Source organism: Peromyscus eremicus, chromosome 16_21, assembly GCF_949786415.1.
Source record: "Peromyscus eremicus chromosome 16_21, PerEre_H2_v1, whole genome shotgun sequence".
In the NCBI taxonomy this organism is placed as follows: Eukaryota; Metazoa; Chordata; class Mammalia; order Rodentia; family Cricetidae; genus Peromyscus; species Peromyscus eremicus.
The window spans coordinates 7,356,643-7,500,005 of NC_081432.1; the positions used below are offsets into that span (position 1 = coordinate 7,356,643).

Here is a 143,363-nt window from a genome sequence, read left to right on the forward strand (position 1 = left end):
TGGGGAGCAGCTAGCCAGTTCTGCTGGACTTTCCTTTTGTCCAAAGGAAGTACAGGTCCTACTTAGGGCACTTTACCGTCTCCCCAGGGGATGCTTTCTGGCTCATCAACCAGGCCCCATTTGTCCCCGGGGCTTTCTGTCACCTTCTCTGCACTCTGGGAGCAGATGAAGGCCTGAGGCATTTCTGGCTCATGCATCCATGTGGAAAAGGGACAGGAGCTAGTCTGCTCTCGCCTTCTAATTCTTCTCTTAGTCCAGAGTTACAACAACTCTGCCTCCATTTTCCTGAGCGACCTCAGGCAAATCCCCATGCTTTGGGAACTCTAGTCCCAACCCCTGTAAAGGGGTTGCGATCTCACTGACTTCTCTCAACAGAGGAGTCCCTTTGCCAACGATGCCCTGACACTTGGAAAATACAGCCTGCCGCAGCCCCTCAAGAGAGCAATAATCACTGTAGCTCAAGAGGCGGTAAATCTTCCCTGCTGACTGCCCAGAGCTGGACAGGGCCCAGTACCTGGGAAGCTTGGCTGACTCAGTGAGTGGGGAGCAGTGAGGGTAGCCATGCACTGGGATCGCAGGGGGAAGGGGCCCTTAAGTAAGGCAAGTCTCCTTGTCTGCTAGAACTGGGGTCCTGGCAGCAGCTACCTGGCAGATAGAGTGATGTGCTAAGGCCCTGGGGCCTCAGCAGCCACACCTACTGCCCTGCTTCTCCCTGGCACAGCTTGGGACACAGAGAGCAGAGGCGAAGGAGGGTATGGATATAACGGCAGAATTAAGCTGCTGTTGACTGAGGACTTCATTGGTGCCAGGTGTTGGGCAGGGGCCGCTTTTGTCTGTAATCCCTTCCTGTAGCATGGTCAGTGTGGCTTGTAGGGTCCTGTGGGGGTGCAGGCTAGGTAGGTTTGCATCCAACTGCTCATGGGCTATCTCAAGCCACGTGACATTCCTTCCTTAACTGTTCTGTGTCCTCATTTTATAAAACGGTAGTAGAAGTCATTCTGATGATCAGCCAGTGTGGCTCTGAGCTGGGGATGGGCTGGAGTGGTGGTGCCGAGGGCAGGGGTTACTCTTGAAGGAGGTGGAAGAGTAAATAAAGCCCTTGCCTGCAGGGCCGTCCTCTGTGATAAGATTTTGTGCTCAGGAGCAGCCGCAGGCAGGCTTTCCAGGCAGAGGGTGGATTTGGGACTCTGCAGTCTTTGTGTCCTCTAGGGGGCAGATCTTCAGGTTCCTGGTGACAAGTGGGGTGGTTAGCCTGAGGCCAGAAAATGCTCCTAAGTGCTGGCTTTCTTTGTCATACCCACACTTCACAGACAATGGGCCGGAATTAGAGATTGCAGATGCACAGGAAGTGGCTGGTCTGGATTTGAACCCGTGACTGTCAGCCTCTAAGATCTGTAAGTATGCTTGTGTCCTGATAGCAGGCTCAAAGACAACAGCTCCATCCTGTCACTGGGGAGCAGATGTGATCTTCACCTTGGGGGAAGCCAGGGAGTTTCTTTGGGAAGTGGCTTGGGAGACATGGCATCCCTAGCTTCTCTCTCCTCTCGTGTCTTCTACTCTTTTCTTTCAGGCCTTCTCCCAAGTAGAAAGACCTGCCCCAACTCCTGCTGAGTTCTTCCTGCCAAGGGCGGGAAGGGTAGGGACAAGGAGGGTGGGTGGAGAGCACCCAATAGTCAGTAGCTGCTTCCATTTATGGTTATTGTCTGTCTCTCTCTGTCTCTGTGTCTCCCTGTGTCTCTCTGTCTGTCTGTCTCATTCTCTGTGTATCTGTGCATGTGTGTGTGTGCGTGCGTGTGTGTGTGTGTGTGTGTGTGTGTGTGTGTGTGTGTATAGACCAGAAGACTTGGTTGGTTGGGGTGCTGCTCCTCAAGAGCCATTTATCTGTTTTATGATTTATTTTTAATTTTGTGTGTGTGTGTGTGTGTGTGTGTGTGTGTGTGTGTGTGTGTATGTACATGTGAGTGCAGTTGTCCATGGAAGCCAGAAGAGGGCATCATATCCTCTGGACTTGATGTTATAGGCAGTTGTATGCCATCTGATATGGGTGCTGGGACAGGAACTCAGCTCCTCTGCAAGAGTATCAAGTGCTTTTCACCATACAGCCATCTCTGCAATCTTTAAAGAAAAACAAGAAAAAGAAAAGTCTCTTACTGGCCTGGAATTTACCGAGTCGGCTAGGCTGACTAGCCAGTGAACCCCAGAAATCCGTCTGCCTCCTCAGCACTGAGACAACAGGGCTCACCACTGCTCCTGGCTTTTTCCATGGGTTCTAGGGATTGAACTCAGATCCTCATTCTTGCAAGGCAAGTACTTTACCAATTGATCCATTGCCATGGCCCCTCATAATTCTTGCTAATTAGCAGGCAGTATTTCATCCGTTTGGATCCCTATCCTTAGAGAGTCATCCTTTCTCCTGCTCTAGGATGGCTTGCTGGCATTGTGGGGAAAGGATAGTGCGTTCTCGGGGCATACTCTGCCCTCTCTCCCAGCCCAGCCATCTCTAATGAGGGTTTCAGAACCTTCTAACCTGCTGCTGCACACCAGGCAGCTACAGAATGCTTGGATCCCCACATGCCGTTTGCAACAAGCACCTACTGAGCCCTGACCTACCAGGGGTCAGAGCCAGTGCTGGTGTAAGACACGGGGGATGAGTGAGGTCTGTATTCACTCGAGGAGCTTGCGGTGTTGTGGGAAAGCCACACAGACAGGAACAGAACTCGCAGGGTGGACGCTGTGGGTATAGACCAGTGGTTCTCAACATGTGGATCATGACCCCTTTGGGGTCCAATGACCCTTGCACAGGTGTCACCCCTAGGTGACCATCAGAAAACACAGATATTTACATTACGATTCACAACAGTAGCAGAACTACAGTTATGAAGTAGCAATGAAAATAATTTGATGGTTGGGGGTCACCACATGAGGAACTGTATGAAAGGGTCACAGCATTAGGAAGGTTGAGAACCACTGGTATAGACAAAGTCCTGTCACCAGGATGCACAATATCCATGGGGAACAAACTAACCATGTCACTATAAAGTGACATGACACTTCTGTCACTTTATAATTCCACAGTGCCCTGACAGGGGTAGTAACATACAGGACCATCAGCCCAGGGAAATGAGGCCTGATGAATCCTGAAAGAAATGACTTCTCCACCGAGGCTCTGAGTCTGGGCAGGATCAGGGATCCTAGAAGAGATGTGTGCTTAGGGCAGCCCTCCAGAGCTAGAGCTGCCATTTGTAGTAAGCATCTATGTTCACTGGAAGGACGTTCAGGGACGGGTTAAAGAATAGACTCCTGGGGAGAGGGCTGTCTGAGCTAAGGTTTGAGCCTGGGTAGGAGATAGTAAGAATAATGGAACTTCAGAGGGGGTTGTGTTTGCCTGAGAGGGGCCTGAGGAGGCATGGGAGGACACAGGGGAGGGGGGGGAGAGGGAGCAGGTACAGGTTCCAGCTGCCTCCTTGGAGCTAATGAGTTTGGAGGGCGAGCTCCCAAGCTGTGGAGGATGCAAGAGAACATGAATGAATGGCCTTAGGAACAAATCAGATAAGGACTTGAGAGAGTTAATCCTCCAGGACCCCGGCTGAGGAGGGAAGACGCTTTTCTCATGGATGTGACAAAATCATTGATGAAAAGCAGCTTAAGGATGGAAAGGCTGGTTTTGGCTCACAGTGTGAGGCTACAGCTCATCTGTGTGGAAAGAGCACTCTGGCTGTGGCGGCGGGGACCAGGGACTGAAACGCCCTCCGTCAGGAAGCAGAGAGAGATGAATGCTGGCACTCAGCTCACTTTGCTCTCTTCATGTAACCCAGGGCCTTTGCTCACGGAATGGTGCCGCTCACATCCACAGTGAGTCTCCTCATCTCGGTCGAGATCCTCTGGGAGGGGCCAGGGTGATGGCTCAGTGGTTAAGAGCACTTGCTACTCTTCCAGAGGACAGGGGTTCCATTCCCAGCACCCATGACAGTCAGCCCACACCTGCCTGTAACTCCTGCTCCACCATGTGCTTGGACACACACGCACACACACACACACAATGTTTAAAACACACCCTCTCTGGAAACATCCTCACAGACATGTGAAATTATTTCTAGGTGATTCTAAAACTAGTTGCATTAACAAGATTAACCACAAAAAGCCAATTACTATGAACAAGGGATTTGACTTTTGACCTTTTCAGAAGTCTACTTACCTTAGGAGCTAGGGAGATGAGTCCTTCCAAATGTCCCATGTACTTTTATGAGAAACAGCCATGGCTGCAAAAGAACAGGGGATCCAGTCTCACCCCTCATCCTGAGACAGAAACTGGAAGGAGACAGGTCAGGGATGGAAGTATGCTATGCTGAAATCCTGTATCTGGACCCCAGGTCCCATGGTCCAGGGAGAAGTTGATGTCCCTAAGACCCAGGATGATGCCTGCTGAGATGAGAGGCAGTATCATAGCAAACACAGAAACTTTTGGATCCTCAGATTTTAAAAAGAGAAATCAGGGACCCTTCCTGTAGCTGGAAGTTCTCCTGTGTCCCACAGCTGCTTGGTCCCAAATAAACACACAGAGGCGTATATCAATTACAAACTGGTCTATGGCTCAGGCTCCTTGCTAGCTAGCTCTTTCATCTTAAATTAACCCATTTCTATTAATCTATGTATTGCCATGTGGCCGTGGTGTTACCGGTCTGTTGGCGTGCTGCTCCTTGGGCGGAGGGCTGGCATCTCCCTGACTCCACCCTCTTCTCCCTGTATCTCTCTTGAATTTCCCACCTGGCTCTTATCCTGCCTTACCATAGGCCAAAACAGCTTCTTTATTAACCAATAGTAGAAACACATATTCACAGCATACAGAAAGACCATCCCATAGCACCTGCCCCTCTGTGCACAGACAGACTGGCACCCCAGGTGCAAATGCTGGTCTTAGGGTCCAAACACAAGTGTTTTATTTTAATTTGGGAAATGAGCCCCAAGAAGCTCTTGCCCCTGACCCACACCATTAGGAAATGAACCAAGAGAGGAAATAAAGTCAACACCAGGCACATGATTGACAGGTATCTATTGGAGTTTTCCCAGGGGCCTACCCTGAGAAAATCCTTCCCAGGGTCTTGGGGGAAGATGCTACATCCAGTGTGGGGTTATCTGAGGGAAAGGAATCTATATACACCAAGCTCTTTTGTCTGTTTACTTTATTACTCTATAACAACATTCTATCTATGCAGCTTCAGTTCTGTCCTGACACTCTGTTCCTCTTTGTCCCATCTTTTTCTGTCCTCTCATAGCCCAATAGTAACTAAGCTCTTATGCCTTCATCTTTCCTCCCTCTTCTCCTCTCCTGACCTGATATAAATCCACCTACAGTCTGCAGAACTTTTCCTTGCTCTTACTCCTCAGCCCGAGCCAGTCTGCTTTACCATCTACAGAAACTCTATCTTGTTTTCTTCTCTCCAGCCACACTGCTCTGCTGGACCAGGAAATCTGCTCCAGTCCTTACTGCACCTGGTTATGCAAAAACTCTTTTGTCTTGAGTCAGTCACTCTGGCATGTCACTAGGCCCCTGAAGGAAACAGGATGGTCTGTGAGCTTTGTTTGCACAAGAAACAAAGTTAAGCATCTACAGTCTGCCTGTCTCCTAGGCTCTGTAGGGGTGTTACCTAGTAGATCAGCAGTAGATCTGAGAAGCTTATCTGCTTACCATAAGGCCTAGTGGTATACAAGCACACAAGAATTTCATAGCAGAAGACAGCTGATATATTAAAAAACTGAATAACACCAAATATTCCTAAATAAATAGCTTCCCTCTAGAAAAATTCCTTGACTTTTCTAGGAATAGCTTTTATTATATACAGCTGAATCTCTATAATATATTCTTGCAGCCTGCAGCAGGTATCTACTGTGGGAATCTGGGGATTCCTGTGGGAAGGCAGCACCCCTCCAAAAAGCTGTTCCATTCAAAGGGCTGTGAACCATGGCAACTCTTATCAAAGAAAGCATTTAATTGAGGCTTGCTTACAGTTTTAGAGGTTTAGTCCATTATGACATGATGCTGGAGAAGCAGCTGAGAGTTCTACATCCACATCCTCAGAAAGTTGGCAGAGAGAGCCACTGGGCCTGGCTTGGGCTTTTGAAATCTCAGTGATGATACACTTCCTCTAACTAGGCCACACCTCCTAATCCTTCTCAAGTAGTGCCACTCCCTGATAACTAAACATTCAAATATATGAGCCTATGGGGGCCGTTCTTATTCAAACCACCACCATCTCTTTCTATTGACTGGGATACAATATGACTAACCGCCTGCTGCTCCTGTAGTCACGCCCCTCCCCCCAACTCCCAGGGATGCCTTGCATCCCCTCAATCTAGGAGCCAAATAAACCCTTCCTTCCTTTAGTCACGTATTGTCAGGAACTTGGTCATAACCCTGAGGGAACTAATGAACTCACAGAGTTAGGGATGATGGGTGAGTGGGTTGTTCCAGAAGTGGGTTTGCTCCCTGTGTTCATGTTCTTTAGAGGAATAGAACTTATAGGATGAAGATATATTGAACAGTGACATGGAGACTGGAGGATGACTCAGTGGTTACCAGTACTGGCTGCTCTGCAGAGGACCTGGGTCCGGTTCCCAGCACCCACATGGTGGCTCACAGCTGTCTGTAACTTGAGCTCCAGGTGATCTTGTGAAGGCCTAAACTTAACTTTACAGGCTCAGGAATGTGCCACAACAACTGGAACGGATAGAGAGCAGTATCCTCCTGCAGACATCCTGTCTGCGCTTTATGGCCCTTGAAGATATCTAGATAATCCTGCTGAGCAGTCCAGATAATCCTATTCAGCAGGTTGTGGTTCCCCACCAAAAGTCTAACCCAATGGTTTCAAATGTGGTTTCACGCCAAAGTCTACACCAATAGTTTCAAAAAATCACCTTGCCCCTTCTACCCAACCCAAAGTTGCCAATTCCTGGTTTGTGGTCCCCCCCCCCCGCCCATAAAAACCCTCCACACCTGGGCTCATGGCCGCTGCCACATTTTCTTCCATCTGTCTTGTGGTGGCCCAAGTTGAACCTGAATAAAAGGACCCTTATGTGCTTGCATCAGAAACTGGCTCCTTGGTGGTCTCTGGGGGTTTCACGAAATGGGTACAACAATCTGATGGCCTCTTCTGGCCTCCATGGGGCACTGCATACACATGGTGAACATACATGCATGCAGACACTCACACATACTCATCAAATAAAAATTCAAGGAATGTGGTGGTGAGAGGGATTTGTTCGATTGGTTTCCATGCGTAGTCCAGGCAACTCAGTCCCTGGCTGACTCACACTAGAGAGGCTAAGAAGGTAGTAGTTGTTCAGCCCATGAGCCTGGGTGTCTCAGCTGTCCTAACCTCACCCTTGAAGATTCTGGGAGAGCTTCTGGTCTCCACCCTGTGTCAAAAGCCTAAGGAAGCATATTCTAATATCAGCAAAGGACTGTAGCAGTAACAACAGTAGGGTAGATGAACTTGCCAGCAAGAGTGAAGACAAGCAGGCTAAAAGCCAAGCCTTTTTCTCCCATAACATTTTTATCTAGGCTGCCACCAGAAAGTTCCACCACATTTAGGGTGGGGTTTTCCACTTTAAATAATCTGACCAAGAAAGCCCCTCAGCAGAGTGTTGATTCTATTCAGGTTGACAACCAAGATTAGCCCTCACACTCTCAAAGCCAACATGGTTAGCTATATTGAGAACTCCTTATCTGTCAGTGTGGGATACCCTTCACCACTCCAGAATTCTGTGATGAAGGATGCCATCAACTGTAGTTCTCTACCCTTACGCTAGAATCAGGGTCCCAAATGTATTTTCTTCAAAGTGTACTTAGCCTTGCTGGGCAGTGGTGGCACATGCCTTTAATCCCAGCACTTTGGAGGTAGAGACAGGCAGATCTCTGTGAGTTTGAGGCCAGCCTGATATACATAGACAGCCAGGGCTACATAGAGACACCTTGTCTCAAAAAAAAAAAAAAAATCTGTAGTATGATGTTATTAGCAACAGAAAGCAGGCAGAGTAATAAAAGATACACTATTTAACTGTTGTGGGATATTTGTACACTGTGTGAAGATGTGTTGCTGTCATTGATGTAATAAAAAGCTGAACAGCCAATGGCTAGGCAGGAGGTATAGGCAGGACTTTTTTTGGGGGGGGGATGCAGTGGATGTGGGGGAAAGGAAATAGGAGATGAATCTAGGTGCCAGGAGGCACGGAAGAAGCAGGATGGGTGGTACATGACAGGACATAAATTAATAGAAATGGGTTAATTTAAGTTATAAGAGCTAGTTAAAAACAAGCCTAAATTAAGCTAGGTGGTGGTGGCGCACGCCTTTAATCCCAGCACTTGGGAGGCAGAGGCAGGTAGATCTCTGTGAGTTCGAGGCCAGCCTGGTCTACAAAGTGAGTTCCAGGAAAGACACAAAACTACACAGAGAAACCCTGTCTCGAAAAACCAAAAAAAAAAAAACCAAAAAAAAAAAAACCAAAAAAACAAAAAAACAAAAAAAACAAAACAAAACAAAAAAAACAAGCCTAAGTTAAGGTCAAGCTTTCATGATTATGATTAATAATGGGTCTCTGTGTCATTATTGGGAGCTGGCTGGCAGGACAGAAAAGGACTCTTGTTACAAACTGTGCCCAGGACAGTCTGAAATAAAAGATACTTTTTCCAGCCTCTCTTGGAACTAGGGGTGACTATGGGAATAAATTCTGATCAATGGGTGAAGAATTGATGGTTGGTATGCTGTGGGTAATCAGCTGGTCCTTTCCTGTGGACTGGACTTTTGACTGAGTCTAGAGCAAGCCACTTTGTATGGTTTAGATAGATGCCTGAAACCGGAGAACCTAAAAGATCTGGAGATCCTGATAGTCAGAGAATGGCTACTCACTCCAACCTGGGCTGAACATCCAGCCTTGCTTTCCATAAAAGCCACAGTGACATCATTTTGGGGATGGAATTTTCTTTACTGACAGCTAAACAACCTAAATCTATGTGGGAACCTGTTTGACCTCTGGGTGGAGTGAGAACAAGGGACAGCGCTTGCCAGAAGGGAGTCCTCCTTCTCCCTCTCCCATCTCACATCTCCTCTCTCTTTCTCTCTGTGTGTGTCTCTCTCTCTTTTTCTCTCTCTCTCTGTCTGTCTCTCTGTCTCTATCTGTCTATCTATCTATCTATCTATCTATCTATCATCTATCTACCTATCTATCTATCTATCATCTATCTATCTATCTATCTATCTATCTATCTATCTATCTATCATCTATCTATCTATCATCTATCTATCTATCTATCTATCTATCTATCTATCTATCATCTATCTATCTATCTATCTATCTATCTATCTATCATCTATCTATCTATCTATCTACCTATCTATCTATCTATCTATCTACCTATCTATCATCTATCTATCTATCTATCTATCTATCTATCTATCTATCATCTATCTGTCTGTCTGTCTGTCTGTCTATCTATCTATCTATCTATCTATCTCATCTCTGAATGGAGCCTGCAGGCTCCTCCTCTTGGCTATCTCAGTCCTGGATGTGGAGTCCCTCTTGACTCCGGACTTCGAGAAGTTCTGTGTTCTCCAAGAGGTACAGCTATGCTCACAATCTCCCTTCCCTTCTAGAATGATCCAGACTAGCCCCAGGCAGGTCCAGGGCTGGGTAGAGCCACACACAACTGTCCATTTACTAGTTCTTGGGGAGGGGCGACCTCTTGCTGTTTTTGTTTCCTCAAGAGGGTTAAGCTGTACCCTGTCTGCTTGCCTGTCCCACTTACTGGAAGAACACGCAGTGAGGTGATCTCCCCCTGCCTGTACTGTGTGCAAGGGCAAAGGTGGGGAAAAGACAGACAGGAGTCTCCACAAAGCAGAAGACAGAGTGACCTGCACACGGAATGCAGTCAGGACGCACATGACCACACCTACGCAGTGGGGATGGTAAGTAAGTAGGCAGGCCCAGAGGCTACAACGGCTGGGCAGGGAACATTGGGAAAGTTCTAGAAAGACAGACCTTCAGCCTCAACCCTCTCCACCCTGCAATTTCTAAAGTTTCCACATAGAAGGGAACCTGAGGACCACCTTGGATCTCCTGTCCCAATCCCTACAGCCTTGACTGTCAGGCCTGCCCAGAAGGCTGGGCTTGGGATAAGGAGGGGACTGGGGAAATAGGTGGCCCTGCTAGGTGGATCTTTCTTCCCTAGTCACTAGCAGCCTATGGGATACACTTTGCAGGAGAAGTCTGGTGAACACTGTGACCTTGTACCAGTTCTACACCTTCCTTGGCCTCAGTTTTCTTTCGGAACCACTGACTTGGGGGGCGTGGCTTTCCGTAGTTGAGGGGGAGCCGGGAGGAGATCGGGGTGCGGGGGTGGGAGGCGGGCCCCACGGGTCGCAGCGAGCTGGCCAGGCGCACACACCGCGGGGCGCTCAGAGCTGGTGGCTCCACTGCTCCTGCGGTTCCTAAACCCGAGTGGCGCCTGCGGGGAGCGCAGCGTCGGGCACCTCTTGGCCCGGGACATTGGCGGCCCGTCTGGACCCCGGCCCCCAGAGACCCGGGCGGAAGACGGCGGGGACCCCGCCCGGTCCCTCCCGCGGGCAGGCGGGGCGGCCCCACATCGGACTCCTCCCCCCGCAGCCCGGCAGAGATCCGTCGCCGCGCGCGGTTCCGCAGGTGGCAGCTATGGCCCAGTCCTGAGCGCCCCGCCATGGCCGGCGCCCCCAGCCTACTGCGCCTGGCGCTTCTGCTGCTCGGGGCGGTGGGCAAGGCCGGCCCCCGCCCCCAGGTGAGCCCCGGGGACCCCGGCGACAAACGGGCGGGGGATGCTGCGGTGTTCTGCGGGCGCTGGAGCTAGCGGAGGGAGCCCTTGGACTTGAGCGGAAACTCCAGGACCCCAGCCAAGGGGAAGTGCAAGGTTCTGGGGAGAAGAGGACTGAGGAGTTGGGAGGTCCAGGTGGGGAATGGACACCAGGTGACTACCCTCGTCCTGACGAGATGCCTCACTTCTCGGCCACAGCTTCTCTGCCAGGGTACCAGCTGCCCCGCGGTTACCTTGCTCTGACTTCTGTGACGCATCTTTGTCCTTCTCTCCCACTTTTACAACTCCTTTTTCCAAAATCCCCAGGCCCTCCGCTTTCCCCTGTACCCAAGACCCCTGTGGTGCCTCCCCTACACTCAGGTCCTCCGTTCTCTTATGTGTGGGGTACCCAGGGATCTCTAGAGAGCTGAAAGGGCCTGGCTGTGGAAACCTAGCTCCTTCCTCCCCATTATGGGCCCCTCATTACAGTCTTTGACTCATAGCCCCAGGGACCCTGCCAGTGGCAGCTTGTTGTCCTTCCTGATGACCTCCCAGGTGGCACTGGATTGCCACCCCCACCCCAGCCTCTGCAGCAAGCATGCAGCAGGTTCCCTGCTCCTTCTGAATTAGCCAGGCCCTCCCACCAGCTCGGACACCCATTCCAGTCCCCCTTTGATGAATAACCCACCAGAAAGCATTGTGGGGACACATAGGCACATCCTACCTCCTTGGTGTCGCCAAAGAATAGGTTGCAGTTGGACTCTTGTGGACTCTTCTCCTACTCTGCCTGTGTGTCCTGCCCCAGGCTCCTGCCCTGGGCATGATGGTCAGCTGCTTGTGGGGAGGGTGGTTGTTCAAACGTGCCAGGACACCCCTGAGCAGAAGAGGTCCAGGCCTGGGCAATGTCCTGTATAAGGGAATACTTTGCCCATCATCTCCTGTGTCCACTTCCAGATCTAAAGGACTGAAACCTTTGGGTAGTAGTCCTGCATAGGGTTGAACTTGGTCTGCAATAGGAGAGGGGCAGACTTCACCCCTGGCTGAGAATCCAGCTGTGGACAGAGGTGCCTCCCAAGGAAGGGACCAGCACTGTTTCAGCTCCCAAATTCTTTTCCAGATGAATCCTCTCCCTCTCCCTGTTCTCCAGGGCCAGCTGATCCCAAGAGACACCTCCCCCAGTCCCTGGCACCTTCCTCAGTGTTCCCCCACGGGCCATGGCTTTCCTGGTGACATTGGGATCTTTCCAGAGCCACGACTGCAGATCCACTGCTGAGTTCCCTCTTGTGAGCCTGGAAGGTGGGGGTGTGAGCTTTCTGCTCCCAGGCTGCTGCCGGCCAAGTTTGGAGATCAGGTTGGGAATGAAGGAATAGAGAGATCCAAAGCTTAGGGCCTGTCTGTTTTCTTCTCCAAGCCCCCTTGCCCAGAAGTATTAGCCTCCTTGAACCTCTTCACATCATCTTACTCTTCGGCCCTGGTCCATAACAGCACCTGGGTGGCAGAAATGCGGGCAGTGAAGAGACACCCGAGTTTTTGATGGGATGCCCTTGCTATGGGGGTACTGACATCTCCGGCTGCTGCAGAGAGCCGTGTGACAGGCAGCTTTGAGGTTAGATTGCAATAATTACGACATGACCTCATGAACACACAGAAGACTCGAAACTAAATTTTGTGGTTTGCTTTCTGTCTGTGAGGTCAGCAAAATTAGAATGTCTCCCTTCATGTCACTCACAGTGAGGTGCGTGCTTAGAAACAGGGTTCCCTAGGCGATGTGGTCCAGCAGCTTAGGAACAGGGTGTAAAAGAGTGTAGGCCCCAGCTCTTGGCTCACACCTTCCTCCTGGGGGCCACGAAGGCTGAGGGAGCAGGTCTGGCGAGGCCAGAAGTTACTTCCTTGCAAGATGAGGAATCGCTGAACTGACCTCTGCAAAATGTGACCTAGGCTACTCCATCATGGTTTCTGGGAAGGACCACACCTCTTCCCTGTTCATTTCTACCATGGACCCTCCATGGGGCAGCTGGGCTACTGGGAAGATAGGCAGACCTTTGACACTTGAAGTTCCAGGTGGAAATGGGTTCTGATGTCAGCTCTGATCTTAGCCTTCAGCAGGACCCTTGATGATCCTGAACCCCAGATTTCTTAGCAGTAAAACGGGGATTGCAGGATCTGTCATGGAGGGGTGAAGGGACACTGAGGGGAATAAAGCATTCGTTGGTTCCTGGAATGACAGCTTGAGACCTCTGGGAGATCTGTCCTTTAGAACCTGCTGTGTCCTCAGGCTGCAGAACTGAGCCTGGAGCAGGACTGTTGGAAGCCCCCGGCCTCTGCACTCCAGCAAAGGGCAGTGTAGGCTGAGGCTACAGCTTGGCCTGGGTGGACTTTGTCCCTGGCTGGGCTTCCTTCCAGACGTGGACCCAGCATAGAGCTGGCCAGGAGCAGCCAAGAAACCACATCCTGTCCTCCAGTGCCTGGTGCTGAGGAAAAACAGGTCCTTCACTTACTGCACCCATCCTCAGGCAAATCTCTCTCTCTCTCTCTCTCTCTCTCTCTCTCTCTCTCTCTCTCTCTCTCTCTCTCTCTCTCTCTCTCTCTCTCTCTCACACAAAGAGATGCACATGAGGTAGAGATAGAGTGGGAGATAAGTGTGCAAGGTATACAAGAGTTCCTATTTCTCAGTGTGTTTGTGTGACAATCTGGATGGGAATCACTGTATTCACATATCCAACAGTGTGTGTGTGTGTGTGTGTGTGTGTGTGTGTGTGTGTGTGTGTGTGCGCGCGCGCGCGGGTGACAGCCTGATGAGTGAATGCGATCTTCTGGTATGTGTCCATGTAGGGGAGAGGCACTGTGCTTGAGGTACAGTGTGATTGTGTGGGTCAGGTGTGTGTGTATGTGTGTGTTGGTCAGTGTTTCAGCATGTGCCTGTGTGCCTGGCAGTCTGAGTGTGATGGTGTGGGGATGGGAGACTCAATGTCAGCGTCTCAGTGCTGGGAACATCCCTGAGAGTGTGAGGGGTATTGCGTGTGACTGTGTATCTGTGAGAAGGTACCTGAGTCTGAGAGAAGGTGCCTGCAGCTTTCTTTGCCCTGTCCATCTGGTCAGCTACCTCAGGAAGGACCTTAAGAAAGCAAAACATGGACGCAAAAATATAGGACTCAGCAATGGAAAGCGTGATCCAGGCTCTGAGCGGGGACCAGAAGAAAAGTGCCATGTCCCAGGAGGAAATGGCAGAGACTCTGCAGGATTGAACCTAGTTGGGATGAGGAGGGTGTTCTGTAAATTGTCTTTGCAGCATTTCTGAGGGGCCCCGCTTTCCTCCTTCCTCCCTCCTCAGTGGTCAAGTGAGACTGAGCACTCTTTTCTCCTACCCCTCAACCCAAATGGTTCCCAGAAAAAGAAAAGCCCTGGTGCACACGCTCCTGCTGAGCCTGCGGAGGATGCCCTGTGCCAGGGTGCAGGCTGTGGACGGAGCAGACAGCGGGCACCATCTGCAGGCTGTGAGCTCCTCAGTGTTCCATTTTGCATCCCTTGCTACTGCTCCTGGGGACATCCCCTCCTTGTTGTCCCCTCCACCTGGGCATTGATCTTCCTTTTTTTTAAGCACTCCAGAAGTGCTGGCCCTAGGAAACACTAGCCTGTCCTGGCCCCTGAGGCTCCCAATCTGTTGTCCTAACCAGCGTTGCTGCCTTGGGACAGCCATGTTAATTTCACTCTTCTGGGAGTTTATTGAAATTAGAAGGAAGACCCCCCCCCCCAATTCAGGAAGCCAGGCTTGGGGTTCCAGCCTGTCTTCTAAACAGTGGAATTCCCAGAACCAGCCTCTTCCATGTGCCAGGGGCCATTGTGAGTGGAAGCTCAGTTGTCGTGGCCCTTGACGCGTGGACTCTTGTGGCTCCTTTTCACGAAAGCCAGCTGAAGCTAGATGCGGACACGCACACCAGATCATGGGCCTAATTTGTGGGAGAGCTGCAGGATCAGTGCAGATCTGACCCCCAAACTAGGACTGCTCACTGTTCGCTTTGTCACCTGGACGGCAGGACCTGTGGCACCCAGTGACCCCAGCTTCCATGAGGCTTATCCCAGATCCTATCTCTCCCACCTTTCTCTTTGCCCAGGAATTGCCCTGGACATCCATGTATACATGTATGTGTGTTCATGTGGGGAGGTCCGTGAGTTGTGGCCACGCATGCATTCATGCATATGTACGTGTGTGTGTGTGTGTGTGTGTGTGTGTGTGTGTGTGTGTGTGTGTGTGTGTAGGACAGAGGTCACACCTGAGTGGTGTTCCTCAAGAGCCATATACCTTTTTTTTTTTTTTTTGCTTCTGGGGTGGTGGTCTCTGTCTCTGGGACCTAGGGCTTGATTATCGTGCTAAGCAGTGTCCCTCAGGGCCCTTCCTGTCCCCACCTTCCCAGCTCTAGGATTAAAACTATGTGCCACTGTACTGAACTTGGGTTCTGGGTGTGAAATTTAAGCTTTCATGGTTTGCAGGACGCACTCCATAGACTGGGCCACCTCCCCAGTCTGCTCACCTCGGCTCCTTTGTCCCTACTGTGTCTTCCTGTTGAAATGCCTTTCTTGCTAGGCCAGCCTCCATTTCCCCTTCCTGTACCTCTCAGCCCCTAGATGACCCCTCAGGTCAGCACTGAGATCTGCCCTGACCACTCCCTGAGGTCTTTACACCCAGTGCCTTCTACATCATTTGTCCTTCGAAGCATCCGGCCCCAGCCACAAACAGCGCCCCAAGACTCTCAGGACAGTGTCTGCCCACCGTCTCCTCTACTTAGCACCATCTAAAATTGACACTCTATGGCTTCGGGGGGGGGGGCAGAGGGAAAGACCCCATCCTAACAGAGCCCCAGTCTGAGCGAGACCAGGCCCCGTCCTAACAGAGCCCCAGTCTGAGGGAGACCAGGCCCTGTCCTAACAGAGCCCCAGTCTGAGGGGGACCAGGCCCTGTCCTTACAGAACCCTGGTCTGAAGTTAATTTCATGACTTCACTCTGCTCTTAGTCACTGTCCAAGTCAAAGCCTCTTCGAAGCTCCCATGGTGGCTAGCCATCAAGGTCCCCTCTCCAGCCTCCGACGCCTCCTCTCCGTTGGGAGACGCTGGTTTCTTGGGCCTCCTCCATACTCCCTGGCTAGACACACCTGCTGCCCCAGTTCCCAGCAATGGCCTTGCTTTCTGGCACTTCTCCTCCTAAGAGAAGACATTGTGAGATTCCTCCCCTTGTCACTCCCTGCCCTCACGGGCACCACTGTGTTCAGGGCAATGAGAATAGAGGAGGAGGAGGGAACTAGGAAAGGCGGGCGGCGGGGGGGGGGGGAGGAAATGTAGCATCAGTCTGCCATGATTTAGTCCGATGAATCTGCCACCCCTCAGCAGTGGCTCCAATCACAGCCCCACCTTTGCTGTTGGCACATTCGATTTCCCTTTTTATTCTTTTGCTTTTTATTCTCCAAGCAAATACTGCTGACCTTTGCTCTCAGAAGAACTTGTCCTTCAGGGCAGCCGCACCAGCACACTTACTCCAGAGATGTTGGTGGCATCCAGAGCAAGCTTGACACCCCCCAGCCCCCCCACCCTCCCACCCCCGCTTCTGGAACTTTCCATGTCACCAGGAACAAGCACATGTCACTGTGTGTTGTTCTGTGGTGATGTCACATGAACTAGGACTCTGCTCAGACCAGGGCAGGCTCACCCAGAAATCAGATCTGTTGTGTGTTTGGGAGGGTGGGGTGGAGGTGTACTGGGATTTCGGGGCTGGGTTTCTGAAAATCAGCTGTTTTATATCAGCACCTGTGTGCATCTTGTGGCTTCAGAAAGGGAACTTCTGGGCTGCGGAGATGGCTCATTGGGTGTTTGCTGGCGAGCCTGATGATATGAGTTCAATCCTCAGGACCCCACATGGTTGGAAGGAGAGAACCAACTCCCACAGGCTGCCCTCTGACCTCCACATACCCGAGGCACACTGTGGCAATGCGTGTTCTCTCTTGTGTGCACCTATGCACATACATGCACTCATATGCAAATGTAATTATGAATCCCAACTTTCATGCAAGGGGCTTTCTGTTCGTTTTGAGATCTATCACTTTTAAATGGGTAATATTTATAACCTGTAAGGATGTTTGTGAAAAAAAGTTAGAAAGCACCACAGCTCAAGGCTGGCTGAAGGGAACACTCAGAAATATGAAGAGGGACGTCTGTTAAAGCCAGTGCTGTTAAACTTACTTAGGCTCCTGTGCCTCTGTCACAGGTAAGAGGCCACCTCCCAGTGCAGGCACAGCTTCAGTGTTCTGGAACTTTTCTGTCTTCACCCTGACCTTAGCACCCCTTATCCTCCTGAGGCTTAGCAACCAGGCTGCTAGCAGATCTGCCTTGTATTGGAAGAGACCCTGGGGCGAGGGAGGGTCTGTGGACCTCGTAAGGCAGCCATTGAGTCCGGCAGGGGGAGTGGGTGATAATTCTGGCTCTTTATAAGACCTCCCCGTGGCCACATCCTGCATCCCTGGGTGTCCTGTATCCTCTGGTGCTGCAGGTTAGGCACTGAGCTAGGCGACTGTGTACCAGCCTTAGCTCCGCTTCCTGAGATACTGTGTGCCTTGGATGGAGTCTTCTCTTGACTCTCCTGGAATGGCTGGAAGCAAGACAACTCCTGCATGACTGATATGGAGCGGGGATGGGGGTGGGGTGGGGTGGGGTGGGGGGAGGAGCCACAGGCTGTGATGCAGCCCTGTCCCTCAGGAAGTCTCCTTGCTGAGGGTAGATGAAGGGCAGATGGGACCATGAATGAGTCACATAGTCTCCAGCTGCACTCCCTTTCACCCCTCCTCCCTGAGCATCAGTCCTTTAGACACTTGCTGGGTACTTTCTACACATCAGCCTTGCACAGTCCCCTGGGTGGGATAACCACACAAACAGGTCCTGCCTGGATCCCCAAAGTGGCAGTCACTGGCTCTCTCCCCTCTCAGAAGTTCCTAGTGGGCTTTGGTCCCCCGGAGATTAAGGAACCAACGGGATGGGAGGAGGCGAGTGAGAATGGAAGGGGCTGATGGAGCCATGGGCCTCGGTTTCTCTCTCCCTCTTAGGGCGCCACGGTGTCCCTCTCGGAGACAGTGCAGAAATGGCGAGAATATCGACGCCAGTGCCAGCGGTTCCTCACAGAAGCACCACCTCTGGCCACAGGTGAGTCGGGATGCGCCCTCATGCCTGTGCTCCACACAGCTCCAGGGAAGCTCTGAGGATCCAAGTCCATCGTCGATGGTGTGGCTTGTCTCTCTGGAATGCTGGCTGCCTGGGCCTCTATCCCGGTGACTGACCGACCGCACTGTGTCTTCAATGACGTGTCTTCCTGCTCCCTTCCCACCCGATTTCCTGCAGGCAGCTTTGTGGGTGCTACTTCGTTGCTATCTTTACCTCTAGAGCAGGGCCCCCACTTTCCATTCTGTGTTCTCCCAGCCCTTCCTTAACTGTGTATAGATTGAAGGCCCAATGTACACATTTATACAAACCTATCTTTATTTTTTTTCAGACAAGATCTCATGTAGGCCAGGCTAACATCCTACTCACTATGTACCATGAATGATTTTGAACTTCTGATCCCCCTGCCTCTACCCCCCAAACATTAGCATTTCATGCCTGTGTACCGCCACACCTGGCTTATGCGCTGTCGAGGGCCGAACCCAGGGCCTTAGGCATGCTAGACAAGCATTCTACCAACTGAGCCAACAGGAGTAAATCTTTATAGGGTGGTTTAAAGGTCACGGCGTTGGAACCAGCTGGGCTTGGGTTCAAATCCTGTCTCTGATCATCACAGTGACCTGGGGAGGGTTTCTTCAGCCTCAGGAGCCAGCATTTCCCTCTCATCTCTGAAGAACAGTTCAAAAATGGCCTATAGGACATGTCTGTTGAGCTCTTCCTCCATTCCTTCTTCCACATCACACGCTGCAACAAGGCTCTGTGGGCCAGGAGATGCCTGCATTCCACAGAGGAAGACGTAGAGTTGTTAAGGAACTTGCTTAAGGTTCTGCCCTGATGAGTAACAGGATCCTTCCTTGGTCCCTGCCCCACGGGGAAAGTGCTCAGCATCCAGTGATCCCCATGGAGAGAGTGCTCAGCAATCAATGAGCACTGTGGGGAGAGTGCTCAGCATCCAGTGATCCCCATGGGGAGAGTGCTCAGCATCCAGTGGTCCAGTGAACATTGTGGAGAGAGCGCTCAGCATCCAGTGATCCCCATGGGGAGAGTGCACAGTGCCCAGGGTCCAGTGATCCCTGTGGGGAGAGTGCTCAGCATCCAGTGAGCCCTGTGGGGAGAGTGCTCAGCTTCCAGTGATCTCTGTAGGGAGAGTGCTCAGCATCCAGTGATCCCTGTAGGGAGAGTGCTTAGTGAGCACTATGAGGAGAGTTCTTAGTGTCCAGTGGTGCAGTGATCCCTGTGGGAAGCATGTTCAACATCCAGTGATCACTCATCAGAGGTTGGGGAGTGCAGCTTCCGGGAGCTGGGGAAGAGATAAGAAGGAAGAATGAATGGCAGCCTGGGACTCAAGGACTGCTCCACTGCCTCTACAGGCCTCTTCTGCAACCGAACCTTTGATGACTACGCCTGCTGGCCAGATGGGCCCCCAGGTTCCTTCGTGAATGTCAGCTGCCCCTGGTACCTGCCCTGGGCCAGCAGTGGTGAGTGTCCCTTTCCATGTTCCAAGGACTCTGGGGCAGGATGGGACATGGGCTCCCTTCTTCTGGGACCCAGTTCCCGCGGCCCAGAACGTCCTCAGGCCCCCTGGAGGGTGGACCACCCTTTGATGGTGGTTAGATAGTCAGCAGTGACAGGTGTAGGAACTGCCTGAGGTGTCCTAAATCTGATGCTTGTGCAGGCCGGGGTGGGACATCACTTAAGACAGAAATGAGACCCTAGTGGTCAGCGAAGGAGCTAAGAGGGAGGAACCGATCATGGGGGACAGAAAGGAGATACCTAGGGAGTGTCATTGCGTTGTGTGTGTGTGTGTGTGTCCTAGAGTTGACACCTCAGCTCTTCCTGACTCTTTTAATGGTTCACAGGGAGTAGTGCTCAAGGGCATGGTGGGCTGGCCCCTCAGACCTTGTCCAGCCCACCTCTGACTGCCGGGGAGACTCCACACCGGGGAAAGTATGACCTGGTAGGAGATTCGCTTCCCTCAGAGCCATGCGGAGGGCCAGGGTGCCCATGACTGCGGTGGTAATTTACAGGCCTGTTGCTCCATCCCAGTTCCCGTGCTGAGGCTCTGTGGGAGCTAATGGGGAGAAGCATTCTTGCTGCAAGGAGTCCCAATGTTCACAAGGAGGGAAAAGACACTTGTGTGTATGTGTGTGTGTTCATATGTGTGGAGGTGCATGGTTATGTACAGGAGTGGGTCCACCAGTACTGTCCTCCATGTAGAGACTAGAGGTCAACTTTGGGTTGTCCTCACAGACTGTCCACCTCGTTAGCAAACCCTGGGGATCTGCTGTCTCACAGGCACACGTTATCATGCGCTACTTCTTACATGGATGCTGTGGGACTACACTGAGGTCCTCATGTTGCATGACCAGTACTTTACAGACTGAACCATTTGCCCAGCCCGGCAAAGATATTTCATAAGGTAATGATGGCCAGTAACTTATTGAATATCTAACTGAGTCCAGTTCTGTCCTAAGTGCTGCCTGGGGGGATGCGCTTGCCTGGACGAGGAAACTGGGGCGCTGAGAGATTTTAGTCTCTTGTTCCAAATGAGGTGGTGACTGGTGGAATCCTGAGAACCTAGTACTTTTCTTGGCCATTATCCTCAGCAGAAACCAGGCTGTGAACGAGCATAGGAATGAGGTCAGGCTTGGGAAAAGCCGGAGGTCTTCTTGGAGGAGGTGGCCTGGCAGGCCGGACATGAACTTCTCTTTAGCATAAAGTATGGTCTGATGGGGCTCAGGCAGGTCTTCTAGAGAGGCCCCACCCATCTCTCCTCGTGCTACTCAAGACAAACCAGGGTCTGAAAAAGGCAGGTTCCAAGTGGATCAGTGGCCCTCCACTCAGAGTTCCTCAGCGCACCTCGCCTGTTGACAGGCAAGACGCTCATTCAATCCTGCCCATAACTCTCTGAGGCAATTACTCCCATTTCCCCTCCCGCTGATGAGAGAGCTGAAGCACAGAGATATGACCTGACTTTTCCAAGACACACAGCTAGCTTGGCTTGGCAGACCTGGGCGTCAGTCCAGGAGGTGGGGTTAGTCTCTGCATTTCATTGTGTAATTGTTGAGCCAGGCTTCCTGGGAGCCGGGCAGTGCCTGCACGTATGTGGGGCCCTGCGGCTGGAGACAGGTGAGGGGTCTGAATGACCTCCATTGGCTGGGTACACATTAGTCAGGGCAACAAGATCCTGCCCTTGCCCTCTGAGCCGTGCGATCCTGTGGCCCTGCCTGTTGAGGACCCCAGGGGCTGTGTGGTCAGGAGCAGTTCCTAGACCTCTCTGTGTGCTGGTTTCTTTGCTCACTCGGGAGCTGGGATGGAGCCAAGGGATGTGGATGGGAGAGGATTGGAGACCCTTGGGGGGAAAACAAGTCTTTGTTCATTTTTCCCACCCGCCCTACGTGCCTGGGCAACTTCCTGCATGGCGCACAGGTTCCCTGCCTCAAAGATTTGGGACCTCTGCTTGGGCATCCTGGCTGAGCCCCTAGACCCCAGGGAGCCAGGCGCGGGACAGAGCCTATCACTCAGCACTAAGCGCCCCCAGCTCGGCCTGTGCTTGCGGCTCCATCCATCACCTTTAATTTTATTTGAGCAGGAAATAGGTCCTGGTGGTGCCCGTTTATGAGCGAACACGGTTTTATTGCTTTCTCCATGAAGATAACGGCCTCTGCACAGGCCCCCTGCCAGCAACCTCCCCTCCCTTCTCACCAGGCTAATTTACTCCCCCCTCCTTTTTTTTTTTTTTTGGACACCCAGATCACCAGCTCTGCCTCCCCTCTCCTGAGCTGAGGACCCACAGAGACACCCACTGGACTCACACAGTGCAATCACCATACTAGAGGGGCTCCCCAGCCCCCACCCAGGGCTGTGGGGGGGGGATGAGGAAGGGGCCATCTCTGGAGCATTCTTAGCCTGCCTCAGGGAGCAGCTGGTGGAGATGCCTCACAGCGTGAGCTGGGGACAGGGAGATGACAGGCAGGCCTTGTCTCTGGCGGGTTCTCTGGAAAACATGCCCAATGGAGAATAGGAAGGGAGTGTAATCAACAGCGCTCCGCACCCCCAAAGGCCAGAGAAGAAAGGAGTAGGCTTGGGGCCAGAGGTCCCCATGATGCCTAGAGTTAGGGTAAAGAGGCCACCAGCAGGGTGCCCACGGAGAGACAAAGCAGGGCAGGGGTGAGAGAGCAAGGCAGAGGAGTGGGTGGCCTCAGAGAGAACTAAATTCAAACCAGCCAACGAGCACAGCTTAGCTAAGTGTCTGTCTGGAGCTAGAGTTATGTTTGGGTGACATCTGCAGGGGGGCCGCATGGAGCCGGAGGGTCAACCTCACGGCCCAAGCAGAGGCACGTGGCGGGAGTTGGAGATGTCTGTGTCCTGGGGGTGACATCAGGACAGGTGACATTGGGACCAGGCTGGGAGAACAGGCATAGGCAGACATGTGGAGGGCGGATGCTCAGGGGGCACCTTGGACACAGGGCCAAGACCCCAGGCCTCCGAGGTGCTCAGTGTCCCCCCAAAAAAAATAAAAACATTCTAGGCCTTGCATTCTGACCCTTGTCATGGACTCGGGGCTCCAGAGGGTGTAGAAGGGGCGGAGGGAGAGAGTAGGAAGAGGACCATGATGGAAGAGTTTGGTCCACACAGGACAAGAAGGGAGAGTCTTCGAAGGTCTGTGAGGCTTTCCAGCCTGTTGGCTGTCTCAGGGCCTTTTGGCAGCCCCGTTCACTCTGGAGCGGGGACCCACGGCTTACACATCATCCCAGCCTCATTAGCCCCTCCTCTCCAGTTCCTACCTGTTTGTTAGCTTAGTTCTAATTATATGAGGGTCATAAAACGCTTTTAAAATAGCCTATCACTCACAATTCTTAGAAACTCTTGACAGGCTGCCTCCCTTGAGTAATGTTGAGCCTGGAAGCTTTTAGAGCAAGCCAGGGTTACCAAGGGGAGACTGAGGCCCAAGTTGGGCCTCACAAAGCTGGAGGAGGTAGCAAGGCCTCCGTGTGACTGTGTGTCAGTCGAAGGCCTACCATGCACCAGGCTGTTCCTGCACATTCTCCTAGGGACGGTTCCCATTTTACAGATGAGGAAGCTGAGAGCCAGGGAAGTAACGCGCCCGATGTGCCACAGCTGATTAAGAGTGGAACCAGGATTTGCACTTGAGTCGGGACTCGGAACCTGGCCTCATCCTGAATCCCGATGCTCCAAGCTTCTCGGCCCCTGCCTTTGACCCTGCCCCATCCTGTTACATTTGGGAGGGGTGCCAGCCTCGCTGACCCTCAGCATCTCCGTCTGCGAAATGGGGGCCCCCCAGCCCTTGCCAGCTACCTCTGTTGCCAGGGTGTGGGAGCTAATAGATTCGTGAGCGGCTCTCGACAGCTTTGAGTGCCCGCCGTCCACGTGGAAGGGTGGCTGTTAGCTTGATTACAGACGCCGTGGCAGCTTCCGGGAGGCGAAGTGTTTAATTGGGGGTTTTATTTCCAGCACCAGGGGCTGACTTAATGAAATATGCCTGGGCCTCCTGGCATGTGGCCGCCTGGTTGTCTCCTCGTATTGACTACACCAAGCCAAGCCCGTGGCTGTGATTGGCCAGCTCCTCACAGGCCAGATAAAGGCTGGGCTGATAAGCAGGGCTTTGCCCAGACCACCCACCTCCAGCCAAGAAGGGCATTTGGGGACCATGGGCTCAGCCAGTATCCAGCCGTGGCTTTTAATATTTGATGTTAACGAGGGCTAACTGACAGATGAACTTGCAGGCTGCGCTTCTCTGAGACACAGTGATCTCTTGACTCTAAGCCAAGAAGACACACATCCATGCACACACTACCTTCCCACCCCCAAGCTGGCCCTGAGCAGAGAGCCCAGAGCTTTGCAGGCTGTCTGGGGGCCACAATGGCATGTGTGGAAATCCAAACCCAGGGAAGGACAGGAGAAAACAGCACCTGGCCAGGATGGACTCTTGGCACAACTCTGGCTGCTAAGTTTTGGGCCCCCCCGGAGGCAGAGAGCCGGGAGTTAGAATCCTGCCTGTGCTTCTCCCTATCAGCCTGGTCTTGAGCAGACCGCTCGGCTTCTCAGAGGCTCAGTGTTTTCATCTGTAAAATGGTTAACCTGGTGAGGTGGCTATGATGTTCTAAGGTGTAAGCATACAGTAGGTATTCAAAACCTGATTCTGTGAGTAAGTAGCCTTGAGAGACAACGTACTCGGTGCGTGTAGGGAGGAAGCCTACAATAGTACAGTGCCTACTGTGTGCACAGTACATGTAGGGTGCAGTTCCTACTGTGTGCAGAGTGCACATAGGGTACAGTGCCTCCTGTGTGCACAGTGCATGTAGAGTTCAGAGCCTTGTGTGTGCACAGTGCATGTAGAGTTCAGAGCCTTGTGTGTGCACAGTGAATGCAGGGTATAGTACCTACTGTGTGCACAGTGCATGCAGGGTACAGTGTCTACTGTCTACTGGGGTTTGTGCCAACTGTGGGAAGAATCTAGTGCTGTGTTCTCTCCCTTCTCCTAGCTCCCAAGGTTCCTTCTCCCCACTTCCTCCCGTTCAGACTGCAGAGCAGGCTCTGTACCAATGTCATTTCCACAAAGTTGGCCCAGGTCCCTGTCACCATTCTTGGGGTGTATCTACAGCTAAAGACAGATTTGTTATCTACCAGAAGCCTGGACTCCCATTAAAGAATTTTTAAGCATCCATGCAGCAGATGAGAGAAGCATTTGGGGACCTGAGGATGGCCCTTCACGATGCTAAAATGAGACCACACACCTGTTCTCCCCTGCTTGTATATGTGCCCAACCGTTTGTAAGGCCTGAGAGATGCTTCCGGGGCATTTCCTAGATAAATAGAGCACTCTGCTGGCCTTACATGGAGTTTTGGGCTAAAATCCACTCCTCCCTCTCATCTCCCTAGACAGGTCCACAGGTCCGCAGTAGGGCATGATGGGAACTGTCCCAGCACCCCGGTAGTCGAGTGGATGTGAAGACCACATGTGGCAGCCCACTCCCAGCTCTGCTGAGACTGTGTTGGGTCCCTGCTGATTTCCCTTTTCGCTGCTCTTTTTTGGGAACTGCATGAGGGCAGGGCCCAAGTTGTTGCCTTCTCTCAGAGGAGCAGGTCTCAAAGAGCAGTTTCCTTCTTGAACGTAGGACTAGGGGTTAGTTGAAGGAGCAAGCTTTGTCTCCTGACTTGAAGGGAAAATTTCCAAGAGCAGCAGTTATGACGGCATCACAACACTTTGTGCTCCTTTTAGAGGCCTTTGAGAGGGAGTCTGAATCTCTTAAGACTGGGGCTCCCTGAGGACAGGCCATGTCTCCTCAGCCTGGGGTTCCCTGGGCAGGCCATGTCTCCTCAGACTGGGGCTCCCTGAGGGAGAGGTTGCTTTAGTTTTGTTCTTAGAAGTTCAGTACCAGACAGCTTAAGTTTTAGGGCTGTCTATCCCCCAGAGAATGCAGGAGGGGGAAGGACTCTGAGTCTGGAATATCAGAAATCATAGAGGGTGACTGTGATTGGCAGGGTCCCTTCTGCTCAGCACCAGACCTTGTCAACAGTGTGATCTGAGACTGGGGGGTAAGACGGATCCAAACTAGATTTGTCTTGTCTAAAAGCTATGGATTTACTCAACTGTGTCCCTGGGTGTCTAAGAGGGACAGATGAAGGTGACTGGGTGATCCTTGCTGTGCAATCTCTTGTCATGTACCTGGACCATCATGGTGTGTGTGTGTGTGTGTGTGTGTGTGTGTGTGTGTGTGTGTGTGTGTGCCTGTGTGTATGTGTGTATGTGTGTGCCTGTGTGTGTGTGTGTATGTGTGTGCGTGTGTGTGTATGTGTGTGCCTGTGTGTGTGTGTGTATGTGAACACAGAGGATGTGCCTGTTACTAACTCAGAAGAGTCCTCTAATGGAGCGGGGTCCCCCAGGAGAGAAAAGGACAAGGACAACATTGGGTGGGCTGCTCATTTCTAGGCGGAACCTCAGCTGCCATGTCTCCCTCCTCTAGTGCTCCAGGGCCATGTGTACCGGTTCTGCACGGCTGAGGGTCTCTGGCTGCAGAAGGACAACTCCAGCCTGCCCTGGAGGGACCTGTCGGAGTGTGAAGAGTCCAAGCGAGGGGAGAGAGTGAGCTGTCGGCTTCTGATCCTGGGAAGGGGCCACGCGGGGGGTGTCTGCTTCATGGGAGCAGAGACTCTGGGCCGTGGGTGGGGCTGGCTGTTGTCACATCTGTCCCCGTGCTTCGGGTGACTCTGCACATCTGCCGTCTGGCCAAAGGTGATGTGTGCTCACCTTGGAGCCAGGTTGTAAACATCCCTGGACCACTTCCATAGGTCACGCTCTTCCTTGATCCTGGAATCCCAGGTGGGGCCCCAGGTCACCTCAGTCCCTGGACTCTGGAATGAAGGCTATGGGAGGAGGAGGCTCACAGGCTGTGCATACATCCTCGTGTCCCTCTATGCACACAGAACTCCCCTGAGGAACAGCTCCTGTCTCTGTACATTATCTATACCGTGGGCTACGCACTTTCCTTCTCTGCCTTGGTCATCGCCTCAGCCATCCTTGTTGGCTTCAGGTAAGGGGAGCTCAAGACGGGAGGGAGAGGACTGTCTTGTGCTCATTTCCATAGTAGAGGAATCCCAAGCCAAAGCAGTCGGGGTCCTGCTTTCTAGAATTTCCTGGAAAACATGAGATTGAAAACAGGTTGCCACAGTGTGTGTTCAGTCTAATCTCCACCATGTAACTGCTCATGTGCACTCCAAAAAAAATTACATACGAGTGCGCGTGTGCGCACACACACACACACACACACACACACACACACGAATTGTGACAGTGGATGGTAAGGTGATGGGAAATTCCAAGAAGTCACATCCATCATGCAGATAATAATCAATAGTTCAGCATGATTTCAGGTAAGTCTCAGAGATTCTACTGTCTTGGAGCTTGTTAACGCCACTGGAAAGTTCTTTCTTGGGTCTAACCTAGCTGAGGAGGGGCTGAGAAGCAGCTTCCTTAATCTCTCTGGGGTAAGTGAGGGAAACTGAGTTTAAGGTCAGAAGAATTGTGGGGACAGAAACCTCTGGATCTCGACTATCAAGAATAGGAGAGATGGGGCTACAGAGATGACTCTGCATTTAAGAACATATACCACTCTTACAGAGGACCCTGGTTCAATTCCCAATACCCATGCTGGGCAGCTCACAACCACTTGTAATTCCAGCTCTAGGGGATATGGTGCCCTCTTCTGGACTCTATGGGCCCTGCACTCATGTGCTCTTACCCCTCACAACATACACCTATTTAAAAGAATAAACATAAATATTTTATAAAAACAGGGGATGTGGTTTTTCTCCTCTTGTCGCTAAAGCACCTGGAATACAGTCGGTGTTCAATAAATGCATTCATTGGATGAGTATTGTGTTAGCTACTTTCATGTGCCAGAGAGATACATGCAAGGACAGTTTCAGAGTGGAAAGCTTTGTTCTGGCTCATGATTTTGGGGGGTTCAGTTTTGGGCTACTTGACCCCCATGGGATTGGGGAGAAAATCACGGCCATGAGAGTGTATGCCAGAGGGAGCTGTTCATCTCCTGATGGACAGGAGGCAGAAAGAGGAAGGAACTGAAGAGTGAGTCTATTCTTCAAAGGCACGCCCCTTGTGACTTACTTCCTCCACTTAGGCTTTACCCCATAAAGCATTCATCACCCCTTAAATAGTGTCACCATCCCAATCTACACATCCCAGAGAGATTGCATATTCAAATCATATCAAATACTCCTATTGTGAACTAGTCCAGAGATTCAGAAGTATAGTGAAAACGCATATAGGAATACATGTTTAGAACTAAGGCATTGTGAGTTGGGGAGAGGACTCTACAGTTAAAGTACTTGCCACGTAAATGTGAGGAGCAGAGTTCAGATCCTAAGAAAGCCACATAAATGCCAGGTGGGCATGGTGGCTCACCTATAATTTTGGCCTTGGAAGGCTAAAACAGGATCGCCAGAACAAGCTTGCTAGCCAGGCTAGCCATCTCAGTGAGCTCTGGGTTTGATTGAGAGCCCTTGACTCAATGAAAAAGTTGAAAGAGCAACGGTAAAAGATTCCCAACATCATCCTCAGGCCTCTTTACATGCACACATGTGCACACACAGTTGTGGGAAAACATGCGCACACCTTCAGGAAAAATGGAAAAAAAAAACCCCAATTTATTACAATCAGATTACGGGTAAACACCCATGGTCCCAGCACTTAGATCAAGGCAGGAGGATTACCACAAGCTCAAGGCTGGTCTGGGTTACATAACAAGTTCCAGGCTAGCCTGAGCTACAACACAAAGCAAAGCACATCCACCAGGTCCCCACATCCGCCCCTGAAGCGCTAATCCTTTTTTGTAAGGACCTGATTCCCACTCCATCTCATTACCTTGCACTCCTTTGCTGAGTGTCTATAAGAACACACAGCGTGGGTTGCTGATATTTTCAACAGCATAGTGACCATGTCCTGCTGCAGTTCTGAGGGGATGGGAGTCCAACACTGTTTTTTTGTGAGGTTCATTCTGATACAGGCAGTCCTCGTTCATTAATTTGGGCTGTCCCTGTATTCCTGTGTCATCATACGGGTCGTGGATCTTTGAAGCGTTTTGTTGATTTTTCCTTTCTGCATTATAAACCTTACAACCATGTTTTTTCTTTCCCTGTAGTTTTTGCCTGTGTGTTTCCTGGGGGCATATCCGCAGAGGTATATCCCCAGTTGTCACCAGTAACCACCTGCCTGGTTTTCAGTATTTTGTCAGCTGGTGTTAGGTGGCTGGCCAGGCAGCTGGCTGCCGCCAGTCTGTGCTCTGGCCACCAGTGAAGAAGGTTCCCCTTGCTTCAGACCCTATCCACATTTAATATTTTCAGAATTAAGTGAAGCTGATCTATAAAGCGTGCAAAAGAACTTGTTATGATTTTAATTTGCTTATCTTTGGCCCCCAGAGAGATTTTTTTTTTCATATTTTAGTCTATGTATTGCTTGCTCATTGCTTTTTTTTTTTTTATTCTTAGTTTATTTGGCTTTCATGGCTTGTTTTAGGCATTTGTTATCTGGATAGTAATCCAAGATATACTTAATCTATGCCAATTTTTTTAACTCTGTGGTGCCTTTTATACACAGGAGCTCTATGTTTAAATGAAATGAAATTGGCCAACTATCCTTTTTTTATTGATAAGTAAAACGTATCAATAGGAACTGTTAATTAACAAAAGTTATTTTTATCAACTGATAGACATGTATTAATTTTTTTCCTGAAGACTAGATTTCTTTTGGCTCTCCCTTGAGCAGTCTTTTCTTATCTGATGGTTGCAAAGCCACTCAGCTCTGTTCCTGTCAAGAAGCTGCAGGGTCTTGTTCTGCCCTGTGGCTCTTCAGTCCACTGGGATTAAGTGTGTGTCAGGTGAGGACCTGGGACTTTATCCCCTCCCCCCGTAGGTCCGCGGTCATTGCCCTGTGCCTTTGCTGACAGTCTTGGTTTGCACAAGGGCCCCTGGATTCGTAGGTTTATTTCTGTTGTTTACATCCTGTTCTGTCGGTCTGTTTATCTACCCTATTCCCAAACCGTAGCACTTTGTCCCCTAAAGGTTTGTTAGAAACTTAAGGTCTCGTCCAGTAAGTAAAGGCCAACCCTGATGACCTGAGTTTAATCCCTGGATCCGCACAGCACGAGAAAAGAACTGATTCCTCCAAATTCGTTCCCAGACCTCTGGCCGCCACACAAGTGTCCTGGCATGTGTGGACCCAAACATACATATATGCCATATATACATAAAATTAATTAATTTACATAATAACATTTTTTAAAGGAGAAATAAAGATAAATCCCATCTCTCAGGCTGCAGAGGTGGCTCAGTGAGTTAAACATTTGATACTCGAGTGTGAGAACCTGAGTTTGCACCTCCAGAACCCACAGAAAGCCAGATATGGTTGGTGGCATGTGTTTGTGGCCTGGCACTCCTGCAGTGGCATGGAAGGCAGAGATAAGAGTACCCTAGGAAGTTCCTGGACCAGCCAGCCTGGTGTGAGGAGTATGAACCAGAGACTGTCAAACAAGGTAGACGGTGAGGATTAGCACCTGAGGTTGTCATCCGACCTCTGCCCGTGCACTCCCACTCACACCCATGAACATGCACACATATGTGCAGGCATCACATATGTAGACCCAGAGAAATCCTAGCTGTCTTACAGCAAAGACTCCTATGCAAAGACTCCTATGTTGTGATTTCTTTTGTGTATTGATTGTTTTGAGACAGGGTCTCGTGTAATCTAGGCGGACTTTGAACTTGCTTTGTGGCTGAGGCTGGCTTTGAACTCCTAATTCCCTTGCTTCCACCTTCCAAGTGGTGGTATTATAGGTGTGCAAATCATGCCCCTACTGGGGTTGTCTTGTTGAAACCGGGCCTTGCTTTGTAGCCTAGACTTGCCTCAAATACCTGATCCTCCTGCTTCAGCCTATTATTATCCCTATTTCAGCTGGGATTACAGGAAAGGGCCACTTGATGGTTCCTTATGACCACCCACACTACCCTTGATCTTTAGCTATTCTTTGTAAACTTTTTAAGTACCATGAAAAAAAGTTGACATCTTACTATAGCTGCTTTGAATTCATTATTTGACATGGGACAGTGACAGTGGCATTTCTGTTGGTAAATATGGTGTGACTATGTATTTCCCACTAATTTAAGACTTCTCCGATAATCTTAAGCCAATTTTATTATGTTGCCCATAAGGATCTTACCCATCCTCTTGTTAGAGACATTTTCAGGAAATTAAATAGAACCTTCCAAATGGATCTTCAATTTCTTTCTACTGCATTTTGCTAGGATGTGTCAGGGAAGCCGTCCACAATCTTGCCCAGCTCTTTAGTTGCTATGGTTCACCCGTACATTGTTTTGGGGTTTCTCTGAAAAGACTCATCTATAAGCCGTAACCAGTTCTGGTTCACTCCTTCCGTGGCTCTGTTGAAGTGCTGGGGTCTGTAGAGCAGCGTTAGGGGTGATGAGGGCACACGTCCTCGCCTGGCTGCTGGTTTTAAAGAAAACAGTTGCCAGGTTCCTCTGTTAAGAATGAAGTTGCCTTTTGCTTGGGAGATAGCCTTTGAGCAGATGAAGTGCCCTCAGACTTCCAGTTTGCCGCACAGTGGTGTGTGTGTGTGTGTGTGTGTGTGTGTGTGTGTGTGTGTGTGTATGTGTTTGTGTGTGTGTGTGTGTGTGTGTGTTCACATGCTTGCATGTGCATGCTCTGCACATGGCTTGCATACCAAGCATTTGGAAGCCAGAGAAGAACATCGGATGTCCCTCTCTGTCACTTTTACGCTATTTGCTTGAGAACAGGGTCTCTTACTGCACCTGGAGCTAGGCTGGCAGCCAGCAAACCCCAGTCATTCTGGTCCTTCCACCCCACTCCCCGCCCCCCACCCCAGCACCGAGGTTACAGGTGTGCACACTTGGTTTTCTAGGTGAGTACTGGGGATCTGAACTGAAGTCCTCATGCTTGCACAGCATACGCTCTTACCCACTGAGCCATCTCCTCAGCCCTGCTACACATTTTTACTGGAGAGTATACTGACATGGTACCCAGTTCCTTAATTCCTACCATATGCCTAGACACACTCTGCCCCAGAGAACAGTCCAGAAGTGTCTTGTCCCAAAGAATCAAAGCCCCCACTGGGAAGACTGATCCGACACATACATTGCTTTGGTTACCTGTAACTGTATGAGAGAAGGCACCACGGCAAGGAGAGACGATGGGTAGGAAACAGGCAGTGACTGCCTGGTTGAGGGCCTCTTAGGCAACGCTTTAGGGATTTTCAAAGGCTGTGAGGAAGACAGACATTCTCAGAGGAAGGAAGATGTGAACATAGTCCCAGAGAGAGAGACACGTGCCTGACGTGTGTGGGGGCTGGCCAGGAGCCAGCATGGGCCATCTTGCCAGGGAAGGGCCCTGCTTTCTCCCTCAGACACTTGCACTGCACCCGGAACTACATCCACCTGAACCTGTTCGCATCCTTCATCCTCCGAGCCCTGTCCGTCTTCATCAAGGATGCTGCCCTCAAATGGATGTATAGCACAGCTGCCCAACAGCACCAGTGGGATGGACTCCTCTCGTATCAGGTGCGTGGCGTGGCCTGGGGAGCCTGGGGAGGGAAGGACATTGGTGAAGGGGTCCATTGTGTAAGTCTGGGATGGGTAAAAGCAAAAGTATCCCAGATTTGGCCTCAGAGAGTCCCTGTACGATGGAAGAGGCAGTCTACCGTGTGGGAAACCCCTAGTCTGATGGGAGAGGTAAGACACCCTAGGGAGCCCCTGGGGAGTCCCTAGTCTGATGGAGGAGGCTGTCCACCATGGGAAACCCCTAGTCTGATGGGAGAGGTAAGACACCCTAGGGAGCCCCCGGTGTGATGAGAGAGGCAGTCTAACCTGGGGAGTCCCTAGTCTGATGTGAGAGACAGTCTACTCTGAGAGAGGCCTAGTTTGATGAGGGAGGCAGTCCAACACCCAGAGCCCCCAGTCTGACGGAAGAGGAAGTGCACCACGGGAAGCCCCTAGTCTGATGGAGGAGACAGTTCACCCTGGGCAAGTGAGTCCAAGGTAAGAGACTCTGCCATAGGGAGTTCAGTGGGACACCGGGAGAACTCTGGAGGCAGACCTGAGTTTGCGTCTCAGCTCTGCCATGCACTAGCTGTATGTAAATGCAGACACATTGTATAACTTCTCCAGGACTCAGTTCTCTTCCCAGCATGGGGACACTAGCAGGTGCTTTTTTCCCTCAGGTTAGGGAGGGTTCAATGAACTGAAGCAGAGACAGTTCCCAGTAGTGGCCCTGGCCGTGTGAAAAACGCTTTCATCCTGTGTTAAGCATGGTAGGACAGTGGCCAGGCCAGGCCAGTGAGGAGCAGCAGGTGCAGGCAGGGCTGCTGTCCCTACAGGACCCTTCTTTGTCCCCAGGACTCTCTGAGCTGCCGACTGGTGTTCCTGCTCATGCAGTACTGCGTGGCGGCCAACTACTACTGGCTGCTGGTGGAGGGTGTGTACCTGTACACGCTGCTGGCCTTCTCAGTGTTCTCGGAGCAGCGCATCTTCAAGCTGTACCTGAGCATCGGCTGGGGTAAGGTCTACTGTCCTCCACCACCCCACCTCCATGGGAACCTGCAGCAAGGGGTAGCAGACCCTACCCTGTCTTTAAAAAAAAAATACATCTCCTTTCTTAATAGATGCTTCTACTCTCATATGGCCACACATCCCCCTACCCTGACTCTTAACCTTGCCACCACACCATGGAGGATACTGTCCTCAAATACTAAGGTCCTGTGGGGAGAGCATTTCATACCCAGTGCAGGGCAGCAGGGATCCTGTGGGAGATGCTACATCCTGGGCCTCATGGTGGGCCGGGGGTAGGATACTGTTGTAATGATAGAAGAAAGGATTCAGAGGAGAGCCAAGTTGGGAGAGGTGAGCACTGAGGAAAGGGGTGGACTGCGGATGTGCCTGGAGCCCAGCTAGAAATGTTCTAGCCAAAAAAAGTCTACTGAGAACCATTGTGCCTTTTTTTTTGCTGGAACATTTCTGGTTGTGTTTCTACCTCTCGCCACATGAGAGTCCTGTGGAGGGTAAGGAGGATTGCAGTTCAGTTGGGGTGGGGGTGGGGGGCTGGAGCCCTTTTTGATCTCCCCTTGGAATTCCAGGGTTTTCTTCCTCGTGCCATACTTTTAGTCCCGAGAGCTATTCTGGTCCCTCTCAGCCTTGGCCTCCGGAGACATCTCGGCTCAGTCAGCGCAGACTGTGTGCTCTCCCATCCTCATCCTGCCCTTCCAAGATGCTGTTTGTTGCTGGGAGCATCCTCCTCATCCCAAGGTTGCTTTCTAGCTCACTTTCCAGGAAGCTGCCTCAGGTTTCCAGCTCCTTAGGACCCTGCCCTCTGGTTCCCTCAGCCCCTCGGCACTCTCCTTGCATCATGCTTATTTCTTTGAATGCTCTTCAGCCACCTCAGGGATGAGGAGCTCTAGTGGGGGTTTAGTGTAACCAAAGTATTAAGGTCCCTAAGACCCAGAGAGCAACAGGGCCTTAAAGACAAAGCAGACCCTGAGTCCCAAGAGGCAATTAACTGCCTGACTCTGGGCCTTGTTGTCCACTTGCCAAACACAGACCTTGGCTTCTGCTTTTCTCTTCAGTCCTCTGTTGGTTCTGCTGAGCAGGCTTAGGTCTCTGTACAGATAAAAGTGGTCCTAGCTTCAGCATGCAGAGATTCCCGACAGTCCCTTTTCTTCCTCCTCCTCCTCCAAGACCCAGCCCACCCTACTAGATCTTTCCTTCCTTCCTAGGCCTCTTTATCCTGCCAGACAACCCCATCAGGTGGGACATCTGGAGAGTCCTGATGCTCCCTAGGGGTGGGTGCAGGGACAGGCCATTGAGGAGAAGTCAGGGAAGGGCTTCCTCTGTGTGGGGGACGGATAGCGTCTGTCCATTCTGGGAAATAACATCAGTGCTGTTTGTATCTGTCACCATAGCAACCCCAGGGCAAGACCAATCAAAGCGATGTGTTCAGGAAAGCAGGGAGTTGGTAAGGGTCAGTGGAGACATATGGTACTCCGAAGGTCTTTAAGTAGGATATGGGGGAAGGAAGGGTGCCAGGTCTTTCTTGCTTATCTTAGCTCAGGGCTCAGGACCCTCAGGGACATCTTCTGCAACAAGGACATCTTTTTTGAGGAACTGAGGTGGGGAGAGGCAGGGTCAGAGAGAAAACAGGAGTCACAGAGACCTGCATGCTTTATGGCCATGTGAGGAGGCCTCGCCTGAGTCAGGATAGGCAGGCAACTTCTAGCTTCCTGTGCAGCTGAACTAAAAGTAAGACTGATGGAGTTGTGGAAAGCTCCTAAAAGGTACACCAACTGGTACTGCCATCCATGAGCAGCTGGGCATCCCCAGAAGGGAGATAAGTGTTGATGGGAAGACATGACTTCCCAAGACCTGTTCTGTACCTCTGGTTGCCCTTTCTCCCCTGGCTTGTCTTGGAGAACTGTAGCCTTCGAGGGGAATGTCACCTTGGTGGGTGACAGATGTTAATGAATGGATGAAGCTCATCAGAGCTGGCTGGTGGCATGAGCAAGCTTATTCATTCTGGAGTGAGGTCTCAGAGAGAACAGCAACTGATGGAGGACTCACCACCTGAAGTTTCTGTGCATGTATGGCCTAAGAAATTGCATGGTCTTGTCTAGAGAGCTTCCCTTCTCTCGTTGATATATTTATCCATTCCTACAGGGCATATTCTATGGGACAGGGTCTGTGCCGTGTCCCAGGCCCCTCCTAGGCCATCCTGTTATTTGTTCAGTCCAAATGAATGCCTGTTTATAAAGTATCGTGGATGTTGGATGGCTGGTCTGTGTAAAAATGAACAGAGTGGGGAGAGAGAGCTCACTCGATGAAAGTGCTTACTGAATAATCATGAGAACTGGAGTTTGATTCCCCAGAACCCATATAAAAGAGTTGTGGCACCTGCTTTTAATTCCAGTACCAGGGAGACAGAAACAGGTGGATTCCCAGGACTTACTGACTAATCAGTTTAACCTAATTGGTCAACCCCAGGTTCCAGCAAGAGACCCTGACTCAAACAACAAGGTAGACAGATCCTTAGGAAGGACATCTGAGATTGTTCTCTGGCTCTCATGTTCATGGGTATACACACTTTTGCGCATACACCTTTGAACATAGATAGGAATCGAGACTCACACACACAATGAATGTAATAAAACTTTTAAACAATAGTAATAGTAACATTAGTAAATGGACCAATAGGGAGACCTGATGGATGCTGGCCAGCTGTGCACTGTTAGATGCCCTCCCCTCCCCTCTCTGAATCATGGGCCAATACAGTGACCCAGACACACAAGTTGCTCAGCAGCTGTGACTGTGTGGACACCAATGAATTGAGGACACTGATGATGGTGACTGGAAAGGTTCTGACGTGGTTCTGCCTTGGAAATGTACACCTGGGAGAGATGTCCCAAAGCCACCCTCCACCACGTGCACGAAACCTGTGTCCACATACCTTAATGTGCACACTGCGACCTACCTCAGACATCCACGTGACCAACTTGAGAAAGGCATAGGTAGAGGCAGGTAATGAGATATTGATGCAGAAAGCCTCTGAGGATGGCTGGAGTGGGTGTAGGCTTACAGCCCCAGAATCTGCTCCTACATGTGTTCTTTCCTCCTGTCCATCTCCTCAGCTGCCGGGAGAGGATGACTGGCCCACCTGCTCAGCACAGACTGAGCTCTGGGGAGTCTACCCTGTAGACCTTAGCAGCCAGCCAGACTCTTTTCCATTGCTGTCTAACAGTGACCCCTGAACTTTGCTGCTTAGAGCCACAAACTACAATCTCACAGTTCCTATGCTCAAAAGTCTTGAGTTCAACATGGCTGTGCATCCCTGACTCAGAATATCTAGCTGGATCTGTTAGTCAGAGTTACTGCCATCTAGGGCTTGACTGGGGAGTTGATCTCCAAGCTCACTCATGGAGCTGTGGGTAGGAGCCCTCCATTCCTTGCTGTAGGGAGCTCTCTGTACACTGTTAGGGAACACTCTTGGTGTGACAACTCCCCTCCCTCTACTTCCCCAACTAAATGGAGACAGGGAGGGGGAGAGGGAGAGAGAGAAAGGGAGAGGGGAGATGTGAGGGGTCCAGGGTGTGGAAAGGACCTGGGCACCGTGGCAGCAGCTCTGTCCTGCCAGCTTCTCTCCTCTTTGTCTTTCCTTCTCTCCACTAGGTGTTCCTCTGCTGTTCGTTATCCCCTGGGGCATTGTCAAATACCTCTATGAGGATGAGGGGTGAGTAGAGTGAGTGTCTTGCTGCAGGAGTGTGGTGTGCTGGGGTCTCATCCTTATAATCTATGGGATTCTTGCACCCTGGAGCACAAGTTTACTACTTGTTTGGGAGGATTCATAGGGCCAGCAGGAGTTTAGCATATGAATTCCATCTCTAATCTCTACTCCCTGAACCTGCCCTGGGATGGTATGATGATCAATATTGCTGGCCTTTGCAGTGCATGATGCCTTCCTGATGGCTTTTTATCAACATCAGAGTGAATAGCCTGTTGTTTTGTGTATGATGCTGGGTGTGCATATGACTGTTTGCAGAGGTCCGTGACAATGTGGGAGAGACATGGATCTCTCTGTATGTGGCCATGTATTGAGGACTCGGGTGGGGTATGTGATGCACTTACAGGATTCTGCATGCATCTGTGGTTGGGTGTAGCACTTTGCTTGGCTTTGGGCACTTGTGCCTTGGTCCTGCACTAGCCAGTGGAGCCTCTGAGTGTCCAGTTGGATGCCTTGTGTGTCTCTCTCTTCCTCCCTAGCTGCTGGACCAGGAACTCCAACATGAACTACTGGCTCATCATTCGACTGCCCATTCTCTTTGCTATTGGGGTGAGTGACAGAGTTGGGGATTGAAATGGAAGCTGGTGGACATGGCCTGGGACCAGGCTTATGACTGGGGGAAGGTGAATGGTCCTAACCTCCTGCCCATGTGCTCTGTAGGTCAACTTTCTCATCTTCATCCGGGTCATCTGTATTGTGGTATCCAAACTGAAGGCTAATCTCATGTGCAAGACTGACATCAAATGCAGGTACCTTAAGCAAGATGGCTGCAGGGGTGCCCTTGGCCTTGCCTATCACCAGAGAGAGAATCTGGGGAACTCTCTTTGGAGCCCGGTGTATCCCTCTTTTCCCATCAGGTCTGGTCTGCAACCCCTAAGCTTTCCTCTCTATTTTAACAGCCCCTGAGCTTCTAGAGTCTTGACTTCTGCCCCCATCTCTCTCTCTCTCACACACACACCAAGGCAGCTTGTCCAGGGTATTTTCAGTGAAGAGTGTCCATGGTGGGCACAGAGAGAAAAGAGCAGTCTGTGTACAAGTGACTGAATGACACAAGCCGTCTCACCCTATCTCCAGACTTGCCAAGTCCACTCTGACGCTCATCCCCCTCCTGGGGACGCATGAGGTCATCTTTGCCTTTGTGATGGACGAACATGCCCGAGGGACCCTCCGCTTCATCAAGCTGTTCACAGAGCTCTCCTTCACTTCCTTCCAGGTGACTCACAGTTGGGGGGCACGTGCCTGGGATGTCCCAAAGTAGGGGAGGGGCAGGCACCAGCTTGCATCATGCAGACGGGGAAAGATGAGTAAGATGAGGCCTGAGAGAACAATCTGGGCCCCAGGTCACACGGTGGGAACAGAGCCAGAGCGAGTATCCCTAGGTATTCAGACATAGAAGGCAGTCTTCTTTGTAAGTCCATAGGACAAGAAGCCTTCTCAGATGTGGACCTGGGCATCTAGAGAGAGGCACTGCCATCCACTACATCCTGCCAGGCAATTTATACACACAATGCATTCAATCCTCCCAGGACCTACAGTTGCGAGATTGCCCCTACTTGACATAACTGGAAACTGAGTCCCGGAGATGTTAAAACAAGGTTTACAGGGGGTTGTGTGACTTTTCCTAGGAAGACACGAACAGATAACTATTTGTTCTGCATAGAATACTGATGGTTGACCAAGGAAATGATTCCACTGAAGTCCAGGTGGTGAGCCAATGAACTTGGGCTTGGATACAGGGCCATGCGTGACTCAAAGGCAGCTGCATCGTTGAAAGGCCCATCCCAGCATGGATGATGACTTACAAAAGCGGCATCCTGGAGCTCCATGCATGATTTGCAGGCAGCTCCATGGGGGGAGTCTTCTTGCCTTAGTTAGGGTGTCTATTGCTGTGAGGAGACACCATGACCATGGCAACTCTTACAAAGGAAAACATTTCATTGTGGTAACTCACTTATAGTTCAGAGGTTTAGTCCATTATGGTCATGGCAGGAAGCAAGGCAGTGTTCAGGAAAATGTGCTAGACATGTTCTTCTCTAGACAAGCTCTCAGAAGGAACTGAGAGTTCTTACATCTTGACTCACAGGCAACAGGAAGTGTTCTGAGTCACTGGGTGTGGCTTGAGCATATATGAGACCTCAAAGCCCACCTCCACAGTGACACACTTCCTCCAACAAGGCCACACCTACTCCAACAAAAGCCTCCTAATAGTGCTACTCCCTTTGGGGGCCATTTTCTTTCAAACCACCACACTCCTCTTTCCCCCAAAACTGCCGACTGCTCATATAACCCCATGGAGGAGTCTGTAACTTTCTGAACTTCCTGGGTCTTACAAGTTCCATGAGTTTCCTAGGTCTTAGGAGCCTCTTTCTTCCTTCCAGGAAGGAATATCTCAATTCAGAAGAACTAGCCATACAACACGAGATGTTGGGGATGTGTCATATGGGTTCAAAGCAAGGAATTGGTCCTCCTCGATAGCATTAGATGATGCAGCATGAGTGAAAAATGTAAGAAACTGGGCCTGGAGAGATAGCTCAGCAGTTAGGAGCACTTGCTGCTCTGGAAGAGGACTCAGGTTTGGTTCTCAGCATCCATGTGCTATCTTATACAATTACCTATTACTCCAGTTCCAAGAGGATCAGATGTCCTCTTCTGGCCTCCAAGGGCTCCTGCACACACATGGTGCATGTAAATTCTCTCTCTCTCTCTCTCTCTCTCTCTCTCTCTCTCTCTCTCTCTCTCTCTCTCTCTCCAAGGGCTCCTGCACACACATGGTGCATGTAAACACTCCCTCCCCCCCCTCTCTCTCTCTCTCACACACACACACACACACACACACACACACACAAATTTATTTTGAAAAATTAACCCTTGTCTATTCTCAAGCCAATCTGGGCTGCTTGATTTGAGGAGAGGAATCCCAGAGGCTAGTCACTCGGTTGCCTCCTCCTGAGTCCCTTCCTGCTAACACGCCTCTTGTTTCCAGGGCCTGATGGTGGCCATCTTGTACTGCTTTGTCAACAATGAGGTAAGGTCTGCAGAGGGATGGTAGGGACCCTGCTGGGGCTGCTGCCATTGGCTGGTGTGGGGCTATGCAGGGGGGGGTTCTCTTCAGTCTTTCTATACTTCCAGTCCCCTCACTGTGGCTGAAAATTGAGGTGGTATCTTGCCTTTATATTCTATTCTGTGCTCCCCTCAACACACCACACACACACACACACACACACACACACACACACACACTCCTAATGAAATAAGAGCTTAGGGAAGACCCAGCCTTGTGTTAAAGGGTTAATGTTGACTATTTCAAGCTGGGGGTGTTCAACCTTGTGACCTTGCTGTATGTCACTGTCATCCACAAATGATTCGGGCCACATTTGTCGCTATCCTAATATCCATGCAGCCCTTTGGCTACAGGTTGGGCACACCTGATTTACTGCAGAGTGATTCAACACACATGTGCCCTGGCCACTCTTGTGGCCTCTGCCCACAAGAGCCGTTCTCCAGATCCAGGGTTGCCATGGCAATGCCAGGTACTTGTGACCTGAGAAGATGGCTTGAACATTGGTCTCATGTGGCTGTCAAGGCCTGCACCAGCTGCTGGTCGGTGAGGAGTGGGGATGGGGGGGACCGGTGATGGATTTACTGTGGTTTATATGTGAGGGCCAAAGTAAAGTCGCTCAGGAGCCATGAGTGCTCAGCCTGTTCTACACTGCTAAGCTGTGTGGCCTCAGGCTAGCCTCTTGTACCCAGGGGTCAGTGGAGGTAAGAAAGATTTACCAAACCCTGAGCCTGATTTGGTTCTTAGTTGGGAGTTCTTGGGATGTGATGCTGGGCATTAGTGCTCAGAGGGCAGGGAAGGGTTAACATTCGACGGTGCAGATGCCACGGCTGGTCATTTATTTATTTACTTTTTAATCATTCATCCATCGAGGTGCAGGCAGTGTGTATATGCCACAGAGTGCAGGTAAAACTCAGACAACAACTTGGGGCGAGTTGATTCTCTCCCTCCTCCGTGTAGGTTCTGGTGATCCAACTCAGGCCATCCGGCTTGGTGGCAAATGCCTTTGCCCACTGGGCCATCTCACCCCCCCCCAGGGTCATTCTCTGTTTCATTTCTCTGACTGATCAGCGGGAGGACCTCACGTCAGAGCATGGGTGCTTAGAGGACGAAGATGTAGTCATGCCTATCAAGTGCTCTCTGCTAAGTGGGGAGGAGACACAGCCAGAGACCAGCTGGGCTTCTAGAGCTGTGGCAGGCAGGAAGCCAGTGGTTAGATGAGGGTGCTGGAGTCGGACTAGACCTGGGTTCTAATCCTGGCTGAGCCCTGGGGAGATATTTATGAGTTCTGCTCCTCTCCTCGCCCCGCTTTTCCTGAGGAGTGACAGCTGCTTCCCAGGGTTAACGAGGAAGGAAATGAAAATGGCGTTTCTTTTTGGGTGTGTGGATACATGTGTGTGCACATGTGTGTAGAGGCCAGGGATCTTGCCAAGTGTCTTCCTCAGACACTCCCCACCTTGTTTTTGAGACAATGCCTTTTGCTGAATCTGGAGTTCATAATTAGTTAAAGCCCCAGGGATCCACCTGCCCCTCCCCCCATATATATATATCCAGTGCTGGGTTTATAGATCTGAGCCAACATGCTCAACTTGTCTTTAAGATTTATTTTTGTTTTCTGTGTGTGAATGTTTTACCTGCATATATGTCTGTGTGTCCATGGAGGCCAGAGGAAGGCATTGGATCCCCTGGAAATGGAGTTAGAGATGGTCATGAGCCACATATGGTTGCTGGGCATTAAACTCAGGTCCTCTGGAAGAATAGCCAGTGCTTTTAACTGCTGGAACATCTCTCCAGCTCCCCCTGCCCAGCTTTTTAATGTGGATTCTGGGGATCTGAACTCAGGTCCTCGGGTTTCTGACGCAGGCAATGCCCTGATGGGACCATCCCCTGCAGCCCATAGATAATGGTTCTTAAGGAGAGTTGTGATCCCTGGGGCCACCACGGAGACTCAGAAAAACTGCCTAGGGAGACAAGATCAAGAGATACCATGTGCTCTAAGTCCTGCTGGTTTGGTGTGCCTCAGTTTACCAGTTTTTCCCCTCTCTTCCAAGTGGAAGACTGAGAGATTTGCTTTCCTGCAGATGTGCAGACGGGGGCCCTTGGGGCTCAATGTCTCCACCCCGGCTATCAGCACTACACAAACTCAGCCATGCAGTCATAGGTAGTGTCTGCTCCGCCTCCTTCCCTCGCCATCTAGGCCTGGGGTCCACGACACTGTCTGGGACACCAAGACGCCCTGGCAGGCAGGCTCTGGGTGATCGTCACTCTACCCAGCACAGAAGTTCTTTTAAGGGATGGCATGTGGCCACACAGTCTGGCTGGGCTTAGCAAGATGGATGGCACGGAAAGAGTAGAGGAGGGGTGTTTGCTTAGGGGCAGGTGGGGGCATTGGCGGGGAACCTCTTGTACACAGCTGCTGGCCGCTGGCCCTCCTGACGGCTACAGTCTGAAAGGAACACAGTCCCTAGACACTCCAGGATGGAAAGGCTGGGGGCAAGGATAGAAGAGCAGACAGTGAGAATAAGTCCCTGAAGTGTGATCTAGCCCTCAGGACATGCTGTGCAGCTTGTAACGGCTCTCTCTGGAACCCGGTCACAGAGCTGCAATGGAGCCACAGTGTTACCACAAACCCTGGAGGGATTCAGAGCCCCTCCACATTCTGGGTAACTTTCTGCCCCAGCAATCTGGGCCTCCAGCGTCTATCCTTCTGAGAGGTCAGCACACTGGGAAATCTGGTTGGCTGAGCTCACCTGGCAGATTGCCCAGCCAAGCTCCCTTCAGTTTCTCTGGATGAGCCAGTCAAAGCCAGGCACAGAAGTCCTGGACCTTGGCTAGTTCTCCTTGCTTCCTTCACCCCTTCCCTGTCCTGAGAGGTTCAGGGACTGAGTGAAAACCTTAAGGGGAATCTGGACTTGACAGTTCATGCTTGTAATTCGGGGGGTGGGGGGTGGGCTGAGATAGGAGGGTGAAGAGTTCGAATCCAGCCTGGGCTATATAGTGAGATGAATGGTGTCAGAAAACAAAAACAACAACCACCACCACCACTGACCCAAACGAAACAAAGGAAAGCTCCTGAGGGCATTCAGACTGCCACACGGGTGTCACCGGGGTTAGGGGCAGACGTGCCTTCTCCCCCTCTCAACTGTCTAAGCCACACTGTGAGAGCACTTTATAAAGTGAGGCTCCATCTTCTCCCGATTCTCTCTCCCTCCCTACGTCTCTCCCTCGCTCTCACTCTCTTCTGTTAAATAATACTGTGATGGATTGTAGAAGGTACTTAGCTGAATCACCGAGTCTAGAGATGGAAAGGGACAATTAGGTCGTCAAGCCCATCTCTCTCCCGAGGAGAGGCAGAGAATAGGAGACAACAATAAACAATTTTATTGGGATATTAATTTAGGCGCCTGAAGACCTTGACTTGTGTCTCTTAATATAATCCAGCGGATTTTTTCCCTTCCCTGCTAATGTAATAACAGGGCCATTTTGTGGGCAGTTGGTTTGCCTGATGGCTTTCGCCTCCCTCTCTTTTTCTTTCTTTCCCACGGAAGGTCCAGATGGAGTTTCGGAAGAGCTGGGAGCGCTGGAGGCTGGAGCACTTGAACATCCAGAGGGACAGCAGCATGAAGCCCCTCAAGTGTCCCACGAGCAGTGTAAGCAGTGGGGCCACCGTGGGCAGCAGCGTGTACGCAGCTACCTGTCAGGCCTCCTGCAGCTGAGCCCCAGCACTGCCCCCCTCCTGTGGTCCTTGCTGCTGGCTAGGTGGCCATCCCAGGTGGGACTGACCCTCCCAGGGACAGGGACGGGGAGGGACATAGGCACACCCACACCCTTTGCTTTCCTTCTCCAAACCTATCAGACGGGCAAGTGGACAGTGCCTCCCGGGACCATAGACACATGTTCTCCAAGGAGAACAGCCTGCTAATTTAATCACCGTGGCAGGAAGAGAGGAAGAAATGATTGCTGCTAAAATGAGGAGGACTCCTTCCTGTTAGAGCCACAGGGCCCTTGGGGTTCCCTCGGACAGAACAGCAAATCAACCCTGGACTCCTACTCAAGGGCAACTGCTGATTTAGTGGGATTGGGGCTTGTGAGAGGGGGGCAGTTCCGCAAGAGACCCGCCGTTCTGACCTCAGCCAGCGCAGAGCTTGGCAAGGTGAGTGGCTGTGCTCTGTGCCTGCCTGGGGTTGCTACCTGCGTCATCCTCCTCATGAAAGAAGAGAGACCTTCTCTGTGCATCTGGGCTGCTGGCGCTCCCTCGTCTGCCAGTTCATCTCACCATCCTGTCTTTCCTTGTGGGGAGGGGGAGGGGTTGTTGGAGCTACGACCCGACCCGCAGCTCTTTCTGGAAGTGGCTGCGTGTGGTGCTTGGGATAAGTACCAAGGGGATGCTCAGAGGTCACCGTTGCTGGTGCCCACTTCTCACCTGGCCTTTTAAGTCACTTGGCTCTCTCTCAGCTTCTGCTGTGCCTAGGGTACTGGGGCAAGTCCTACTGTGAGGAGCCCAGACCTGGGGTGTGAACACCCCCCCCCCCGTTCTGGCATAAAGAAGCTCAAATGCCCTCTAAGGCTTATCTGGAGACACTTCAGGAATGTCCCCCTAGGGGCGTTGATGACACAAATCTAGAGGAGCAAGGGATCCACGGCCTCTATCCCTCCACCTTATCTGTGACCAGATTCCATGTCTTGCATGGGAATTGGGGTACATCTTCTGAAACCAACAGCTCCTGATGCTACCATGGTGGTGGGCTCCCCTGCCTTTGAGATCCTCCCATTTTGAACACACACACACACACACACACACACACACACACTCACTCACTTTATCCTTTATTGCCGTGGCTGTTATATCTATACAAACATATAATTCTGATGTCTCCCACCCCATGGAAAAACTAAATCGTGACTGTTGTTACATTTGAGGGGAGAGGGGGAAGTGATTGATTTTATCCCCCCAGACTCCTCCCATACATGATGAGTAGAGACAGGGCAGGATGGGGATAATCTATCACTCCTACCCCCAGGCACAGGGCAGGATGGGGGATAATCTATCACTCCTACCCCCAGCCACAGGACAGGATGGGAGACATCTATCAATCCTTCCCTCAGCCACCATGAGAAAGCCATCAAGGGACATCTCTGCAGAGACCCAAATCCAAGGACAGCCTTCCTGGGAAAGTAGACAATGAGTTTACAGAGGCCAAGGAAGGTTCCAGAGCTGGAAAGAATGCTAGTAGTCCAGACCTACTTTGAGGTTGGGGTGGAGGTGGCTTCAGATGGATCCTTTCATGAGGCTGATCTCTCCTTCATGCTGTGGAAAGTGGGGGACCCTCCCCAATGCTTTCACTAAACACATTCTCCTGTGCCCCTTGGAGAGGCATGGGACATGTATGGGAGATAATAATGGGCCATAAAACACACCAAGCAGAAAATTTCTTCTCCTTCAGCTTCACCCGAGTGTTGTGTCTATGTTAATAGGGAAGTGGAAACTCAGGCTAGAGAAAGGAGCCATGCCACCCAGCTGAACCCCAAGACAAAGGGGTCCAATGGGGGAAGTAGGCCCAGGGTCCTCTGCTCCCTGAGGAACAGGGCAGGCTTCTCATTGGGCACCTTTCTTGTTCCTCCTCTGGGAACAGTGGAAAGATAAGCATGGGATAAACTGGGACCTTTAGAGAATCATTAATTACACACAAGTGAAAGGCAAAGACAGATTTAATCTGCCTGGAATAAATTTTCCAGGGGAGAGATGAGGAACAAGCCTAGGTAACTTGCTAGGAGCTTTTATGTGGAGTTCCTTCCCCTCTGGAACTCTGGATTCCCGGGTTCTCCACACCTCACATCCCAAGTTTTAATGCAGGTTTTCCTTCCCAGATTCCTGAACTGAAGAAAGGTTTGCCTTTTTCCAAGTCCCCGTACTATTAATGTTTGTTTGAATGGCACGACACTCCCTCTGAGCTCTTTCCAAACTTGCCTAAGCTAAATATAGCTCCTCTAGGTCTGGGAATTATCTGATGCTATGTACTCTGAAATTCCACTAGCTGTTTACATGCCTCACGACATAAGTCTAAGCCTAGCGTTGCTGAGAACTCTCTGGCTGCCCCTGCCCCTGTCCTGGGGCTGCTCCTGCTGGCCTATAGGGTACATAAGTGGTGGCTTTGTAGGAGTTACACAGCCGGTGGGCTCACATTGTCCTTGTTGTCGATGGCTGCTGGCTTCAGCACTCTGGACAGCTCCTGGGAACATGGTAGGCGCTGAAATCTCAAAGACTCTTCTAGACCACTCCAGTCTCCGAACAGCTAAATCACTGAACGTTACAAACCACTTACATTGCCTTCTCTTTCAAACGACTTTCTGGAAGGCAGGCGTGATTGCAGTCAGCCCAGCGCTCAAGACAACATTAATGGAGTTCGGGGACACTCTGTGGGCAGGAAAGATCCTGACAATACCTCCTGACATTGATCTTCAGAAGGGAGGAGGGAGGCTTGCAGGAAGGTTTGCTGGGGCCACAGCACTAGCTAGCTGGTGCAGCTGGTCCTCTGGCAGGCCAGGTGAGAGCATAAATGGTCATTCAAGATGTGCCAAGTGCAAGTCCTCATGTGACCCGGAATTTATGTTGAAGAAATGGAACAGCAAAGGTGGACCCATCACATGGCAAAGGTGTCATCCCTGGCAACAGGAATTGCTTTGGTGTCTCATTCTTGTCTTAAAATTAAGGGACGAGGGGGTGGAGAGATGGTTCAGTGGTTGAGAATGCGAACTGCTCTCTGAAAGGACCGGAGTTTGGTCCCCAGCACCCACACCAGAAGGCTCACAGTCCCTTGTAACTTCAGCTCCAGGGTATCTGACACCCTCTTTTGGCCTCCACTGGAACCCGCACCCATGTGGCATACAACCAACTCCCACAAACACACATCCACATACACACAAATAGTAAAAGATGAAATCTGCATAAACAAAGAGATGGAACACATCTGAGCACAGGGGTGCTACAGGACTGACAATGTTTGAGAGAGCAGCCATGGCATTCTCCATGGCTTGTCTTATGTTTTCAGATTCACGAATCTCTTGTTTTGAAATGTGCTGATGGGCACACAAGGCAACTGAATGAAACCAAAACCTGAACTTCATCTTTGCCTCTCTAGGGCCCCCTGAATTATGGAGAGCTCTAACAAACTGGACCACTAGGTGGTGCAGTGCTCCAAAGGACAAATAGAGTCCATTTTCATTCATGCCTGAGCTGGCTGTGTTTCAGCAATTCAAGGGAAAGAACACTATGTGTGCCTGTGTTTGTCCTAGGCATTCCAGCCCAAGGGGAGGAGATGCTGGAGCCAGATTCAGCCCTCCTCCACCGTGAAGGTCACAGGGCTGCACAACCTGGGGTGGGGCTGGTTGGGAATCTGGCAGATGCAGCCCCTCCATGCACAGACAGGGCTCCCATTATCACTAATGCCTGCGACGTGCTCAGGGAAGGCAGAATATGTTTCAAAGCTTTATTTTCCATCTGCTGAATTGATTCTAATCTACAGGGCTGACTCTCCTTTTGGCTCCTAGGAGGAAAACTTTTTTTTTTTTAATCCTCAAGTAATAAAAACACGGGGATTGATTTTTCTAAGACAGCTATGCAAATGGCATGTTAAATATTCAACAGAAAGCAAAGTAGCATCAACTCTAATGTGGTGAGGTGGGCCCCCCCCTCAATCTTTTTCTGTAGCTCAAGTGAGTTTCCTTGAGAAAAGGGGTCCAGGTGAGAAACCTCTCCCAACATGGCCATGCCCCCATGCTATTGTCTGCAGCTTGAGCTCTCTCTGGCTTTGGGGAAAATCACATCAAGAATCAGGACCAGTGAGATGGCTCAGCAGGTAAAAGCGCTTGCCTCCAAGCCAGATGACCCGAGTTTGATCCTGGGTCCCACATGGTGAAGAGAACTGACTCCCAAAGTTGTCTTCTGACCTCCACATGCATGAGGTGGCATGCATGTCCCCCACACACACACTTACACATATGCACATGATAAATTAATTGTGATAAAAATCTAAAAGAATGGTAACAGGCACATTGCTTTGGAAAGTATTTTCTTAAATAAAGAAATGTGGGTAAGCAGTGTGATTTTGAGAGCTTTCTTGAGTGCTATGGTGTATCTAGAGTATAATTATTTCTGCTCTGCTGATGGGATGATTGGCAGGAAACAGATAGGGTTAATTGTAAATTTGAACAGTAAATAAGACACCTGGTTAGAAACCACAAAAATACTTCAACTTTTGTTGTTAAGGACCTCACTATATACTGCAGACCAGCCTAGAACTTCCTTGTCTGAAGGTAAAACAAAAAACAACTATTTTAAAAAACACTATTCTGAAAGTAAAATTGAGAGTACTTCAAAGATATATTGGATGTTGTGGCAGTTTGAATAAAAATGATCCCCATAAGTCCATAGGGAGTGGCACTATTAGGAAGTATGGCCTTGTTGGAGTAGGTGTGGCTTTGTTGTAGGAAGTGCATCACTACAAGGTGGGTTTTGAGATCTCAGAAGCTCAAACCAGGACTAGTGGTGCATGGTCTCTTCCTGCTGCCTGCTGACCAAGATATAGAACTCTCAGCTCCTTCTCCAGCAACATGTCTGCCTGCATGCTGCCATGCTTCCCACCATGATGATAATGGACTAAACCTCTGAAACTGTAAGCCAGCTCCAATTAAATGTTTTTTTTATAAGAGTTGCTGTGGTCATGGTGTCTCTTCAGAGCAATAGAAACCCTAACTAAGACAGATGTACTACGGAAGACTCACTCCCACTTTTACCCCAAGGTAAAGAGGGAGAAGTGAGAAATATTTAGATAGAAGGATAGAGGGAGGAGAGACAGATATAAACACAGGATAGCTTGAGAGGGCCTGGATTCTTATCCACTGGCCCCCTTTGTCTCCTCTAAAGGGCTTTTTAAAGGAATGCCAAGGGGCAGGGCAAAAGATTTCCCCCTTGCTATATCAAAGCATACCACACATCCAAGTGCAGACCCTTCCAAACACCTGGTAATCATGCATGTGGTCAAGCAATCCTCTAATGCAGCTCTGCTGGGTAAAGCAAGCTCAGATCTCACTAGGAAACCTTTGTGGACCTCCACAATGTACATAGGACAAAATACATAAAATAGAAAAAGGAAAGAATGGACTGGTGAACTGGCTCAGCAGTTAAGAGCAGACTGGAGTTTGAATTACAGCACTGGCATGGTGGCTCATAACCATCCATAACTTGAGTTCCAGGAGATCCAACAGGTATGCATGTGGTGCATATACAGACATGCAGTCAAAACATTAATAAAGTAAAATAAATCTACAGAAAAAAAGACACCAAATCAAAACAGAAAACCAGGGATGATGGCTGGCATCTGCAATCAGGCACTTGGGAGGCTAAAGGAAGAGGATTATTCAGTGTGGACTAAAGTGGGACCTGGTCTCAACAAAACAAATAAAACCCACAGAGTAAAGGAGATACTGAAGTTTCTTAGACTCCTGATGGCATGGCAATGCCATTCTTTTGAGACAGGAAAACAGTCCAAGGGGTTTTCTGGGAATCCACTGGCCACACTGGCCAGGGGAGAAGGTAAGCTATCTTCACTCTCCTCTTCTTCAACTCCAATCCCCCAGTCTCATTCCCAGCTCTGAAACAGACTACCTGCTGTGGCCTCTTCTTCCTCTATGCTCCCATTCCCAGGAGACTATGCAGATCCTGGTGCACACCCTGCTCTCCTCCCTCCTGTGACCCCCACAACTTCCTCCTTTTAGCCCATCTCCATTCCTAAGTGTCAGCTCCCAAAACCTAGAAATGCATTCTACCTGGAAACTGCAGTGGCCACACCTGGCAAGATCTCAGGAGCATTCCCTACCAGGCAACCCACAGCCACCACACTCTCCAAAGAACCAGAGAGGGCAATGGACATCAATGAATGGAACACCCACCCAACAAAGACAAGACCAGATATCAGCGTCTAGAATTGCAATCATCCCAAACTCAGATGCCTAGATGCCAGTATAAAAGCAGAATTAGTAATAGCCAGGACAATATGTCCCCACTAGAGCCCAGCAACCCTACCACAGCAGGCCCTGAGAAATGCAAGGTAGCTGAAGCACAAGACAAGGATTTCAAAATAGACTTTATGAGCAGGAGCCTCAGAGGCAAGCCTTAGCAACATAATACAAGAGGCAGAAGAGAGAATCTCAGACATTGCTGACACGGTAGAAGAAATAGATACCTACGTCAAAGAAAATATTAAAACTAAAAAAAACCATTCAGACACAAAACATCCAGGAAATTTGGGACACAGTGAAAAGACCAAATCTATGAATAATAGGAAGAGAGGAAGGAGAAGAAACCGAGGTCAAAGGCACAGAAAATATGTTCTATAAAATCATAGAAGAAAATGTCCCTCATCTAAAGAAGGAGGTGCCCATCAAGGTACAAGTAGCATACAGAACACCAAATAGACTGTTCCTCACAGCAATAATGATCAAAACACTAAACATACAGAACAAAGAACAAATATTAAATGGGAAAAAGACCAAATAACATAGAAAGGCAGACCTATTAGAAGAGCAGCCGACTTTTCAATGGAGACTCTAAAAGCCAGAAGGCCCTGAACTCTGAAGAGAACACAGATGCCAGCCCAGATTACTATACTCAGCAAAAACTTGCAATAGATGGAGAAAGAAAAGCATTACATGATAAAACCAAATTCAGGCAGTATCTGTCTACAAATCCAGCCCTCCAAAAGGTGCTAGAAGGAAAGCTTCAACCACACCCAAGAAGACATTAAGACATTATATATATATAATATATATATTATATTATATATATATATTATATATTATATATATATAAAATATCAGGCCAGTAAATCAAAAAGGGGGAACATGCATATTACGACAAAATAATAGGAATCAATACACATTGGTAATTCTCAACCTCAATGGTCTCAATTCTCCAATAAAAAGACACAGACTTGCAGAATGGATGTGAAAACAGAATGTATTCTTCTGCTGCATCCAAGAAACACACCTTAACATCAAGGATAGATATCACCTCAGGCTACAAAGAAGGAAAAAAGTATTCCAAGGAAATGAACCTAAGAAACAAGCTGGCATGGCAATTTTAATATCTGACATAGAGACTTCAAATCTAATTCAAATGGATAGAGAGGGATACTACATACTCATCAAAGGAAAAATCCACAAAGAGGATATTGCAATTCTTTACATACACTAGACACAAGGGCATCCAAGTTTATAAAAGCAACACTATTGCAGCTTAAGTCACACATTGACCCTCATATGGCGGTAGTGGGTGGCTTCAATACTCCACTCTCACCAATAGACAGGTCATCCAGACAAAAACTAAACAGAGAAATTATGGAGTTAACTGATGTCATAAAACATATTTACAGAACATTTCACTCAACTGCAAAAGAATATACCTTCTTCTCTGCACCTCATGGAATTTTCTCTAAAATGACCACATACTTGGACATAAAGCAAGTCTCAACATATAGAAGAAAATTGAAATAACACCTTGTGTTGCAGAATATTACTTTAATGATGAAAAATGTGTTACATTTGTTTATGCTGCATTTGTTTAATGATATAAAGATGTGTTGGTTGCTTTGCTTGCTTAAGGCACCTGATTGGTCTAATAAAAAGCTGAATGGCCAATAGCTAGGCAGTAGAGGGATAGGTGGGGCTGACAGGCAGAGAGAATAAGTAGGAGGAATCTAGGCTCAAGAGAAGAGAGAACAGGGAGAAAGAAAGAAAGACCCCCAGAGCCAGTCAGCCAGGCAGACAGAGTATGACATACAGAATGAAAGGTAAAAAGCCCCAAGGCAAAACATAGAGGAAGAGAAACAGGCTAAATTAAGTTATAAGAGCTAGTGGGACATGCATAAGATAAGGCTGAGCATTCCTAACTAATAATAAGTCTCTGTGTCATGATTTGGGGGGCTGGCAGGACAAGAAAGCCTGCTATAACCCTGCATCCTATCTGACCACCATGGGTTAAAAGTGGATATCAACAACAGAGACAAGAGAGCTTCCAAACTCATGGAAACTGAACAACGGGCTTTGAAATGAAAAATGGAGCAAGACAGAAATTAAGAAAGAAATGAAAAACTTCCTAGAATTGAATGAATATGAAAATACAACACACCCAAACTGATGGGACAGTTCAAAGAGGCAAGTTCAAAGCACTAACTGCACTCAGAAATGCTCACTGTTGCCGCATTTGTGTGACTCATATGGGATTATGACCCACAGTTACGAAGCTGGGCCCGGGAGCGCCATAGCCAAGCTCGGTCATGGGCAGTTCAGAAAGATGGCGGGAGGTCTGTTGTTCAAGTCAACACATCTTGGCTACATAGGAATCAAGAGAGTACCTGCTTCCCCAGCTCCTCCTTGATCTTCTGGCTATGGGATCCTTCGGCTTGCCCTATGGAAGACAAGAATCTGTAATCTCAGCCACTCTGGAGGCCGAGGCATGTGGATCACAGTGTGGTCAAGGCTCGCTTGGGCTTGAGAGTGAAATTCAAGGCCAGCCTTGGCAGCTTGGTAAGCCTTTTCACAAAAAGGTAAAAGAGGGCTGGTGATATACTGTCGCTGGTTAAGTGTTTGAAGTGCTTGCCTAGCACACAGCAGGTTCTAGGTTCAAACCCGCGATCAGGACAAAAACTAAATAAAAACCCTAGCCCCCTTCGCCTCTGCCCCAGGCGCTGTCCTCCTACCCTGCCTCCCTTCTGAGAAAGTCAGCTCATAATTTTGTCTACACCATTTTAAATATTTGCAGTGACAGTATGAGCATGGTTTGCAGCTGAAACATCTGTCCTGTTACCATCCCTTCCCCTTTCTTTACTAGTTAGTTATCCCTTTGTGTTGGTTATTCATTGGTTTTCAGCCATCAGATTTCTGCTGAAGTTTCTGAATGTCCAGTCAAAACCTTATTGCTGTCGTTTAAAGATTTATTTTATTTTTAACTATATAGATAGCTGTATGTCTGTGTGGTAGGGTGTATGCATGTGACTGTCCATGACAGAGGCCAGAAACGAACGTTGGATCTCTTGGAGCTGGAGTTACAGACAGACAATTGGGAGCTGCCTGAGGCGGGTGCTGGAAACTGAACCCAGGTCCTGTGGAAGAGCAGCTTACACTCTCAATTGCTCAGCCATATCTCCTGCCCTCCAGTTAGAACTTTTAAGAATTCATCTTTGTGCTGATTTCAGCCTTGCTCTCTACGCCGAGGCCACCAGCCTAGCTTGCAGCAGGTTAATGGCTGGGAAATCTCCTCACTGTCACACCAAGGCTACCCTTCCCCTTCCCCTCGCTTTGACAATTCTGTCCTTCCTTGCCTTTTAGTTTACTCTAGGATGATAGGAAGTGTCCCCTGAACCCTTGGAACAGGGGTGTAGAAGAAGTAAAATTTCCGAGAATGCCCACGCTTGGAGATGGGGTGTGGAGGGAAGGATAGACGACAAAGAAGCATGGAACACTCTGGGGCTAGTTGGATATAGTTATTTGACTGTAAATAATAATTTCAGGGTTATATGCCTTTGGCAAAATTCATTAAGTTGTGACGGTATATTATGGTGTGTCAATTCCTTCCAGTGGGGCTTCAAAAATATAAAGAAAAGCATATATATATATATATATATATATATATATATATATATATATATATATATATATAATTAAGCATGTCAGCCTATGTTCTTAGCAAGTCCATGAGGAACAAGTTACTCTCAATAGTGACGGTGGAAATACAAAATGGCACAGCCTCACTCAGGAGAAATCAGATGGTATTAGCACCCAGTTGACAAATATGCTTAGTCTTTGGCCACTTTTAAGACTCTGAGCTGAGGGCCAAGACTGTAGCCCAGTGATGGCTCCCTGTCTACGTGTCCAGCCTGCATGAGGCCCTAGGTTCAGTTCCCAGTACAAAAGAAAAAGAGAGAATATATGCAAATACACAAGACAGAAGCACAAATGACCCCTGTACAAAACTATTCACCAACGCACCACGTGTACGAGAAAGAGAGTAAATTAATTAACTCCATGAACGGTGATACAGCTGCTCACTGTGTGGATTAACAGAAATGAAGCTGTTCTCAGAAACACTGCTATGGAGAGAGAGGCCCAGAGGGACGGCTCAGCAGTTAAGAGTAGACACTGCTCTTGCCGATGACCCGAGTTCAGTTCCGAGCACCCACATCTGCCCCAGGGGATCCCACACATTCTTCTAGACTCCGCAGGCACCTGCACTCACACTGGCACATACCCACACACAGACATGCACAACTAAAAATAAAATAAACCTTAAAACAAACAAACAAACAAAAAACCACTGATACAGCATTGTCTGCCAGGAGCATTACCAAGTGGCAATCCAAAGTTATGGACTATTGAGTGTGTCATGTTCCTGAAAATGCTGTCTAACTTGATCAGGGTAGTGGCTGCTTAGGGTGTATAAATGTGTGAATGTGTAAAACTGAACTGTGCATTTGAGATCGGTGTGCTGTATATATAAGTTGCATCTCTGTGAATTTTTCCTCTCCTTAGATAGAAGGAGGCAAAGGAGTGAGGGGGTGGGGGGGAGGAAATGCAGGCAGTAGGCATGTGGCCTTTGAAAGGGAAGGACTGGCTAGCTGGAGTTTATGAAGTGACAAGGAAGAGTTTTTCTCTCTTCCTTCACCCCCTCCATCCCTTCCGTCCCTATGGTAACTGGAAGACTTAAGCATGCCTAAATGCCTATGGCTGATGAGAAGATCAGTTAAAAAGTAAGACTGGGCTAGATATATATGTGATGGTACACATCTGGAATCCCAGTCCTTGGGAGACTATGGCAGAATAATCATCAATTTAAAGCAAACCTGGGCTAGTTCTGGGCCAGCCTGGGCTACACAATGAGATTCTGGCTCCAAAACAAAACCAACAAAGAGAGTGAGATGATCATGCAAGAGAGCAGAGGAACAATCATGAAGGAGCTCCCAGGGAAACAGGGTGGGGGATGTGAGAGTCCAGGTCTGAACAGAGCCGTCCCTAGGTAGGGAGAGACATCCCCACTGTCCCAGTCACAGAAGGGGAGGGTGGGGACAGACCCAGGAGATTCACAGGACTGGGAACGTCAGACATAAGTGTCCTCTAGAAATGGGCGAGAACAGTATGGCACGAGGTAGGAGCAGAATTCAGACAGAAACATTCTTTCAGGAAGTAGGATGGACACCAGAATACATAGGCTAGTGAGATACTGAGTACTTACTTTGAAGGTCGTGTGACTTTCTCCAACAGGGTTCCGTGGAAGCAGAAAGATGGCTCCATGCACATACGAGTTTTGCCCAGTGAGCACCAGTAAGAGAGTGAGCAGACAAGGTCATTGACCGGGGTGTCACTAAAGCAATGTGGAGCAGCTTCAGGTGACTAGATAGGGTGGTAAGGACAGCAGAAGGCTGGTTGGCTCCAGGTAAACAGATGTGAAGGGTTGAGGTTCTGGAAGGGTTGAGGTGGGAGGATGAGGCCAGGAAGAGGGTGCTCGGACTACGGGCGCAGGACATCTCCAGAGGGCTGAGGAGAAATGAGGGTCCCTGCCATGTCACAGGTTTATGGAGGAATAATGTCTGATGTGTAAATACATGTGTATGTATATGTTATATTTATATATGTGTGCAAGTATATGGTTGTGTGTGTTTGTGTATGTGTATGTGTAATGTTTATATGTACATGTGTATATTTATGTGCGTGCATGTGTATGTTTATGTTTGTGTACATGTGTGTTTATGTATATATGTGTATGTATATATTCATGTGTGTTTATGTATGTACATAAATGAGTATATTTATGTGTGTGCATGTGTATATTTGTACGAGGCATGAGGTCTTTGTGCTCATGGAGAAGCACTAAGGGAACATGGCATGTTAAACACACAGGGTTGCTCCCTCAAAGGAAGGGATGCATAACCTGTTATCCATCCAGGCTGGGAGCAGATGGGATTATTATCCTGGTGACCTTTGCACTGTCTGTGTGGGGGAGACCTCACTGGACGAACCCTCCCCAAACCCTTATGGCAAGCTTTCCTTAGTCACTCTATAGAGCCCATCTTCATGGAACATGTCCCATGTACTTCACAAAGAGTTTCGACGCCGTCACGTCCAATCTTTATTTAGCTTACTTTGTACCTCGAGGAGATGTATGTGTGCTTTATTGCACACACGGGACTGAGTTAATTATCACCAGGGAAGTTTTCACCAAATTTCAAATTCACCATCATCCTCTCCACTTAAAACCTCCCAAACAATGTACCTTCAATTACTTACAAAAATTTGGGGGCCATGTCACTTGGGAATGTCTTAAACATCTGTCACTATTAAGGACTCGACTCCGCCCTTTAAGCTGCTTTCTGGAGATTCTTGGTTAAACTATAAGAATCATAGCACCTGCCGCTACTAAAGCCGTGGCTCATAGAATTAATCCCTTACTCCCTTATCAATTATTTATCCTTCCTTCCTCCTCATCACCAACTGGAATTGTATACCAACAAGGTATTGGCATTATAGAAATTAATTAATGTCCTAATTCTCAGCAACGATCTGTAACTCCTATGTACAAGAAATTATAGAGTTGATAAGGTTGGGAAGGACACTTCTTAACTTACTGGTAAAGATCTGACAGAGATCAATGTGCCATTAAATTAAATGCAGATTAGTTGTGTATTCCACACAGATAATACTTGGCAGGTAGCATTAGCATGTCACTCTAGATGTATGGATAATCATTACCCTACAGATCCCCTTTCAAGGTTTTTTAAAGATACCCAATGGGTATTACCAAAATTATACCTAATAATTCTGGATAGAGATTGCTTTTAATTCTTTTACAGGTGGATCTTCAAAAGGACAAGGAGCTTACATCTTATATACAAATTCCACATCCTCAACAAAGAAGATCATATCCGTCCTTGGTTGTACAGTTCAGCAGTCTGAACTCACTGTAATCAATCGGCTTTTATTGGATGTTTCTCAACCATTGAATATTTTAACTGACTCTGCATATTGTGATCAAACTGTTTCTCTTTTAGAAACTGCAAGACTTAAACCTAAGCCCACTACTTATTAAACGATTTTTCTCTTCCTTCAGATGTCTATACGACAATGACGTCCTTTCTTCAAAACTCATATTCCTGTTAATTCTAATTTGCCAGGTCCCTTAACATCTGCTAATGCTCAAGCCTATGTGCCTTGCCCTTAATACTTCCTTTTCAGGCTGCTTTCAAAAAAAAAAAAAAAAAAAAAAAAAAAAAAAAAAAAATCAGATGAGTGCTTCACCTTCTTGTTCTTCTTTACACCACTGCCCTCTACTGGCAGAATTAATCCTCGCAAGTTACCATTCGGCATTAGATTTTTAACTCACACCTTAGAATTTGGACGTTTAAAATATGTTCATGTAATGGTTAATACGTTTTCTAATATGATTGTTGCTTCTGCTCACATACATTAATCATTTATTATACACCTTCTCCTTTCTAGGATTCTCACTATAACAAAAAACCAAAAATGGTCCTGCTTATAGTAGTAAACACTTCAAGGAATTTTGCAATTTATGAAATATTAATAATATTACTGGAACCCCTTAAAACACACAGGATCAAACTATTGTAGAATAACACTCACTGTAAAATACTTAAATGACAACTTAAAATATATATACAATATTTAATAATGTATACAGTATTTATTATTTTTATATATACTGTATATATAACACATATAGTATTTATTATTAATATATACAGTATTTAATAGTATACATATGGCATACAATATATATATTAGGAGTATATACATTTAGCCATGCTATCTTTACTTTTTTTCACTGTAAAGGATAATGCTTCTTCTCTCCCGAAACATTTTACCCTAAAGGAGACACAGCATAAAGTATACAAATGGAAAGATCTATAAACTAATTGGTGGGAAGGGCCTGTGGTGATAGTTTGTTGTACTCTAATAAAGCTTGCCTGAAGATCAGAGGACAGAGCTAGCCACAGATTTAGCCACAGAGGTCAGGCAATGGTGGCACACACCTTTAATCCTAGCACTTTGGAGACAAAGGTAGAGATCCATCTGGATCTCTGTGAGTTCAAGGCCACCTTAGACTACTCAAGATTAATCCAGTCTAAAAGAAACAGAGCCAGGTATTGGTGCTTTAATCCCAGCACTTGAGATCTCATGCCTTTGTTACCATTGTTTGGGAAGCACGCACGCCTTTAATCCCAGCACTGGGAAGGTTGAAATAGGAAGTGAAATGGCTGGGTGGAGAGAGACATATAAGGTGTGAGGAGACAGGAACTAGAGAGCCTTTTGGCTGAGGACTCCAGAGGCATTCAGTCTGAGAATTCGTGGTGACAGAATCGGCTGAGGAGTTGGCGAGGTGAGAAGTGGCTGTGAATTGTTTTCTCTGATCTTTCAGTATTTACCCCAATATCTGCCTCCGGGTTTTTATTAAGACCATTTAGGATTCGGGCAACAAGGGCCAGATGTTCTTCTAACACCGGGGTGAAGATATACTTACGTCTTTCCGGAAAATGAATTAAGAAGTCTGAGACTGCTCCTAATCTAATGAATCCAACCAGGACAGCGTCCCAGAGGCCACAAATGAAGCACCTGAAGATAGATAATACACCCGTCAGAAGGAGACATCCCAAGAGAAAGAAGATGCTGGTGACTTGGGGAGACAGCAAGGACACAATACTGCTAGCCCCCAAATACTGCTGCTATGTTTACTGATTATATCACATGTCAATTCTTAGCTTCCCAAGGCAGAATCCAAATTCCTTTTGTCTGAGGGGGTGAAAGGCACACCTGTAAGAGAAGACTCTGTGATGTTGCTGTGGTATGCTAAAGATTGTTTTTATGCTTTTTATTGCCAGTCCCAGGAATGGTTACTGAACTACAAGAGGGGTCTCAAAGATGGCCTGCATGGTTAGTAAAACTACTAATATTACAGCAAAAGTGTTAGCAGAAATCAACCAAGAGATGGGTGATTTGAGAACCACAGTTTACAAAACAGAGCGGCCACAGATGGTTTGTTGCTCAACCATAATCTTGGCTGTCAACAGTTTCCTGGCCTGCATTGCCTTAATGGGTCAGATTTTTCTCATATGATCCATGGTCAAATTAATGATTTGCATAAAGAGATAAACAGAATCTCTTAAGTGACCTTTGACTGTCAGAGGTCATGGTTAACATGGCTTTCCCCTTTCCTTGGTCCTTTGTTATCTACTCTTACAATTATGTTCTGCTTGCTTGTATTAGTTAGACTAGCCATGCAGGCAATGCGTTCAACATTGGCTTCTATTACAGCCACATTTTTCCCTTTAAAAAATAAAAATGGAGGAGATGTAGGAGGCCTGGAGGTTCTAAGCCCTAAGGGAACCTGGAATGTTCAACACACAAGGTTGTGCCTTTAAAGGAAGGGATGAATAGCCTGTTATCCACCCAGAAGTCTGGCAGCACATAGGATTAATAACCAGGTGAACTTTGAACTCTCTGTGTGGCTAAGACCATACAGGATCCTCCCCCAGACCCTTATCATAACCTTGTTTTCCTCAGTCAATCTAAGGAGCCCATCTTTATGAAATGTTAGTGCATGTACTTTACAAAGAGTTTCAATGTGGTCATGTCCGATCCCTATCTAGCTTACTTTGTTCTTTATTGTAGACACAGGATTGAGTTGTCACCAGGAAACTTTTCACCAAATTGTGCTGTGCTTAAACATGCCTAAAATAAACCACTCAGGGTCAGACTTCTGAAGTTTGAACCAACACCGGCTACTTAGTCATGTTGAACCAAACTACTTTCTTCCCTTCCGTGGATCGTCACTCTGCTAGCCATCATGGTTACAGAGACCCTGAATATATTTATGTGTGTGTGTGCATGTATGTATTTGAGTGTACAAGTATATATTTATGTATGTATATGTGCATGTTTATTTGTATGTACATTTGTATATTTAGATGTATACATGTTTATGGTTATGTGTGTGTGCATGTGTATATTTGTGTGTGTGTGTGTGTGTGTGTGTGTGTATGTGTGTGTGTGTCCCTCTGATAGGTTTTCATGTAGCCCAGGCTAGCCTCGAATTCCCTATTGTATCACAGAATGACAAGAACCTCTGAACCTCTCTCTTCTACCTTCTAAATCCTGGGGTAACAGACATGCCCTGCCAACCTGTATTCAGTCCTGGGGATTGGGGATTGAATCCAGGTACTTGTGCATGCTAGGCGAGCCCTCTACCAGCTGAGCCACATCCCCAGACCAGCTAGAAACTTTCAAAGTCCATTTCCTGCATAACATGATAACCAATGAATACAAACACCATTGCCAGTATTCCTACCAACTCTCAGGACAATTCTCTCTGCTTCCATTCCTGGATGCGTTTGTGTCCATGTACACTCACAGTGGCATCTTTGTGCAGGGGAATTGTGGGGGTCGTGTTCTGGTCTCTGACAACTGAGTTTTGCTCGCTGGTGCTAAAATGTCTTCGGGTGAACACTTCACCTACTGCGTGACATGGCGTGTGGATGCTCCTTAGTCACTGACTCGGCCGCTCACCTCCAGCTGTTCACTTCATAATTGCCCATTTTTGAATCCTGCGGGGCACAAGAATGTCTCTCTGAGCACAGCATCTCCAGTCCCCGGTGAGGGAGGGACTGCGTGGAGCTGACGAACGTGGCCGTGGCCTCTGAGCTCTATTGTTGAGTGGTATGAAGGCTCCTCTGGAGAGCTGATGTGACACTTTGATGTGGGCCTGTCTTCTTCTGCCAGCTGGGAGCAGCAGGGTAACGGAATACTTGGTGTCGGATGTGCGCAGTCAGATTTGGGTCTGAAATGCGTTTTCTACGTACAAACAAGATGAGGCCCAGCGATGCGGCCGGGGCTGCTAGCCGCTCACCTTTCCGAGAAGATGCCATCTGCTCCGAACAAGAATAGGCTCTGACATGCAGGTGCCCCCAGGGAAACAGCCATGGCAGTGGCTGGCGTTAATGAGCAGGTATAAGGGACTGCTCCCGGCGAGGGCTCCTCTGAAGTCGCTGCCACTAACAGCAGCGCAGGGCACACAAGGGCCCTTTCTCTGGGCCGGGGCAGCTCAGGATCATCTGAGCCTGGGATTGGGACTCGGGTCACTGCAGCAGAGGTCCCAGACCCTGTCTGCACCGCCGCTGTCACCACAGAATGATGTCCAGGACCCTGAAGCTCACCCTGCTGGCCTTGGCTTGTACTGTGGACCTGAGCCAGGCCAGTGGCTTCACAGGTGAGGGATCTGGGGGTGACTCTGGAGAAGGGGCTTCTAGGAGTGGGTCTCAAGAGGACAGTGCCTGCTGGGACCCTGTCGGGCACATGCATCTTCTCTGAGAGAGGCATCCTGTCCTGGCTTGCCACAACGTCCATACCAATAGCAACAGGCTGCTGCGGAGAACTGGTATGCTTTCAGAAAGAGGGCTTCCCCAGTGGAATCATGCCTCCGATGCTCAGGGTCTGTGGGGTGGAGTCGTGGATTTTGAGACTGGGTTTGGGCCTGAAGCACCACATTTCTGGATGTGGACAATGAGCTCCTAGGCACCCAGCATGAAGGTCTTGTTTACAGACCAGGGGAGGGCGGCAGGGTGGGGCATGTTGTCAGGTACAGAATTACAGAGTGAAGGGTGTAGCGAGGGTGCCGGGCAAAGCGTTAGGAAGTATGCGGTTCACAAAGTTGTTAAAAGCACCTTGTGGAGTTGAGATGCAGCTCCGGGTACCCAGCATGTGTGAGCCCTGGCTTCTATCCCCAAGAACCACCAAAACCAAACCAACGTAGCCAATCCCTGTATTCCTGAAACCCCAGACCTCAAGGAATTGTGATCGAAAACCTTGTGAGTCTTTTTTTTTTTTTTTTTTTTTTTCTCTTAAGATCTATCTGACTTGGTTGGAAATTCAGAGGCTGACTCTGTTTCTAAAGCCGCCTCCATTTTTGTTCCAGGTCCATGTTGTTTTCTATCTAGAGGAGGATTTCACTTTACTTGGTGTTGTATTTCGTGCTGTGTGTATGAACCACAAAGTTTAGTCACAGGAAGAGTAGAGCATTGGGAAGCTCGTGGAGATCTCATACAGGAGCTGTGTTCCTCTCGCTGTTCGTATGAGGCCACGGGACAGAACACAGCCTTCCTGGGGCTGCCTGCTCGCTCACTCTTCACCAGGAGAGCCATGGAGCCTGTACCGGCTCATCACTGTGTGTAAGGCATTAATTATCCTTACTGATTAACCCTGTAACTACAGGACATAGAGATTATTTTATGAATGACAGGGCTAGGATCCTGAGAAGTATAACATATTCCTGGGGGCTGCTCCGTCATCCCTGGCATGCCTGTGCAGTCAGCAGGCCTCTGAGGAAGGGGATTAAGTATCATTTGCCTTCACCAAGGGATACTCTGGGGAGTAATGGAGGACCTTGTGACCTGGTGGGCATTTGTGAAGTAAATGAGGGGGTTGAGCTGGGAACCTCACTCACGCTAGAGCAGTGGTTTTCAAATGGGGGTCATGACCCCTTTGGGGCGAATGACCTTCTCCAGGGCTCACCTAAGACCATTGGAAAACACAGATATTTACATTACCATTCATAACAGCAGCAAACATTACAGTTATGAAGTTGTAACAAAAATAATTTTATGGTTGTGGGGTCACCACAGCCAGCATGAGGAACTGTGTTAAAGGGTCCCAGCACGAGGAAGGTTGAGATGTGCTGGTCTACAGCAATGAGGTTTTCCACCTCCTGCTGTGACACCTCTGGAGAGGGATTTTTGCACAGCGGATTCTTTAAGGGGGTTTCTACCATGGCTCTACCTGTCCCCAGAGTTAGAGACGGCACAGTGGCCTCAGTAGAAGATAAAAAGCAAAAATAAATAAATAAACATTTCCCAGACTTCCTGAAGACAGAATGGGGTATGAAGGAAGATCACTGGCCCCATAAAGATCAGGAGGAGGCAGGTGGCTCCCTAGAGACCGTATCCTTCACTAACATGGCTGACATCTCAGCTGAGTTTAGTTGGAAGAATGTCTGTCAACTCCAGTAGACTCTTGCAGGACACCCCAGGCTTTGTCTTGCTCAGCACAGCCCCTCTGCTACCTTCTGCCACACCTCATCTGTGTCACCTCTGAGATCTTGACCTTCGACCACACTCGTGTCCTAAGAGTCTCCATTTCTCTCCAGAATATTCTGCAACCAGTTTTGGTGGAGAGGAGAAATAGGCTTTCCAAGGGCCTGGCTGACCTCATGGGGGTGACTGGGCTATCGCTGCCCCCACCCTCAGAGGTGGCTTCAGGGTGCGGGAAGGGGCTTACTCTGGTGCAAAGGTGGGACTCTGTGCTGTGTCTGCCTGGGAGGAGGCTGCTGCGCTCCCCCGTCCCTGTGACCCCACCCGCCAGGGTCAGCAGTGCTGGGTCATGCCATCCACATCTGTGGGCTGCTGTTAGGTCTAGAGAGGGGATCTGCAGAGGTCTAGCGGGTGAAAACAGCTGTTACCCTTCTGCCTCCAAGCCTCCCCAGACACTAATCCTCATGCTGGGGGAGACTCTGTGACACTGGGCTCTGTCTGTAGGCCGTGCAGTTTGGGAAAGCTTGGGGGCGCTGAAGTTGAGCAGTTGAAGATGCTGGTCTGTCAAGTGGTCTAGCAGCTGAGGGCCACAGAGAACGGATGCCTACGGGTCCTGCATGAGAGTTTCAGGACTCTGAGGCAGAGAAGCCTAAGTAGCAGGTGGCTTCTCCCACAGTTCTGAGAATTGGTATCTAATGTCAAGTGTTGACCCAGCTCCCTCTGGGACCATGGGGGCTGAGTCCATTCCAAGTCTGTGTTTTGGATGTGTTTAGAAATCTTTGGCACCGGTTAGCTTGTAGAAGAATCATCCTGAACAACTTCTTCTTCTTCTTCTTCTTCTTCTTCTTCTTCTTCTTCTTCTTCTTCTTCTTCTTCTTCTTCTTCTTCTTCTTCTCTCTCTCTCTCTCTCTCTCTCTCTCTCTCTCTCTCTCTCTCTCTCTGTCTCCTCCCTTCCTCTCCGTGGTGTGTGTGTGTGTGTGTGTGTGTGTGTGTGTGTGTGTGTGTGTGTACACATGCATGAGTGCCCGCCCCACTTTCATTTTTTTTAAAAAGCACGGCCCACACAACAAGCCCTCTCTCTGAGCCTCTGGGCTCTGGGATTCTAGTGTATTTTGGAAGGACACACCTTGAACCCTAGTGTTTCTTGACATAAAGTGAGAGAGATTTCATGGGGTGCAGCCCATCATGAATAGGTGGGGGCTGGAAAATGTCATGGGGGCGCACATCTGAGTAGCCACGCTGTTCATGATAAAAGAGGATGGCATCTCGTCTCCAACGCCAGGCTCGGACTGAGGAGATGAGCTGAGCTGGGCTGGACCATTAGCAAGGGCAGTTGTGTTCTTCTACAGTGACGATGATGGTGACAGAGAGGCTGAAGTGCCTGCCACATGTACACACACACACACACACACACACACACACACACACACACACACACTTTAATGCTTTAAATGTTTGGTTATTCATCTTCATTCCATTCCAAAAAAGCTGCCGTTGTCACCCCTGGCCCACAGTACATATTTGTTGCTTGATCGTGCCTGTCTGTGGGCCATCGGCCAAACTCAGGTTCACAGAGACTGATATCCAGGGGGTCTGCAGCAAGTGAGACCGAAGCGGAGTGGCAATGGGGACACGGTCTCCAGGTCCGACTCCAGCTCTACGTTCTTGATTGGGCTGTCACTTGAATCTAATATTATGCTCGAATCCAGCCCGGGTGGCTCCTGGCTTTAAACAGGAGGGGTCTTAGCGTGCAGGTTGACGTCCACGGCTTTGCGTTTGTGCAAACAGAGGGATGTTTGGGGGATTTGAAATGGCAAAGGCTGTGGCTAGGATTGGTGGGCTGGTTCTAAGGCCCGTCAAACCGTAGAGAGCTCCATCCACTTGCTGTTGCGGAGGGCGGCCTCACAGTGGTCTAACCCAGTGTTCCACTCCCCTCCACCCCCCACCCCCCCACCCCACCCGAGTGGCTTGCTAATGCATCTTCCACGGTCTCCTTTGTAGAAAATGGCCTCTCACTGCTGAGCTACCAGCTGTGCAGCTACCCGGTGACTCAACGTGTCCAGAGGCTGCAGGAGGTGCAGACCTCCCACACAGCCTACGTGCACTGTGGAGGATGGATCCCATGGAAGAAGTGCCCCAAGACCGTGTACCGGACCCAGTACCTGGCGGTGGAGGTCCCCGAGTCCAGGAATGTGACCAGCTGTTGTGAGGGCTTTGAGCAGCTTGGCTTTTACTGTGTTCTGTGTGAGTCCAGGGGGATGGAGCAGGGTGTGTGTGTGGCGGGGGCAAGCTGCTTGTCCCTGGAGGGAAGAGTTGCTAGGACTGTGTGTGCAGGCCTGAGAGGTCTCCCTGAAATACTAGATCTTTCTAGAACATTGCTGTTTAGTCTTGATTGTACCCCAGGAGCTTCTAGAATACTTTTCACAGACTTATCCCCTACCCCCACGCCCCAGTTTCTGATTCCAAGTAAAATAGAGGCGTCATCAGCCTTTTAACATGTGCTAGAGAGACACCATGGCTGGAGAGCCTCAGTGGCCCTCAGACCTGATTGTAGAACAGGGGCTTCTGGATATTCGGCACCATGCAGCAGCCTCAGAGCTGGTGGCGGAACTGATTTGAGCCTAGGGTGAGCATCTGTAGCTTTTATAACTTGAGTGGCTCTAACACAGTGGCGTTTGAGACCCAGTGTCCCAACCTCTCCAACAGGGAGACTGCCCTCTCCTTCCAAGGCTGCTGTGAAACCCCTATCTCAGCTGAAATCCTAATCTGAACCCCACTAGAGAGAGATGGAGGGGCTGGGCCTCCTGCCTCACTGCCCAGAGGCCCCCTTGTCCTCCACCTCCTGGTGCAGGTTTGTGGGATGTGCAGGCTAGTTACCCAGGTGATCCATATGGCCGCTCACGTCACAGCTAGAGCTAGACATGGCTTGGGGTACAGGGCCCAGCTCCTAACTTGGAGGGGGTGCGCTGAGTACCTCTTCTAGCAAAGGGGTGTGGGTGCGGAGGTGGTGCTTGCTTGTTCTGAGTCAGTATCAGATTGGAATGGGCTTCTGTACAGTCAGAAGGTCCTGTCTCTCACTCAAAATAGACAGGATGTTTGGGTGGGGGTGTCCAGTGTCATGGAGTGTCAACTGAGGCTATCCTGAGATGTGAGAGCTGCTGCTCCAGTGTGCAAGAAGTGTAAATTTCGGTACTCCAAAGAGAATCTCACATGACCGATCTTCTATGGCCCAGGGCTGGGTCACTAGCAGATTAAGGCTATGTGTGGACCCTCCCGACCAGGGGACCCCCCCCCAACTCCTCCATGGATCAGGGTTTGCATGCATGCCGCAGAGTGCAAACTTGTGGAAGGCCATCTTGGCTCAATTTGCTGGACCCTCCTGACTGTGCTCACCCTTCAACATTTCTCCAGTGTGATGTCATGAGGATGGAATGGCTGACACTTCCCACTGCCCTATTCCAAAGGTCAGGCAAGGTGCTGGTGTGGGTGTAGTAGACCTGCTGATCAAGGGGTTAAAGGATGACCCATCTCCAGTGGGAACCGGTCAAGGCCAGCAGCCGTTCCATGTTTCCACTGTCTCCCTGCAGGGACCGTGAGAGGCCATCCTGCTAGGTGCTGGTCTGAGGCTGCCTGCCATGACACCTGCTCCTTCCCACATTCCCTGTTCCCACCCCCAGGCTCGCGGGCACCAACTACACAGCTCTTAATGCTACTCCAGCTCCTAGGTTGGGTAGTGGCTTCCACTGGGTGCCATCATGGACCTGAAAAGGCCTTAGCCCCCTGACACTGTGTTTCAGAGAGTGGAGGCCCTGGCGGAGTCTGGCCGTGGAAGGCTGGCTCTGGCCCGATCCACCTCATTGACCAGTGCCAGCCACACTGTCTCCTAACTGTGGGCTAGTCTTGGGGTTATGAAGGGTCACCCAGCTGAAGGTCAGGGGAGGGGCAGTCAGGGGAGGCTGATCCTCAGCTTCTCCCTCCCCACCGCTGTGCCAGCCACAGCAGCCACCCACCACCTCACCCGCTACATTGATAGAGAAAGTGATGCTGGGGTCCCTCCCTACCGTTCCCCTGTGTCTCTCATTCCCTGCCCCCCACCAAACTGTTCCTGGGGGGGGATATCTGTTGTGGAACTTGAGCTCCACTTTTAGGGTATTACTACCTTTAATTGGGGGAGATCATGGGCAGGTTGACCCCCAGTTAGAATCCTAGTTAGGGCCCCCAGGGTAGGAAGAGAGGCCCACTCTGGTGAAGCCCTTGCTCTGGGAGACAGCAGAGGCAGAGGACGATGTGGCAGGGACAGGGCAAGTGGGATGGTGGTTATGGGGTGCCTGGGGATGAAGGAGAGTGGTCCTGTAGTGCCTAACAGTGTGTAGTCCCTTAGATCTTAGACAGCCCACTCAAATAGGGTGATGGGTGGCTAGAGAGCAGCTTGAAGAAAATGGAAGAGGGGAGGCATCAGCATTGACTATGGTCTCCTAACAGAGGTCTCCCTGGGTCACTGTGGACAGGGCTCCCCAGGTCCGCTGGCAGGGACACAGTGTGAGAGACACCAGTGGCTTGGGAGGCAGTGCAACTGGGGTCAGATTGGGGCTCGGCTCTGGGTGGTGAGAGCCGGTCACATGGTAACTGGGGCGGCTGTGTCCGTCACCATGAAAACAGGAAGATGGGAATAGGACTTTTACATTGCGCTGTATTTAGAGAGCCAGCGGTCTGGAGAGGAAGGTGGGGACAGCCCCGAGAGCCGCCTCCCTCTCATCCCTAGCCAGCAAGCTTTATAGGGATGGGTGAAAGGCGAGCCAATTGTGCTTGTCCCCTGGCCAGGTGGTCGGCCTGGTCCCTGAGATGCAGGTGTCCGTGCTTCCCTCCTTACCGGCCCTGGCATTCCTCCTTCATGCTGTGGACATTTGGGCTCAGACACTGTTTTCCTTTTTAAGTGACTTCAGAGGGTGGGGACAGCTTGGTGGTAGTAGAATGGGAGCCCAGCAAGTGCAAGGCCCAGGGTTCAGTCCTCAACAAGAGGAAAAAATAAAAGACATACGTGTGTTGGGAGGGCGGGTCAGAGGACAACTCACAGAAGCCCCTTCTCTCCTTCCGCCATGTGGATCCTAGGGATCAAATGCAGGCTGGTGTTGTGCATCAAATGCCTTAACCCACTGAGCCATCCGGCCAGCTCACCAGGCAATTCTTTGTAACACGGAGTCAAGTTAGCGTCTGCCAGGATCAACCTTGTATGTCTCCAAGGACATCTAGATTAGGGACGAGGTAGGGGCTAACTCAGAACAAACGAGCCATTAACATCATGATGTGCTAGGTTATTAATAGCATGCAAACTCTTTCTACAACATCCAATTAAAAAAAAAAAGTGCTCAGTCTTCCCTCCTGTCCCCCATCAAGGACATTTTCTGTTCACCCGGTACAGCCTGCTATAGGGGAGTCTGAAATTTGAGGCTAGCAGTCCCAGTGAGGATAGCAGGGGAGGCATTTCAGGACACAGAGGACATCAGTGATCACGGGGACAGAGGCTCCTCTGTCACTCTCAGAAGCATGCAGGGTTCTCTCCCCTCTTAAAGACCTCCATTCAGGAGAAACCAGGTTTTGTGGCTTCGTTGCAGGAAAGGATTCCAGGATGAGCCAGTATCACAGCCTCAGCAATAGGTTATGGATCGTCTTGCCCCTAAGTAAGCGTGGTTTATTTTATTCTTTGAGACGTCTGTAGGAAAAGATGTGTTATCTGGTTGGGCAGTTTGTGCTTCATCAGTGGGGCCTGAGGTCTCTTGTCTATCAGCAGAAAAGACAAAATCGACCCTGCAAGGAAGGTCTTCTCCCTTCCCAGTCACCATAGCTTCTGTCTTTTTATCCTTTCTATTCCAATACTGGGTTCTCCTTGGGGAGGTCCCTGCTGGTGTCAAGGCTTGGTGTAGGATATACCCCATGGCCATTCTAGTGTGCCCCTGTCTTTGAGAGCTGAGCACCTAAGTGTCTCGAGCTGTGCATTCAGGGACATCCCCTTGGTGGCTTGATGCTGCCTGCAGGACCACATGGACACCACAGGTGTGGGCAGACAGCTTTCCCCATGCTGCTGATTTGAGGTGAATTTCATAACTGCTTATTCACAGACACTTCACTACAGGCTTATGGTTTTAGCCTAGTAAGTTGATAGTCTCAACAGCCATGGCCCAGATGTGTATACAACAAGGCTGGATCAGAGCTGAGTCCACAGGTGTCCAGGAGGACAGAAACAGGACCAAAGACACACTCACCTTCACCCAAGTATGGGCAGCATTGACCTCTCGGCTGGTGCCCGAGCCTCGGCACCTCACCCCCAGCCAGCTGTGTGACCCCAGACATGGCCCTTCTTCTCCCCTCCACTCAGTAAGCAGCCATCCCCAACAGGGACGGGCACACCTGCTGTGACTTCCAATGTCACCACCTCTTTCCAACTCCAAGAATCTTGTACTTGGAATGCAATGCTAAGCCCTATGTTCATTTATTAAAATTTTAAAAATAGAGTTATAAACGTGAACTCGCCAGGCACACAGTTTAGAAGCAAAGAAAAGAATGGAGGGCAGTCACCGCAAAGCCTGTCACCCAAAGGTCACCTCCGGTGACACATCCCACCACTAATACTGCAAAGCCTGTCACCCAAAGGTCACCTCCGGTGACACATCCCACCACTAATACTCTAGGGCCAACATTGCACAAGAGGCTGGTCACCCTGCTGGAACTTTCTGTTGCATTTTTCATCACTTAGCCATTCCCCCCGAATGCTTTCCATGTCAATAATATTACTCTAGCCTTGATTTGGTGGCCTCAGGGCATTATCACATGTGGATGTGTAAGTGCCAATCAAGCAGTCTTGCCACTCAGCATTCGTTGTTTCTAACTTTTAGTTATCAACAATGCTGCTTGTGATGGATGTTACACAGAACCATTACTCAAAGTCAGAGTTGGATCCAGCCTCAGCACATTCCAGGAGGTAGAGCTGTGTGTAGCAGCTCTGGTTCTGCAGGGCCCCTCTCCACCTGCCAACAATGTGGCAAACTTACACTCATTGTATAAACCCAGGACCTGATGGACCAGGACACCCCCAACCTCCCACCTCCATGCAGATGCCCAGGGGCCCCTGGTGCTGACCAGTCTGAGGAGCAGAGGGAGGAGGTCCAAGAAGAACTATGCCCATCAGCCAGGGATTCCTTAGCCCTGGGCAGCCTTGGAGGCTGTGGTCCCAGTAGGAATCTCTGGGGCCGCCTGGCTGAACTGAGACTCGTTGGGTTGCCAGGTGCTGAGCAGTGCTATTTTGTTGTTTGCCTTGAGTTGAGAAAGGAGAGATTTTTGACTTTCTACCAAGTTGACTGGCTATTCCTTTAGGACTAGTTATCAGCCCCAAGTGGGAAGGGGAATTCTCAGCGGCAGTCACAATGAGATGAAAACTTGGGTTCCAGAACATAGCCAACATAATGTTGTTAGGCAACCATTGTTAGAGCCTGTCTTTTTCTGTGTGTGTGTGTGTGTGTGTGTGTGTGTGTGTGTGTGTGTGTGTGTGTGGTCAGAGAACAACCTTAGTTGTCATCCTTGGGTACCATCCACCTTTTGTTGAGCCAGGGTCTCTCACTGCCTGGAGCTCTCTTTAATCCAGCCGTGTTGACTAGCCAGTGAGCCCTAGGGACCCAGCTGTCTGTGACTTCCCAGTGCTGGGATGACAAGTGTGCCCCTGGGTTCTGGGACTTGTGTGGCGAGTGTGTTCCCCATCTCTCCAGCCTGGAGCCAGTTTTTATGGGGTCGCCTATATTTTCTCCTTTATTTCAGGAAATCTTTTTAGTTTAGAATTGTCTTAGATCTACAGAAAATGTGCCTAGATCCTGCAGATCGGTTTCCTCCGCTGTCAGCCTCTGACCTCACTAGGACATGCTTTACAGCCCAGGAATCTGGAGCATGGCTGATGTCAAACCTCGTGCTGCCTTTGGCTTTGCCTGCCTTCTGTTGCCTTTCTGTTGTCTCAGGACACCTTATCCCCCACATCCTCCTGTCTGCTTATTCCGAGGCCCTTGCTGTTCACAATGTCAGATTGTGAACAAATGTCCAGCTCTTCCCATGCAGACTGCACAGGCACCCCTCATTCCTTCCTTGGCCTCCAGCTCCTCAGAACTTGATCCAGCTCAATCCCTTCCCTGGGACCTGGACACACTGTATAGCCACCTAGATGCCAAGGAAGTGAAGAACAAACCCATAGCTTGGAAACGACAGAGTTACTAATCATGACCTTTAGCCAACATGCATCTAACATCAAGACTCAAGGCTCCGGATTCCTGAGCAGGGCCTGTACCACCTTGTGTGCTGTTTGCTCTGGCGAAGCAGCTGTCCTTGGGACTTGTTCCCAACAGAAGCGAGGCCACAGTTCTCTTCATTAGCTACAGAAAGTGCCATAGACCCTGGGAGACCCAAGAGGATTATCTCGGAGACTGTAGTGTCTCCAGGCTGCCTTTCTACACCTCCAGGGCCCTGCTAATCTCACGGGGTGTTGTCTTAGTTACTTTCTATTGCTGGGATCAGACACCATGACCAAGGAAACTAATAAAAGAAAGCCTTTATTTGGGGCTTACTGTTTCAGATGGTTAGCATCTATGACCATCATGACTACCGTGACAGGGAGCATGGCAGTAGGCAGGGGACAGGACAGCAAAGGGAAAGGGGCAAATGCTGAGGCCATGGCATTGACTCGAGCTGGGAAGCCAGTTTTTGAGACTCCAGAAGCCCCCGTGTGCAGAGTAGCCTGAGGAGCACAAGAACAGGAAGAATGGAACTGGTCAAAGTGTCTGAAGGCTTGGAGGCACCAATTGTGTCACCACAAAGCCAAGCCTCCAGGCCAGTCCCAGAGGAAGAGGCTCTGTCGTGTCCCTTCCATCTCCACTCCACCAGCTCCCTGTGGTCCTTGGCCAGCGGACCTTACCTCAGAGCTGAGAACTGCAGGGCTGCGAGGAGCTTTCTTTGACCCTGGTGCAATCCTTTCCAAAGGGCCACTTTCTCTGAGCCCACCCGGCCCCACCCCACACTTGAGGCTCTGGCCCTGCTTGCCTTCTGAGGGGTTGCTAGTGAGTTTCCTTTGGAATTCATTTCCTAAAAGTGGGGCGTAGTAGCCATGGCTAGGGCCCAGGCACAGAACAGCTTGTCTGCCTTCTAGCAAGTTCTCAGTAAACATGAGCATGTGTGTGTGTGTGTGTGTGTGTGTGTGTGTGTGTGTGTGTGTGTGAGAGAGAGAGAGAGAGAGAGAGAGAGAGAGAGAGAGAGAGAGAGAGAGAGAGGAGAGAATGTGTGTGTTGGTGTGTGGGTGTTTGAGTGTGGGTGTGGTGTGCGTTTGTGTGCATGCATGCATGCTGTGTGTGCATGTATCTGTTAGGATCAGAAGCAGCACTGGTCCTGGAAGAACGTGGAGGCCTCTGCAACTGGACTGCTTAGGCTTGAAGGAAGGAACCCTTGGGACCTCCCCTGAACCCACCTTGATAGGAAAGAAGGACAACGGTGTCAGAACCAGTGTCAGTAAGCCTCCTACAAGGCCAATTAGGAGAGCTCTGCCCCTTTGGAGAGACCCCTGACCAGGACTCGTGGGACCTCTGAAACTGAATGTAGAACCAGCAACTGATGTGCTCAGCCCTTTCAGTTATCCAGGCTGCTGCCTTTCTGTGTTTCTGTTGTTGCTTCTTAAAAAAAAGATTTATTTATTTTGCTTTTGTGTCTGTGTGTCTGTGTGAGTATGCCACACGTGTGGAATGTCTATGGAACCCAGAAGAGAGGGTCAGACCCCCCGGAGCTGGAGTTACAGGTGACTGTGAGCCACCATGTGGGTGCTAGGAACTGAACCTTGGTCCTCTGCAAAAACAGCAAGGACTCTGAACCGCTGAACCGCCTCTCCAGCCCTAGCTGCTGCATTGAGATAGGGTCTCCTGTACCCCAGTGTGGCTTCCAACTTGTGACCTTGAACTTCTGATTCCCCTGACCACTGGGATTCCAGGCATGTGCCACCAGGCCCTGTTTTAACAGGTGCTGAGCCCAGGTCTCCCTGTTGGCAAAGCACTCTGCCAGCTGAGCTGGCTTTTATTGCTAATATAGTTCACTTGTCTCATTCCATCAGCCCTGAACCGATCCAGAGAGTTTGCGTCAAGACCTGGGGTCTGCCCCACAGCAGAGCCAGAGTCACCCAGCCCACCATGCAGCTTGGACACTGATTGCTCTGGACTTCAGAAGTGCTGCTCCTGGTCAGGGACCCGCCGCTGTGCGACCCCTGTACCCACAGGTAGGGCTTCATTGAGGAGGGTCTCAGGAAGAAGATGCAGGGGTCTTAGCAGCCACAGTTCCCTGGGGGGGGTCTGAAGCTGGGAGTAGGGCGGGCGGTGGGGGGGGTGTCTGCTGTCCCCATGGTTGGTCCCTAGGGCCCCTGGAGAGTTAAATGCATGGGAAGGCAGCTGTGGTGGGCAGAGCCATGGTCCTTTGTCAGGCAGGGCAAGGTTGAGCAACTGCAAGCAGGCTTGTTGGAGCTGTGTCCCCTGAAGAAACGCAGGCCTGGTTGTTCTGCACACACCTCACAGCCCAGAGCAGCTGCTGGTGGTCTGGCACGTGTGTCCACTCTTCAGGAAAGTTCTCTCTGCCCAGGAGCTCTACTATGGGCAAAGCTGAATCAATGCTCACAACTAAAGAAATACAGAAATTGAATATATACATGCACATATACCACATGTACCATAGTGTCCTATTAGCATGTAGTCATAAAATTAGCATATATAATATCAAGGATTACTATATTATAATTCTTCTATATGTCAATTATACTCCTGAACTACAGACAGCTAGCCCTCCATATCCAAGGGTTCTGTATCCACATTATTTAACACATTTGAAAAATGTTTTGTTGCCAAAGTGTCCTATACAAGTAGACCTGAGGTAGGCACATTGGTCCTGGACCTATAAAGACATTAAAAAAAAATCACCATTCCCTAAACAACCCATATACAAGGACTGATAGGTGTTTACAGCACACGCAGCACTATAAGCCGTCTAAAGATGACTACAGTGTCTAGGAGGGAGTTTGCTTACATGAAAACACATATTCATTTTAAGTATTTTTTAAATTTTATTCATTTAATTTTTTATGTGTATGAGTGGTTTGCCTGCATGTATGGTACCCACAAAGGCCAGAAGAGGGCATTGGATCCCCTGGTATCAGAGTTACAGATGGTTGTGAGCAGCCATGTGGGTGCTGGAAATCAAACCCAGGTCCTCCAGAAGAGCAGCCAGAGCTCTTAACCACTTAGCCATTTCTCTAACCAGACTTGTTCAGTTACATAGGGGACTTGAACGTCTGTAGACACTGGTGACCCCTGGAGGTCTTGGAACCCATGTTCACCATTGCTGAGGGTAACTGAATAGACTATAGATGAGCGTTACATGTACTACATGTGACAGCAGATGTCTAGTATGTAGTCATATATGACACTCTAATGTCAGGTGCTTACACTATTCACCTAGACAGCAGGGAATATCTAATATAAACAATGTTACATGGAATGTTACATACTATTTGCTATCAGTGTAAGGAAACAATGGTGGACTGGACTGATTTTGTATTACATTGTATCAAAGGCTGCAGGCGGAACTGGCTCCCAAGGGTCTCTCTCCTAAGGAGGGTCTTTGACTCTTCACAGGTGGGAGCCAGTGGTCTTTGCAGCAACAGGAAAGAGGAGTAATGGCAGGCCCCCCAAGTCCCTGCAGGCATTTTGTGCAGAAAGGTAGTCTCCTGCCTCCCAGGCCTGCTGGCCACCCATGGCCTCTTGTGGCCCTGCCCTGTCCCGGGGATTATAACTCACTGGTATCTGGCTTCCAGGTGCAGAGAGGACCCTGGTGAGCTGGTACAATGTGACTGTGCTGGTGAAGATGGGCTTTGAGGACCTGCAACGGGAGGACCCTGGCTTCCGGAACCACACGCGCCTGCTCTACTCTTTGGTGAGTGTGACCGTTTACAAAAGTCACGTTTCTCCCTGGGTAGATAGGATGGGGTGACATCCCACAGTGTCCTGAGTGACTGACACTGAACCAAACTTCAGTTCTTAACTAGAGTAAATCAGCCTCACCGGTAACCCCAACCCACAGGGCATGTAGACAAGAAGATCAGGAGTTCAAGGACATCCACAAACACCAACCTCACAGCAAGTTTAAGGTCAGCCTAGGCTGCCGGAGGCCCTGCCTCACAAACAACAACAACAACAAAGGCACACAGTGGAGTGGTTGATCAGGGTGTGATTTCATGAGTTTCACCATGTGTATCTGAAGCCACACCTGGTGCGTGGAATGGGGAAGCCTTCTTCTTGAGATGGTCAGTTGAGAAGATGAAAAGGGTGTCCTTGTCAGTTATGGCCTTGGCCCCTCAGCCCCCAAACCCTGACGTCCTCGTTCTCACTTTGTGGAATCCTGGGCTGTCCTGTTTAGGCCAGGAGCATTCCCCAGTGTGACAACTAACCAGTACCTACTGTCCCCAGGGGTCAAAGCCACCCTGCTAGAGACCCCTGCATTGCAGCCGTACCTACAGACATGTCACAGCTATTTCCGGTCAGGATATCTCTCTATGACACACTGTCCGAGACTTGGGGATACTAGGACGGTAGGGCATTCTGTCCCCCTGCTGAGTCTTTAAACATCTTCCTGCTCTTACAGCCAACTGTAGACAGGAGCCTGTGCCCAGGAGGGCCCAGTTGGCTTTGCCGCTCTGCTGCTGGCTCACCCCAGTGTAATGAGCCCAGCAAAGGGTGACAGTTTCCATTCTGCACCTCTAGGCCGCACTGATAATGTCCCATGGGTGCGAAAATGAGAGATAGCCCTCCTTAGTCACGATAGCTACCAGCCAGGCAGCCTGGAACAGGCGGGACATGCTTACCTTGCCCTAGCCACTGGGAGGTGACACTGCCCTAGGGGTCTTCCGCAGCCTTGCCTCTGCCCAGAAGCTCCCTGATGCCCACCGCGGGAGGGATCCTTGTTTGTTCTTGGTTCATTAAGGGGCTGCCCAACCGGCCACTAGGAACACAGCTCTGCAGCCAGGTCACCAGGGTACAAACCTCAGCCTGGCACCTGCTGTGTGACCTTGGAGAAATGACTTCACCTCTCTGTGCCGCAGATAGCCATCCATTAAATGCAGATAATCATAATTCTGTGTGAGATGGCAGCTGGGGTCCAAACAGTATCTGTGACCGGATGCCTGGCTGAGCAACTCAAGGAAGGAAGGTCTCTTTGGGTTCATAGTTTGAGGGTGTAATCCATGCCATTCACATTCAGGGTGGGTCTTCCGACCTCAGCCTAACTAAGAAACTCGCTCACAGACACACTCCGAGACTTGACTCTTGGGTGACTAGATCCTATCAGGCTCACAGAATTAACAATCACAGCCTGTAAGGCGTTTGTTTGTGGCACTCCCGGACACGCTGGGTCCTGAGACAGTGTCACTGGCATCCATTATTTCTCTAACCCTGCAGTTGCCTCCCTCCCTCCCGAGGGAGCCAGCTTGCCCAGGCAGGCTCCCGGCTGCAGCAGGTGCTGGCTCCTGGGCTCCCCACTAAAGGGTTCCTGTGGGGGTGGGTGGGTCTTGGCTTGCCTCCTGAGTGAGTTGCACTCCGTCTCCTGGGAAGGGCTCTGGGTCTCGGCTCCCACAGAGGCAGGTCTGTTTACAAACCTGCTTTGGAGACACCAGTCAGAGTGTGCGGTGCCAACTTGCCTGGTTTCCCTGGGGTTGAGATGCTGAGATACAGGCCAGATGGCAAGAATCCTATGAGATAAGCAAAAGAACGGTCAGTCTAAAAAAATAATCAGACACGACAACAGGAGGTCCCTGCTTCTAGTGGCCACTCCTTAACTCCAGATTCCCCTGCCTCTGTCATTAAGTGTAGGAGGCCAGGTTCCTGCAGGGGAGGGGACTCAGGTCCTGAGGCCACAGCTTTGCAGGCAACCTGGGGCTGCCCCGGCAAAGAGCACTACCAATAGATGGCTTCAGAGAAAGAATTCTCTATGGCTCCATGAGCTGGAAAGTCTGTATCAGGACATCAGCAGTGTTCCTTCTGGAGGCCAAGAGCCCCCAAAGGCCCAAAGCCCTTCCTCTTGGCTTGTGTGGCCATCTGTCCCTGAGGCCTCTTCACACTGTCCTTTGTCTGAGTGTGTCCATCTGTGTGTCCACATTTCTCCTTCTGATTGACCGCCATGGGGTCTCACTATGTTGCTCAGGCTGCTCTCCGGCTCCTGGGTTCTAGTGAACTTGCTGCCTCCGCCTCTCAAGCGGCTAATGTACAGGCACATGCCACTGCACCCGGCTCAGATTTCCCCTTTTCGATAGAGGCAACATTAAGATCCACCTTCAGCTTAGCCAGTCACACCCATGTCCAACCGAGGTCACGTCTGGGGCTGGAGGTCAGGGCTTCACATCTGAGTTTGGGTGGGCTGGATCTGCCAGCAGCAGTGGGGTGCAGAAGCTGAGGCCACTCTGGTTTTCTGTGAAAGTCACAGATGTGAAAGACATTGCATTAACCCTCCTCCTCCTGCACCCCCCCCCCACTCTTCTTCATCTCCTTTTAACAATCTCATGTAGCCCAGGCTAGCCTTAAACTCATTAGGTAGCCAAGGATGACCTTAAACTTGATTGTTCTGGCTCTACCTGTCTGTGTGCTAGAATTACAGGTGAATGCCACTACGCCCAGTTTAGGTGGTGCTGGGGGTCACACCTGGGTTTCCTGCATGGTAGGCAAACACTCTGCCTGAGTCACCACCCCAGCCCCATAACAGTTCTTTACTGTGTGGTAGACAGGTGCATACAATCTGTTTCAGTTTCTCGTATCCCCTACACAGGGTGCCCTTCTGCTATTGATCCTCTGGTTCTACTTCCCAGGTCACCAGTGCCTTGCAGCCTCTGAACCCAGCTGTACACTACCTGAACTCAGCTGGTGGCAAGGACACAGTCACCACGGTGTCATGGCTGCTGCTGGGGCCTTCCACGGCTCTTGACGGTGGGCAACGTCTCGGCCATGTTGGATGACATGGTGAATCGAGTCTACGAAGTGATCAGCATCCAGGTGCAAGGTGGGCCTGCTCTGTGGGGATACTGCCAAGCTGACTCTGCCACCTGGTCCTAAGCGCACTGTTAAAGCAGGCTGAGCTCGGATGTTGGGAGATCACTGGTTCAGGTGTATTGTTCTGCAGAGCATGGGGATGGTTTGACTCATCCTCTGCTCACTCTGGCCCAGATCAAGTTTAAACTCAAGTTCCCATGTGCAGATTTGGGGATTTATTTTGCCCCATCAGCACCTGCCCCAGCATACGTGTGTGTGTGTGTGTGTGTGTGTGTGTGTGTGTGTGCGCGCACACACACACACACGTACACACACACACAGACACACACATATATACACATACACACACACACAATGTCTCCTCACTCCCTTCCCTCCTCCCTAGCAAGCCCATTACCTGCCCATGGTACATTACACTGTAAACCACAGATAACACATGGAAAACTCAAACCCTAGATATGGCCTTGTTTCAGAAAGAAATTAAAACACCTATGGCTTAAAAAAAAAAAACTATGTCAGGGATTGGCAAAGGTTTTTGAAAACATTTGATGGTCTGTCTCAGCTCCTTAGGCCTGTCTTCTGGCATGTAGCAGTTGCTGGTATATGAACAAAGGGCTGGGGACTGATAACCTCCTCCTGGTGAGGCTGGGGACAGGTGCAGCTAGGCTCCTGGGTAACCTTGTCTCCAGTGTCAATCATGTTGGGGGTGGAGCCCATGACCAAAGCACTCATCTTGTTCTTTGAAAATGTCCCTCAGTCACTGGTCACAGGCCCATTCCTGGAGGCCAGGGAGCATCCTTCACTAGAACCTGCTACAGATGTGGGCTTTCATTGTGTGGTTTGGGGAGGTTCGCATTGACAAGGTTTAGTTCTAGATTGGAGGCTGCCATAACATGTGATCATGGTACAATTGGTTATCCTGGTAAATATGCATAGAAAGTAGGAAATGCATAAAGATGAATAACTAATAACCACACACTTATTTTCCACCCAGGAGAAGAGATTGGTACTTTGTGAGTGATCATAAGCTTTCCAACTTGTGCTTAAACACACTTAGCTATGAGATGGCCTAACTTTGCTCTTTTCATCTTGGGAAGAGTGGTTCTATGTGAGGCAGGTGTTCTGGGGCCTTGGGTGGGAAGATGACGGATCCAGGAATGGGGGCCAGGCAAAATGGAAAAGTTAGTGATGTTTCAGATTCCCTTTTAGCTCAGGAAACTTCTGATTCCCCTTGGTTTACTCTTGGGCTTGTTGTGCCGTGACTACTGGGACTCAGGTCAGCCCCAGAGCCATGTGCTGTAACTGCTGCCTGGGAATCGGCAAGCTTGCCAGTGAGCATGCTTCGGCCTTGCCTGAATCTGCAGGAGGCTGCATCAGAGCATCATGGAGAAGGAGGAAGCAGCTGCGATGTTGTCTCACCTTGCCCCCTTTTCCACAGATGTGAATGAGTGCTTGCACAGTGAGCTCCGTGCCTGCTCTGAAGGAGAGCAGTGTCTGAACACAGAGGGCTCCTACCAGTGCGTCGCTACCCGGCAGCTGAACCACACAGACGAAGGTAATGCTGGAGTCCTCAGATGGCATGAGAATGGCAAAGAGGCCATGTCTAGGGTAGATGGGCCTACAGACCTCAGCTACTCCTGCTGGCTTCCTGTGAGGGCGTGAGGTCTAGGCTCCAAAGCCCGGAGCAGAGGAATGTCACAGGAGGCTGGAAGGCTGAAGAGAATTTGAGGTGTTGTAGGCAGGTAAGACATACTTTATTCATTGGTGCTCAGGCCACTGGGCAGGAAGACAGGAGCAGACAATTAGGCACATGCTGGCACATATAAGCTACATACAGGCAGAAGCAGGCACAAACACAGGCCAGTGCACAGGCTACAGGCAGACACTCACAGGCAGGCTGGCGAAGACACAAAGGCTCTGACCTTAAGGCTCTATTTAGATGTCCAGCAGTAGGCGTCTGGGCCCCGGAGATTCATCAGCGCCATGTTGTCTAAACATAAACTGGCTAGGACAGCCTCTCTGTGCCCTCTGCTCCCAGGTGTAGAATGGCTGCTGGGTCCCTGCAGCCATGCCTGCTCTCCTGACAGGTCACACTTTGCAATTCATTCTTGGATATGGCAGCTGTCTGGCTAACACCGTGGCTTACATTGGAAGTGCCATGACCAGATCAGAACCCTGCTCTCAGATGCTCCCTGGAGAGTGGCCATGGGGGGCACATGCATAGGACAGTTACTAACTTCCTGTGGTGCTGAAGAGAGAAAGAGACTCAAGGGATATTTATACCCAGCCCAAAGGGACGGGCTGAGTTTATCTGCGGCTTTGTATGGGTGACATAAAGACAGAGCTGAAGTGGAGGCTGGGAGGCTATGGGGACGCACACACACACACACACACACACACACACACACACACACACACAAGTATATGTAATCAACAACAGCACCCCCACTCCCACTCCGGCTTGGCCAGCCTGCCTCTCCTCCCACCATCCATAAGTATCAAACCTTCATCATCTTGCTTCATCACAGTCACACTAGAGTGTATCTCTAAGACATAAGAGATGCTAATATCCAAACTAACACACCCTGTTGTTGTCCCTTTGTAGCCAAGGTGGCTTCCTAATACCCAGTATTCCAGTCTCCGAAATGTGATGTTCTCTTCATTATCATCTTTAAAGTCTGAGCTTACATTTCAGCTGCGTTCACCGCTCATCTCTAACAGCTCTGGCCTCTTTACTTTAACTTACATCGTTTTCCCCTCTTTCTCTGCTTCTGCCCCTTGTCATTGTGGGTATTCTGGCCTCTCCACCCAGAATCTCAGGTGCATCCTGGTGCAGGGTAGGGACAAATTAGAGACCTAGACAGAGACACCATGCCATCCTATGGGCTGGACTTCATGACTATCTCCCCAGAAAGTCCATGGTATCCTGTGATGGGCATGCGGCTTTGAGTAGGGATCCCCCTCTCATTGGCCCCAGACCCCATTAGTGCCTGGTTGGGCTAAAAGCATTTCGGAGAACGGTCCCCAGTGTATATACACATGGGATAAGAGTGACCTCACAGCCAGAGTGAAGGCAGCTCTGACTGCCCCTTACACAGGGTTCCTCTGCTGCCCCTTACACAATGGAGGCTCTGTGTCACTTCCTAAAGATATTCAGGCTGGATTCTGGGTACACCCCAGCCCCTAACCTTTCTAGGTGGCATGTGTAGCGTTATCTCTCTGGCCTCCTTTGGCCCCTGATGGCCACCTTTTCTCCTGGTGTTTTCTCCCCAGGTCTTTCAAATTCAGATACGAAATTTTTATCTCAGATGCATCCTGGTGTTGGGCAGGGAAAGATTATAGACCTAGATTGAGACTCCATATCACCCTCTCCCTGCTCAGTGGAAGAAACCCATGGAGTTTTGCGTGCACGTACTCTGCTAAAACTGCCTCGTGTCCCTTCTTCCCTGAAGGTGACAGGTCATGTCACCCAACTCTAGTGATGTACAGGTAGTGGAACATGGCCCAGGACTCATAAGTTATGGATCTTTGAGAAAATGTCAGACATAGCAAGGGCCACATTGTACATCTCTGCAATATAAGGACCTTGAAGGTTCTGGTGTTGAAAATGAAGACAGACTAATTACCACATCCATTCTGCCTACAAAGTGCCCCTCTCCCTGGGGAGCACATGACCTTGAGGGTCTGCAGAATTGCATGACTACCTCACACACCATCATTCAAGGAGCTTGGTGTGTGTTCCTGTGTGCCAGAGATTCCCTGGTCTATGGACTCCAGCTAAGAATCCTGTCCCTGCAGTGGGAAGGCAGGCTATGACAGAGACACATTGACTCTGGTCAAAGGCTTTATAAGATGCTAGGCTTTCTCTGCAGTTAGTTATGCTGCCGCTAAATTGGGTTACACTTTTAGACACAATAAGCCTCTAGGAACCTTTCAGATCAAGGGCTGAGAATAGATGGGGGACATGACCAGGGAAGGCTGCCCCATCCTTAGTCACACTTCTTGGAGGGTGGAACAAGCAGGCATGTGTGTGTGTGTGTGTGTGTGTGTGTGTGTGTGTGTGTTCAGACTGGAGAGTCGAAGCTAATTTTGGCTGCATATTGCTACGAGGACCACGTGTATCTTAAATTTAGAAGCTAATACAAATGAGCAATCTGTTGGACCAGCTCAGCCACACAAGTTGCTGGAAAATACAGCACGAATTTCAGATGCATTCCTTGTGAAATTAGTCACCCAACTGATGGTCCGTGGGGCAGCTGGATTCTCTCACAACAGAAATCTTGTATGATTCGCCCTTACTATTCAGGAATGTGTCCTGCTTTGAGGAAGGCCTGAGTCCTTCCATACTATCTTCAGGCTCAACTGGCACCTGCCAGCTTTTTAATCTGTCACTAGATTTGTGGTCTGGTGGAACTGAGGTGCCAGCTGCAGAGGTGAGCACAGCTGGCATGGAGTAAAGGGTCACGTTCCCCGAGGCAATGCTTGTGGCTTCATTTTCAAGTCTGATTTCAATACTCAGAGTCTTTGACCGAGGTCTGTCAAAAATGCTTCCCACTCCACAAGGCTTGGGGCTCAAGCTGTTGGATTCAGGAGAAAAGGGACAAGTCTGACAGAGAGATCTCATGAGACTGGTGTCCCCATTCTTCCTCCCCATCAGAGGGGGTGGGTCAGGGCTTCCTGGACAGAACAAGAGCCCAGGCCCACAGCCCTGGTGACACTGATGAACATCTCCAAAGGGACCACCGAGTTTTGGGGTTCTATCGTCAGCCACAGGAAGAGGAGAGCCACAGAGCAAGACCTTTGGCCTGGATTTCAGAAGATCAGGGTTTCTGTAGGACTTTGCTGTGTGAACAGTGATCTGCCACCTGAGATAAGACTCCAACAATAGACCAGAGAAATAGTTCCACCGAGCCTAGCATGGGTTTACCTACAGGAACATGGATGGCTCCCAAACAGCCACATCAGCGACAAGTGCCATTCCAGCATGGATGATGCCTCCCCCACACCTGCTTAGATGTGATCTCCTGTTTTCTTAGCCTTCCACTCTCTAGAACCCGTTGAGACCACAGGCTGCTGGGAGCAGGAATGGAGGAGGACATGGCTGGAATTTCAGGGTCTAATGACCTTCCTGTCCCTTCCTCCCATGAAGGTGAGTCATCAAGCCAGATCTTCGGAGTCTCTTTCAGGAGTTCACAGGTGCTCTCACGATGATGTTGTTGTCTCCTAAATTGGAGGACAGAGGCCCCCCATACCCTCAGATCATGGGAAGCATCAAGAGTCCAGTGTTGTTTCCTAGGGCCACGTTAAGCCGCAGCGTGACCGCAGTGGAGCATCCTGGTTGGTGGAGGATGAAACCAAGGTCCTGGGGTAGAGAGGGTGAGATGGAAGAAATAGTTTTCACATTAAAGCACCCCAGGGTGGTCCTACAGAGGCAGCTTGGCCTTAGAATGCTCCAGCTGTCCGTTTACTGCACACAACTCCCTCACAAGTTTCTCCACCAGTGTGGGAAGGCTGCCTGGCAAGCTCACTGAAGTAACCGAAGACTAGATGTATAAACCACCCCATAGCTGCTGTAACAAAGCACCACAGACAACATGACTTAAATCACAGAAATGTGTCCTTTCACAGTCCCAGAGGCCACAAGCTCAAAACAGGCAATCACTGGCCCAATGAAGGGGAAGGTTGGGCGGAGGGTCCTCTGGAGCTCTGGGGGACAACTTGCTCCTTGCCTGTTCTACCTCTGATGGCGGGCCAGCCCTCCCCAGCTTGTAGCTGCTTTTCTGGCATTTGGAGTCAATGAATTCGGTCCTTTCTCCACTCCGTCCTCACGTGACCTCCTGTTCTTGTGGTAACTCATCTGTCACTCTGACCTTCTCCTATGAAGACACCTGTGGTTGCATTTAGGACCACCCTGGGCTTAATCACACTTGCAAAGGCTCCTTTTCTATGTAAGAGCTCTGGGACTCTGGTCCTGGTGTCTTTCAAGGTCCTCATGCATTCTCCTCCTGGTGGTTGGATAGTTTAGGAGCAGAGCACATGACCCCTGTTGTTGGTTATTAGACAGTTTTATTTTGCTTTGACCTTCCTAAGCCTTGGTTTTGTCTCCACTAAAGTGGGACCATAGAAAGGACACCTTATCTGGATGAGGTGAGGATCCAGTGGTCTCAGAGGACTGGGTCACACAGCACTCAGAGGAAAGACACCCTAGCAGTCATGAATGGCTTGGATGGGAGGTGGCGTATATGCCATGGAGGCCCTTTATGAGCTTATAGCATGGAGTATCAATGCAGCCCTGTCCCCAGATTGCCACAATGCAGGCGGTGGTCTGAACACTTCCCTGTGCCTGCCAGGCACAGAGGTGGCTGTGAATCATCGTTTCCTGAGTGTCTATGGCAATGGTTAATAAATTCAAGCTTCGGGAAACTGCCATTGCTGTGGGTCAAGGTGGTTGAATGTGGACAACTGTGACTCCCTCAAGGAAATGTATCAGAGAAGGAGGCACACGAACATCTCCACATACCGCTAGCCTCAGGGTTTGTGCTTCTGGATCAGAAAGGATTTTCTTCCTGCCAATGTTGTTGGAGCAATTTCCACAGATGCCTGGTCTCATAGCAGTCAGAGTGCAGAGTTCGCAGCCCTTATCCCTGAGATCTAAGAACCACTGGACCTCAGAGAGTGAGGTGCCATGTGCGCTGCCAATGGGCCACCCCTCGGCTGCTTCCTGACCTAGTCTCCCTGCCTTCCTTTCAAGGTGTCTTGTTTTATGTAAATCCCACCCAATCAGAGACATGGTTAATTGAACACCCTTGTAAACAGTGGCCTGACAGGCAGGCTGTCTACTAGAGTGGTAGCAGGGAAATCAGAGAGGCTGTGTGCTGCTTGCTGGCTTCTGGACAGCCCCCAGCCCCCAGTTTCCTATTGACTAGTGTATTGCCACGTTGCTGTCTTCTGTGGATGTGGACTCAGCAATGTTTGTCCTTGACAGTCTCTACTATAGGAACAGCATAGCCAAGGCTTTCAGCATAGTTTCTGAGAGGTGAGTGTAGCCGTCCCTCCATCCCCCTCTCCTTCCTTCCCTCTCTCCTTCCTTCTTTCAAGAGCATCTGCTCCCAAGCACAGGCCAGTGAGCTGTGCAGGGACTAGAATGCCAGAGTGGAATACCACTTCAGGATACCAGAGACTGGAGCTGGGGGTGAGAACCATAGTTAGACCTGGGCTGCAGCTGCCCCTTGGCTGGTACACGCTCTGCATTCTCTACCACTGAAGAAAACATCATTGTCTTAGGTTTCTGTTACCATGATAAATGTCATGACCAAAAGCAACTTGGGGAGGAAAGGGTTTATTTTAACTTACAGCTCATAGTCCATAAATGAAAAGAAGTTGGGACAGGAATTGAAGCAGAGTCCATGGAAGAACACTGCTTACTGGCTTGTTCCCCATGGCTCGCTCAGCCTGCTTTCTTACAGCACCTAGAACCACTTTGCCCAGGGGTGGCACCGCCCACAGTGAGCTGGGCCCTCCCACATCAATCATTAATCAAGAGAATAGCCATAAAGTCGCCCACAGGACAGTCTGAGGGAGGCGTTTTCTCATCTAAGGTCCCTCTTCCCAGATGGCTCCAGCTTGGGACAAGCTGACAAAACCCAGCCCAAACAATCATCACGTGAGCAACTGGGCACACATCTGTTCCTGTAGCTAAGACGTCAAAGCACACTCACTTCTGCATCCTAGATGTGTCCCGAGGAAACAGACAGACTGGAGAGGTCGTCACTGGTCTGTCCATGGAGGCATGGGACTTCGGCTTCTGGTAACTTAAGCCAGCCATCTTGAGGGGCTCCGAGAGAGCTCTTCATGAGGAACCCCTACACAGTGAACCAGTATGACCAAAGGTGGCTAATGCTGGTTGGAAGGAGCAGACAGAGGGCTGTGTTGGAGAATTTCGACTGTGTACGACACTTGGCTGTGGGAATCCTGGTAGTCAAGGAAGAGAGGGGGATGGGCTGACTGCTCTCCTGATCTTTACTGAAGGAAACAGTCATGTGTGTTGGAAAGACATAATTTTCACACCATTAAGAAGCAAACATCTTTTAAACCCCCTTTTTATATGTGAGTGTGCAGATGTGCATATGTTTATGTGTGTGCAGGGCACATATGTACTTGTGTACACAGGACAGCCTCAGGTGTCACTCTGAGGTGCTATTCACCTGTCCCTCTCCCCCCACTTTGGACACGGTGTCTCTCACTGAACCCAGTGCTCTTTCAAGCAGGCCGGACTCATGATCCACGGGGATCTGCCTGACCCTGCCTCCCTTGATGCTGGAATCATGAGCTGTGGAGGAAACTCAGCCTGACTCCCAGACCAATGGCTGAGGGTCAGTAGGATGATTCTTGTGCACATGCAGTTGGCATGGCCATAGCCTGGGGATGCATGTTGAGGCTGTTTTTACAGGCACAGCCTGGCCACAGCGCAATGGCCTTCACTAGGGACATCTTTCTGTCATGTGTCACAGTCCCCATAGACTGTTCTAACTCCTGTGTGTGGGTGCATGTGGAGGCCAGGCACTGACATCACCTGACTTCCTCAGTCTCCCCCACCCTTGTTACTCACTTTAGTGTCCATATGCATGTGTGGTGTGTGCACATATGTGCTTATGTTTATACGTGTGTGCATGTGCACACACATGTGTGTGAATTCACACATGGAGGCCCAAGCTCGACTTTACGAGTCTCCCTCAATTGCTCTCCACTTTTCTTTGAGGCAGGGTCTCTCACCTGGGCCAGAGCTTGTCTGTAGATGTAACAGTCTTATTAAATAAGAAACACAGAGCCAAATGCAGAGTTAAAAGCCCAAGAGGTCAGAGCAGTAGCTAAGAGCTGATACTAAAACCCTTTCTTACCCTTCGGGGCCACTGCCATCCTTCCCCTGAGAAAGAGGACTACCTCCTGTGTGTCTGTCCTTTTATTGACTTTCTGTTCTGCCTTCTTATTGATTGTAAACCCAACCACATGACCTCCTCGTCACTGCCTGTCTATGCAGACCTCTAGGTCTCTATGGTTGGTACTGAGATTAAAGACGTGTGTCTCCATGCTGGCTGTATCCTTGAACACACAGAGATCTGCCTGTCATGTGATCAGGGTTAAAGGTGTGCACCACCACCACCCGGCTTCTGCTATGGCTTGCTATTAGCTCTGACCCCCAGGCAACTTTATTTATTAACATACAAATAAAATCACATTTCAGTACAAATAAAATATCACCATACTTATTGATGTGATTGGTTTAGACTCACTAGCCAGCTTGCTCCAGGTGAGAGGTGGTGATCTCCTCTCCCCATTCATATAAGTGCTGGAATTACAGGCAGCTACCATGACTACTGGGCATTTACATGAGTTCTGGGGATCTGGTCCTCACTCCCACTTTCGAGGCATTCACTTTATCTACTGAGCCATCTTCCTAGGCCTCCACCCTAGATCTTTAACTAAGTAAGTCAGTTAATTATTGTAAGATGAGCGAGCCTTGTTCTGCACATCAGTCTCCTTGTCGGGTAAGCAGGTGGGACTGGAGCCGGGATGCTTCCCACCTGAGGCCCCGGTGTTTTTCTCCCTAGACTGCCCTCCAATCCGAGACTTGGTGGCGCTTGATGTCACGAGCAGCAGTTTTCACGTGTCCTGGAGTCTGAATTCCACTCAGAACCACACTTTCCACATCCAAGTGTACAAAGGCGGAGAAACACTCAGAAGCACCTGGACGAGGAGCCGGACTCTGGCTGTGCCTGGGCTGGAGGCTGGAGTACTGTACAGAGTGAGGACCAGCTACCAGGGGTGCGGGGCCAATGTCTCGGCCACACTGGTTGTCAAGACAGGTAAGGCACTTGCTGAAAGCCATGTTTCCTTGAGTGGGCCTTTCTGTCCCAGAGTTCTGGGGACCCAGCATGTCACAAGAGCCTTCCTGCATGCCGGGGGTGGGATGTGACTGCCCCCTGCTGTGTGTGGCCCACACTGGACTGAATGCTGCGTGGTGCTCACATGGGTCCCTTGCTTGTTGACTCACAGGCCCTGTGGAAACCTGCTAGTCTGATGTACGTGGATGTTGTCAGATAGAGAGTGTGTCCACAGATGGGTTGCCACAGGCATTCAGTCACACAAACCCCTTCAGGATGATCTAAATAGTCTTCCACCATCAGGGCTGGGCATCCCAGTGGTATCTAGATGAAGTGGGAACACATCCAATTTCCTGTGGCCCATAGCATCCAGCCTACCAGTGCCGGCAGGGACAGATTCTCCCAAATCTGACACATGCATATGCTTAGACCTCTGGCACCGGGTGGCAGCTAAGGTAGCCATCCAGTCCTTACAGGTGGCCCATGTGGCCCTGCCTAGACATGGTAATATACAGGCCTCACCAGACTAGGCAAGGTAATAAGATGGCTCCCTTAGTTCTGAGGCTGTGGTATGACGAGGAGGGGGCTCTGAGACCCTGAAGCCCTGGATTCTCTGTTCTGCCCCTCCCCTAGCACAGATGGTAGCTGCAGGCTGGGGTGGGGCTCATTGTTTCTACAGAGTCTGCTCCCCTTCTAACAGCGACTTAAGCTTGTCACAGGAGTGTGTGTAGAACAAACAGCGAGTGTGGATTTGGTTCCAGGTGTCCCCTGGGAGGAATGTCTCCCCTGGGATCAGAACCTCCCCGGAGCCTTGACATCATTTCAGTGGCCATGACATGCACATGTGATCTGTTGGGTTGACCCTGGCCTGTGGGCCCAGGCTCTCCATCCCTGGTGGAGCCAGGTTGGATTTAGTCTGTGGGCTTGCTGTCAACAGCCAGGGAGTATGATGGGCTGTAGTGGAGCCCACCCCCATGCCTGCGCACACTGAGTTTACTCTCATGAAAGAGACATAGGTTCCCAGTCTCCATGTTGAGGCTTTTTTCAGCCTCTAGAGGAGAGGTGACCTCATGGCAGTGGACCAATCAGTTTGCCAGGTACAAAGAGGTGGGATTTTCAGTGCTGAAACCTAGAAGGTTCTAGTAAACTGGGACCCGCAGTCACTCTAATGTAGGGGGCCTGGGTAGTGATTGAACATGAGGACTTGGCCAGGCCTGGTACTCAGCACATTCCCCTACCCCAGGAAAGGTCAGCTGGAGGGGCCTTGGGACCCTCTATGTACAACCTGAAACCCAGCTCCTACAAGTATGGACCCTGTGTGGTGACTCAGGGTCCCTGTCCCAGCTGACAGAGTGCATCTGATACTGACCAAGTCTTTCACTCCAGTGCGGATGTCAGCATCGCCGTTTCTTATACCAGTTTCTCCAGTTTGACCATCCCGGCCTAGAATTGATGTCTCAATTTCTTTTGTGTACCGATTCATTAAGAGGCTTTTAGCAACACACGGACAGAAAAGCCCGTGACTGTTTCTGTGTGCATGGTGCTGGCGATTGGCCTGGGCTGTGTGTGCGCCAGGCAAGTATTCTACTGCCTAGGTGTACCTCAGCCCCAGCGTGTGACGTCCCCTCTCAGGGTTTGGGCTGATTTGTATCACTTCTGTCTTAGATGCCCGGGTTTTCCAAGTCACCATACGGATCATGGACCGTAACCTGACAGAGCAGATTCTCAACTGCAGCAGCGAGGAATTCAGGAACTTTTCTCAACAGCTGTTTCTTGAGGTAGCAGGAGAAAAGACCATTGGCCTGCCCTCAGACCCTCAGAATAAGGGTGAACTTATGCGTGCACAAGCACGTGTGCGCACACACACATGCACATGCATGTACACACTTACATATACACATCAACAACCCGGTTCCTCCCTGTGGCTGAGCAAAGTCATATGTCTGGTAACAGCCCGAGGAGGGTCACATCCACCGACCACAGCCCCTCATGGGATAGTAATCCTCCTTCAAATATGTACCTTGACCGTACGGCTGGACTTGCTGTGTAAGGCTCTGCCTTGGGGTGCTGTTATCCCATGTGGCTTCATAGTAGTTTCCTGAGCACAGGCTCTGCTACTGATCTTAGCCTCTGTTGGCCCCCGTGGCTGGCAGGAGACACTGACACCAAACCTGGGAACAGAGCCAGTATTTGCTAGCTAACATAGGTTCTAGGCTCGGGGGAGAGCTGACTTCTGCAGCTGTCCAGGATTTTACCGTTTTGGAAAATCATAGACTGGCTTGATAGAGTATTACAGATGCTGGCAGAAGACACACGGTCCTGGGTCAGCGACAGAGTGTCTGTCACGGCACAGCGGGGGTCCTGAGAGTCACATAAGGCTGGCTCCCCATCTCGCCCCTTCCCCAAGTGTACAGAATGATGCCCACGAAAAACCTGTGTGTTCACGAAGGGGGCGTGCCTAAGCAGAGCAACCCCTGCCTTAGGGAGCCCAGATCTTTCAGACCCTAAATTGTGTTCCAGAAGGGGAGGTTATGTTCATTCACTCTTGGACGGTAGAAAGGACTGTCTTTTGTTCTGGAGAGAGCCACCATCCTGAGGTCCCCAGGCTCCTCTGCATACCAACCTTCCTGGAAAGAGTCCCGGACAAAGGGACCTGGGGTCTTCTATTTGCAAGATGGCCAGACTGCTGGGGAGGGGGGTGCTCTTGATATCTGCCTCTAGGGATGCCAGCTATTTTTAGGTTTATTTTTGAAAGGCAAGGTCTCATTCTGTATCCTAAGCTGGCTTAGAACTCATTCAAGGCGGCCCTTGAATTAGAGGTGGTCCTCCTGTCTAGTCCCTAGGAGCAGCTCTTGAAGGCTTATAGAGCGCTAGTTTTTTGTTTTGGGGCCTCCCCAAAAAGCTAATCCCAGTGCTCATGGGATGATTGGCAGGAAGGTGGGGGAGAGACTAGTGTCTCCCCAGTAAGGAAGGCACAGCCCCAAGGAATCATGGATACTGTTCATTGGTAGCCCCTCCTTGTCAGTCAGTCAGTCCATCAGTCAAGCTGACAGTCCCTGCATTTCACCCACATACACACATCCCCCTCACACTTACTTCCAGGGCAGTTGGGTGGCCTGTCCATGTGTACCCGGGGTCTGGGTTGTAGTGGGTGCTGTGTGTTTCCCTTAGCTGTTCCAGGGAGAGCTGGGTGGGCCCCATGGCTGGGAAGGCGTGTCTGCTAACCATCTGTGCTCCTGTGTGTCTCCCGGGTAGATGGAAAACTCCTTCCCCCCAGCCATTTTTGACATGTACAGACGAGGGAAGCTGAGGCTGCAGATCATGTCCCTGCAGCCAGGGAGCCTGGTGGTGACACTTTTAGTCACCCTGAAAGATCCTGAGTTTCCAGTGGGGGTCTCCACACTAAGGCCCTTACTCCAGCGGCTGGCCGTCAGCACCATGTTCCGGGTTGACCAGCAGGGGACGCTAGTGCAAGGTACGACTTTTCCCAGCAGGGCAGCAGGGCATACCTCCAGCTCACAAGCAGCCCCAGCAGCAATTGCTTGAGCCAATCTTCTCTTTACCTGAAAGGCGAATAAAATAAAAGTGTGAATTGTATCCTGGAATCCTCTATGAGAACCAAGGGCCAGGGCCGGAATCTCCTCTTGGCATGGGCTCATTCCCTCTGGATGATGCCTTTTGCAGTCACTGGTCCAGTACACAGAGTACGAAAGGAGACTAGGGGTCCGTGGCGGGGAGTGTGGGGAAAGAATGAGGATCCCTGTGTCTGGTGGTCAGGACACAGTACTACCGTGTCTGTCAGTCAACTGTTCACCTGTGGGGTCTGCTCCATTAGCCCTGGTGTTAATTCATTTTGCCTTGATGCAGGGCAGGCCAAAGAGAGCGAATTTTCACATGGAGTGTTGAGCAGACTTGGGAGGCCCATCAGTGGCCAACAGTTGTCTGTAGGAAGGGCAGGAAGACTTCCATCCGCTGCCCTCTTGTTTCCGCTGGCCCCTTTCTCACGGACTCTGCCTCCTCTCCCCACAGACTGGGACGAGTGCGCCCACAGCTCTGAGCACGACTGCCACCCAACCGCCCGCTGCATCAACCTGGAGGGCTCCTACACATGCCAGTGCCTCACAGCCAGGGATGCCAACCCCTCCCGGGCTGGCCGGGTCTGCAAGGGTGAGCTTTCCCAGCAGCGCTCTGAGGGCTGCGGTGGGAGGGCCAGCACGGCCAGGCATAGTGCTAAGGGCCACAGCAAGGTTTCTGGTTTTGCTTTGTTTTGTTTTGTTTTATTCAGAAGGAATTAATGTGATGGTAAATGTACCTAAGAGCAAATGCAGTGTGGGTTCTGTGGCTCCTTAGCCCACACCAGTTGTAAAATATAATTGGAGTAGTTTTTTTTTATATATAAATGGGTAAAAAGAGCCCACATAAGCAGAGTACCCCAGCTCCAAGGAAGTCATGAAATGTCCTCAGGAGCAGGGAGTCCTCTCTTGATGGCTTCAAGATGGATAGACTTGTAGAAACCAGGTGTGCTATAAAAGGGCCCCCCTAGAGGGGCTCCTGAGTCCTAGCCCTACCACATCTCTACCGCTCAAGTCTTTTAGCAGGAGGTGGGAGTGGGGGCTGAGCTAAGAAGCAGGAGGCAGTTACTTGCAGATCTCTGATGCTGTGTCTGATTAGTTATGTCTGCCCTTACACACATCAGCTACTCTGTCTGATTAGTCATGTCTGCATTGGGAGCATGCTGGAGCAGAGATGTTCTCCTCCTCTTCCTGTGCCTCTTCTATCTCTGTCTGTCTATCTGTCTGTCTGTCTGTCTGTCTCTCTCTCTCTCTCTCTCTCTCTCTCTCTCTCTCTCTCTCTCTCTCTCGTGTGTGTGTGTGTGTGTGTGTGTGTGTGTGTGTGTGTGTGTGTGTGTATGTGCATGGGGGGGGAGACATTCACACCTGTAAGTGCATGTGCTTGTGGAGGCTGAATGTCATTCCTCAGGAACCATACACCTTGTGCTAGGATTAAAGGTGTGTGCACCACTGCAGGGTCTGTTACCAGGATCTGAAACTCACAGATAAGGTAGACTGGCTGGTTACTGAGCCTCAGATATCCTCCTGCCTCTGTTTCCCCAGAGCTGGAATCTCAAGTGCACACTACTATGACTGGCCTTTTTTTTTTTTTTTTAGGTTTACTTTTAGTTATGTGTCTGCATACTTGTCTATGTGGGTGGGTGTGCATTAGTGCAGTTGCCTGCAGAGGCCAAAAGAGGGCGCCAGATTCCCTAGAAGTGGAGTTACAGGGCATTGCGAGATGCCTATTGAATCTGGGACCTGAACTTATGTCTCCTGGAAGAGGAGCAAGTGTTCTTCACTGCTAAGTCATCTTTTCAGGCTCACCAAGTGGGGGGGGCGGTGACAGATCTTTTGCAATGCATTGTGTTTCTCTAGGGAAAGCTTTTGCTGTGGGGAGACTCTGATGGCCTTCCTGACTGTTTCTGGAATCTGATAGTGGATGTATTTTGCAGGTGACATGGTGACCCCCACAGGAAGTGGACTGTCTGTAACAACAAAGGTCACCACCCCAACTGTCAGCGTGGGAATAACAGGCTTTGGTCCAGAGACCCTTACCTTGTCACCAAGTCCCAGGCACCCAAGGAGCACCCCAACAAGAAGTCAAGCTTGGACCCCAGGGCCTCCATCTGGGAGAGATGGTAGCAGCACAGCCAGGCAGGAGAGGACTAGCACAGGGCAAGGTGTGGAGACACTCAGCACGGCCCTAAGCCTGGGGACGAGCCATGGAAGTCCCAGCAGTATGACAAGCTCCTTTCCCAGCACTCTAGGGCCAACCTATGGTTCCCCTCAGAAGACCACAGATGTCCCACTGCATTCCACCAGAGAGCCCCAGGAAAACTTCACCACAGGCCCACCCTCGGTGACTGCTTCACCCACAAGCTATGTTGTATGGCACCCCAGTCCCATTTGGGAGACACCCCCTCCGAACTCCACAAGACTGCAGAATGAAGTTTCTCGACCTTCCTCCTTCCCTGGCCTGCCCTCGGCCTCAACCCCTGTGGCTCCAGAGCCCCCTGCCTGTGGTGAGTCATCAGGGGCAGGGAACCCAGCAGAAACCCCAGCCTGTGTGAGTCCCAATGTCAGGGTTGCCAGAAACGTGGAGTGTCCTTTCTCATCTCGAATGTATGTGGACCCGGGTATAGCACAGTGGGGTCCTCTGTGGCAGGTGTCTGGTCTAGTTAGAAAGAGAAAGGCTCCCTTTCCATCCCTTGCCTTCTCCCCCTTACTTCCTAAGAGCGCTTGGCTTTCAGTAACTGGGGCAGAAGTTGGCCAGGGGAGGGAGGAGACTTAGGGACTATATGTCCCATTTGCACTGGACAATCCCTTGAAGGTTGGATACCCCAACAGTCCCATAATCCCTAGCAGCACTGCACCCTCAGCCCTCACTGGTGTTACACCATCTCAGCTTCCTGAACCTCAATTTTCCTACTGACCCTGTTGAACCCTCGGTTCTTCCTTGCCTGAACCACACTGGACCTCCAGTGGTCGTGCACTCTGGAAGTCTGTCCTTCCAGCCTTCTATACCCAAATGTGTGCATGTCAACTGTCTACCCCTCACAGCTGTACTGCAACCCCCCCCCCAGCTGATCCATGCCATACACAAAGCTTGTCATCAAGTCCTGGGAGGATATCCAGGAAGGAGTGACTTTTCCAACCAGCAAATAGGCTGGGGCTCATAGAGGTCTAGCTGACAGGCCCCCTTTTGTCAGCTTGCAGAGCTGGTTCCACTGTGGGCTTTGCCCAGACTGAGCCACTGTCAAGGGTGAACTCCTCCATTGCTTCCTCTGTGCCAACCCACATGTGCCAGGATTGTCCCACAGGAGTCAGGGACTATCCAAGGGACTCTCGAGCCAGCAATGCCAGTGACTGGCCCTGGGACACCAGTGTAGGGTTAGGGTGGACCTTCTTGTGGAGGAACCACCCAGAACCTGAAGAGGAGGAGTGGTCTGTAGGCCCCCAACCATCCTATGGAACAAACTATCCCAGGCACCAGTTTCTGTTGTCTAAGACACGTGGCTTCTGCTGAGAAGCCAAGCTAAAGGCCCTACAAGGTCCTGCACACAAGGGCGCCATCTCTGTGAGGAGTCATGACAATCTGTGTCACTGGCTGGTGTCACCTCCCCTCCAGTGTTAAGTGTTGGACTTTGGGAAGCTCTTTTCCTGTTTCTCAATGTATTCGGATCGATCTTCACGTCAGTATGTATGTCCCACTTCCCAGTTCCTGGACCCATTGGAAAGATCACCGTCTCCAACGTGACCAGTACCAGCTTCTCCCTGCAGTGGTCAATGGACATCAGCTTCTCGCCTACCTTCTACCTCACTTTGGTCTCTCCTCGGGGACCCGCCGTAACTATGGAGACCCAGGACAACAATGTGACATTGTCAGGTCTGGAGCCCGGAGCATTGCACCTGGTAGAGATCGTGGCCAAGGTGTGTGGGAAAGAAGGTTCCAGAACACAGCTGAGGGTGCGGACAGGTAAGGATCTCTGGGAACGTGGGTCACCAGTTAAACATAAGAGGACAAACAGACACACATGAAAGGTTGAGCCGAGGAAGGCCTCCCTGAGGGCTGCTGGGTATCCATTCCCTTCTCAGCATGGAAGCACCTGGCTCAGCTTGTGAGGGGATGGTGGCAGAATTGAATAATGACACAGGGACCCCATTACATGGGAGACAGTCTTCCCCACAGTTACATGGTCAGATAAAATCCTTTTTTTTTCCTCCTCATTACTTCTGACTTCAGTTTTCCCAGCACATGACTTCTTATGTGTGTGATACTGTAGGGAGCTTTCGCATCACAGAGAGCCTCCCACCCACTGGGGGCTGTGTCTTCCAGGTCGGGGGTACATTTCTTGGGTGATGCCTAAGATGACCTATTGGGGTGCAATAAGAACAGCTCATGGCCAACAGGAGAAGAAGGAATTTGGTGGTGTAGGGATGGCCTAGCAGGGAAATCCCTGAGTCTGAGCCAAGCCAGGAGACCCCTGAAGGTCTCCCTCACTCTGGAAGGAAGGGGTTGTACATGGATGTGTGGCCCTGCCCCTTAAGACGAGTCCTATGTCTGCTCTTCCCTATGCTCCTGTCCTGCCTCTATGACTCCTACATCAATCAGGTTGCATGTGCCACTGGCCATGGTTCTGGCCTTTGGGCACAATGACAGCGATGTCCCCCAAAGACTTGAAGTTTGAGGCTCATCAGGAATGCGTAGTGGGATGACTTTATGGTTTGTCTTAGGACTGAGTGAGATTCCCTCGGGAGGTGGGCTTGAGGTCATCAGGGAGAGAATGCTGTTAGTCTCATCTGATGCTCCAGGCCCCTTACATGAAGCAGGTATGCCCCAGACATTCAGGGAGGGTCTGTGTCAGAAGCCAGGATGTCAATGGGGACTATTCCAGACTGTGCTCATGTTCCATATATTCCTGGAAACCTTAGAGGGCAAAGACTCACAGAGAACAGGCGGGGTCAAAGTGGAACGGTCCTTAGACCACAGAGAGGTGTGTGTACAGGGCATGGACTCTGAGCAGATACCCCTTGGCTCTGATTGTCTCTTGGTGCCTGTTCCCTCTCAAACTGTCCCGGTTTGCTAGCTAGGTATCTGACTTTCAGTGAAGCCTCAAGGGAGGCCCACTGCATGCTATTTCACATCCTTTGGAGCCTGGTGGGCCATGTCCATGGGCAGCAGTCACTAGTCCTTCTTTGGAGCCAGGTCAGCCTGGATACTCATGCAGTTAACAGGGACACTGAAAGGACAATCTGTAACCTAATGCATGCTACATCCTGCAGTGGCCCGGAAACTTGCGGGTGAAGTCCGGATAGCAAACATCCGGTATTCAGAATCCCTCCGAAATGCCAGCAGCAGGGAGCACCGAGACTTCGTACAGTTATTCTTCAGGACGGTGAGTGGGGACGGTCAGTCCTACTTCCCTTCCTGGGGAAAAAAGGAAGGAGGTGGCATGGGGGGTGGGGTGGGAATGCTAGGTGCTTCCAACTAGGAGTAAGATTCCTGGGTTTTGTGGACTCCCTGTTTCTGGAGGAAGCTGAGCCAGACTCCAGCAGGTTTGAGCGTCCTGAACTGTGTGGTAGAGGCCTACCTGGAGGCAGACGCCATCCCTTCCTCCATGCACCTTGCTTCACGCTCCCTGTGGAGCAGAAAGCTCCATCTGCATTTATCAAAGTACTGAAGCAGGGCTTTGGTGGTGCAGCCCTGTAACTCTGGCAACTCAGGAAGCTGAGGCAGCGGGGTGTGTGTGTGTGTGTGTGTGTGTGTGTGTGTTGTAAGTTCAAGGCCTGTATGGGCTACAGAGCGAGCTCAAGGCCAGCCTGTAATATGTGTGCACCGAACACATGCATGCACACACACACACACACACACACACACACACACACATACACACACAACCACACACATATACATACACACACACACAAATGAATATTTAAAAATGGAGCTCCATTTCAAATACCATGAGAAATTTAAGTGTAAAAACCAGTGATTTATACTGTTTGTAAAAGTCTGCAGCTACCACCACCATCTAATTCCAGAATGTTTAGTTACCTCAGAGTGGACACCCTGTACCCATTCTCCCTCTGCCCCTCCCCCAGCCCCTGGGCTGCTGCTCTGTTTCCTTGGACCTGTCAATTGGATGCACGTGAACATGGACAAGATTAAGTAGCATGTTGTTTCTGTCACTTAGTTAATGTGCTCAAGGTTCATCCGACATTGCCATGTGCGTCTGCACCCCATTTCTTTGATGGGTGGATACTCTCCATCATCCCTTCCCTTTATCCATCCACTCAGTGTTGGATAGCCATGGTCCTTCTGCTCTCTGTCCAGAACAAAGCTGCTCTGATCACGTGTGTTTCTCCCCTGTCTTCCTTCCAGCTCTCTTTGGGACAGTAAACTGTTATGGTGTAGTACGGGTAGCAATCTCAGCATGTTTTGGTGCTATGGTAATAATTATAATTACTCAGACAGAGTCTCATGTATCCCAGGTTGACCTCAAACTCTCTATGTAGCCGAGGATAACCGTGAACTCCTGGTCCTCCTGCTTCTACCTCCTGAGTGCTGGGATACAGGTGTGCACCACCAGGCCTGGTTTATGTGGTATTGGGGATGGAACCCAGGGCTTCATGTATGCTAGGCAACACTCTACCCGCTGAGCTACAGCCCCGCCCTAGTTTACACTACTTTAGAGAATGCACTGTATTACTATAGAAAATGCACTTACCATAATCTCGTGATCTTGTTTACCTGGTGGAAATTTCAACCTTCTTTGAGCTCTTCCATAGTCAGGGAGTTTGAGTTTTAAGGGCGGGTTGGACAGTGCCACCTAGTGTTGGCTGCGATAACACGCTGGTGTGTCCAGAGCCAATGAGCACTACTCTCCAATAGAGTGGACCATGCAGGCTCAGGAGCTGCTCCAGTCTAGCCCCATGGGATCTGAAGCCCTGCCTTTCATATTCTTGAATTCCCAACTCTTCCAGTGCCTGGACCCAAGAGTCCCTAGTGGTGTGACTTATGTGGTGCACCGCCCCTCCTTAGCAAATGGTGGTTTCAGGTAACATCAGGCAACAGATGTTGAGCCCCTTCCCCACTCCGGTGGCCAACTACAGCAGCTCCACCCCAAGTTTCTAGATCAGTCTTTCTTTTTAAAGCCATTTCCTCCTTGGCCCATTTTTGGACATAGTTGCTGTATTTGTCTCTTGTCCCGGGATAGAAAATAATTGTGTAGCCATATACACAGGCAGGATACCAAGACCAGCTTTGGAGGTGGTAGGCTAATGGTTCATCACTTCCTAGCAGGTTCTGGAGCTTTGCCTGGAGACCACTTTGAAATGGTGACATTACCCCAATGCTGCAGCAGATCTGCCTAAGGAAATCGGGGGGTGGGGTGGGGGTGAGAAGCAGGAGTCTCTAAGATAAGCACAGCAGCTGTCTGACGGAGCCCCCCCAAGGCAGCTGAGGTGGGGTTGGTGGTACTCAGCCTATGATGGGGGATAATGGATCTCTCTGCCTTGGGTGACATAGAAGAGGGGAAGTGGGGCCAGGAGCTCATGGCTTGGGGTACCAGCCCTCATGGGTTCCTCTGACAGTCCCTGGAGATGCCCTTTCTGGGAGTAATTTGACTCATGTGGACCACTGAGGCTCATTATAAGAGCATGTGTCTTTAACTATGTTGGGTGGATTAGAAGGATGCAGCCTGTGACATGTGACTCTGCCTCTTAAGGTTAGAGGACAAGAGCAAGCCCTTCAGAGGTGGGAACTGTGAGTCCTGTTAGGGCTGCTGGAGCAGCTCATTCAGAAGTGGTCTGTGAAGAGGTGGAGAGGAAGAAGAGAGGGGAAATGTTCAGAAGCATTAGCAGCCCCCACTGCCCCCCACCCCTGAGCTAAGAGCAACCTTTAATTGCCATTGTGAGCTTTCGTGTTGCAGGCCTGTGCGGGTGGGGTTCTGCTAGCATGGCCCCCTGCTCAACCCAAAGACAGCTCTCTGCAGCTGTCTACTGCATGTAGGGGGACAGAGCGCCTCTGGACATCATCAATACCTGCAGGCATTTGGCCTGGGCTTAAAGGGTCCAAGAACTGATCTGGGGCCTGGACCTTCAAATGCCTCTCCTGCTGCCAGGCAGAGTACCAGGACAAACAGCCTGTGGCCTCAGCGGGCGGCTCTTCTCACGTAGCCTGTTTCTCGAAGGTGCGGGACTCCTTACCGGCCACGCTGCGTCAGCACATGGACACGGGCGAGATCCACGTGGACATCATCAACATCACAAATGGCAGCGTTGTGGTGGAGTTTAATTTGCTAATAACGGCAGACCTGGATGTCAGGGAGGTGTCTGCCACCTTCCTCACAGCCCTACAGAATACATCGGTGCTGGAGGTGGTCAAAGGCAAAACCTTTCTACAAGGTATGCAGGGGCTGGGCTCTCGACCCTGGTCTGCCGCAGTTCTGGAAACGAGGGCAGCACAAAGTGAGCTGTGGCTCTTGGTTAGGAAGCTGTGTTTGGGGCCTCCTCGTGGGGCTTCCTAGGAGCTGCCTGAAGCATGAAGTGAATGGGGGCTTCCTTGTCATTCTCTCTCTTTTTGCTTGTTTGTTTGGTTTTTTGAGACAAGGTTTCTCTGTGTAGCTTTGGAGCCTTTCCTGGAACTGGCTCTGTAGCCCAGGCTGGCCTCGAACTCACAGAGATCCACCTGGCTCTGCCTCCCGAGTGCTGGGATTAAAGGCGTGCGCCGCCGCCGCTGTCCGGGTTCCTTGTCTTTCTTATGGCTGCCATGATTATTGTTAAAAATGGAAGGGTTGAACCTTCAAAAGTCAGAGATATCCCTCCCCTGTCTCCTGTGCTTTGATGGGCTGAGAACAAATGGGTCCTTCTGAGCAGCAGGACTGTCCAGGAAGTTTCCATGGAGATCTTAGCAAAAGTACCAGGGAAGAAAGCAGGGATGGGAAGGCAATTTAGACTCTTCCCTCCTCCAAGTTGAAGATAAATGACACATGGCTCATGGATAGATCATTAGTTTATTTTGTTTAGTCGGGGTCTCACTGTGTAGCCTTGGTTGGCCTGGAACTCACTGTGTAGCCCAGGCTGGCCTCACATTCACAGAGATCCACCTGCCTCTGACTCCAAAGTGCTGGGGTTAAAAGTGTGTGCCGCCATGCCTGCCTGGCCCTAGATGGTTTTATGCTTTGTTTTGTTTTTAATGAAGACTTTAAAACTGAATGTCTTCTTTAATTTGAAGAGCGAGAAGGATTCTCTAAGCAAAGTCAGGTTTTCAGAGGAAAGGACTGTGATACTTGAATTGCCTAAAAAGATCAACCCTCCTGTCAAGCAGAACACAGTCACTCTTGTAGAAATGACAAAAGAAAACTTCTAACAAACTAGTGAAGAATTAGCAGCTTGAGTGCAGAGTGAGTTCACACAGGACTGATAGATACCGAGTCTGATAGGTCAGTGTGCACAGGATGATAAAGGACAAAACCCCAAAGAAGTGTAAGTCATTGACACACGATCACCAAGGACATGGCTCCCTTTGTCCATGAAATTGCAAAAGGTAAAAAATACTATAAGATATAAAAGCTAAGTTAGAAACGAAGCAACTGCCACATTCTCTCTGACACCAGCATGGGCCCTCACAAGGCACGGTGAGGAGCTGCTATGGAGTCTGCAGAGCAGGCTGGTGGGGTAGAATTTTCTCTCCCTTTTTGGAAACCAAGGCAGTGATGGGTATCAGCAGTCCACAGCATCTCTTCCTCATTGGCTTGGCGGTTGATTCTGGGACTTTGTCCTGGGCGATGGGACCTCTCAGTCCAGACCATAGTTAATGCAAAGACAGCCATCATCAGAGCGCCTTCAAAGGCCAAGTCATTGGAAATAACCAATAGTAAGGAGCCGGCCGAGTTCCGTCCACACCATGGGCTGTTGTCACCTATGAATGGGGTCTGCTGAGACGGAAGATTCTGAAAAGTCATATGCTGAGTTACAACAGGGTGTCATGTGTGAGTGTGCGTGTATGTGTATGTGCCGAGCAAGCACAAAGTGTGTATGTAAGTGCGTGTGAGTGTGTATGTGGGACGTGTGTGTGTGTGTGTGTGTGCATACTAGGTAGGTGTGCTACCACGGAGCCACAGCCTGGAGTCTGCTTTGTAAAGACCAGAAGGAAGCCTGTGACTCTGCAGCCCCGTGCTCTGTGCTCTTGGCTTTGCGTTTTGGTTCATATCCCCGTTCTGCAGGGCTGGCAGACCGAATGGGCAGAAAGACAGAAGGTGGGGGGCGGGGGGTGTACCTGCTGGGTTTAGTGCTTTGCTGCTTGGGTCTCCAGTTCTGTGCATCTCCTGACTGCAGTGGTGGATGGGAGGGGCTGCAGCTCTGCAGGAACCCCTTTCCTGTCTCACAGGGCTGTATTCGTCCAGATTAGCCCTGGCTCCCATTCCCACCACAGCTCCTACCCACCCTGAAGGGTCTCCTGGACTGTCCTGAGCTTGCCACATCCATGGGGCCTGCTCTCTGGATGTCTTCACCTGCCTCCTGGGATGCCCTGCCCTGGAAGGACTGTGCAGGCAGCTGATGGCACAATCCACCCCGGAACCACTTGCAGGCCTGTCATGACTCCTGTTCTCCTGTCCTCGCTTTTCAGATTACAATGAGTGTGAAATGAGAGAGGATGACTGTGAGCCTGGGACATGCAGAAACACCTTCGGGTCTTTCACGTGTAGCTGTGATGGGGGAGGACCTGACTCATATGTGGAATATTCTGGAAGATCCTGTGATGGTAAGTCTTACAGCCTTTTCTGGAATGTTTCTCTCTTAAGGAAACTCATTCCTAAGAAAAGGGGGCTTTTGTCCAAATGAAGTCAGCACACTGTTTATGACCTGGGCAAGTTCTCTCTCTCTCTCTCTCTCTCTCTCTCTCTCTCTCTCTCTCTCTCTCTCTGTGTGTGTGTGTGTGTGTGTGTGTGTGTGCACATGCACATATGCATGGAAGGTATACATATGTCTGGCTCTCCCTCTTCTTTCATATATGTCCAGTGGAGGGAGACAGCCACTTGTGTGAGTGAAGAGTGTCTGGGGCAGAGGACCTACTCTGTGTGGGAGAAATAGAATACAGAGGAGGTCAAGTTATGTTGGAGCTGGTCATCAGGGCCAACCAAGTCAGCACTTAGCAGTGTGGGCCCGATCATGCAATGGAGACTGGCTAAAATGTGGGAGCCTGCAGAAGTGGGTGGCAGAGGAAGCATCGGGCCAGGAATGTGGGTGACATTTACATGGGTGATCTTTCCAGAGGTCCTGGACATTGCAAAGCTGTGAGCTTTGGGGCAGGAAGGAAGTCAAGGCAGGAGCAAGGGGTACGGGCTCCTGAGAGGACAATTTAGGACTCTACATGGAGATAAACCTCAGAGCCTTGGAGACAGGTTACTTGTCCATTCATGCTTAGCACATCCATGGTACTCGAGGACCAATGGAAGCCCAGTAGCCTGGACACTGTGGCTGGAGCGGGCAGTTCCTGGGTAGGGCTGCTTTAGAGCACAGTGTGGGGACTCAGAGGTCTGCCCTGTCCCTCCAGCCCCAAACAGACTCACCCAGAGCCTTTGTCTCCTTGGAAACTGCAGGGGACTCTTCTAGCAACATAGTCCAGACCCCAGGCCCAGAGTGGCCCCCTACCCCAGCAGGAACTAGAGGTGCCCCTGTGCCAGATTCCAGCTCTGTGGCCCAGGGCCAGCCCCGGAGGCTGAACCTGACAGACGCAGTTGGCGTATCCTGTGAGATTGAGATGGTGGTCATCACCATCCAGAAGCGCTTTCTGCAGCAGGAGGCCATACCCGAGGCCTCCCTGTACCTGGGAGAGCCCTCCTGCAACGTGAGCAAGAGCAACAGCACACACGTGTTCCTGGTGGCTGGCTGGGGCGAGTGCGGGACCCTCGTACAGAGCGTGAGTGCATGTGGCTGTGAGCCACCTGGAGGGACCTCAGTGTGGGGAGGGTTTGTACCTGGTAGGGCGGACCGGCAGGGTGGCAGGGTCTTCACTCCTGGGCCTCTGACTTCTAAGTGAGAGAACCCAGAAGAGGAAGTCAGACAGGCCCACGTTGTCACAGTCGGTACACTGGAATCCTGAAGGAGATGCAAGCCTCACATTGCAGAATTCTTCTGGTGTAAAGGGCCTGGGGTTGGCTAGAGTCAGGGTTTAAAGAGTGCTCTGCGAAAAACCAAAAAAAAAAAAAAAAAAAAAGCCAGGCGGTGGTGGCGCACGCCTTTAATCCCAGCACTCGGGAGGCAGAGCCAGGCGGATCTCTGTGAGTTCGAGGCCAGCCTGGACTACAGAGTGAGTCCCAGGAAAGGCGCAAAGCTACACAGAGAAACCCTGTCTCGAAAAACCAAAAAAAAAAAAAAAAAAAAAAAGAGTGCTCTGTACCCAAGCAAGATGGGAAGGGAAGGTAGGAAAAATGAGAAATCCAAGAAGTCATGTGGGAACATGTGTGTGCATGAATGTGCATGTTTATGCATGTGTGAATACACCTGTGTACACATGTATGTTCCCTTTTCTCATACATATGTGTGAGTATACATACATGTTAGTCATATTTCTGTCACTGTGAGCTAAGTCACCTTACAGGAAGGGAAGGTTTGCTTTGGCTCACGCTCAGAGCTTTCAGCCCACGGTTGGGTTGGGCAGCTCCATTGCTCTGGGCGGGAGAGCTTGACGGGGCAGAGCTGTATACCTCATGGTGGCCAGAAATGGGGGAGAGAGGGAGAGAAGAGAACAAGATAGGAGGACGAAAAGAGATGAGTGCGGAGGGGAGGGAGAAGGACACGGTGGGGGGGGAGAGGGGAGGAAGATGGGGATGGGAGAAGAGAGAGAAAGAGGGAGGAAGGGAGGGAGGGAGGGAGAGAAAGAAAGAGGGAGGGAGAGAGAGCACCAGCATGTGCTAAGATCCAAGTGTTCCTTCAAGGGCCTCCCAATACCCTAACTTACGTCATCTAGGTATTGGTGGAAGTATTAAGGCCACTCCATGTAGTTAAAAGGGAGGTTTATTTTGTGAGGTAACTTACAAGTAAAGGGGTAGGTTACAGGGTTCAGGAGAGGTGAAGTGCAGTCCCGCAGTGTTCTCTGGAGAACTCCGCTCAGTTTACCTCCAGCGTCCAGGATCCAGGAACCAAGAGAGCCGGCACATCCAGATCTTGGATCTTAAGCACTCCTGTCTCAGCCCCGCCTCGTAGGTGTGACAGTTACTGGAAGCCTCAATGGGGATAGTACTTCCAGGTCAAAGCTGGAACAGCTACCCACTACATCTAGGCTCCACTTTCTAAAGCCTCCCAGTTGCCCACAGATGAGCAGCCACCGTGAGGGGCCCAACACCCCCCCCCAGCCCCTCACAAGCTGCTGTGTCCAAAGAGCATCCACTAGGACACCAACGGTGAGACCCGTAGCTGTACCACGTGCTCTCATGTGTCCACTGCATGCCAGGCTGTTCCCAGTGTGTCAGCACATCTTCGCAGGGATAGGATGCGGGGGCCTGCAGATTGAGGGGTAGTGTGGCCTCTGTTTTCAGTCCGGCTGGGTTGGGGGAATGCTGAGAGATGCCACATCATTGATTAGACGTGGTATGACATGATAAGACACAGCTTGAGTCAAGGGCACAGCTGCGCACATATGATGGCAGATACATGGTTGGTAGGCTGGCCTCCTTTTGGTGAGTAGGATGGGTCCTTGAGGTAGGAACCAAGGCCTGACATGAAAATCTCCAGGTGACATCAGGGGACACTTGTCAGGATCTTCACTCTTCTGGGGATTACCCTCCAGTACCTGGAATATAGCTGCAGTGGGGGTGGGGCACACTGACGCTCAGGAGATCACTTACACCCCATCTGTTTATGCGCAGAACATGACCAGCACAGTGGTGACCACCACACTGAAGAATGACCTGTCCCCGGAGGGCGTCATCCACCACCTGCAGATCCTCAGTCCCATCCACTGCGCCTTCCGCAATGACCTTCTGACTTCCTCAGGCTACACCCCGCAGTGGGGGTGAGTGGGAGGCTGCCTTGCCTCCACACAGCGTGGGCTCCCTCTAACACCTTTGCTTGAAGGCTCTCTAGGATGTCCACCCTTCAAGGGCTTTCTTGAGTCTGCCCACACAAGTGGATGACGGGACTTGTGCTAACTGCCGGCTTCCCCCATTTCTGCCCCAGTCCTTCATAGGATTAAATAGAGAGGGCCAAATACCTTCCCTGTGACCCATCAGCTAGGAGGAAGAGCCTCTAGGGAGCAGCCTCCACCATGGCCACCCTCTCTCCAGGGCAACCGCCCACACGAAGAGGAGTCAGGGCTTCTTGCATGCAGCCAGCTGTGCGTGCATCACCTCTCCTCACCTGGGCTCTTCCTTGGCTTCTGTGCCTCCCCAAAATCCCCTTTTGTGGGGGGAGAAACTAGAAGAAAGGACTGCATAAAGCAAGCTTCACATAGCCTCTCCCCCACAGGGTCTACACCATCTTCGAAGACCTCCACGGCACCGGAAGCTTCATCACTGAAATGCAACTGTTCATCGGGGATTCTCCCATACCTCAGAATTATAGCGTGTCGGCCAGTGATGAGATCAAAATCGAAGTGGGGCTCCACAGGCAGAAGAGCAGCCTTAAGGTGGTGCTGACGGAGTGCTGGGCCACCCCCTCCAGCAACGCCAGGGACCCCATCACCTTCGGCTTCATCAACAACAGGTAGAGAGAGGCCGCATCACCTTGCCCAGCCCCGCTGCCTACTTAGAACCACTTGGAATTTCCAGGCAAATTCTAATGAGGTCTGGGTTTGGGGCGAGATGAGGCAGCAGCTCCTAAGACTTCCATGGAGGTTGTGGGATACCCGTGAGGGGCAGATGTTCACAAGAATCATGCCTGGGGAGCAGCTGACTTAAGGAGCCACGTTCCCTCCCTCAGCTGCCCTGTTCCCAACACCTACACCAGTGTGATCCAGAACGGCAACTCCAGCAAGGCCCAGTTCAAGCTGAGAATCTTCTCCTTCGTCAACAATTCCATCGTCTACCTGCACTGCAAGCTGCGAGTGTGCATGGAGAACTCCAGGAACACATGCAGGATAGTAAGCGTGGCTCCTCCTCTGCTTCCGGGGGGTGGGGATGGGGGGGTGCACTTTCCTGCTTGGTAGAGGTGTTGCTCTACCCATGAGGACATGGGGACAGTGCTCAGAAGCATGTAGCTTAGCGGGAGAGTGAAGGACAGGGAGTAGCACACGTGGGGTGTGTTGATTCAGGCTAAACATGTTCTTCCTGAGTTTCATTGTGACATTTCCATATGTATGTATAGTTATACTTTGCTCTTATTTACCCCCATCTCTCCTTCCTCCTCCCATGGCCCAGCTTTCTGCTTGCTTACATCACACATACACACATACTACACATACACATACCACACACATACACATATACACACATACATGCATCATATACACATACACACATACCACATACACACACATATATACGTATACCTATATATACACAAACATGCACACATACACATACCACACACACACATATATACACACATATATGCATACATATACACATACACCACACACATATATACGTATACATATATACACACAAACCACACACAATATATACACACATACATGCATACATATACATATATACACATACCACATATACACACATATACCACATACACACACATATACATATATACACACAAACATGCATGCATACACATACACACACACTCAGACATACCACACACATACATATACATACATACACATACATACAACACACACATACACACATTTTTACATATACACACATATTTACATACACCACACACTCACATATGTACATACACAACACATATGCACATTACCCATATACACCATTACCCTCTCTTTGCTCCCTTCTTCTTCCCTTCAGGCCTCTTGGGGCTACACCTGAGTTTTCTGGTTTGCTTTCTATTACCGTGATACAATCCATGATCTACAGCCACTTGGGGAAGAGAATATTTATTTTAGCTTATAGGTTAAAGCCTATCGTCAAGAGAAGCCAAGTCAGGAGCTTGAAACAAGAAGGATGGCGGATGCTCCTTATGGGCTGGCTCCCCTTGCCTGCCTCAGACCTAGGAACGGCACCGCCCATAGTGGGCCGGGTCTTCCCCCATCAAATCACAATAAAGAAATTGTCCCACAGATGTGCCCCCAGGCCAATCCAATCAAGGCAAGTTTCAGTTGAGGGTCTCTCTCCCCAGGTGTTGACAACAAAACTAACCAGTCATGTTACCCACCCCACCCCCAATCAGCTGTGCGAATTCCCCTCAGATGGCATTGAAGCTGAGGTGTAAAACATTACATTAATGCCGTATTAGCACTGTGAATAGAACATCACCAGCCGTCAGCATCTCTAGCAGCTTTTTCTTTCCTTGTGCTCAGCATTGACACAGAGCTTATGAACAATTTGCATTGCCATTTACCCAGACTATGTGTGTTCCTCCTTTGGGAGATGCTTGATACTGTACCCATCTCTGAGGGTGACAGAGATGCTGGAATTTTTCCAAGTGACAAGTCTTTGGCTATTAGCAGGGTGTGGATAAGAGACACAGTGAGTCATTCCACTTTCTCACATAGTAGGTCTTCCTGAAGGCACAGTTGACTCCCCATGACACACACTGAGGGGCATGCCCCAGTATACACCTGGAGTCATGGGGGTTTGCAGAAACAGGGCTAGCAGTTCTAGCAACATTCTCTCTGCAGGGACTGCTGCTTCTCAGGTCTTTGCAACCTGATCCCCACCCCCACCCCGAGTTCCTTTATAGTGGGCTTTCCATTAGTTCCCAAGGCTGCAAGACAAGGTATGACTGAGCCATTAAAATATTAGAAACACGCTGCTGAGTGAGTCGGGAACCCACAGTGTTGACAGGCTGGGCTCCGAGTGGTGCGGGAGACTCTGCTGTGGCCTTGCCCGACTAAGAAGAGTGGCCTCGCCATTCCCTGACTTACAGAAGTTCTTTCCCTCAAGTCTGTCCGTGTGTCCACATCCCTCTTCATTTTAGACCTCACCTCCAGGGTTAGAGTTCATCTTAACCCAATCATTTTTCCAAACAAGGTCAACTGGCTAGTTTCGTGTAAACTTGACACCAGCTAGTAATTTGAGAGGAGGGAGCCTCAACTGAGAAAATGCCTCCATGGGATCAGGCTGTGGGAAGCCGGTAAGGCATTTTCTTAATTAGTGATTGATGGGGGAGGGCCCCGCCCACTGTGGGTGGTACCATCCCTGGGCTGGTGGTCCTGGGTTCTTTGAGAAAGCAGGCTGAGCAAGCCATGGGGAGCAAGCCAGTAAGCAGTACCCCTCCATGGCCTCTGCATCAGCTCCTGCCTCCAGGTTCCTGCCCTGTGTGAGTTCCTGCTTTGGCCTCCCTCAGTGGATTGTGACTCTGGACATGTAAGCCAAACACACTCTTTCCTCCCCAAGTTGCTTTTGGTCATGGCATTTCTTCACAGCAATAGAAACCCTTACTAAGACAATCGGAGTTAGAAGGCTGGGGTTGGGATGCCAACATGTTTTTTTGGAAGACCATGGTGGATATTGGTTATACAGGGAGCAAATTGCACCATACCACTGAGCCACACAGTGATTTTGAAAGGCAAAGGTATCCGGGGGAGTGAAGGTCTGGTTGAACCTTTGGAGGATACAGAAGGTTGAGTCTGGGTTGTGTGGTTGAGGCATGATCCTCGAGAGGGATGCTCCCTCCATCTTCCCCTATGCGTACCCCACTCCATGCCTCTCGTGCTTTGGGTGGTGCTTTGGTTTGTTTTGGTTAACTTGACAAAGACTAAGGTTACTTAGAAGAGGAAAATGCCTCCATCAGATTGCTTGTATGCAACTCTGTAGGGCTTTTGCTTGATTAGTGATTGATGTAGGAGGGCCCAGCCCACTGGGACCAGTGGTCTGGATTGTGTAAGAAAGCAGGCCAGCAAGCCGTGGGGAGCAAGCCAATAGGGAGCTTTCCTTCATGGCCTCTCTTCAGCTCCTGCCTTCGTTCTTGGTTTCCCTCAATAGACTGTGACTCATGTATGTAAAGCAAATAAATCCTCCACGAGCAGCTTTTGCCTGTGGCATTTCATCACAGCAATGGAAACCCTAACTAAGAAGGGTGATGATGTTCCACCAGAGTCCACTGCTAAGGCTACCCTGCTCCCACATCCCCATCTAGATTTACCCATCCAATTGCTCAATAACGCTGTTCTAGAGGACCAAATTGTCAGGGCCAGAAGAGGAATACTCTAGACAGTGAGTTTATGCCCTGTAAGCACCACGGGACAACTGTGAAGTTTCTCTTGTCAAAAAAACAGAGCTGCAATGACTTCCGGTTGCTGAGAAGCAGTGAAGCCGAGCACCAGATGTCCTGGGGGCCCCTCCGTAAGTCTGAAGGTGAGTCCTCTGGGTTTCAAAGGCAAAGAAACAATCCCGTCTGCAAAGTGCCAGTGTGAAAGCGCCTGTTTGAAATACGGGGCTTTAGAGACTTTTCTAAAGGACTCACAACGGTGGCTAAAATCTTCCTCAAGAGGCTTTCGTGGGGTTCAGATTGTCACATATTGGACAGGATTTGTTCCTCTTGGCCACCCTGAGCAGTGGCCTTGCTGTGGGGAAGAGTCCCAGCTTCCAGGGGTCCAGAGCACTGAGTTTATGGGCTGCTGTGACCTGAGTCCTAGGAAGCCAAGAAGGTCTTTGATCCTGAGTAAATGTCAAGTGGATACAAAGAAGAACCCACGCTGTGAATAGACAGCCACAGCGTATGTGTATGTGTGTGTGTGGGGGGGGGCATGTGTATACATGTGTGCACACGTGAATAATTGCACAACCACATGAAAAAGCTGTTTAATTCAGAAGATAAACAAAAAGCACACTTCAATCCTCTCTGAGTATAAATGCCTACCAGATGATTATATTCATGTATTTTCAGAATCCATTTTCCAAACATGTTTCTATCCCTATATGATCTAATTATTTGAAAAAAATAGGGAGTCTGCATGCTTTGGGTACTAAGACAGAAGTTTCTAGATGCCTCCACTTCTGTCTCTTCTCTATAGTAAGAATTTTCAGGCTTTAGCTGATATATGGATGCCTGGAGTAAAAAAAAAAAAAAAACCACAGTTCCCAACCTCCTTGGCAGCTGAGTGTGGCTGGGGAGGTCAGCTCTGGCCAGTGAGAGGGGAAAGAAAGTCCTGACAACTCAAGGGGACACTCCTCAAGGGCCACCCAGTGCCATCCCTGGCCACTTCCCTCTTCCTTGTCTCCTTCGACATCTCATCTTTGTGCCAGAATGAGATCCAAGCTTTTCCCGTTGCTCAGCCTAGTCCTGGCTGCTTTTCTTTTTGTTAGTTTTCCCTCCTAACCTGGACGGTCTTGTGCCTCTCTGTATTTTCCTGCATAATAGCTCCTGGGATTCAGGCTCAGGGTGGGAGCTGAGATGCAGGCTCAGGGTGAAAGCTGGGTTCCAGGTAAGAGGACAAGGGAATCAGCAGGCAGGTCCTGGCTGGCGTTTCTCAACTGTTGCTTTTCATCCAAGCATTGTGAGAATAAAGCCTTAGGCACAGTTGCCAAGGCACACCCCTAGTTCACTAACTCAGATGGTACTAGACCCAGGTCGGGGTTCACAAATGATTGATGATCTGTGTTCTGAGACCTAGGTGCAGGGGGGTCCTCAGGTAACTGCTTGTCTAGATTCTAGAGCTGCATGCATTTTCTCCACTCATTATCCTCTTAAATTGCTGTAGATAACTGGTCAACCTGGGGCTCCAAGAAGAAAGAGCATAAGTATATCACATGTTCTCATTAATAGAAATGGAACCTCTCCATTCATTCATAGATGTCTGGGAAATGTCAATAGAGTGTGAGAGGTACTGGACTTAGAGTTAGTAGACCAGAGTTTGATCATAGCTGATGCATGAGCTGTGTGGTATTTGCAATATTATTGACTCTGTCCATCACCATCTATCCATTCATGCACCCTCTGTTCATCATCTATCTTCCATTGATCCATGCAGTCTTCGTCCATTTATCATTCATCTATGTATCCATCTATATGCCTTCCATGCATGCATTTAATCTTCACTAATCCATCCATCCACGCATTCATCTATCCATCTACCCATTAATTAGCTGTTCATCAGTATATCTACCGCCTGTTCACCATACATGTATACAGGTAGACAGATAGACAGACAGACATCCCTCTCTTCCTCCATCCACTATGTGTCAGGAATGCTGGTTTTCCTTTGTAAGACTGTAGTTACAGCAAATTTCCATGCCTACCTCTCAGGGTTGTATCTAGTGTGAAATACAGGTCCTTTGACAGCCCCTAATTAGTGAGGCTCCCTAAATTTAAAATTGGGCTGATGATGATACTTTTGGGATGTTGGGAGCACTACCTCTCATTCCTCATTTGTTGTGAAATGGAGATATTTCCTACATCAGACAGAGCATGACCTACGGTCACTTCTGAGTAGGAGTTGGTTGTTGCCATTTGTACCAAGCAGAGATCTACACTAGGCTAGTGCAGAGAGCATTGCACAAGGGTGTGGCTGATCTGTCACCAAAGCTCACCTGCTCACCACACTTTCTTGTTGTCTTGTTTTTATTTCCACAATATTCTTAAACAAATGGGCATCAAAATCACTCTCAACACATGGCACCTGCAATTGGTATGGGCTGCTCTGTTGCAGGAGTGGTCTTAGCTGAAGTGCTGTGGGAGCCTGCAGGGACAAGGAGAGGTCAGCAGACACGTTCTTTCAGGCTCTGGCCTCTATCCCCACTGTTACCACTACTTCCCTTTCAAGAAAGCATGAAATTCACCTTACGATGTGGGAGATTGTATGTGTTCACATGGCTGGAGCTGAACTGTGGTGAACTGGGCCTCAGAGGCAGAGCCAGGCTGCTCATAATCCTCTGCTTGTCTTTGTCAGAGGGTCGGGGCCACCTTTGTGGAAAGGGCTCCTCCCACACCAATACCACCACTCCAGCCCACATGCGCATAAGTAGCCTGAGCTGTGGTGACAGAACACCGTGGACTGGGTGACTTAGGACCACGGAGTTGTAGTCTCTCACAGTTCCAAGAGATGGAAGTCTGAGATGGGGGTGTGGGCAGGCCCTGTTCCTCGGAGACCTGCAGCCAAGCATCCCGCCAGCCTCTTCCAGGTCCCGCGGGCTGTGGCCCATTTTTGGGTTCCCCAGCTCACTGTATGTAGCCCAGCTACATCCCACTGCAGCCGTCTTATAAGAACACTAGTCCTACTGTGTGAGGGCCCAACCCCTCCAGTGTGGCCTCATCACTAATATCCCTACAGTGACCCTGTTTCCATATGAGTCCTGCAGCTCTTGGATTTGGGCTTGAATGTATCCTTTCCTGGGACAAACTTGCACACATATTTTCATGTGTTGATGATGATAGGGAAACTCAGTCTTCCTTCATCCTGAATATGTGCTGCCCGCTTTTAACCCAGTTTGGGACCCTCCTGTGGCTACTGCCTCACTAGCCAACTAATCAACCTGCTTATTTTGTGTTGCTGAGCAAAGATGTGGGTAGTGTGAGGTGACTGGGGGATGTGCAAATGTCCAGGACAGTTACTGAGGCTGCTGCGTACTTCTAGAGTATATGAGCTGGGATTCTAAGTACCAAGAGGGCTTGCTTCTGCTGTGTGGGGGTCATATGTGTGCTGGGAGGCCTTGCTTCTGCTGTGTGTGGGTCATATGTGTGCCAGGAGGCCTTGCTTCTGCTGTGTGTGGGTCATATGTATCCTGGGAGGCCTTGCTTCTGCTGTGTGGGGGTCATATGTATGCTGGGAGGCCTTGCTTCTGCTGTGTGTGGGTCATATGTATCCTGGGAGGCCTTGCTTCTGCTGTGTGGGGGTCATATGTGTGCTGGGAGGCCTTGCTTCTGCTGTGTGGGGGGTCATATGTGTACTGGGAGGCCTTGCTTCCGCTGTGTGTGGGGTCATGTGTGTGTTGGGGGAATTTATTTCTATTGTTTGAGAACTACACATGTGCCAGTGAGAGGGCCAGTGTGGGTCGGTCACGTGTGTGCCAGGGGCTTGCTGGCTGTCTTCGCTTTCTACTCCGTGGTTATATCTTCTATATGCTCATTGTCTCCTCACTTAAACTGCTTCCTGGAGAGACAGGGTCTGATGGCAAGACCCACACAAGTCACAGTGTGATGTTTGGAGTCTCAAATGGACAGACAGAGGCCCCATGCCGGGGAACACTGTGTGTCCAATTGTACAAGCATTTCTGAGAGCTTGCTCTCGGTTTCAGACTTACCTACTGTGGACCCAGGCAGGGAACAGCCTGGCCTGCAGGCCCCACTCTCAGCCGCTGAGTTAGTGACATGATGAAGGACCAGACGGGATAGACAGCATCAGGACAGGGGCTCCATGCTCTCAAGGGCTGACAGTCTGGACTGTCACAGTCTGTTCCACAGTGCCAACAGGGCCAGGCTCCTGCCTCTGCTTCAGCATCCTCAATGCAAGTGCCCCAACTGTGCTGGGAAGAGCCCCTTCCTGGAAGGAAGAGCCCTTGGGGGCTGGATTCTGGTGCCAGCTCTTCTGTGTCCCTGGGAAGGTGCCTGACCAGGCGTGAGGACCCATGCTCCTGGGAAAATTTCACAGTTGTGGTTACCGGATGGTACCCCCACCTCAAACAAGGTTGTCTGGTTGAAAGCTTTTGTCTAGGTGGCCAAGAGGGAAACCCAGGACCACTGTGGGGGAAGCTGTGCTCCCTTTGGTCTGCATCCTAGAAGACAGCATCGTGTTCACTGAGGGGCCCTAGAAGTCCCACGGGGATGGGAAATGGGATTTGAGTCATGCAGACTGCTCAGGGTCTTCCTAACCAGACTTTTCAGGATACTGGAGGTGGAGGGGATGGGGGATGAGCAAGGCTAGGGGCCATCCCTGATCTCTGCTCTAGATGCTCTTGACAATGTGCCACACTAATGGTCAAAGCACTTATGGGCCCTGGCCACTGGAGCGCAGGCCGGGGGCTGGTTAGTAATTTCAGTCTTTTTCCTACAATGTGAGGTGTGTGTGTGTGTGTGTGTGTGTGTGTGTGTGTGTGTGTGTGTGTGACTCCATAAGGGACATTGGTGTCCTGTTCCTTTGCTCTCCACCTTCGTCTCTTGAGGCAAGGTGGCTCCCCTATCCTAGAGCTGTGAGTACAGCCACCCCCAGCCATCCTCCTGCCTCCATGACCACAGGACTGGGATTTCAGGTCTGTAGCCTTTATGTGGGTTCTGGGAATCCAAATTCAGGTCCTTATGCTTGCACAGCAAGGACTCTTACCTCCTGAACCATCTCTCCCAACCCTGACAGTACAGACGTTTAAAGATGGAGAACATGTTCACCTAGCATCAGGCAGACCTATGAAAGAGAATTGGGTGGTGTGTGGCCCAGTGATCAGCCTCTTCATCTCTGTGGTGTGAATGAACATCCACACCCGAAAACAAGTCTGGACCCTTTAACAGCCTCCTCCCTGTCCCACACCAGCCTCTTCCCTAGGCCCCGGAACTATCAGTCTTCTCTCTGTCTCTGTTTTGCCTGTTCTAGAGAGTTCTTGTGAATGGGTCTCACTACCCATGGTCCTTTGTGATCCCTCACACACTGTCTCCTAGGCGGCATGTGACATCAGAGCTCTGCTCCTTTTTGTGGCTTGATAATATTCCACTGTATAAACTGCACATAGTGGGGCTCATACCCATAATCCTACCACATAGAAGGCAGAGGCAGGAGGATTGCTGAGACGAAAGCTTCATAACGAATTCCAGGCTGGCTCATGCTACAGTGTGAGACTGCATCTCAAAAACCAACTAAACAGGCAAAAAAACAAAAACCAAACAAAATCAAACAAAAAACTCCATTGTGTGGCTTGATCACAATTGGCCCATTCATTCACATGTTGACGGACACTGGGGGCGTGTCCACATTACACCTATTATAAGCAACACAGCCATGAACATGCTGTACAAGCACTCGTTAGAGAATTTTTTTTTTCTCCATTCTTTGGAGTCTACGCTCCTGGACTTTTGGCTGCTGCTCTGGCCTTGGGTGGGTCCTGCTCTCGGATGTAGGTGGTATACAGGCCCAGCTGTGTCTCTCCATGAGGAGCTGGCTGGCTCTCCAGCAGTGAGGGGGCCTGCCTGCGGGCAGAAGCTTCTCTTTGCACACTTGTGGGCTGAGCTGCTCTCACGGGGTGAGGACCCCCTCCTCCCTTGCTGACCCACAGGTACACACAGTGCTTTGCTGTGAGGGTCCTCAGATTTAATTCAGAGTGCGCTGCTCAGAAGTAGTGATTGAGTACCTCAGATCCAGCCCCTATCGCCAATCTAAGCACATCCTTTGCCTCCCACCAGCTTCACAGTTGCTGGGCCAGGTGCCAGGCACAGACACGTGCTTCCCCTGACATGGGCACCTCTCTTACCCCACGCCTGTCTTCACCCGCAGGTGAACCTGAATGTGCAAAGCCAGGCCTGGGGACTAGTTACATCATCATCATTGCAGTGGCTGCAGTTACTGTGGTAGCTGGGGCGGCAGCCCTTCTGATCCTGCGTTACCAGAGAATGAAGGGGAAATACAGTCTCAGAATCCAGACCGATGACTTCAGCTACCAAGTGTTCTCTCAGTAGGAGTCCCAGCTGATCGGGAGATGGGTAAGAGCGAGCATATCCGATGCTACACCCTGCCTCCATCGCCTGTAGAGATGACAGGGTGGCCTTGGCAAGGTGTGGAACTCTGTGACCCCTAACTGACAAACTTCTCTCTCCCAAAAGCGGCTGAGAACAGTCAGAGAGGGAGCAGGGACCATTTGCAGATCAGCCAAGAGTTCTGCCATTTACACCGTGGTCTCGGGGAAGCCAGAGGTAGTGCAGTGATCCTGGGACCCACCCTAAATCTTGGCCAGGGATGGTTCCCAGCCTCATCCACGAAGGCCTTGTGTTCACTGGGACAGTCCTTCATGTCCTGGGAGTGCAGCGGCATCCACTGTATCACCACAGTGCTCTGGCCGGCATTAAACTCACAGCCCTTCTGGTGGTGAGGATGTTCAGCCTATCAGTCACACTGGGTTTTTTTTTGGGGAGGGGAGGGCTGGAGTATAGTTTGCCCCCACAGAGAGCAGTATCTGTACGTAGTCCACACTCATCCTCCTATAGCTTCAAAACCACCTCTCGATAAGCTAAGAGAGCTCACATGGTGCAAATGCTACTCAGTCAGTCACCACACTGTTGTTTGGAGCAGACAACTTAATTTTTGTATTAATTTATTTATCTGAGCGGTGTGTAGGAAAGGTCAGAGGACAGCTTACAGTTTGGTTTCCTCCTTCCACCCTGTGGGTCCCAGGGATTGAACTCAGCCTTCAGGCTTTGGGTGCCAAGTTCCTTTCCCCACTGAACCATCTCACTGGACCCAGGGACACGTTTTTGAAAAGAATGCCGCTCCACGGTTGGTGGATCTACAGCTGTGGAGCCTGAGGATGGAGGGCCCCTCTCTGAACGGCTCCTTTCCCACCTGGAGACTGATCCTGTGACCTCCTTCCCCACACAGGGCACTGTAAGTGATTCATTCATCGAGCATTGGCAGGATTCCACTCTGGGCAGCACTGTGGCACTCTGGGCATTGTGTGGCACTTGGGGATGAGCCCCCATGATGACAGCAACCTCTGTCTGCCCCCAAGAGGCTGAAGCTGCAGAACAACACCCACCAGGCCTGTGACAGGTCTGCTGAATATGTGGGCAGAGTGCTGGAGTGGCCTTCACCCTCAAACCCAACATGGCTCCTCCACCACCCAAGCTACCGGCACAGCCTTCCCAGCTTCGACATTCAAGCTGCCTTTGTAACTCTCGCTCACTGACAATTATATCACACGTCACATCTTCGCAGACACTGGACAGTGCCTGTGATGCTCTTTTATGAATGGATCTATCTGCTACATTCTCCGCTGTCATGGTCCACACGCAAACACTCTGACTCTGCTCTCCTTATCAGCATGCGGCTTTCACTTACTCAGTGACTCAAGGCATTCTAGATGAACACGGGAAGCTTTCTCCTGAGTGATAGACACATGATGTGTATACGCCACTCTTCCACGGCATATCCATGGCCATTTTTCATGTAATCCCGGGAAGGGGAAAGGGCAATTTACCCACTACACCACAAGAAGGCAGGGGAGGGGTGGGGAGAGGTATGTATGATGCTAACAGGTCCTCTACTTTGTTGATTTGAAAGACCAGAATTGGTTAGCTAGCTAACACTAGGGCAATAGTGAGATTAGAATTACAACGGGGTCTTAGCTTTTCATTGATATGCTTAATTCTGTTGCGTGTGATTGTCACTTACACAGAATATTTAGGGGAATGGGTCTTTTGATTTATTGCATATTCTTGGAGTAAGAATGACAACCAGGAATCTGTGTTTCAAGCAATAAATTTCTCCTGCACTGAAGTATGGCTGGCTGTGTTGCCTCCCTGTGTGGCGCAGATCACGTGACAGTCTCCCTTAGTACCTCCAAGGGCCAGTTGGCTCTGTGCTGGATGCGCCAGGGAGGTGCTGAGGCTCCCCAAGTCTCATCCATCAGTTCCGACTTCATCTCATCACCTTTCACTGACTGTTGTTGAGAAAAAATACATAAGAATCTCAGAAACCCTGGTTCCTGAGTCCAGGAGCAGGCAGCTCTTTGGAGTTTGAAGTTCTCTTTCACATTTCACCGGTTTTCCTGCAGTCTCCGTTAGCAGGCCGTGTGCTGTTGTCTGTGCTCCTGTAGCAGGGAAAGCTCGGCCTCCTCCTCACTGTCACTCCTTGGTCTATTCTTGAGTGAACACTTCCTGAGCAGTCACGGTGCACCAGACCCTGAGCTCAGGGATTCAGACAAGACGGTAAGAGGGCAGAAGTACCGAGCCTTCATGGAGTACACAATTGTGTTGGGGAGGGAGATACTTAGATCAATAGAAAATGGAACCGAGACACATGTGATATATATTTCCCTGATCTGGTCCATCCACCCACCCATCCAACTACCAATCCATCTATCCATCCATCCATCTACTCACCCATCCACCAATCCATCTTTTCATCCACTTTTTCACACATCCACCTATATCCTCAACCACCACATCCTAAGCCATCCATCCCATCCATCTATAGTGGCAATTAATGAGGCAATTCCACTGGGCGGTGGTGGTGCACGCCTTTAATCCCAGCACTCGGGAGGCAGAGCCAGGTGGATCTCTGTGAGTTCGAGGCCAGCCTGGGCTACCAAGTGAGTCCCAGGAAAGGCGCAAAGCTACACAGAGAAACCCTGTCTCGAAAAACCAAAAAAAAAAAAAAAAAAAAAAAGAGGCAATTCCATGTAGTTTATCTGGTAATTAAAAAAGGTTTATTTCAGGGTAACTTACAACCAATAAAGGGTCAGTTACAGGATCCAGGAGAGGTGAGGTTCAGTCCAGCATGACTCTCTGGAGAACTCTGAGTTGGTCTGTAATCCAGCATCCAGGGTCACGAGGAGCCAAGAGAACTGGCACTTATGCATCTTGGGTCTTAAAGGGTGTTGGCTTGGCCATACCCCAGGGGCAGGCCATAGGCATGTGTGGCAGTTACCTGCTGCCTCACTAGGGGTAGTGCTTCAAGGTCAAAGCTGGAACAGCTACCCACTACATCCATCAGTTCCATCCATCCATCCATGCATCCATCCATCCATCCATCCATCCATCTTTTCATCCCACCTACTTACCTTCTAACCTATCCATCAATCCAATGATTCATCTACTCAACCACTTATCAATCAATTCATTGATCTAGCTACCTATTGATCCATCTACACACTCACAAATCTATCCATCTACCCATCTACCCACGCCCTCCTCACTTTTCATCCCATCCACCCACTCCCTCCTCTCTTTCCCACCCCACTACTCATCTATTGATCCACTTATCCACATATCCCTCCCTCCCTCTTTCCCTCCCTCCCTCCCTATAACCTAGGAATTTTTGTTGCATCTGTGTTCTTATGTGGATGTCAGGAAGACAAGAAGTATGGGACAGAATCCTTGCTGTTCATATTCACAGCCCATTTGAAGAAACTCCCTGTGAACAGTGCATTCAATCAAGCCAGGGAGCCCTCAGGAGCGGGGAGGCTCACGTGTGCTCACATTCCTTATAGATGCTCCCTTTAAACACATTCTTTTTGGGTGCCCCAGTTAAAGGGATTCAAGCCAAACAGCATTGAAATAGAATGTCCCTGATACAGATGTCACTCCCAGCTGAGAGGTCAAACTTCAAGGCTCTGGAGACCCTAGTGCACAGGTAAGCAGTCAGGTCTCTTGTTGGTGGAGGGAGATGGCAGGCATTTTCTCACTCAGCACTCACCAGGGCCTCCAAGGGTGAGGCTCTCACTTTAGAGCTGAGGACATGGGCATCAGGTAGTCAAGTTCTATAGAGTGTGTTGATGACACAGAATTGGAATCAACCCCATCTGCTGTCAAATCCATTGGAACTAACTGATCCGTTGTCAAGTCTACCTCCCCCTCTGCCTCCTGGGGGACAGGGGAGGAAGGCCTTGTGAGTTTCTGGATATACCTGAGATGTTTAGATGGTGGTGGGGCTCCCCAACATGGTCATCCTTTACCTGCTGTGGTTCTGTGTGGGTCCCTGGGAGTCCTCACCTTGGCCCTGATCTTCCCGACCCAGGGTCTCAGGGTGTGAAATGATACACAGTAAAGATCTGGTGGAGGTCAAGGTCTGATGGGAGAGGTCTGTTTGTGGTCGAGGGTGTGAGGGAAGAACGGCTGTTGGAGGAGAAAGTCTGATGGAGGTGGGGGGCCTGATGGAGACAAGATGAGCTCAAGGAGAACTTCGGCGCTCTGCCTCAGTGCCTGGCCCAAGCTGCAGCTCTCCATCCTCACCAGTAGATGGAGCCCTGAGCCAAGTCTGCACCCAGGGCCGTGCAAACCCTTGTGTTTCTGCTGCAAACACAGCTCTGGATTGTTTGTTTGTTTGCCTCCTGCCCTTAAGCAAAGATCAACTTGAAGTTTCTCCACAGGTCTGTGTCTGTGGCACGGGGCCTCAGTGGTGACGCTAGTCTTTGAGAGTAGGACCCTGCAGTTCTCTTCAGCATGCCGAGTTAGAGGAAGTGGGGCATGGAACGCGTGGGGAGGGAACACTGCCATCCACTTTCCTAGAGAAAACAGTCCCCTTCTTTCCTCCCTTTCCATTTCTAGGAAGAAAAGACGGTTGGGCACAGCGGATTCCTCGATCTTTGTGTCAGGTACATCGTGGGGCCTCCAATCCAGCCCTGGCCACAATGGCTCTTGATTGCCATGCTCTTGGTCTGCAATGTGAAGTCACGGCTGCTCAGCGCAGTGGCTGGACCAGTAAGACCCCCCCACATACAGAGCAGATGAGCAGAGTGGGCTTGGACAGCTACCCTGGGACCTCCCTTCCTCCCTGGACCCGCTCCCTTCCAGGAGCTTAGAGGAAAGAAGGGTGGATACTACCACCGGTTATCAGGCCGGGGCAGATAAGTGGACTCTCCCACCCAGCGCAAACTAGGGTGTCTCTGGGCAAACTGTTAGAGCCTACACCTGCTGGGCCTTCTGCCTCCAGGACTTCCAGGTGCTGCCCTGGGAACCTTGGACAAACACATGGGCAGCCAGGGCAGGAGCCAGTGCTGGAGCCCTGACTGAGGATGTCACCACAGCTGCTGGCGGGCGTAACCTCTGGCTCACAATGTCCCCATGCTGAGGTCTGGAGTCACCTCTGGGGAGGAAGTGGCCACTTCCCTTTCTCAGGGTACCCATAAACTAGTTAACCTTACAGGGCCTGGCTGGCTTCTCCCCGGGGAGGCCTCATTTCTGTATCTTTTCCCTTTCTGTCTGTTGAACTACCATCTAACTGCTTGCCATCGATCCCCATCCCCAGCAGCCCATGGCGTTTCTTGGCGCTGAATCCAATTTCTAATGGCATCCAGCTTCCCTAAGGAGCTGGGCTGCTGTTGCAGAAGTCAGATCCAGGGAATGGCTCACGCTTCCCTTCCTCCACAGTGGGCACTGTTACTAATTTAGTTTCACAAGGGCAACCGTGGGCTCCCCTCTGTGCGGGTCCACTGGACCTGCTCCATCCCTTCTCTCCGTCACAGATGTTCACTTATCAGAATGGTGTCTGTGAAGCCAACCCACATGGGTCCTCCGTGGAGCAACAGCCAGGGTACTTTGAGCTGTCACCGAGATTTCAGTTCCTCTCTGGAAGGTTCCCAGGCAGGTGTGGGCCTGGAACAGAGATGAACAATGCCCTCCAAGCCTGCAGGTCTCCTCTGCCAGGTGCTTTCTCACCTCACACCTGTAGCCAAATCAAGTCTTGCTGGTGCCGAGTGTAGGAGATGGGGCTTGGCAAGGAGGGGGTTGCAGGATCAAAGTCGCCATCCCAGCTCTACCTGGCCTTTGGTTCCCTGGTTTCCTGGCTCTGGCCACCTGCCTAGTGTTGACCATTATCCATCAAGTACATTTTTTTTTCTCCCAGGAAGCTGCTGAGCACACACACACACACACACACACACACACACACACACACGTGCGCACATACACAACAACACACACGAAAATAACCAACTTCCTCTGAAAAGAATATATAATATAGACTCCGTCAAGATTAGTTTTCAAAGGTAATTCCTTAAGCAAATTCAACTTAGGAATCTTATTTATTTATTTAGCCTACATCTGGGAATTTTCAAATCATGTTTGAAGGGGCCCCTGATTCATGTTTGACCAACTCCAGCCAGGCAAACCTCGCCATCAATCCTGCTAATTAAATTCCCCTCCGACATTTTAAACCGAGTTTACAAATTTAATTTATTCCATTTGTTTTGTGAAGCGCCTCAGCTGCCCCACTCAGGTACGGAAGGGCTGCAGAAAGCTAAGGAGTCTATTGTTTTCCATTTGGTTTTGTTGGTGTGTATGTGGGATCCAGGGCTGGAACTTAAGGGCCCTCTGAATGCTAGGCAAGGGCCTGAGCCCATGATGTCTCTGTACAGAGGCGGCTCCCAGGTCCTAGTAAACATCCTGATTCTGTTTGAGTTCCCTTTGCTCTTCCTGGTACCATTTGACTCAGCACAAGTAAGCCACAAGAAAGAGTTCAGTATAAGCTAGGATCAACCACGTGGGGCAGGCAGGAGCCAGAGGCCATGGGAGGGGAGCCCTGCCATACCTGACTCTTGCAGACATCACAGACACATTTAAACACAGAGTCCACTGTGTGGCTTGTCCCTAGGCTCCACGGCAGATGTTTCTCAAGTTCAGAGAGCACCTCTACCTCCATGGCCATGACCTGAGCAAGGGCTGGTTTCCCTTCCGAAGTGCCAGTAGTTTTTCAGGGTATTCCATGTCCTCCCGACAAGCCTGCCATAGGCTGTCCTGGTCTGGAGCCTGCACATCTCATAGATAAGCCAGACTCCCAGGCCCTGTCCAGGCTCCTGCACACCAGTCCACCCTTCCTTCTCATTAGCCTGGCGTCTCCTTGACACAGCCCACCTCTCTTCTTACCCAGCTCCTTTCTGAATTCTCCCCAAGCTCCTCCCATAAGAGGGCCATGACTCCCATAGGGAACATCTCTATTCTTTGCCAGCTTGGCAGCTCCACACAGAACTAGGTTCCTGGTACCAGTGGTCTGCAGTCGCTCCCCTCCCCTCTGGGCCTGGCTTTTTACCTAGGTCCTGGAGATGAGACTCAGGTCCGTGGCAAGCTCTTTACTGACCTAGCCATCTCTCAGCCCTACAGGCAGGATTTTCCATGTCAACATCTATTGATCCTTCACCACGTGCCAGGCAGTGCCACATTACTCATGATGTACATTTAAGCTACCACTCACCCTGAAGGAACCCTGACTATCTGTGACACTGGACCAAGAGAAAGACACTGGCCTGGCTGTCCATGAGTCGCGGTGGGCCTGGTCTCTGTATATGATAATACTGGGGGGAGGGGGTGTCCCCCAGTAAAGGCTATTCAAGCCTTAGAATCCAGGGTTGTTACTGGGGGTCAGTCATCCGTCCTTGGCTTTTCAGATCCCAGGTCGCAACGATCAAAAATACAGAGCCTGACCCAGAGCTCAGACATGTAGAACCAGGTGAGCCCATAATCCCACTGCTAGTGGCATCATCTGGGCCCAGGTGGACAAATTAATGCTCATCACATGGCGATGTGACCACAGTAATTAGAGTCAAAGCCTGGGCCCTGGCAGCCACAAAAAGTTAGGTTTCGCCATTTGTCCTCAATATGCCAATTAAAGAGACAGATAATAATGAAAAAGTGAAAGCTGAGGAGTGTTCAGTGTGGCCATATTGGGAAGAAATAAGTACCCCAAGTCTGTCTTTGGGGAACTCACACGAGGTTCAGGTTTAAATCAAGGGCGCGTGGTATGCATAGCTAAGCAGTCTGGTTCAAGGTGTAGTCCCACCCACCATGGACCCATCATTGTCTGGACTCTAGTCTTTCCGACAAGTTGTGGGACCTGTGTGAAACCTCTTCCTGGAGACCAGACTCTGGGGGAACTTTTAGTTCTTGGAGATCCAGTGTCTCAAACAGTTTGACAGTAGTGTGTGTGTCTCTCCCTGCCGCGGCTCCTCTTTCTCCAGAACGGCCACAGTGAGACACTCTAGGAGCTTATGTCTCCTATCCCAGGGTTCCTGAGGGTCAGTTCTGTGAAGTGTGTAGGGTCTGAGTGCCCCGCCCCCCCCCCTCGTGTCCCCTTTGCCACATCAAGAACATGTGGTCAGCAAGGACAGGGAGCCGAGGCTCTCCATCCCAGTGCTCAGGGATGTGGCTGTGTGTGCTGACTTCCCAGGGAGATGGGACCTGGCTGTGGGGTCCAGCTTCTCCCTGTCTCCAGCTCCTGTTTCCCTTCTGGGTGAGAACATTGTCCCAACCCAGACTGGGCAGAGCTGAACAAAGAGATGTTAGCTTAGGAGTCTCTCAGTGGTGCAGAGACTGTAAGTGTCCATGAGAGGGGACAGAGGTGTGTGGTAGGAGATTATATTCTGCATTGCACTTCTCTAGAAGCATTCATAAATGTTCTCTTTAGAACAGCAGAAATTGCTATCAGACCAGCGAAAGTAAGCACATTGGTAACCATGGTAACTAAACACTGGGCCAAAAGCCTCAGGTGGACAAGAGGGAGGTCCATATGCTACCTGGGAGATGGAGCTGTGGTAAATGGACCAGACTGAAAACCTTTACAGTCTTTGGGGCTGGAATCTCTGGTCCTCATAGAATGGCATCTGTCCCCCATTACACAAGATCTGAAGCCCTAGCAATGCCTGTAAATTGTAGCCACTGGTACCCAGACTTGACTCCAGGTAGAGCTTTTGACTAGCATGGACTGGGTAGGAGTCCAGGCTTCCTTCTCCAAGTCTGCCCAAGCCCTGCTTGGATGTCTGCATTTTCAGGTTGGTGTCGAGGTTGAGCTGAATGATTGCGGAGCCCAGTGAATCCAGGTCTTCTCTCTGGATCTTGCAATATGAGAAACAAAAACTGAAAAGGGCCATAAAAGCCAATACAGTCGAGAGGGAGAAAGATACATTCCTATCTAGAGCATTCGGTGGGAAACTAGTCCAGCACACAGACTCACATGTTCAGAACCAACACCTACAGCTGTCCTTACAGTTACTAATCGGCTGTGCCCAGAATCCTTGTCCACGCCAGCTTCCGCAGAACAGGTTTGAGGGGACACCCAGAAAAGCAGGCTGGGTTTCAGGCCGTGTCCTTATCCAGGTGGGAAGCTGGGTCTGAGCCTTCCCAGCCCTGTGACGGGAGATTCTGCCAAGAGCCTTAAGCAGGACAGCAAAGCTGCAGCGTACAGATATTACCAGGGAGCATGGTGTGAGCATGGTGGCGAGCGACCTGAGCCTTCGCATAGTCTCTGTGTGATCCTATGGGCTGGAGTTGGTACAACCCAAGCATCTCTAACCCAAACACCTGAAATCCATGTTCCCCACTGGTGCGTGTGTGTGTGTGTGTGTGTGTGTGTGTGTGTGTGTGTGTGTGTGTGTGTATGACTTCATGCAGTGGTTGAACTACCGTGAAACATAGGTGTATTAAAAACAATGCATAACTTCCTTTTGGGGTGTATGAGTAAGGCATGGCACACACATGAACTTCACGTTTAGACTTGGGTCTTGACCCTGAGATAAATTATAATTATGTAAGCATTCCCAAGCCTTGTGGATAAGGGACCCTCAACCTGCTACCCCAGAAATAATGTTTTATGGAAAATAAGCACTCGCAGCCTTATTCTTGTGGGACATTTTTAATTTCAATCAATCGAGCCCAGAAAGTTTCATGGCAGGGCATTGGGACACTAGTATCCAGGGGATCCAAGCCAAGCAGGGACCAGCCTGCTGGTTCTCCTGGTAGTGAGCTAGCCCCCAGATGAGCACTAGGGGCCATAGTGGGGGCTGTGCACGAGAGAAACTACCCAGGAAAGTCCCAGGGGATGGTTCCTCTCCACACTCTGGAAGGCATCAGTAAAGGACCACAGAGACTACAGGCAGGGGCACAGCTTTTCCCGGGTCAGCCGGTAGGAGGAGTCCCTCCCAGTCTTCGGAGTGGGATGCTGCCCTGGACTCTGGCAATGCTGGCAAAAGGCCCCCAGGCCTGCTTATTTGTGGAGTGAGGAGGACATGCATCATGATGCAAGGCTGCTCTTAGCAAGACTCTGGGTACACGGCACATGCACTTGACCCCAGCCCTTCACAGTTTTACTGTGTGTGTGTGTGTGTGTGCGCGCGCGCGCGTGCGTGCGTGCGTGCGTGCGTGCGTGCGTGCGTGCGTGTGTGTGTGTGTGTGTGTGTGTGTGTGTGTGTTTATAGGTGGGATAGGGAGGAGTTTCTGGTTTGATAAGCCAGAGTTATTTTGAGCAAGGACCCATGTCCATAAAGTAATGAGGAAACTGTAAGGCAGTTACCTCTCTCCCATGATGCTCTGAGCAAGACCTGAATCCTATTTGCAGATTTCAAACCCCAAAGTGGATCCTTGCTGCCTCAGGGAGTGGACTGTAAGGGCTACAAAGGACAAGAGCTGGATGCTGCTGTCTGGCTCCTAGGGACTCAGCTCTAGAGGGCACTGTGGGCAGAGCCTAGCTCTGAGAGGAAGGTTATGCCAGGAAGGTCAAGGTATGAAAGTCAAGATGGAGTCACTGGTGTCAACCCTAACAAAGAGGCCGCAAGGGCTTTTCTGCAGGGTCACCTGACAGTAACTAGCACAGAAAAGGGCCGGGACCCCGAGTCCCAGCAGAGGCCACCACAGCCTCACACAAGGACATTTGCCAGCAGAGGCCAGCTGAAGCTTGACCACGCCCATAGTTCTCTGTGGAACTCGAGTTCCTGTGGAAAGGCACTGCTCTCCCAAATCACTGTCTGTGTATGCATCCCGCAGGCTCTCTGGTTGGTTTTTTTTTTTTTTGTTTTTTTTTAACCAGAGTGTAAAGGTAGCCATCATGGGGAAATAAAGAACAAAACTCATATTCCTGTCCTCAAGGACTTTGGTACAGAATAGGAAGCACTAGGCACATGAAGCCAGCCCACAGGCCCAGATCTAACTACCAGGGAGCATCAGGAAATGGGCTGTGAGAGACAGGAAGGGAAGGTATTTCCGGGGGCAGCCAGGGAGTTCTACCTTCTGGTGTCAGAGCTTTCCATGCCTGGTCATCAGGGATGGATGTATCTGGGGGTCTGGCTAGGTCCTGCTCTGTTTGTCAGACCTTCTTTCGTCCACACCGATCCAGACACTGTGGGTCCCTGAGCCTACATACCTGTGATATCCCACAGGTGCCAATACTGGGTGGTTTGGTGTGTCAACTTCACACAAGCTACAGTCCTCAGAGGGAGGAGCCTCATCTGAGGAAATGCCTCCTTGAGATCCAACTATAAGACATTTTCTCATTTAGTGATCAATGGGGGAGGGCCCAGTCCAGGTGGGTAGTTCTATCCCTAGGCTGATGGTCTTGGGTTCTATGAGAAAGCAGGCTGAGCAAGCCATGGGGAGCAAGCCAGTCAGCAGCACTCCTCTGCATTGGCTCCTGCCTCCAGGATCCTGCCCTGCTTGAATTTCTGTCCTGCCTTCCTTCAGTGATGAACAGCAATGCTGAAGTGTAAGCCGAATAAACAAACCCTTTCCTCCCCAACTTGCTTTTTGGTCATGGTGTTTCATTGCAGCCATAGAAACCCTAACTAAGACAGTACCCGTTGCATTTTGGGTAATAATAACTTAGGGTTTCTCTCTCAAGCTGCTTATTGTGAGGACCCCGGAGCACTGTGATGACAGAACACAGAAGGGATACCCTCCTCTCTGCAGCCGACTTCTAAGCCCTTGGCAAGGCTGCAGGGGTGCCGATAGTGGGTCTCACCGTAACTCTGGGTGACAGCAAACTGCATGAGGTCCATGAGTACACACAAACCCTGTCCCCAAACTTTGGATGACCCCCTAAATATAACCCAGGTGTCCACTCTCCAAATTGTAACTCCAGGCAAACCTTCCTCTTTCCCAGGGCCCCAGCCTCCTGCTGAGGAGTCTCCTGACCCAGTTCCACTCAGAGCCAGCCCCCAGCCTCTTCGTCTTGGAGACCCTGCACTCATTCCTCACGTCCACCAGATCTGCCCTGAGGCAGGATGAAAAGGAAGCCCGAGACAGCCTATGGCGATATCTCCCCACAACCAACTTTTCCCCAAGTCTGTCCTGCCGGCCTCAGGCTTAATCTGTGGATTTTTCTGGACATTGAGGTTCATACCTTTGACCCAGAGAGAACTGTGGGTCACTGCCCTGGCAGGAACTGGAAGGGGAAGGAGGAAGTCTGTCCAGATGGGATGTGTAGGAGTGCCAGTGGTGTGTACTGGCCCTGGCTTTTAGCCTCCTTTGCCCTGACAGCTGTTTTGTGAAGACAAGCTGCCCCTACCTGCGTCCAGCCTCTGGTCCTTGGTGACAGCTGTGGCTTCTGGGCCACCCATGCCCGCTCTCTGGTGCAGATCCTGGGGAGGCTGCAGGCAGGCATGGAAGGCAGTGAGCATGGTGCCCATCTGCACCCGCTGGTGAGTTCCAAGTACCCGAAGTCCCAACACAGCGGAGGACAGGGGTCCCCATGACCACTCTGTGAAGCGACCACACCCTAAGATGGCTCTCAGCTCATTGCTAGAGGACAAAGGCGAATGCAGAGACACCAGCCCCGCTGGCCGGCACAGGGCCATGAGCTGCTGCCTCTGGGAACAATGCACAGTGTCAGGTTCTGGGAACACTCCTCTGCTGACGCTACATTGGGAAGAGGACCTTGGCCTCCCAGATGCTGGCATCGAGGACTCAGCTCCATGTACCCTGTGGGTCATCATCAGTACCATGACAGCCCTTCCCCTTATACTCCCATTTAATCCTCCCAGCCATCTAATGAGGCCACTCTGCTGTCCCTAGTCTCAAGGCCCTGATAGGCCAGAGTAACAGGGCTGGCCCAAGCCCTCAGTTTAACCCAGAGCCCTGTCATGTCACGGCTGAGAGCCCAGAACCACACGGAATGGAGGGAGCCAGGATGCTACAGCCAAATTCAGGGGAGGGCTTTGAGGAAACACACAATTATCTTCATCTTCCCAAGATGAGCAGCAGTCCTTGGGGCTTGCTGGGCCATGGTCAAGGGGATAGAGTGCTGCACTCCCTGGAGGGATGCTGGGACCCAAATTCTGGTCCTCTGGAAGAGCAGCAAGTACCCTTGACCTCTTAGCAATCTCTCTAACCCCCCCCACTCTACTTATTACTAAACAACATGTATAATTTATAAATAATAGACACTTCTATCATAAATTTGTGTTGCCAATTAAACTACACAGAATCATTGCAAGAATGTGTGTGTGTGTGTGTGTGTGTGTGTGTCAGACTCTTGCATTTCCAGTTCAACTATGATTTGACAATTGTTCACAATACTGCAGAACCCCAAAGCTGAAATGGCATAGTGGGGTGGGTTGCTTGTAAATAGTGCAGGGTGACTTGGTTCACATTGGCTATTACTTTGCTCTTGAGTATGAAGGAATGTCTTAGTAATTTCTCTGTGCTAGTCTATCAGTCATTGAGGCAGGAATACTTAAATTTCTAAGTCTGATTGTTTTTAAACTTTGTACCAGTATCACTTGGATATGAAATGTCCTTCACTGTCTTAGGTGGTGAATGTTTTGTCCTCCAGATGGTGGCGCTGTTTTAGGACAGTCTATAAACCTTAGGAGTTAGGACCTAGTTGGGGGAAATGAGTCACTGGTCCTCAGTCCTTTCTTCACTCTTTCTGTTTCCTACACAACATGTGCTGAGACGCCTCCTTCTCCACGCTCAATCCACTGTGACATCCTGTCTTACCATTTGAGAAGAACAACAGAACCAAGGACTGTGGGCTGGAGCCTCCGAGATCATGAGCTAAAATAAATATCTTCCGTTCGGTTGTTCCTACCAGATATTTGGTCCATAACAGCAATAAAAGTAGCATAGAAAATTGGTACCAAGAGTGGGGTCTGGCTAGCTGACAAGCATCTTTCTTATTGTCCAGATGTAAGACATCTGGATTCTTTTTAGTAGACCTAGTATCTGTAACAGCCACATCTTCTTTGTTAATCACTTGTCTTGCTTCCATGGGGGCAGGAAGGCTGATGAAAGTAAGGAAGGAAGGGTTCATTTTTGGCTCTGAGTTTGAAGGTATGATCCATCATGGTAGGAGAGGTCATAATGACAGAGGTTTTGAGGTGGTTGGTCATGTTGTATCCACAGTCAGGAATCAGAGAGTAATAAATACTTATAGCCAGGGGGCTTTCTCCCCCTTTTTAAATTCAGTCCTGGGACACTCCCCCCCCCCCAGCCCATGGAATGGTACTGCACACATTCAGGATGGATTTTTCCATCTCAGTTAACCTCATCTAGGTAATACCTCACAGACCTGATGAGAGATTTGTTTCCATGGTGATTCTTAATCTCATTAAGTTGATATTTGAGATTAACTATCATCCCTTCTTTCTGTATACTTTGGGCATGCACCCTTCTGACCAAACTGTTTGTTTTCAGGTCTTTCTGCCCCTGTAAATTTTCTCTATAAACCTGACTAAAAGCATCCACTGAAGCCCATGACACAGCCCAAATGCCCCCACTGCCTTGACATTTCTGATGCCATTCATTAGCCCATTGCTTTGAAACTCATCTTACTCCAAGTCTCAGAACATGAACAGAACGTAGATAAATTCTTTGCTAGACTGTTCTACAGATAGACAGCAGATTTATTCCCGGCTATCTTTGTTTCTACCTGAAACTTTAAGACCACAGCTGTCCTGCCTGCCCTTTTGAGCTCCTCCAAGGTACTGCTTTTAATGCCCTGCACCTTCTCCATCCTGCATCTCCTACTTCCAAGATCCTCCCACACCCATGGTCATGTGTGCTCTGCTTTGCTGAGCTGGCCCAGATGAGAACACCAGCATCCTTTCCTGGGTATCAATGTTCTGTATCAGTTACTTCTGTGTAACTATGACCAAAATACTTGGGAGAACAGTGTCAAGAGAGGAGGAATTTATTTTGTCCCCTGGTTTTAGATGTGGTTCACTCCACAGTTTCTTGGATCAATACACTTGGGCAGGACATAACAATGACAAGAATGTGTGCTGGGAATTGCTCCTCCAGCCAGCAAGATGGCTTAGTAGGTCAAGGTATGTGCCACCAAGCCTGGCAACCTGAGTTTGATACCTTGGACCCGCAGGTTGGAAGAAGGTAACTAATTCCCATGAATTGTTTTCTGACCGCCACACATGTACTGGGGCATGCAAACACATAATAATGCAGGCATATAAATAAATAAATAAATAAATAAATAAATAAATAAATAAATAAATAAGTAAATAAATAAATAATAAATAAATGTTATAGCTTTTTAATCTTTCAAAGGGGGGAGGGGAGGAGTTGCCAATCACCTCGTATCAGACAGAAAAGAGAGAAAGGGATCTAGTACCTGAAGGACTCACAGCCAGTGACCTTCTCCAATCTGGACCCCACCTCCTGAAGTTCCCGGAATCTCCCAAAATAATATCACCAGCTAAGCATATAGGTTTCAGCGTAGGAGCCTATCAAGGACACTTTCAATCTAAATGACTATGGGCACGACAGGACACTCCAATACCTGTCCCCATTGTGTGTTTGAACCAGGTCACACAACTGTACCCCTCAAACACTGAGAGCTCCGCCTCCAGCCCTATGCTTCTTGGCACCTCCTTACACATCTGCTAGCCTTTCCTGGATGTGTTCTGAGGGTGGGGAGAGAAGACAGTGTCTCACTACATAGACACGGCCAGCCTTGAGCCATCTCTGTGGACCAGGTTGGCCTTGAACTCACAGAGATCCACCTGCCTCTACCTGCTGGGTGCTGAGACTAAAGGTGTATGCCACACGCCCAGCTCCCTTGTGCAGTTTTGAAGCTCCATTTTGGGGTATCGGGGACTGACATAGCATTGTGATAACTTCACCCCTGCCATCCTGCAGTGTCTTCTTCCTGCCATGGCCTCTGAGTAAACTGGACCCAGTCCATTTGGACCCTCTTTTTTTTTTTTTCTGTCCTTTTAATGCTCCGCTTTTGAAATGTAGCTCTAGGAAACCAAAGGTCATTTTGGGGGTGATTGGGCTGAATCTCTATCTCATGATTGGCTTTCCTTATCTTATTGTTTATCTCCCTCCTTTATTTTGGTCAATTGAGTTGTGAGTAATTCTTTCATTGAGGTAAACTCTAGAGAGCTCACTATAAACAAAAGTCTTGCTCTCTGCTCTGGGATCTCCAGTGGTTCTGTTCCGTGCTTTGGTGGTTTCCCTGCTTGTTTCCAATGTTGGGCCCTGTGGCATCGGTAGCTTGTGACCAGCCACCTGCAGGTGCCCTTCCGCCTCCTCACCTGGGCAGGTAAGAGCCTTCCAGCCTCACCTGTTGCTCCATGGTCTTCGCCCTTCTTTTATATAGTTGTTTGTGTTCTTCTGCCTTTTACACGTTAGGAGTCCCACAACACACAGGCGCCAGTTTTTAAGCAGGTCTTTTGAAATCACAGCTGAATTGACCACTCTTTGTGAGTGTTTCTGTCATGGTCGCCCTGCACCGAGATGCCATGGTGAATAAACAGCTTCTTCTCTGGCTTCTGGAGCACACTATTTGTACTTTGATTGTGACATTGTTTTAACGCTGTTTTTATTAGTTTGTCATTCTTCTGCGTCGGACAATAAGGTCCTTGAGAGACAAAGCAGTATTTGTTCATCCTGGAGCTCAGCACAATGCCTGGTGTTGGGCAGGGGTTCAGCAAACGTTGGGCCATCGCTCATTTCCTGACTGCCAAATGACTTATGGAGCGGCGGAATGATGAGACCACAGAAACACAAACATTAAACATGGGTTTGGACATGTCCCAGCAGACAGACCAGAAAACGACCCTTAGGTACATCTTCTCCCCTGTCTCCACCTTCACCATCAACCTCCCATGGGAGATGCAGCAGGAGGGCCAGCAGGGGCCATCCTAGTAGGCTCCAGTAGCCTAACTATAAAATGTCCCCCAACCGCAATGAGGCCTCTGGCAGTCCTGACTTTGGCCTCCTTCCAGACACTTCAGTGTGTAATGAGTCCAGAGCCCTTGGGTGTGTTTGCATTAGAATGAATGTGACTGTAGGTGGAGTTCGGGGAAGGGGACTGGGTCACATCTGGCCCATGTTCTAGCTGCCCTGGAAAGTGACTCAGAGCCTCATGCTTGCTCCTGATCTCATTGGGAAACTGAGGCAGCTTAGTGACTTTATCCAACATAAAGAATTTTTTGGAACGCAACTAGCATACTGCCTGCTTAGCAATGTGGTTAGGATTCATGCTTTAAGACATGCCTCGGTGCTTGGCTGAGCTTTGCTGGTGGCCGTGTGGAGTGGCTGGGTGGCTCTGGGCTGGACAAGGCCAGGGCTGCTTACAACAGGCAACAATGTTCTCAGCTCCCCCGAAACACGAGGATGTGGAAATATTTCTCTTCTAGCATTTTGAATCCAGAACAATTCTAGCATTATGGCTTCTGCCACGCTTGGCTGACCTTTCCATAATTTTCTAAGCCTTGAAATGTTGAAACGGCTAGGAAAAATGTTCACAATGTGCTTTATTGGAAGTTTCTACATAAATAAATTAAAAACCAGAAATAATATTTTCCCCTTCTGGAGAGTTCTAACCTATTACAGAAGAGAACTCATTTCGAAGTGGGATTTGTAGGCATGCACACAGTCTTGTTTAAAGGGTCACGGGATGCACTTCCATGTGTAAAATTCAATGACGTTCACCCCCCTGTTTATTTACTAAGCATGTGAGTTAGGACGAGATGGGGTCTATCTCCCACTGCTGGGGTGGAAGACCCATGTAGCTCTATGCCCCCAAAGAGAAGATAGCATGCACAGCATGGCCACAAATTTGTTCTAGATCTTTTTTCCTCCCCATACACACAGTTCGGCTATCAATTCTTCACACTCAGCATCACAGAGTCTTTGTTTAAATACAGGGATGCTGCCATGAAAGAGAGATGTAGCAGCCCACCCTGGCTCCCACAGGTCTGTCTCCCATAGATGCAGCCTCATTGAATGACATCCCTCTGAGACCTTGTGACCAATGGTTTTAGTGGGCAGGAGAGAAGACTGCCTTGGGAGGTGGCCAGTCCCTCTGGGCTCCGATTAGGGCATGGACAGCTACAGTGAAGGTGAATGGCTGTGTTGGTGGCTAGAAATTCCCAGTGTTCAGTGTTCAACAGCTCTGACCCTGAAGGAGGTTTGGATCTGATGAAAGGGCCAGTCTAGGCTCATCTGGGCCCCATGACTGTGGAGAGCTGTGGTGTGGTGGCACAGAGAAGGGACCTCTGGTTTAGAGGCTGCAGACAATCAGGAGTCTGGGAAACATTCAAAGGAAATTTGCTGGACTTGTTCCTTGTGAAATATCTATGGCTCCTCAGAACAGGCATCACAGATGTTCCAGAACATTGTAGATTGCCACCTAAGACTCCTCAAGGCCTCTACCTAGGAAGCTGTGTGAAATCTTCTTTATATAAAGAAGCAACCACCCCCCAGAACTGGAGCTTTCTAGAAGCATTCAGCTTGACTTAACTAATTAAAAAACGACTCCGAGAAAGTGAGGCAGGTATTATTGGAGAAGTTTTATTAGCTCTTCCAGAATGATCAGGTACCATTTACCAAATTACTACTCTGGGGGTATTTAATAACATCCCAGCACCTGAGGAAACAGATTTCATTTCATAACACCCTGGGAAGTGGGGGGGGGGGGAGTACAAGAGTGAATGCACGCTTGAGAGAATTACACATAAACACAATCGTCTATCTATGCCTCTCGAATGTAGATCATTTGGACTCTACTTGAGTGACCTGAATTAGCAGCTAGTTCTCTATCCGTCAGGGGAGTTATTAGCTATGGCACTGTTAAAATGCTTCCTAAACCCTGGTGTAGCTCCTTTTAGACGGACTCTGAGCTGCGGCTTCTTCATACAGGCTTCCCAGGACAGGTAGGTCTGGTTCACACAAAGGGGACTCTGAGGCCCCTTGCTAAGGAGCACTGTGATGTCTTCATCTCTCCTCGCTATTCCTGTCTTCCTGTCTCTCAAAGGTATTCTCAAGACAGGCTGGAGAGGACGCTGGCAGAGGATGCAGACCGCCTTTCCCATTGCTTCCCCCCCACCCTCCACCTCCCACCCCTCCCCACCCCCCCCACCCTCCACCTCCCACCCCTCCCCACCCCCCCACCCTCCCCACCCCCCCCCTCCCACCCTCTACCTCCCACTCCCCCCCACCCCCCCACTCCCCACCCCCCACTCCTCACCCCCCACCCCCCACTCCCCATCCCCCACTCCTCACCCCCCAACCCCCACTCTCCACCCCCCATTCCCCATTCCCCACCCCCACCCCCCACTCCCCACCCCCCCCACCCCGCTCAGAAACTTAGAAGGGCCCTGATTGGCTCAACCCAGGTCACATGAGCATAACCAGACCACTTGTGTGGCTGGTAGCAGGAATGCTCTTGTTGAGCTAATGGACTTGACTTTGATTAGGCCTACGGCTTTGATGCAGGAGGAGACCTCCATGACAAATGATTGGTTCTCATCAGTGAGGCAGGAAAGAGTGCTAGGTGGGCAGACCCTGCGACAGTCATTCTCTGTCTTTTTTGTTCATCTTTTAAACTGCCAGATGCTGATGAGTCCGCGGGTAGCTCGTGTTTTACCACTGGATCCTTTCTAGGGTCAGGCAAGGTCTCAGTGTGGAAGCTACAGCTGGCTGCCCCTAGCTAGCTGTGGCCGTGATGGATCTCGAAGCTTTTGCTGCCTGCCTTGCTGTGGGTGATGTCCTGTCTGACGCTGTGTCTTCACGCTGAGCCCATCTGTCCCTGGCAGTACCCTTCAGAATTGATTTCAAGAATTCGGAGAGAGTTGCCGAAGCCATCTCCCATTGCCTCTGAGCCACGGCTTCAGATCTGTGGATCATGTCACTGATCAGGGGAGCCGTGAAAAGCAGCTTGGCCATAGGAGAAGGTTCCAGGATGTGCTCAATGACCACAAACCAATTTAATCAAGTGAATGATGAGTCTGAGGCGTTTCTGGTGGGACTCGCCCGTGCTGCAGCGCATGACTTCAATGCAGCCATGGTCCTGAAGACACAGTGTGTGTGCTGGTGTCTCCACTGTGCAACGCCAACAACATTGTCTGAAACACTTGGCTCAGACTTTAGAGTGGGTTGGGGTGTTTTTTACTGCATGCACCAAGTTTTCTGTTCTTTCGGAAGCATCCTGTTTTAATTAAGGAAAACAGACTTGTGTTTCCCTACAGTCATTCCTCAGTAGGTAAGAATCAAATCAGTAAACCTTCACATTGGGTTGTGTGGCTTAGAATAGGTGGTTTTTAACATCGCTGTTTGAGTTGCTGACTGGGCTTTTATTTTAAAAGTTATTACATCAATTAGTCTTCACTGACAAAAGGATGGGATTCAGAATCACCACGGAAACTCACTTTTGAGTGTGTCCGTGAGTGTGTTTCCAGAAAGGTTTAGCTGAGCAGAGAACAGTTTCCCTGAAGGTGAGCGGCACCATCCCGTGGCCTGGAGAAGGAAAAGGAGGAAGTGAGTTGAACACCAGCGCTCATGGCTCTCTGCTTCCTCACTGTGGATGCAACATGGCCGGCAGCGTCCTTCACGCAACATGGCCGTCCCTTGCTCCATGCTGTCCATATCAGTGCGGACTGTATCTTCAAACTGTGATCTGAAGTAGACCCCATCCTTCCTTAGCTGACCTTTGTCACAGCAATAAGCAAAGGAACTAATATAGAAAATTGAACCAAAGAGTAGGGCCTTTGTGTTGGTGAAACTAACTAAGTGATTCTTAGGCCTTCAAAAGAGTTTGGAGCTATGGGCTGGAGAACTGATATAACCAGTGGGTGCCTCTGACCGAGGACTGAGTTTCCACAGCTCTGGGCTCCCCACAGTGCCTGCCTCAGTGTACGTCATCCTTTATAGCAGGTACACAGTGCCTACACCAAGTCCAACATTGGCAAATGTGAAGAGTCCTCCCTTGTCTGCTTCCTGGTGCTCCCCATCACCTCACAGCCCATTGACTCCTACTGTCAGGTGTCCTTAGGGCCCTCAGCCCCTCAACCTTTGGGGCCTGGGTGATGCTGCAGCAGGACACATTCAGGTGATTCCTTGTGTTTTCCTAGAACCTCTAAGTGGTTTATACTTGATGATTCAAGATCTAAGCACACAATATCCAACACTACTGTATATTCACATATCCTGGCAGGGTTCAGAATTACTAAGCCTTCCCCAGAAGGGATGGCGATGTGCTACTCAGAGACTGAGGAAGGTCGTATGTGTCTGGGGAAACACCATCATCCAGGTCTAACCAGGAACTCGCAGAGAAGTCAGACAGAGGCCAGGCACCTTTCTTCATCTGGCTGGTTAAAATAACACTCCCCCACACCATGCTTTTTTTAACCCAAAGCCCTGCTTCTCAGGAGCACAATCCACATTTGCAGGACCAGTGAGGAATTCCCAGAGCAGTCCCTGACAGATGGAAAGATCTGATTGTCTTGTTAGAAACGTGGGTTTCCTCCAGCAAAAGTCCTGAATTCTTTTTAGAAAACAGGGCATTTGTAAGTGGTGAAAGTGTTCTTGGAAACATGCTTGCATGGGTGAGATGAATGCTTCATGCTAACATCCAGCTGAAAACACACCCACCAGGTTTTTCTGCACTTGCAATGGTGATATCCCTTGTAACAAAACACTCAAATGGCTGACATCTGATGGCTAGATTTTCCATTTTAACTAAATATGTTGCAAGTTTCTTTTTTTCAAATTGTGAGAAAATCGTTAGAGTGAACAAATCTGGAGTTGTTGAAATGTCTCAAAGCTGTTGGAGAGGCATCCTGTCACACAGTCGGTCCCTAATTTTGAGAGGTAGGGTGGTCTCATGGTTAGAGCAGAGCCGTAGGTGCAGCTGTGCCTTGCCACGTCTGACCTTGTGCCCTTGACTTCCGTATGCCACGTCAATGTGACTTTAGGGGCCACCTCCCCTTGATCTTTAATAGGACCAGCTGACAGAGGGGTCACGACCACCTTCTGCGGAGATGCCCTGCACAGTGTTTGCTCCCCTTTCAGAACCACTGAGCCTGGCAAAAGTGCTGTTCATCTGTGTGCTTGGGGTCCATGCTCAGTGTGGACATGTGTGAGCAGGGGTGCTGGGACTGAGATCTTTCATGTTCCCCAAAAGCCAATGCGTTCAAGGCTTGGTCACAACTTGGTGTGACCATATTTCAAGACCGTAGAACCCAGTGAGCAATCTTAGGTCATTGGGTTGTGTCCTTGAAGGGGATGTGCATTCTCTGCAGGGTGCTGAGGAGGGAAAAGGATTCCTCATGTGCATCCACCACCCTTCGCTGCCTCTCCACAGACCAAGCAACAAGGACTGAACTCTCTGAAACCACAAGGCAAAATAAATGGGTTTTTGGTCTTTTAAAATGGATTGCCTCAGCTATTTTGTCCCAAGTACAGAAAGCTGACTAATACAGTATGAACGAGTGGGAGGTGACGGTGCTGTTATAGTTCTCAGCTCAGGACTGACTGGCGACTCTGAGCATCTTGTGTGTTTATTGGATGTCTGGGTTCCGTATGTGAGTTTCCTGTTCACATCCTGTGCGCAACTTTAAACACAAGGCTGAAGGATTTCCTATTGAGTTGTAGCATTTCTTTGTGAAGTCTGGACACTGAGCCTTTGTGGTTGAGCAGCTAAGACAGTCTGGTTTTAAGCCGACTTAGACTCCATCTTAGCCTTATGCCAGCATCTTGCAGTATTGTAAGACTTTGAAGTAATTAGGCTGTGTGCAAGGTTGTCTACTTCTTGGAGATTTGATAAAACCTGTCTGAGGCCCCAGTGAGACTGTGGAATTTTGGCCACCAATGTGGACTAGGCAAGCATTTTCTCAGCTGAGTTACATTCAGCCATCAGCTCGTACCTTTTCAGTGGGTTTTAATCTTCAGTGTGATTAAATCCACTTTTTATTCTTACTAGTCCTAATGTGTTCTCTCTCTCTCTCTCTCTCTCTCTCTCTCTCTCTCTCTCTCTCTCTCTCTCTCTCTCCTTTCTTCCTCTTCTAGATCATGCTGGTTAGAGATCTGTCTATTCGAACAGCTTGTGTAGCAAACCCACTTTGAGTCTGTTCTTTAGTTAATTATTTCCAAGGAGGATGCACACCATTAACAAAGTTGTGTGTTCCTGCTAGCCGTGTATCAGGTAGACCAACCAGGCCTCTCCTTTCATACCTGCTATTGGTTCCTGACCTAACAGCATTTAGCAGAGCATTTCAGCCATCCAAGCACTCTTTTGGAGAGTTGGCATTGTTGATTTCACTTATCCACATGAAGGTCTGAGGATGTGCTCTGGGTAATGGTGATTTAAAATGTTTTCAGTTAGCATTCCAGAGGCCCATGGGATTCTGATCTCAGAAGCCCTGGCCTAGCAGTTCCTCAGCAGCTTTTCACAGACCTTGCCATCAGGGCCACTCTGACCCTGCCCTGTTCAAGCAGAATGAGGTTCCATCCCACCTCATGCCTCACTGTCAGTATTTGCTCCCAGTCCTGGGCCCTGTGGCTAAGGGCTCTTCCCTTCTGTGTTGCTCATGGGCACTGGAGTCCCCAGCTTGCCTTTAGCTGTGGTTTGCTCACTCCTGGTTTTGTCTTGGTCCTGGACCTGCCTGGAAACCCCAGTCTCCCTGTAACTGAAGAGATGAGAGGAAATGAATGTTAGCCCAAGGTCACACGTGGGTTAGTGAGGGACAAGGACCAGACCGCAGGCCTGCTGCCCAGCTAATTAGCAATGTTATTACTGTCATGTGATTCACAGGACCACAACAGTCATCCAGAAGCCTAGCTCAAGCAGGCATGGAAAACTTAATATAAACTATGATGTAAATGCTCAGCAATCCAAGGCCAGTGCTTTATTAGAATAAAATAATGTGTGTTTGTAATGTATGGTGAGTATGTGATTTAGGTCATATGTGGTGAGTACATCTTATGTATTGTATATGTACATATAGAAAAGTGGGGGGGGGTCTCTCTAGATTAACATGTCAGAGGACCAATGGAAAATACAGCCTCATAGTTTTAAAAAACTAGAACGGGTAGAAGTGGGGGAAGTGTTATGTTTAAAGCCATGAGTGGTATCAGTGCCCAGGAGTAAAGAGCCCTTAAGTGGATTCTAGAAGGCTCCATGTGCAATGAATGATGCTTAGTGTGCTGTGGGTGTGGGGGCAGAGATGGAAGCCTATGGCAAACCTGGTGGATTCAGGTCCAGCAGCTTAGAGCTGGCTTCCATGAGCCAACTAGAACAATGTGTAGACCTTCATCCCGCCAAACCCTAAAGGTAAAAGTCAATGCCCAAGCCTCACTACTCCCTCACCATTCTTTCCCCCAGTTTTTTTTTTTTCAAGACAGGGTTTCTCTCTGTAGTTTTAGTGCCTGTCCTGGATCTCACTCTGTAGACCAAGCTGACCTCGAACTCACAGAGATCCGCCTGGCTCTGTCTCCCGAGTGCTGGGATTAAAGACGTGTGCCCCCACCTCCTGGCTTCATTCTTTCCCATTTGCTGTGAGTTTCTTCTTGGGCTGCTCACGTCAGAGTGCCGGGATAGAGGAGAGCTTGGTGGGGCTTGTAGTGTACCGCTGTCCTGACACTGGATGGTGTTGGAGGCTTTCAGCTGGTCATGGTAGCATCCTCTATACCATGGAAACTGACAAACTACAGGTGAGGGTTTTCTTAACCCAGCAGCATGTTCATGAGCACTGATGAACACCCTGTGGCCCCAGTGTGGCAGACTGTTGGTCTTCTGGACTAATGGAGACTTCGGTGAAGATATTTCTTCATCTTCCTATAAGGATGTCATTCATTTAAAAAAATAGAATTTAGGGGTTGGGGATTTAGCTCAGTGGTAGAGTGCTTGCCTAGCAAGCGCAAGGCCCTGGGTTTGGTCCTCAGCTCTGGAAAAAAAAAAAAAAGAATTTAAAGGGTTTTTAGATTATTTTGTTTTAATGTGTATGAGTACATTACTTGCTTGTATATATGTATACCACATACATTCCTGATGCCTGAGGAGGTCAGAAGAGGGCATTGAATCCTCTGAAACTGGAGTTACAGGGTAGTTATGGGTGCTGAGAACCAAACTCAGGTTCTCTGGAAGAGCAACAAGTGCTTTTAACCTCTGACCCCTCTCTCTAGCCCCGAGGGTGCCACTCTTGATGTGTGTGTGGGGTCACTCATGGCTCAACCACCTCCAGAAAGCCCCACCCAAATGCTGCTACATTGGGATTAAGGCTCCGACAGATGGAACTGGGGAGATGCAGCCGTCTGTGTATCCCACCTGGCTTTGCAGTCTCAATCACAGCAATTCAGTGTTAGTTGTGTTTACATTGTTGTGTTTACATTTCTGTGGCCTCATTATCTGAAAGAACAACGTAAAGGGAGAAACTTTTCATTTTGGCTCATGGTTTTAGAGGCTTCAGTCCATGGTTGCTTGGCACCCTGAACCTGGGCAGAGCATTGTGGTGATGGCTAGAGTTAGTGGTGGGAGTTTCTATATCTGATGATGAACAGGATCCAGCAGGGATGGAGGGTGTTAAGATACTTCCAAAGATCTGCCCTCCAATGATCTACTACTTCCTTCCTAAAGTTTCCAGAAACTCCCAAATAGCACCATCAGCTAAGGACCAAGCCTTGAACATATGAACCTGTGGGTGACATTTCATATTCAAACCATGATAAGTGCTTAGCTGTCCCGCTGTAGTGGAGTGCTTAGCTGTAACACTGTAGCAGAGTGCTTAGCTGTAACACTGTAGCAGAGTGCTTAGCTGTAACACTGTAGCAGAGTACTTAGCTGTAACACTGTAGCAGAGTGCTTAGCTGTAACACTGTAGCGGAGTGCTTAGCTGTAACACTGTAGCAGAGTGCTTAGCTGTAACACTGTAGCAGAGTGCTTAGCTGTCCCCCTGTAGTGGAATGTATTTCAGTAGCTTAGTTAAACTATGGACCAGCAATGTGATCACTCAAAAACTAGCTGTGGTAGTTAACTGCCAACTTGGCGAGATCAAGAATCACCTAGGACATAAGCCTCTTGAGGGAGTTTCTAGATTGGGTTGATTTGAAGTAGGAAGACCACCTTAACATGGAGGTACCAGTCCATGTGTGTCCTGGCTGAATGTGAGCCAAGCACCAGCATTCATATCTCTCTCTCTCTCTCTCTCTCTCTCTCTCTCTCTCTCTCTCTCTCTCTCTCTCTCTCTCTCTCTCTCTCTCTCTCTCTCTCTCTCTCCTTCCTGATTGAGAATGCATCTGACCAGCTGCCTCAAGCTCCTGCCACCATGACTTCCCTACAATGGTGAACTGTATCTTCAAACTGGGAGTTAAAATAAACCCTGCCTCCACTGAGGTCCTTTTGCCAACATTTTGTGGTATGTAGTGAGAAAAGTAGCTAAGACAGAGATAAGCCAAAAACTATTTCAAATATAAGAGGGAAAAGTTGATGCCAGAGAGATATTGCCAATTTCTTAGAGAACAATTAAAATTAAGGCAAGGCTGTGGCCAATAGAGAACAAATAGGATGCCACCATTCCCTGAGCCAAAGGGGAAAAAAAGAAAGTGCTAGGATTGCATGGGGAAAAGAGAAGGGGAGCAAACTTCAAGTCGATGCACGAAGTAAAGACGGGATGAACTACAGCACTGCCAGGCTGAAGGGAGATTGGATGCCTAGTAAAAAGATGTGAAAGCATACAATATATGGCAGGTGCGCTCATGTCAGCAAAGGTAGCATGGCCATTGTGGCTCCACATGGACACAAGGGACAGAAACTACCTCAAACGGGTGTCCATGTCTGCCCCTCTTCTGTTCTAATGACAGAAGAGAAAGCCGTATATGTGTGTTGTCCTTGTTACATCTGTTTCTCTGGTGGCTTGAGTAAGAGACTTTCAGTCTCCACAGCTTGGAGGCCACACCTTTAATGTCCTTGTCCTCATGGGCTTCCTCACTGTTTGCGACATGGACAACAGTGTCCCTCCTATTTGCCACTTCCTCCATGGCTCCCCTTTGCACCTCTGTGAGGGGCCAGGAGGAGTCA

The 143,363-nt window shown here is 50.0% G+C and overlaps 2 protein-coding genes across 2 annotated transcripts; both read left to right on the forward strand.

The window, feature by feature from the left end:
* The first annotated feature begins 10,726 nt into the window (after nt 1–10,726).
* On the forward strand, nt 10,727–43,678 carry Glp1r (glucagon like peptide 1 receptor). Its single transcript, XM_059282287.1, has 13 exons — nt 10,727–10,804; nt 17,902–17,998; nt 19,384–19,491; nt 26,001–26,119; nt 26,461–26,567; nt 31,989–32,142; nt 32,977–33,136; nt 36,793–36,853; nt 37,384–37,453; nt 37,565–37,653; nt 37,979–38,117; nt 39,888–39,929; nt 43,511–43,678. The coding sequence occupies exons 1-13, from the start codon at nt 10,727–10,729 to the stop codon at nt 43,676–43,678; spliced, it is 1,392 nt and encodes a 463-aa protein (XP_059138270.1).
* Nucleotides 43,679–61,211: 17,533 nt separating this feature from the next.
* Nucleotides 61,212–116,311, forward strand: Umodl1 (uromodulin like 1). Its single transcript, XM_059243935.1, is given in 22 exon segments — nt 61,212–61,290; nt 65,108–65,350; nt 73,233–73,394; nt 74,979–75,097; nt 78,018–78,113; nt 78,115–78,208; nt 79,637–79,753; nt 87,807–88,061; nt 89,745–89,857; nt 91,335–91,554; nt 92,109–92,246; nt 93,586–94,155; nt 95,352–95,609; nt 96,917–97,029; nt 99,826–100,039; nt 102,264–102,398; nt 103,237–103,556; nt 105,505–105,650; nt 106,103–106,339; nt 106,556–106,715; nt 109,992–110,070; nt 116,130–116,311. Coding segments are annotated over 22 exon segments (4,050 nt in total).
* Nucleotides 116,312–143,363: the final 27,052 nt, after the last annotated feature.

What these genes read in the sequence shown, in the direction of transcription:
- Glp1r (XM_059282287.1), top strand. Translation starts at nt 10,727, where the DNA reads ATGGCCGGCGCCCCCAGCCTACTGCGCCTGGCGCTTCTGCTGCTCGGG. An exon ending in AGCACCACCTCTGGCCACAG is followed by an intron (nt 17,999 to 19,383) that starts GTGAGTCGGGAT and finishes CTGCCTCTACAG; the next exon opens with GCCTCTTCTGCAACCGAACC. An exon ending in CCTGCCCTGGGCCAGCAGTG is followed by an intron (nt 19,492 to 26,000) that starts GTGAGTGTCCCT and finishes TCCCTCCTCTAG; the next exon opens with TGCTCCAGGGCCATGTGTAC.